Source organism: Dasypus novemcinctus, chromosome 31 (genome assembly GCF_030445035.2).
Source record: "Dasypus novemcinctus isolate mDasNov1 chromosome 31, mDasNov1.1.hap2, whole genome shotgun sequence".
Lineage (NCBI taxonomy): Eukaryota > Metazoa > Chordata > Mammalia > Cingulata > Dasypodidae > Dasypus > Dasypus novemcinctus.
The window spans coordinates 42559362-42702175 of NC_080703.1; the positions used below are offsets into that span (position 1 = coordinate 42559362).

The following is a 142814-nucleotide window of genomic DNA, read 5'->3' on the forward strand; positions in this document are numbered from 1 at the left end:
GCCAACCTCATTTTTTTTCCTCAAAAAGAAAACAGCAGTGTGGTGTGTTTAGTTGGTGAAATCTTTTTTAAACCTTGACTCTTAGAGAACAGAAAAGTTTGGAGATTGTGGGATTTGCTGATAGGGCCTGCTTCTCAAGCCCTGCGTGTGTTGTTGAGGCGTGGCGGCGCCTGCGCAAGGTTCTGCTGCTCCACTGGTCTTCGCTGCTGTTAGGTCTAGGTACCTCAGGATTTTCTCTCGGTTTTCACAACCTGGCAGAGGGCTCTTTGACACCAAGGGATGTGCGTGTGTGCGTGCATACACTGTGTACATGTGTGTGATTTTTCTCCTAGACCTCTGCATGTTGCTGCCCGGAATGGGCTAACGACGGTGGTTCAGGAACTCTTGGGGAAAGGAGCAAGTGTGCTTGCAGTAGATGAAAACGGTAAGTGGTTTTTTTTTCTTGTTCCTCAATCTGTGTCTTAGTAGGTGCCTTTATCTTTGGATGTTCCATAGTTGAAGCAAACTTGCAGGTGTTTTTTGTTGGTCAAAGAGGAGCACTGAGTTTAATATTGAATAGGAGTTCTTGAGTGGCAAAGGAATAGGGGCAAAGAGAAACAGGAAAAGTCTATCTAAAAGATCAGGGGTTCTTAACCTTTTTTGTTCCATGGACCCCATTGCCAGTCAGACCCCTTACTAAGTCCACACTATACTGTGCATTATATCACTTAATAAATACATTACGCCCTCACCAACATGTCCCCACGAGAATAATGTTGAATTTCAATTCAAGCTCACAGATCCCATATTAAGAACCCCTGTAATAGATGAACAGATGAACTTGTCAAATCCAGGATCATCTGGTAAGCCAAAGTTAAGTTAGTGCTCGCTGTGTGCCGTCTTTGGTTCTCTTAGTAGGCGTAGAGCTCATTCTTTCAGCTGTTTGTCCTGGGCCTGCTTAAGTGCCATGTGAAAGCCAAGGCTTCCGCTCCTGCGTGGGGTCGTCTCTTCTTTTGCCTACTCGAGAATATCGCTTCAGGACTTCTTCCATTTTATGTCCTGAAATAATGATTTTTGTTCTCTTTCTAGATTGTTCCCATAGTGTACAAGCATTGTTACTCTCATCTTAAAAAAAAAAAAATTTAATCCCACTTCCTCTGCCAGTTACTGCCATATTTCTCTTCCTTTTTGTAGCAGAAGCACTCAAGAGTTCGCATTCTTTTTTTTTAAGAGAGCATTTACTTTTTTTTTTAACATTCATCCCCCACCCCGACCCGTTGTTGTTTTGTGCTTGCTGTCTGCTCTCTGTGTCCATTCGTCTCCCTTTGTTGTGTCAGCTTGCTGCCGTGTGGGCCAGCTCGCCTCCACCAGGAGCCGGGGAATTGAACCCAGGGCTTCCCACGTGGTAGATGGGAGCCCAGTCGCTCGAGCCACATCCTCTTTTCTCTCATTTTCTCTTTTTTTTTTTTTAGATTTATTTTTTATTTCTCTGCCCCCCCTCCCCCCCCCCCAGTTGTCTGCTCTCTGTGTCCATTCCCTGTGTGTTCTTCTGTGCCTGCTTGTATTCTTGTCAGCGGCATGGGAATCTGTCTCTTTGTTGCGTCATCTTGCTGCGTCAGCTCTCCATGTGTGCGGTGCCACTCCTGGGCAGGCTGCACTTTTTTTACGCTGGGCGGCTCTCCTTACAGGGCGCATTCCTTGTGCATGGGGCTCCCCTACACAGGGGACACCCCTGCATGGCACGGCACTCCTTGCGCACATCAGCACTGTGCATGGGCCAGCTCACCACATGGACCGGGAGGCCCTGGGTACTGAACCCTGGACCTCCCGTGTGGTAGGCGGACGCTCTATCAGTTGAGCCACATCCGCTTCCCTCATTCTCTTTTAAGGCCTTTACTCCCACCGCTCTTCAGAACACTCACAAGATCACCAGTCAGTTCAGTGCTCTCGCTTGGTCTGTCAGCATTTGGCACAACTGATTGTTCCCTTGATATACTTTCAGGATCCCATAGTTTCTTGATTTTCTTCTTACCTTATTAGCTACTCCTAGTCAACAACTTCCGCAGTTTCTCCCTCCTTCCCTAAATTCTTAATAATATTCACAAGCCCTCGGATTCAGTCCTTGGTTCTTTTTGCTTTCCCTCTCTACATTCACCACCTAGGCAAGGTCATCCAGTCTGTTGGTTGTAAATACTACCTAGAATTCCCAAATCTGTATCTCCAGGCCAGACCTCTTACATTCTCCAGACTTAAATAGCCACCTGCCTAATTGCCAGCTCCACACGGATCGCTAGTGAAAGCGCCAGCCTAACACATCCAGACTGAACTCTTGATCTTTTTATTCCCCACAGTTGTCTCCCTCTCCGTTGATGGCAGCTCCCATCCTTGTGTTTGCTCAGGCCCAAACTCTAGAGCCGTCCTTAACGCCTCTCTCGCAGAGTGTACACTCTATCCACCTGTTCTGTCGATTCCCTCTCCAGCGTGTACCCAAAGGCTGACCATCTCTTCTCCTCCGCTGCTGCCACCTGGCTGCACCCTTTAAAACACGTGAGAACACACTACCCCTCTGACCTCCCATGACTCGTAGTCCTTGTGGTGGCCCACGAGGCCCTCCGCGGTGTGTGCCGGCCTCTGGGGCTCGACCCTCATTTCCTGGTCTCCTCCTGTTCTCAGTCCTTTTGGCCGTGCCACCGCCTGTGCTCCAGGGACATGTGCCTGTCGTCTTTGCTCTGGCTGCTCCCTGCCTGGGGCACTCTGCTCCCAAGCCTTCTTTGACCAAGTCCTTTGTCTGCTTCCTCTCTTAGCTCAAGTTTCATATTCTTGATGAAGCATAGCCCGACTACCCTGTTTATACCAGTTTCCTGTGTACCCATACCACCGCATGCTCCGGCCTTGCTAACCTCTTCTACTCTCTCATTTTTCCAGAGTGCATCTTCTGATATATTGTATATAACTTACGTTTTTATTACATCAATTGTGTGTTTCCCTGCTAGAATAAAAGGAGCTCCATGAGGGCAGGGATCTATGTCACTTGCATTCACTGATCTATCCTACATGGGAGCTCAGTGAATATTTGTCTAGTGAGTGTGCTAAGTTCTGACGATGCAAGGATTCTGAGATGAGTGAGGCACAGTCCACTCCTTTGAGTGGAGACGAGTATAAATAGGCAGTTAAACTGCACTTGAAGTAGTTTGACCTGGAATAAACCTAGAACACTGTGAGAGCACATCAGAGGATCCTCAGACCCTGCCTTGCACGAACCTATCAGGGAAGGTATTGCCAAAAAGTGACTTCTAAGCCAAAATCCGAAGAACAAGTAGAGGGTATGGAGGGAGCTTTCTGCACAAAGGGCATTGTACCACCAGTCTTGCCTGGGATTGCAAATGCTGCATTAGTCCAGAATCCCTCGAGTCGAGTAGCAAGGGAGCCATGCAATAACGGGAAGAAAGTCAGTCCAGCAAACTAGAATAGGGACATAACGTAAGAAGTAAGAGAATTAATATTTTTTTAAAAGCAGAAAAAACATTGGGGGTGAAAAGATGTAGACAGTTTCTATGGATCGTACGATGATAGATTGATTTGGACGTGGTGAAAGACTGAGGTGTGGAGAGCCGTGTGGATGGATGAGTCGTTGACTCGATGAGGAATGTAGACGAGCGAGCTGGGGGGCGGAAAAGGTGCAGTGGGGCGTCCAGCTGGCCCCGCGCGCTGGCGAGGGCGGAGCACAGGTGTGGGCCTCGCTGGCCTTTGTGGCCACTGAAACCCACAGAGGCAGAGCCCACCCAGCAGGACAAGTCCAGCCTCATTTAGGTTTAAGGAAATAAACTTTTATTATCAATACTTTACATTTCTGTACGATTTTAAATTAGGAGCCTTAAATGATGATAACCCATGTAAGATATTTGGCCATGTGCGAGACTGCTGTTAGCTATTACTTGCTCATATGCAAGTCTGTGTTGATCAATTTCAAGATTTTATACATTTAAATGATTTAATACTTGTAAGAAATGGAAGAGATGATAAAAATAGACCATAATGAAGGTAATCAGAGACCTGGGTATCTTCTGACATACTTGGTAGTGTGAAACTAGTAGTCCTGGTCCAAAGTTGACAAGTTAAGTTATATACCAATCTCATTTTCGCATTGATTCTAGACTTCAAAATAGTGTGAATTATAAATTACTCCAAGAACAATAGGGGTTTGAAGATTAATTGGTCTCTGTGGTCTTAAGTAGAAAGGTAGGGGCCAGAATATCTTGTGCCTCATATTCACTCTAAGAATGGGGTTAAGTGACATTTCAGTGGGATTGCTGGAGGAGGTGGGACCTGTTGTACTCACACAGGAGTTTACTTCTCTTCCATTTCTCTTTAGCTGACCTCGCCAAGCCCATGCAGAGGAGAGGGGCCTGTGCTTGGGCATGGTCGAACCAGGGCGGTCTTTAGGCACTCTTTCCGCAGCCCTGCTCTCACCTGAGGCATCAGGTCCTGTCTGATGAGTTGCTCCATTGTCTGCAGGTCAGCAGCAGGCACTTCTCGGTCTTCAGAAGAGCCTTTGCATAAGGGCGGGCAGTGAAGCAAGTGGGGTTTAACTGAAAATGTGACTATGCTTCACCCGCTTGGGGCCATCAGCTGTTGTTCTCTTTGATCTTTGACAGAACGGGATATTTATGAAGAGAAAAGAAATTCTTTACTTTTTCAAGGCTAAAGCATGGATGAAAATATATAGGAGAACTGGAAATAAAAAATGCCCAATAAGAAAATGGATACTAAATTGTATAATCACACAGTGGAGTATTACATAACAGTGAAAACAAACAAACTATAGCTTCATGGTTGAATTTCAGACAGAAGACAGATGTAAAAGATGCAGGCTATATGATTCGGTTTATGTTAAATTCAGAAAACATCAAAATTATGGTATTTATGACTACAAGTAGAAAGGAAGGAAAAGCTGTGACTGCGTGTCAGCCGGCGTAGTGGTTACGTTTGTGGAAGAAGAAACGATGGGGGAGGGGACACGGGAGCTTCTGATGCACCGGTGACATTCTCTTTCTTGACTCAGTAGTGGTTACACAAATGTTATTTTGGTAACTGATACAGCTGTTTAGAAAACCAATGTGACTTTTTTTTTTTATAAATACATGCATATATGTTTGTGAGACCTACAACACGAGTAAATGTAACAATAAATAAGTCTAGATAGGCAAAAACAGATGAGGCTTGTAGACGCCAACGTTGTCATTGCTGCTAAACATGTTACTGATTTCATGTGGCTTACAGTGGTCAAGTTCCTTGTACCATAATCAAGCTTGACATCACACAGTGTTCACACCATCTTCTCTCCCACCCCATCCTCAGGACTGGGCTTGTACCAGCTGACATCCCAAATGCTAGAAAGGAATAGTTACAAAGAAAACATTTGTCTTGACTTAGGCGTTTTAAAAGTTCACCTGTGTAGTTATCCGTTTTCCTTCAGTGGCCTTATTTGACTGTGACTCCAAAAGAAGAATTAAAGTGGCAGCGTGTGCCACTCGTGTAACATGTATCTTTTGAGCACCTAATCCAAGCCTCATGCCTGAATCTGCAGACTTGTAGATTTCTCAGCATGTAAGCCTTTGCATAGCTGAATTAACGTAAGTCTCTGTTCACTATTCTGAAGTAAGATTTATCAATCTATGTTTTTTCTTCAGTCTAGTCCAACATCTTCTATGAATTCAGAAAGTGGGAGTGTAGATAAGTTGTGAGATCTTGGGGGAATCCTCTACCCCTGGGCCTCAGTTTCTTTTTCTGTAATCTCAGGAGATTTTATTTTCAAATTTTATCTTTACTTCTAGGATATACCCCTGCTTTGGCCTGTGCTCCCAATAAGGACGTGGCTGATTGCCTGGCTCTCATTTTGGCCACCATGATGCCTGTCTCATCAGGTAGTCCTCTATCATCCCTGACTTTCAATGCCATCAGCCGTTACACCAACACCTCAAAGACGGTCAGCTTTGAAGCCCTGCCCGCCATGAGGCATGAGCCCAGCTCCTACTGCAGTTTCAACCACATCGGCGGGGAGCAGGAGTGCTTGTACACGGACGCGGACGAGCTCAACGACTCCGACTCCGAGACCTACTAAGAGGACGAGAGGAGGCCCCGAGAGGGAGTTCCAACACTAAAGCTTCAAACTGCTTTTTCAGGAAAAGGCACTTTCTTACGTACAAGTTCAACCTAAAAGGAAAGATCATAAAGTGAGTGAATATAAGAGATGCGATGACATTAGGAAGAAGAATTTTAAGGGCAGGTTTTGCAAAAGGAACTTCTAGAATCTTGAAATAGACTTGAGCAGAGCAAAATACTTTGATGTCATATTGCTTTGTGGATGTTTAATTTGGTTTTGCAGTGCCAGGAATAATTTGGGACACTGTGCACCCTAATCTGCTTACACAAGCAACATTTTTAAAAGAAGAGATGAGGACACTAGATTTAAATTTTATCTAATTAAACTACAATTAAATTTAATGGCAATAAATGTTTGGTACAGTAGGCATTATGTGCACAGCAGATTGCCAAAGGACCAAATAACTTAAAAGGTTTTTTAAATAAAATGCTGTTTTGTGGATACTGGAGAAGGTGAAATGAGACATTATCTAAACCAAACTTTAATATTTCTGAAAAATGAAGCTGAGATTTGGTTTTAAATGTTGATTTTTTTAAAGAAAACATCTGAAAGCCTTCCATTACTGTATTAAACCATGAAAGAAAGCAGAAGTATTTTTACATTTTTTTCTTTTACATAAAAGTTTTAAAATTTCAACTTTTATAATACTAGACTTGAAAACCAGCTGCCTGGGTGCGGTGGGGGTGGGACCTTGAGGCAGACACAGGAGGGGGGGGGGGCGAGGCTGCTGCTGCCCGGCTCTGAATGGTTTGGGTATTAAATTGAGCTATTTTTGTTTAAAAATATAAAGAATTTCCTAGAAGAACAAAATTTCATGCAAATCAAAAAGATCCTTTTCACCCTCCTGCAGCGGAAGTGGCCCTGGGGCTGGCGCTCAGCCTCACCTCGCGGGGTGGTGCACCTCGTCAAGTTACTTGTGTGCCTCCACAGGGGGTCAGCGGATTTCTCATTGTTGTTGGTATTCATCTTCGAGTTGTGAAGAAGTGAAAAATCAAAAAGAAAGAAAGATCCCTTGTGATTCCTAAGTCTTAGAAGGCATTTCTGTCTTGGGCAACATTCAAAATACTAAAGCCTTTAGATCCTGTTCAGATTTAAATGTTGTTTGTCACATGCTGCTGTTTGGGAAAAGAAGCAGTTGCCTGCAGAATTGGAAGGCTGCCTTTCAAATAACAAAATAGAGAGAGGAGGCTTACCTTTTGGCTTTGAAATAACAGTTTATATGGTTCTGCTTTTGCTGTAATTGTCACTTTTCTGGTGAAAGTGATATCACACATGTAGGGGCTCTTACAGGTCTGGGTAAAGTTCCATGAATTACAACAAAATTATACCCAATTTCGATTTATCCTTTTTGTATTGTGAAACTGGAAACTTTATGACATTGTAAAATTATCAGCTGGTTTTTCTGAATATAAAGTGTGAAAACACAGAACAGTATTTTGATCTATTTGATAATTTTGTGGGTTTTTTGAAGAATTAATGAGCATGTACATAGAAATAGTGACTGCTTGAATACTGTATCTACTTGCACTCTTTCAGTACATCAAGATTCCTGTATATTTTAGAGTATAATAAAACACAGATGTGAATTGTATTTAATGAATAATGTATTTGTATCTGTGCATATTATCTAAAAACTTAAAGTTTTTAGGGCATTGACTACTAGATTTTAAGCATTTTTCTAAAACATTTACAGAAATTATAAGTATAATCCTCCATCTTTTCTTTATAAAATGAAGAAGTCGTATGAACCCTTCCTAATTATGAGTGGTAGGAAGGTGAATATGCATTTAAAGACAGTGAACTACATTTTCTATTGTACCTTTTGGAAGAAAAAAACAAAAACAAAAAACCTCAAGAGGATTCTAAAAGTATACATACATGTGCTTTCTCTTTCCTTTTAGGAATTCTCTTCTGAATTCCCTGAGGGAATTTTCTAGAATCTCAGAACTGAAAGACACCTGAGGTTCCTGCAGTCTAACCTATTAGCAAATGCGGGCGGCCTTCTGCCAGGGCCGCCTTCCCACCTTGAACCCGTCAGTGCCTACCTCGCCGGGCGGTCGGCTCAGTTGTGAGCAGCTCACCGCTAGGAAGGTCTTTGGGTGAGGCTGAAGCCTCCCTCCCTCCCGGGAACTGCTGGCCTCCAGGAGAACTCGAGAGGGTGGCAGGACGACTCTCGCCCTCTGCCATGTCTTCTCTAGTCCAGGCAGGTTGCCTCATCTGCTGAAGTGATTTCCAGAAGGACTCATTGCACACACTGTTAGATTTACCACATCGACTGCAAGCCAAGGTGTACCTGTCAAGTAGCAAGCTGTTTAACTTATCCTCACGCGTACCAGGACTCAGCCCTGTTATGTAAATGCTGCTATTACTGAAAGCATTTGAGAGGTGGAGCCAGTAGGAAAATTCATTGCTTTGTAATCACAGCCTAGTGGTAGTCTCACCCCCAGCTGATCAGCCGCCTCCTCTGGTCTGCAGCTGGTAAGAGGACATTCCAAAGTACTCTCTCAACCAGTATTTGAGCAGCACGATTATCAGTGAGTGTAGGAGCCCCTGAATGAGGCAGCAGCACAGGAAGCTCCTTATACAGCTACACCTTGTAGGGCCTGCTCTGCAGCCCGCCCTGCCAGTGCTGTTGATCCTCTCACAGTACAGAAGCCTGGTTGCTTTCTCAACCGCTGCATGAAAGGTGACGTCTGAAACCTCTGGTGTGTGAATGATACCAGCTTCTACTTCAGAAACTACTTTGGAGAAAACGTGGGTAAAAACCAGTGACCTCCTTTTAACAAGACGCTCAGCTCAGTCCAGTGCCATTTCTTCAGGAGTCCCAGGAGTCGTTTGGTTCAGGAGATCTCTTAAGTGTAGCCGTAAATTTGGGGTTTAATTTGGCCTATCTTGGATCTTTTAAATGAAATAAAACTTTTAAATGCAATAAATCGTGTCTTCCTTTCTTACATGCAAGCTCCTTTTCACTAATCTTAAAATTAATATTCAATTATGACAGGTTTAGGCATAATTCTAATTTTTAACCCTTCTTAAAGAACTTAGTTACTTTTCAGTAAAGCTGTTTTAGAATTTAAATGAATTTATCTAAAAGGGCTTTTCAAATATTTATTGCTTCTCTGCTGTATACTTGGAGGTAGGTGGGAATGGGCAGACAGTGGGCTTAGAATGTCAGCTAGGAGCTCTGTGGGAAAGGTCTGTATCTGGAAGTAGTGACAGTGTAGTTGAGGTCGGGATGCTAAGGAGGGTCAGAGAAGAACAAGAGCATTTGGAGAGAAGTGGATCAGAACAGGCTGCATGGAAGAGATGGCATTTAGGCTGGACATTGAGGAACAAATACAGTTTGGACGGTAGAGAGGGAACAAATAACTTTCTAGGATAAGAGAACAGAACCAGAAGTTCCTAAAAATGTCCGTGGAGGGGTAGGTTTTGGATGGAGTGGATTATTAGAACTTAGTATTGCCGAGCATAAAAAGCTGAAAACGAGTGAACACAGCTGAGGTGGTTTGAGCGCCTGCTTCCTCTGTACGAGGTTGAGCTCAGTGCCCAGTACCTCCTAAAAAGAAAAAGCCGAGAAAATACATGCAAGAGCCAATTATAAATGTGCACAGAGATTAGGTAACAAAAGTGAGAACAAGTAGATACAGGGGCAGATAAAGAGAACTTCATTGACATTACTCAAAATAGTCCTTATGCAGGTAAGAGTAATAATAGCAGATGCCTACACCACAGTTACCTAGGATACCAGGCAGGGGTTGTAACTGCTTGAAGTCAGTTCTCTGTTAATGCACACACCTGCTCTGAGGTGGCTCCTGTTCATAGCGCCACTTAACAGAGGAGGAAATGGGCATCGCTCTAGAGGGGAAGCAACCTCAGCCCAAGGTCTTGTGACTAACTCTTGAAGCCACATTCAAATCCAGACAGCCATTTCCAGTCATCGCTTTAAATCCTCACCTTTTGGTCCTTGTTGAAATTGGTGATTTGAAGTTGAGACACACACTTGGCTATTAAATTATGTAGGTTACTTTCGGTTTTTATTCTCCTGGGTCACTATTCTTGGAAGAAACTTTTATAAATCTTGACCACAAGAGATGTTTATTGAGCACCCGGTCTGTACCAGGAGCTGTGCTCGGCACTAGCCATCAGCAGAAGAGGCAGTGGCACCATTTATCATCACAGTGGCGCCTGAGAGGGTATCATCTACTTAGGTTTCAGTTACTGTCGCTGCCTTACCCCCTCCCAACCCCAAAAGCTTACAATGATCCCACCCCGTTGCGGATTGGCTGCCCTTGCCCAGGCCGGGTGGCGCTTCAAGCGGGAGCTCCAGGGGGCTGGGCTGCTCACCCGAGCGGGAGTGGTGCTGCCCCGTCTCCTCGTGCTGGGGCCTGGCTGGGGTGCAGGCATTGCCCAGGAGAAGGGCTCGTCGTCCCGAGGCACGAGCAGGCAAGCCTGGCCCTGGGCACGCGTCTGCGGGCACTCCACTGGTCAGACGGCCACATGGCTACACCCAGCCCCCCTGGCATGGAGTCGGTGTGTGCACCAGCCAGCGAGGCTGATTCGGATTCCACTTCCACAGGCCACTCGGCTCTGAACTGAGTGGACCAGTGAGCCCCTGCTTTCCTTGCGCGTGCTCGGTAGTCGCTGCCTTCTGCCTGCTCCTTCCCTCGGGTATCTCTTCTGATGTACACGGTCCACCTGTGAAGCAGTGGGCTGCAAGTAGACATCTCAACTTGGAAAGTTCTCTGCAGCTCACAGCTGATCGGGTATGTGTTGGCTATGCTGTTTTCCAAGTGGGGAGGTGAAGCCTTTTGCTTGCCTCAATCTCCAGAAGAATGTAGCACCAGTCCCTGCTCTTATGCATTGCAGTTATACCATCCCTTCCAAAGCAGAGCCTAATGGAAGGGAGGCTAGGACGCAAAGCTTGATGATCAGGAGCTTGCCAATGACTAGTTTTAAGACAGGGAAAATCTGATGGAAATAGAGCTCTCCACTCGCTCTAGATCAGTTCTCCATCCTGCCCTCTCCAGCACTGGCGAGACGCTCCCTTCTCTGCATTGTTGCTTTTGTGCTCCTCCTCCTCTCCTGGTGGCCGCCTCACGCCTCTTGCCCTCTTACTCTCGCCCCTGATGCCTGTCTATTCCTCCTAATTAGAATTCGAATATATGCCGAAGTAGTATTTCCTTAGTTTGAAAACCCAGCAACTTAAATATTTTTTTTCTTTACAAGAAAAAGTATATTTTCAGCCTTAAGACATTTAGCCATACAGCAAGCATCTCTGAAGGATGTGTTCTGCAGCAGGCACTGTTGTAAACACTGCGTACCCAGAGGTACTCTGCCCTTAGGAAGCTTACATTTTAATGAGGAAAACACATGGAAAATAACAGATCAGGGAGCAGAGGTGGCTCGAGCAATTAGACATCTCCCTCCCAGATCGGAGGTCCCAGTTTTCCTCCTAAAGAATCAGAGAAGACAGACTCAGCAAGTGAGAAGCAACAGGGGGGTGGGGAGTCTTCAAAAAACAACCACCTTGTGACTACTTTGCATAGAAAAAAGATTTGTGAAAGTGAATGGATAACTATTAGAGATTTTGTTACTTGGAAACTGCTGAAGTAACCAACTAAAAAGAGAGATGTTGAGTTCAGGAAAGCAGACGGAGGTTAACCCAGAAGTCATGGGTTAACCCAAGAATCACTTATCATCTGAATAGAAACGGGGTCTTGGTTGGTTGAAAATGAACACTTGAGATGCCCTAAGGCCCACGGCATACAACTTACTTCACCTCCAGATAGAAAATGGAGAAATGGGGACGCTGACTTGGCTGAATGGATAGAGCCTCTGCCTACCACATGGGAGGTCCAGGGTTCAAACCCCGGGCCTCCTGACCTGTGTGGTGAGCTGGCCCATGCGCAGTGCTGATGCGTGCAAGGAGTGCCCTGCCACGCAGGGGTGTCCCTCATGTAGGGGAGCCCCACGTGCAAGGAGTGCACCCCATAAGGCAAGATGCCCGGTGTGAAAGAAAGTCCAGCCTGCTCAGGAGTGGTGCTGCACACACGGAGAGCTAATGCAGCAAGATGACTCAACAAAAACAGACAGATTCCCGGTGCCGCTGACAAGAATCCAAGCAGACACAGAAGAACACACAGCGATTGGACACAAAGAGCAGACAACTGGGAAGGGAGAGAAATTTTTAAAAAGCAATCTATTAAAAAAAAAAAAGGGAAAATACTTGTAGTTGGACAGGGTGGCACTAAGCTGTAAAATTTGGGCTTTCTGCTGATGTAATAGTAGCTGGGGAAAAAAAGTTGACTCATTTCTGGTACCCAGAGTAAAAGGTAAAGTTTTAATAATGCCTCAGAGCTAGAAGAAACAAAATTCCCTTTTTTGTTTGACAGTTAAATCTTTCTCGTGACCACCTGCCTCCTCATTTTTCACATAAAGGCATGTGCAACAAAAAAAAGTACCTGTGTTTCTGATGTCGAAGCCTCAAAACATGATAGAAAGTGCCAAAATGTGAGAATGCAAATGAAAATAATTCAAAGACAAGGGCCTCCTGAGGGGAAGCGTGGTCTCTCCTTGCATCTGGGAAACCAGTGAGGCATCCGGGGCACGGAGAGAAGGCCCTCACCTGCCGCTCACCTGCACCACCATACGTCGTCAGGAAGGTTTTGCTGGGCGACAACAGGCAAAAATGGTCAGAATCAACTTCTGCAGAATCGAGGAAGTTAACCAAAGGCTGGCAGCAGCCTGGGGCACATTTAGTCGAGAAAACGACTCTCAGAACAGTGGGCCTGGTGGCATCTTAGCCTGCACGAGGCCGAGCGCCCCTCCCATGTTGGCAGTAGCCTTGAAAACTAACAGCCCACGCTCCTGGTGCGGCTTTGCAGCCACTAGAGAGAACCAAACAGTTCTTTCAAGGCCCTTTTCCCAAAGAGCTGTCGTTATCTGACTTCTCGAGTGGTTCCCTGAAGGTCCTACTTAAAAGGCTGCTCGTGTATGACCTAACTCAGCCTGTCCAGTGCCTGAAGTGGGGGTGAAGCCAGGCTGATGTGGAAGGCGTGCCCCAGCACACACAGGGGGGCCGGTGGGTGAAGGTGTGCCGAGCACACACAGCCGGGCCCGTTGTTGAAGGCGTGCCGAGCACACACACAGCCCGGCCGGTGGGTGAAGGCGTGCCGAGCACACACACAGCCGGGCCGGGTGTTGAGGTGTGCCCCAGCGCACACACAGCAGGCCGGGAAGATTCCTGGTTCCGGGTGTCCACGGAATTCCTGTCCAGCCGTTCCCTGACCACAGGCTGAGTAGAGACACCCTACAGACTTACCTCAAGACCACTGAGCAACAATCACAAGAATCCCTGAGCAGCAGGGAGGATCTGATCTCCAGAATTCCCACGTCTGTTATTTGAAATGTCTAGTGCTCAACAAAAAAATTGAGAATGTGCAAAGGAAGGAGAAATATGGCCCGTACACAGGAAAGCAGCAGTCATTAGAAACCGCCCCTGAGGAAGCGGAGGCGGACTTGCCAGACAGACTTTAAATCAGCTTCTTAGCAGCTTCAAAGAGCTCAAGGAAAACCATCGAGGAAAGTTGCCAGAGCCTTCGGTGTCTGTGGACCACTGTCAAGCTTGCCAGCGTACACGCAAGGGAAATTCACGAGGAAGCAGAAAAAATGTTTGAAAAAATAATGGCCAAACCTTCCCACGTGGTAAAATAGTCATCTACATATCCAGGAAGCTCAGCAAACTCCAAGCAGGGTAAACTCAGAGGTATTTAACCCACGTGTACTGAAACTGGGAAGACAAAGAATATTGAAATCAGAAAAGCCAGAGAGAAATCATGACATCCGGAAGGCACTGGAGGACACATTTAAAGAATGGAAAGAAAAAAAGCTAACCAAGATTTCAATACCCAGTGCAACCTTCCTTCAAAAATGCAGGAGGAATTAACACATTCTCAGATAATAAGAACAGAGAATTTGTCTGTAGGATATCTGCCCTGGAAGAAGAGTCCTTCAGACTGAAATGAAGTGACATTAGACAGTAACTCAATCCATTTGGAAAAAAAATAATAAAGAGCAATAGTAAAGGTAATGTAATTAGATATGACAGTATAAATGTATTTTTCATTTGTAGCTTTTTGTCTACTCTGACTTAAAAGTCAATGGCATAAAGCTGTAATTAAAATCTGGGTCAGTGAACGCACAATGTATAAAGACATAATTTGTGGCAGTAACAATTTAAAAGATTAGGATGATGGAGGTAGATAGGAGCAAAGTTTTTGGTCACTGCTGAAATTAAATTAGTATTAATCTGAGCTAAATTGTTATCACTAAGATTTTTTTAAAGATTTATTTATTTCCCCCCTTCCCCTCCTGCCCTGCTGTTTTTGCTGTCCGTGTTGTCTTCTCTTCTCATTTTCTCTCCTCTAGGATTCACCAGGATTTGATCCTGGAGACCTCTGATGGGGAGAGAGGCTCCCTGTCAATTGAGCCTCCTTAGTTCCTGGTTTTTGCTGCACGGGGCACTGGCTCACCACGTGGGCACTTGCACAGGCACTCGTGCGGGCACTGGCTCACTGTGCAGGCACTCGCGTGGGCACTGGCTCACTGCACAGGCACGCTTTCTCTTCTTTTTCACCAGGAGGCCCCAGGGATTGAACCCAGGTCCTCCCATATGGTAGGTGGAAGCTCTGTCAGCTGAGCCACATCCACTTCTCATCAGTAAGATGTTAATTGTAATCCTAGGGCAACCACTAAGAAAATAATTTTAAAATATAGAGTAAAAAGAAATGACAGGAAATTAAAATGGGTACAATAGAAAATATCTAACAGAAGAAGAAAAGAACAAAAAAGACATGAATTTTTTTTTTAAAGAAGCAAAATAGATGCAAACAATACCTTGTCTGTAACTGCATTAAATGTAAATGAATGAAACTCTCCGCAGAGGTTAGTAGAATGGATTTTTAAAAAAATATCCATATATATGCTACCTACACAACAGATGCATTTTATTTTTTCATGGTTTCATGTGTTTTTTAAATATATTTTTTAATTATCTTTAAAAGATACATAGATTACATAAAATATTACCTTAAAAATATATAGGGGATTCCCATATATGCCCCACTCCCCACCCACCCCACTGTCCTCCCCAATCAACAACATCCTTCATTAGTGTGGCACATTCATTGCATTTAGTGAACTCATTTGGAGCACGGCCACACAGCGTGGATGATAGTTCACATTGTAGTTTACACTCTCCCACTCCATTCGGTAGTTTTATGGCAGGATATATAATGTCCTGTATCAGTGTTTGCAATATCATTCAGGACAATTTCAAGTCCTGAAAATGCCCCTATATTACACCTCTTTTTCCCTCTCCCTGCCTTCAGCAACTCCTGTGGCCACTGTCTGGAGACAGTGATATATCAGTGATATAATCTTACACGTTAGGGGGGTGGGAGTATATGGGGACCTCATATTTTTTTAATGTAATATTAAAAAAATGAATAAAGACAAAGAAAAAAAGGAAAAAAAATTTACACGTTAGATTCAAAGACACAAACAAGTTGAAAATAAAAAGATGAAAAAGGACATATACCATATTACATACAAACCGTAACCAAAAGTAAGCTGGAGTGGCTGTGCTCCTAAAGAACCAGTGAATCAAAAAGGAAATCATGGCAGCAGATTGGCCCAGTGGTTAGGGCGTCTGCCTACCACATGGGAGGTCCGCGGTTCAAACCCCGGGCCTCCTTGACCCGTGTGGAGCTGGCCCACGCGCAGTGCTGATGCGCGCAAGGAGTGCCGTGCCACGCAGGGGTGTCCCCCGCGTAGGGGAGCCCCACGTACAAGGAGTGTGCCCCATAGGGAGAGCCGCCCAGCGTGAAAGAAAGTGCAGCCTGCCCAGGAATGGCGCTGCACATGCGGAGAGCTGACACAGCAAGATGACGCAACATAAAGAAACATACGTTCCCGTGCTGCTGACAACAGAAGCGGACAAAGAAGAACACGCAGCAGATGGACACAGAGAGCAGACAACCAGGGTGTGGGGAGGGAAAGGGGAGAGAAATAAATAAACCTTAAAAAAAAAAAAAGGAGATCACTAGGGAAATTAGAAAGTACTCTGGAATGAATGAAGACCAAAGCTTCCGGGACGCAGCAAGAGCAGTGCTTAGAGGGCAATTCAAGGTTACGGGCTCCTACATTTTTAAAAGCGTTTGCAAGTCAATAACCAAACTTTTGACCTAAAGAAATTAGAAAAAATAAGAACAAACTAAACCCAAAACACTCAGAAGAGAGGGAATAATAAATATTAGAGCAGAAATCTGTGAAACTGAGAATAGAAAAAGAATAGAGAGAAGAGCAAGACCAAAAGTTGGTTCTTTGGAAAGACCAACAAAATGGACAAAACTTTAACTGCTGTGATGGGGGGGGCAGGGGACGGGGGAGAAGATGCAAATTACTAAGTTCAGGAATAAGAGGGGACATTTCTACCTACTTTATAAAAATGAGAATTAGAATACAATACTATGAACATTAGTATAGCAAGAAATTAGATAACAGGCAAACAAATTCCTTAAAGAAAAGACAAACTATCAAAGCTGTCCCAAGAAGGAATTCCAAGAAATGTTAGCAGACCTATACCATGCAAAGGGATTGAATTAGTAATCAAAAATTCCCACAAAGAAAATCCCAGCACTAGATGGCTTCACAGGTGAATTCCATCACAGATTTAAAGACCACCAAGCCTTCACCAAGGCTTAAAAAACAGGACATTTCCCAACTCACCCTCTGAGGCCAGTATCCCTCTCATACCAAATCCAGCATCGCAAGGAAAAAACACCTGCCGACCAATACCGGCGCGCGCTGCGCCGCAGGAGGCTCCCGTTAGAAAGCGCCCAGAGCCCGACGAAGGGCAGGTGGTGGAAACTGTGTTTCCCCACGACCGCGTCTTGGCCAACAAGGCAGTAGGGTGATTTGCTTGGATGGCAAAACCATCACCCAGGAAAGATCACGGGCTGGAAAGCAGGTGAGAAGAGCCCCGAGTCCTGGGCTCGGTTTGGGAGCTGCAGCTGCGGGGTTCTCTGAGGGGGGCTCTTTGGCTGGCAAGCCCCCTGCCCCCCGGTGCTCCTGGAGAGCGTGAGCAGCTGGCCAGGACGGGCTTCCCGCCGCTTCGGGGAGCCCAGGGGTAGCGCCGCGGCGCTCACGCTCGGCCTCAGAGGCCCTGGAGGCTTGCTAAGGTGGGTGGGGGTCCCACCCTTGGGGGCCTGGTTCAGCGGGGCTGGGGCAGGGCCTGAGCATATGCATTTCTCACAGCTCCCAGGTGGTGCTGGGGGAGCCCTTGGAGAGCCGCTGTCCACACCGAGCCGGGCGGCGGGTGGCCTGCCTGGGGTTCGGGTAAGTCCCGGGGCGAGGCGCTCCTGGCCACTTGAGAGCGCCGCCCCAAGGTCTCGGGGTCCAGGGCTGTGGAGCGGGGCCCCTCTTGTGTTCTCCCCTCCCTGGGGACGTCGCTTCAGAGCCCAAAGAGGGGAGTGTGGGCGAGTTCTGACTCGAACCCAAGACCAATGGCCACTGCCGGTGCTGACCTGGGGAGGGAGAGCCCTGCGGAGAGGGCATCGGGGGCCCGCGCCGGGTGATGCGACCTTGGCGGGGTCCAGCCTGAGGGAATCACCCTGTTGTCCTGCCGTCCCGCCGCATGGCGCCCTGTCCCGTGTTCAGCGTCGTGGGACACGCACTCGCACGGCTTCCGGCGGGGAGGATCGTGGGCGTCCTCGGTGTGTGCTGAGGCTCTCCTGGGCTGCGGTTCATCCGAAGGCGCGACTGGGGCCGGGCAGCCACTTCCAGCCGTCGCTCCTGCCGTCAGCGGGAGCTTCCGTCCCCTGCATGGGGCGTCCCCTCACCTGCCTGGGGACGGCAGGTGGCTTCCCAGGGCAAGTGACAGAAGATGGACGGGAGGCGCGGCCAGGGCGGGAGCCGTGGTGCCTCTGGCCATCTGACCTCAGAAGTGACAGCGCTGCCCTCCCCTGGTCTCCTGGCCTCAGGCCGCCGCGGGACAGCGTGGGGCAGCGTCCAGGTGAGACGCCGCGAGGGGGTCGGCGGGTGCCGCCTTGAGACCGGTGACCTCGGCGCCCCTCCAGGACGCCCGGGCACTCCCGGGGCCTCTGCCTTCACCCAGCCGCGGGCCTGCGCGGGGAGGGGGCCGCCTGGGCGGGGGTCTCCCGCATCCTCCGCCCTCTCCGGCCCCCTCGCCCTCTGGTGTCCTGTTGGGAGGAGGTGGCGCTGCGGGGACTCTGAGCCAGGTCCTGCCCCGGGGCCGGTCACCGCTGTCCGGCCGTGTCCCCACGGGGGCAATGTCCCTTCCTGCTCGGGTCGCCTGGGGGCCTGGCCGGCGCGCACGGCCCTCAGTGCGTTTCCACGGTGGGTGGAGCGCCCAGGCCCTGACCCCACGGCCCGCAGGGTGAAGGGTCCCGGCGGGTGCCGTCCTCCCCTGGGTGACGCGGTCGGCCGTGATCCCACCCATGCGTGTCCTCGTCAGAGGCGCGGACACCCGGGGGAGGAGAAGCAGGAGGCTGGGACTGGGCGGTCAGGGCCAGCGAGCACCAGGCACGGGGAAGGGGACGGCGGGAGGGCCCCTGCCGACGCCCTGATGGCGCGTGGCCCGCGGCCACGAGGGGACTCTGTGGCCCCCGCGCTTGTGGACTGTCCACCGTCAGGCTCTCCTCGTGCCCCGGCTGCAGCCGCTCCTCGCGGCGCCAGGGAGAGGGTCTCCACGGGACACGGGCCCCGCTTGGCCTCTGTGTGACCCTGCCCCGCGCCCGTGCCTGGTAAGGCTGCGCGGCGCCCCCGGGGCCCCTGCCCGCTGGCAGCCACCGGCGCTCGCCCAGCGCTGGCCCGACGACGCGTGGCCTCTGGCCCGTGGCGGGGCAGGAAGAGCCGGGGGTTTGGCTCTTGGACTTCGGGGCTGGGCGCAAGGGGGAGCTTCTCCTCTGGGTTTGCCGACGGCACGTGGGGGGCACCCGGGAAGCGGCGGAGGAGGAGGGCACTGCTGAGGGCAAGGGGGCGAGCCCACAGTGCCCCGGCGCCCGAGCCCCTGGAGCGCGCTGCGCCTGAAGGTGGCACCTCTGCGCTCAGGGACGCGAGTCGGCACCTGCTTGTTTCCCTCTGGCCCCCCACAAAAAAGGCAAAGAAGAGACGTGAGAAAAAGGAAATACGCATGAAGCCCACAGTTCGTAGAAAAATTGTTCATCTCCTTTTAAACTGTTATTTAAATGCTTGTTTTACTTAAGCGCTAGAAAACTGAGCTGGGAAGCCTTCCCGTGGGCAGGGCTGGGTCGTCTGATTCTCTCCGTCCCACTGGGATCTGCGCGGCGCCCTGCTCGGTGGCCTCGTCCCCTCGCTGGCCAGCGGCGAGCACACAGCGTGCACATGGTGAGCACACGGGAGCACGCAGAGAGCACGTGGGGAGCACACGGCGAGCACGTGGAGAGCATGCGGAGAGCACACGAGAGCAAGTGGAGAGCACGCGGGGAGCACACGAGAGCACGCGGGGAGCACACGAGAGCACGCGGAGAGCACGCGGGGAGCACGCGGGGAGCACACGAGAGCACACGGAGAGCACGCGGGGAGCACGCGGAAAGCACACGAGAGCACGCGGGGAGCACACGGCGAGCACGTGGAGAGCATGCGGAGAGCACACGAGAGCAAGTGGAGAGCACGCGGGGAGCACACGAGAGCACGCGGGGAGCACACGAGAGCACGCGGAGAGCACGCGGGGAGCGCGTGGGGAGCACACGAGAGCACACGGAGAGCACGCGGGGAGCACACGGAAAGCACACGAGAGCACGCGGGGAGCACACGAGAGCACGTGGAGAGCACACGAGAGCACACGAGAGCATGCGGTTAGCAAACGAGAGCACGCGGCGAGCACGCGGAGAGCACATGAGAGCACGTGGGGAGCACGCGGGGAGCACACGAGAGCACACGGGGAGCACATGAGAGCACACCGGGAGCACGTGGGGAGCACACGAGAGCACGCGGAGATCACGTGGAGAGCACGCGGGGAGCACACGAGAGCACGTGGGGATCACGCGGGGAGCACACAAGAGCACGTGGAGAGCACACGAGAGCACGCAGGGAGCACACGAGAGCACGTGGAGAGCACACGAGAGCATGCGGGGAGCACGCGGAGAGCACACGAGAGCACGCGGACAGCAAGCGGACAGCACGCGGAGAGCTCGTGGCTCACAAGGCTGCGTGGTGGGCAGTGCGGGTGGGGGCGCGGGTCCCCGGGCCACGCAGGGCCTGGGGTGCTGGGAAGACGCACGTCCCGCAGCAGTGGCTGCAGCCCCAGGCAGGTGCCGTGACAGGCCTCAGCAGCCCCCCGCCTCCTGGCCTGGCGGGACGGAGCCTGGGGTGCAGTGGGGGCAGCCTGCAGGCCCGGGACAGGAGGGCGAGGCAGGGGAGCCCCGAGGGGGTGGGGGGCTGTCGGGGTGCCACGGCCCCCCACCTCCTGGCCTGCATCCGCACCCCACCCCCCAAGCAGTGCTGAGCTGGGCGACCAAGGGGGCTGCAGAAGCATCGGCAGGAGACCCCGAGGCGGGCTGGCGCGGACAGCGTGGCACCCCCGGGCTCTGCCCGCACCCCGTCTGGAGGCCACCAGCTGTCTTGGAAGGGCCCTGTGGCCCCAGGAAGCGCCCACCCCGCGGCCCCCAGGTCCTGAGCCTCTGAGCACACCTGGCCACACGCCAGGTTCCTGGAGAGCAGGGCTTGGACAGCCACGGGCGCCGGAGGCCACCGGGCTTTGGGGTCGTTTCTTCTGTGGGAGTAGACGCCTAAACCCGGGCAAGGCTGGCAGGGACCCGAGCCGGGCGCCGGGCGCCAGGACCTTCCTCTGCGCTGCCAGGCGGTGCAGCTTCAGCAGCTCGGCCAGGGGGCTCAGGCCACGTCAGCCTCTGCCGTAGAGACGTAGAGTCGGGCTTTCAGCACAGCACACGACGTGCTGGAAACTGCAGGGGAGGGGCAGGTGCGGCGCAGGCAGCTGGGCCCCGGCCACCAGATGGGACGTCCAGGTCCGATGCCCAGGGCCTCCTGGCGAAGGTGAACTGGCCCACGCGGAGAGCTGGCCCGAGCAGAGTGCTGCCCCGCACAGGAGTGCCGACCCTCGCGGAGAGCTGGAGCAGCAAGATGGCGCAACAAAGAGACACAGAGGAGAGACAATAAGAGATGCAGCAGACCAGGTAGCTGAGGTGGAGCAAGAGAGTAATCGCCTCTCTCCCACTCTGGAAGGTCCCAGGATCGGTTCCCTGAGCCACCTAATGAGAAGATGACAGACATAGAAGAACACACAGCGAGTGACACAGAGAGCAGACAACAGGGGGAAGGGGGGTGGAGGCGGAGAACGAAAGAAACTTTAAAAAACACTTAAACTTCAGGGGAATAAATAAATATTCATGAATCAGACACACGATGTATATGTATGTCTATATGATAGAAAAACAACTTGAGGGGAGCAGCGGTCGCTCTGTGGTTGACGCCGGCTTCTCATGCACGAGGTCCCGGCTTCCATCCCCAGTACCTACTAAAAAAAAAGAAAAAATTTTTATTTCTCCTTCGCCGTGTGAAAACCCGCCTTCTGCAGAACTCGTGTGCTCATTTAGCGGGTGCCATTCCTGGCGGGCTGGCCTGGGCTCGGGTGCCGACTCCTGCCTGGTGGCGTCTGGCTTGGGGCGGGCCGCCAAGTGCCCACCTGGGGGGCTGTGGGGGGCAATGGGGGGCAGTGAGGAGCACGGCCCGCGTGGGCCTGTGCTGGGCAGGCGGCCTCGGGCTGCGGCTTCCCAGGGCCGGGCAGGCCCCGCTGCCCACCTGTGGCCCCTGGGGACGGCCACGGGCGGGCACCGCCGCTCCAGGGGGGAGCAGCAGCGACTGTCCAGGTGTGACCCGGCCGCGGCCTCCTGCTTCCGGCCTCGCTGAGAGGCTCGAGCTGCCACCGGCCTCCTGCGTTCAGGCTCAGAGCTGGCAGAGAGCGCACAACCACGCGGCGTAGGGGTATTTCTTTTTCCTGAAAATGACTAACTTTTTTTTCCGGTTCTCCACGTTGTCCTGCCATTTGGCAGCTACGTCTTTTTGTTGTAAAAATCGCTTTGTCCTGTCATCATTATTTTTCCTCTCACCTCTCCTTCATGAGCAATTATTTCTAAACCGTCAGTATTGTCCAGGACAGTTCTAGGCTCTGCTCAGGGGGGCAGAAGTGCATTCAGTAGGCGACGACAGGTGCATGCCGGGTGAAGGTGCCCGCCTGGACGTCCCCCGAGTTTCTCAGGCCGACTGGAGTCACCTTGGCACGAGGCGATACACCATCTTTGTCTCACAGGCTAGGGGTGGGAGAGGGGGCGGCCGGGCCCGCGGGCCGCCTGGGCGCCGAGTGTCCTGCTTCTCCCCGGACTTGCGAGGCAGCAGCTGGCGAGCCGCACCAGGCGGCCGCGCTCTCCCCAAACGCGCCTGCCCTGAAGAGCCCGTGAGGCGGCATACACGGAGGGCACGGTGGGTGCCAAGAGGGCACAGGAGGGCACAGGAGCACTGAGAGGGCACAGCGGGCACAGGAGGGCACAGCGGGCACAGGAGGGCACAGCGGGCACCGGGAGGGCACAGCGGGTGCCAGGAGGGCACGGCGGCCGCTGGGAGGGCACGGGAGGGCACAGCAGGCAGTGGGAGGGCACGGCGGGTGCTGGGAGGGCACAGCAGGCGCCAAGAGGGCACAGCGGGCACCGAGAGAGCACAGTGGACGCTGAAAGGGCCGCGCCAGCCCCAGCCTCTGCGCATCCCTCCTGCAAGGTGCAGGATGCAAGGCCACACTGCCGGAGGCGGGAGGGAAAGTCCAGCTTTTCTTTACGCAACGGTGCTTTTTGTCGGCATAAACTGCTTTAAAACAACCAGTTTGAAGTTGGGTCCTGCCCGGACCAGCAGGGCAGAGACACTGGAGGGCTCCGTCCACTGACAGAAGCTGCGAACAACCAGCGAGGAAGGGCAGAAGCCACTTCCGGAAGATTCCAGGAAGCCGGTGCAGGGCCGCAGGGCAGGGGCAGGAGGCCGCGAGCGGAGCTGCCGGCGCCCCTGCAGCTGTGTGGCCAGCCCTGGTTTGGGGGGCATGTGCCTGGCGCTGCGTGGAGGTGCCCGGGGCCAGCCCGGCAGAGCAGCTCAGGGCCTCCTGCAGAACCAGGGGCCGGTCGGCCAGGCCACCTGGGACAGGCTGTGGACTGGGGGACCCGGGCATGAGACCTGGAGCTGCAGGTGCTCAAGGAGCCAAGGGGAGTCAGGAAAACAAGGGATGAAGACGAAAGAGAACCTCACGGGGAAGACAGAAAGTAAGAAAAGGAACCGAAGAGCTGTTGACTGCAGTGATAGAAACTTAAGAGTTCAATAGCAGACTGGAAAAAATAAAAATAAAAAAAATATATTAAAAAAAAACAAAAACAGCAGATTGGAGCTGGTGGAAGGAAGAATCAGCAAACTGGAAGACAAGACGGTTGAAATCGGTCTAAGAGCAGAAAAAGGAGCGAATGAAGAGTGAGCAGCGCCTCATGGTTCACTGGAGGCCACTGAGCACCGGCATTTACAGTGGGAGTCCCAGGAGTTGGGGAGGACAGGGCAGACGATGGCTGGAATCAGCCTGAATTTTAAGAAGAGACGCTCCGGAGAGGATTAGCCCAGATAGGCCCAGACGGCGCCACATTTAAAAACGCCATCAAACGCAAAACGGAAGGGCGACTCTGGCGGCAGAGAGAAGCCACGTGGCCCCGTAAGGCCTCGGGGCCTGTGTCCATCCTTCTCTCCCGTTTCCCAATAAACTCTTTACTGGCTTAAAAAAATAAGATTGCGTGCTGACTTCTCATTGGAAACCACGGGGACAGGAAGGCGGCGGCATGACGCGTTCACGGGGCTGACAGCAGGTCACTGCCAGCCGTGGATTCTGAATCCCACAAAACCGCCCTTCAAAACTGAGGGCAGGGCCTGGGGGCAGCCGGCGGGTTGAGCGCCTGCTTCCCGCGTGCGAGGTCCCGGGGCCAATCCCCAGGACGGCCTTAAAAGAAGAGGGAATCTGAGGGGGTTTGTCACACTACACTGACCCTGCCAGAAACGCTGGATAGTCTCATGTGGGTTGAAAGGAAGGATAACAGACAATAGATTGACGCCGCATGAAAAAATAAGTCTGGTAAAGATAATGAAGTGAGTAAATACAAATAACGGCACTATTGTATTTTTTATTTGTAACTTCATTTTTTTAAAAAATATTTATGTTCCGCCTCCCCCTCCTCCCGCCCTGCTGTTTTTGCTGTCTGTGTTGTCTTCTCACTTTCCCTCCTCGAGGATTCACTGGGACTCGATCCTGGGGACCTCTGATGTGGAGAGAGGCTCCCTGTCAGCTGTGCCACCTCAGTCCCTGGTCTCTGCTGCGCTTCACCTTGACCCTCCCCTTGGGCTCTCTTGCTGCGTCATCATCTTGCTGCCTGACTCACTTGCACGGGCGCTGGCTCACCGCGCGGGCACTCATGCAGTCACTTGGCTCACCACACGGGCACTGGCTCACCGCGTGGGCACCCTTTCTCTCCTTTTTCACCAGGAGGCCCCAGGGATGGAAGCCGGGGCCCCCCATATGGTAGGCAGAAGCTCTATCACTGGAGCCACATCCGCTTCCCTGTGACTCCACTTTTTATTTCCTACAGTATCTAGAAGGTCATTGCCTAAAATGTTATGATGAAGCAGTGGTTTTTCAGTCTGAACACAGACACGTGTTAATTTGCTACAAGAACTAAAGGCGCGGCGACGGCGGGATTGGAAACGTCGTTGGTGCAGGCTCAGAAGTTGGGATCATGGCAGAGGAGACACTTGGGATGGGGAGTGACTTCACCCCGTGGTGCCTGCCAAGGGAAATCTCCGCGAGTGCGCCAGCTGGGAGGGGGCCCGGGCCATGGGGCGGGCTGGGGTGGGTGCTGCGGGAGGTTCCTGAGGAAGAGGGGGTGTGGGCGATGGGGTGCTGGGGTGCCCCGATCCTGTGAGCGGGTGGCCCTGCTGCCTGCCCCCTCCCAGAGGCTGGGGTGGGGGCTGTGCTGCGTGACCAGAGCAAGGGAGGGCCGAGGGCGGCTCCGGCGGGAGGAGGGCTCGGGGGGCTTCTCTGACACAGGCCCCAGCTGGCGTGTGGCCCGAGCGGGCGGCCCGTGAAACGCCGTGGCCTTGGGGAGCTCTTGGGGAGTCTCCTTGTCTCAGGGAAGGGACCTGCAGGTGCACGTTCCAGGAGCCGGGTGGACACGGCCCGCCCAGGTGCGCAGGCCGGCACAGGTAAGTGGGCGAAGCGCCACCCCCGGTGGCTCTGAGCCTCGGGGCGCTGGGTTCTCTGTACGTGCTCGTATCGTCTTTGTAACAGTCCTTTAATTTGAAATTATTTCAAAATAAAAAGATAAAAACAACAACAAAAGAGCTCACACCGACGGGGCGCAGCACGAGAGGCAGATCGGGACGCACAGTGTCCCCGTCCTCCTAAACCAGGACAACAGCCACAGGCCGGCGCCGGCCCCCGGGGCTCTGGGGTGTCGGCATGAGTGACGCCCCCCTCAGCTCCTCCGCCCACGTCACCATGAGGACCGCAGAGGCCCTGCGAGGTGCCCCAAAGCCTGGGGACAGGTGATGGGTCAGGGCGGCAGGGCCTGTCCCCACACCCCGGAGCCCTGCCCAGGCCAGTCACAGGTGGGCCCCGGGGCCAGCCCAGCCGCGCTGCGCGTGTGGGGGGACCTGCTGCTCCCCGGGCTCACCCCCGCTGCTCGCCCCCAGTGCTCACGCCCCACAGCCAGCCCTGTCCTCCTAGGGCACTGCCCTCTCTCCAGTGACCCCCAGACCTGCCCGACAGAAAAGCAGCTGTTAGAAGACGTCCCTCCGCTCTTAAAGGCTGCCGCGAGGTCCCCGCTGGATGGACGGGGAGGACCCGGCGCCCGTCGGCCTCGGCCGCTGCGACTTCCGCTGCGAGGCTCTTACCTTAGTGGAGGTCGAGGCTCCTGAAACACACAACGAGGAAACAAGAAGGAAACAGCACTGTGGAATGCAACGTACAAACTGGCATTTATTTTTGTTTTAACTCTTAAAACGAGTTGTGTACTGAGAGATGCTGGAGGAAGGCGTGGCTTGAGAAAGAAAAACGTGAAATCACAGGATCATATCTGCAGATGCAGAAAAACCGTTTGACAAAACACAGCACCCTTTCTTGATAAAAACACTGCAAAAGATAGGAACAGACGGAAACTTTGTGAACATGATCAAGGGTAGATATGAAACGCCCACAGCAACATCGTTTACAATGGAGAAATCCTAAACTCTTTGCTCTAAGATCAGGAACAAGACAAGGATGCCCACTCTCACCTCTATTTAACAGTCTTAGGAGTACTTGTTCCAGCACTGAGGCAAGAACCAGACATAAAAGGCATCCAAACTGGAAAGGAAGAAGTCACAATTTCACTCTTTGCAGATGACATGATCCTGTACATAGAAAGCCCTGAGAAGTTACCACAAAGCTTCTGGAACTTACAGACAAGTTCAGTGAAGTCGCAGGGTATAAGATCAATGCGCAGAAATCAGTAGCATTTCCGTACTCCAATACTGAACAATCCGAGGAGGAAATCAAGAAAAATTACCATTCACAATAGTAAATAAACCGAATACCTAGAAAAACGTGAGTAGAAAATAGCAGGAGACGCCTACCCTCCGAGAAGGCCTGGGGGTGCCCTCAGTGCCCCGGGGGGCGCGGGCTGGGGTGGGCAGGCTGTCCCCGCTCCCACCCGTCCCGCTCATAGAGCCGCCCGTAGAGCGCGGCCGTCACCAGGCCGGAGGTCAGCCCCGTCCTCCTCAGGACGTAGCTGTCCCCCTCCCAGCCCAGCTGCCCGGGCGGCTGCAGGGCCACCCCCGAGGTCAGCAGCAGTGGGAAGACGTGGGGCCCGCTGAAGTTGCCCCAGAGGTGGACGTCGAACACGGCCGCGGCCTGCGCCACCTCCTGCCCGCAGGTGTCCCAGCCCGGGCCCCCGCACTTGAACAGCGCGCACGCCTGCACGTAGTAGGTGCCGTGCACCGTGTGCAGGCCGTCGAAGGCGCCCAGCGCGTACAGCTCGCCGGTCAGCGCCCGCCGCCGGTGGCGCAGGTGGCAGCAGAGGCTCCCGGCGCACACGCGCACGTGGCCCTCCCGGCCCCACACGGGCACCAGGGTGAAGTTGTCGTGCATCACGCGGGCGTGGAACGTGGGGGGCGCGGCCGCGGCCTGCGTGGCCGCCGCGTCACAGTGGACCTCGCGTGCGTCCTGCTCACAGCGCGGCATGCCTGCCGGCAGCTCCGGGGGCGCCCGGGGGCGGGCAGCGGCGAGGCCCGCGGGGTGGCGGGGCACCCGGGCGGTGAGGAGGCGGCCGTCGGGGCTCTCTGGGTCATGGTACCAGGAGGACTGGCGCGGGCTGTGGATCCCGCTGCCCGTCATGCCCAGGGCCGGCAGGTGCACGTTGGCCGCCAGCACGGTGACACCGAAGGCCACGGCCAGGCCCTGCTGGATCTCGACGGCCGCCAGGAGCGGCAGCTGGTTCATCCAGGCCGTGGGGTACGCCACGTGCTTCGCCCCCGAGTCGCGGAGGAGCCTGACGGTGGGCTCGAAGAACAGGATGTCGAAGCAGGTGAAGACGCCGAACCTGCCGGCGAACGGCGTCTCGAAGGTCACGAGGTCCGGCTCGGCGGGGCTGTCGAAGGCCGCCTCGAAGTAGAGGTTGTGCTTGCGGTAGCGGGCCACCAGGTCACCGCGGGGGCCGAGCACGACGGCCGTGTTGAACTGGAACTGCCCATCGCCGGGGCACCCGGGCTCGCTGCCCAGACACGGCTGCTTGGTGCCGAGATTGGCCACCAGGAACATCTGCCCCTTGATGGCCATGCAGCTGAGGCGCTGGAGGACCTGCACGGGAAGGTTAACCACAGGCTTTAAACCCCTGCCTTATGCTGATGACTGTGCGTGTGAGCCTGTGCACCTGAAATAAGAGCTAGGCCTAGAGCTGCAGAGTGCCTAAGAGTTACCCCTGAGAGCCTCCGTGTTGCTCAAGCCAAACTCAGCATGTAAATGCGTTGCCTTCCCCCCAGCATGGGACATGACTCCTGGGGATGAGCCTCCCTGGCACCAAGGGATTACTACCAAGCACCAGCTGATGATGTAACTAGAAAAAGACCTTGAATAAAAGGGTCAACTCGGACCAGCAGAATATCCCTGTCTACATATAATACCAGGAGTTAAAAATGCTTTTTGACCTAAATCAAGGGGGAAATGGAAAGGACGAATGAGTTTATATGGCTATGAGTCTCCTAAAAGAGCTGGGAGGTTATCAGAGGGGTGGCCCTTATGCACACGTCAGCAGAGTCCCAGAGACAGCTAAAGTAGATACAACCCCAGGTGTTGGTTCTTCTGAGGGCTACAGAGACCCACAGGTTTTAGGGTCATGGCAGATGGAGTTCGGTGCCATGTCAGTTGGCCCTTCCTTGGGGTTTGTGTTTCTGTGTGATGGAGCTGGACTCAGATGTGATCTTTTTTCACAAGCCTTTCCTGTTACTTCACCAGAACTATAGTTGGTGCTAGGGCTTAATATATACCCAGGGGATCTGAATCTCTGGATTGACCATATGATAGCCAGGCCCTGAGCCTCAACTGACTTCAGCTCCTACACTCTGATTTATTGGACTTACCCCACTCAGCTAACATGGAGTTCAAGAAGGTCAACCACCACACCATGGAGCCTAGAGTGCCTACAACTGAAAGCAGGAGGATTGCATCCAGCATCCATGTGGAATCTAAGCCCCCTCTTGACATAGATGTGGAATGGACACAACCAATCCAAGGTCCACAGGATGGAGGAACAGAATATGGATTAGAGTGGACTTACTGATATTCTATTCATGAACTATTGTGATTAGTAATCAAAGAAAATGTGGCATTGGTGTGGAGAAAGTGGCCATGGTGGCTGGTGGGTGTGGGGAATGGGAGGAAGAGATGAGATGTGGAGGTGTTTTCGGGACTTGTCCTGGGTGATGCTGCAGGGACAATTACCGGACATTGTGGGTCCTCCCATGGCCCGCTGGATGGAATGTGGGAGAGTGAGGGCTATGATGTGGACCATTGACCATGAGGTGCAGCGGTGCTCAGAGATGTATTCACCAAATGCAATGTCTCATGATGATGGAGGAGAATGTTGCTATGGGGGTAGTAGTGGGGTGAGGGGGGGGGTGGGGGGTATATGGGGACCTCATATTTTTTTAATGTAATATTTAAAAAATGAATAAAGACAAAAAATAAAACAAAAAAAAAAAAACTCTGCCTTTTGGGAAGCGGCTGGGGCTCACTCAGGTGGGCTCCTGAGTTCACATGGGAGCCCTGGGTTCACGGCCCGGGGCCTCCTTGTGACGGCAGGCTGGCCCACGCCTGCGGAGTGCTGACACAGCAAGGTGACTCAACAAAGGAGACAAGTGAAAACACAGAAGAGTGCACAGCAAATGGGCACAGAGAGCAGACAGCAAGCAAGCTGCAAGGGGGGAGGGGAAATATAATAAGTAAGTACAGACACAGAAGAACATACAGCGAATGGACACAGAGCAGACAGCGAGCCAGCCACAAGGGGGGAGTTAAAAAGCAACTCCTGCCTTCTCCGTATCCTTTTCAATGCAGAAGTACCTGTCCTGCGGCCATGAAACATCAAGATCCGCTCTAAGTGGAGTTAGGAAGAAGGCAGCCCGTCCTGAGAACAGGCAGAGGATGTGAACAGGTGACTGGCAGAATGAATGCAAACGGCCAGCGGACATCTGAAAAGACTACCAATCTCATTAGGACTAGGAAATGCAAACTAGAACAACAAGGGAACACCAGGTTTCACCTCCAGGGCCGGCAGGAAACTCCAGCATCGGAGTCTGTCCTGCAGGGTCACCGTTGGGGTCGGCGGAGCAGTGGCTCTGACAGGCTCGGCTGGCATTCTCCAAAGCAACTTAACATGTGGGTCCCTTCAGCCTAGACATTCCATTTCTAGGGATTTTACCTTACAGAGAAACTTGGACACTTTTACAAAAATAAAGAGAATTTAAAAAAAGAATACTCATAAGACACTGCTAATAATAGTAAGTTTTAAAAGAACAAGCGTGTACTATGCTAAAAAGAAGATGTCAACAGCTACGAAATGCCTGCAGCATGCGGTGGACGCATCACAAAAGGCAGCTTCTCTAGGAAGGCGCGAGGGCGAGTGCGCGGCGTGGGTACAGGGCACTGGGCGCTGGGGACCCTGGCCCCCAGGAGGCCCGTCCCGGTCCTGAGCAGGGTCCTGTGGGTGTCACCCCACCTGTAAAGAGGACCCTGGATGATGTCACTAGTGATGGTGCCTGGACTGAGGGATGGTGGTCCCAACCCAGGACGGCTCAAGGCCTTATAAGCAGAGCGCGGTGGACACTGGAGGAGAAGCCACGGGAGGCAGGAAGCTGGAAGCCACCAGCGCCCAGTGAAGACGCCGCCACGTGCACGGCCACCGACAGCAAGGCCAATGACCCAAGGACCGGGGAGCGGGCTCCCCCATGTCCCAGGAGGCCTCACCCGCGGACGCTCTGATTTTGGACTTCTCCAAGCCTTGAAACCATGAGCCCATGGATTTCCATCGTTTAAACCAAGCCATCGTGTTGTGTGGTAGCTAGGACACTAGACAGCGGGCTTCCACCTTTTGCTTGTGTGTGGTTGGTTTATAAGTAAGTGCTTGTGTGTTTCTCGTATGATCAATAAACAAAAAGGTCCATGTATGAATAAAGGGCTTGTGAAAACACCAGGCGTTCCCAACCGCATGAATGCAGGGCACACGGAGCCGTGAGAATTTGGATTTGAGTTTTGGATGCTATGGTGTCCTCTCAGGGCTGGCCTTAGGTCCCCAGCTTGCATCATCTCCACGTGACCCCTGCCCCCGGGAAGCTGGAATCGTCACACACCTCTGTGTCATTGAAACGATGTGGCTCCAGGCATGGGTTCCACTGCACCAACTCAGGAGATGGCAGGAAGTCCAAAAACGGGTAAATGGATGTTCGTGTAAAGTTGAACCCATGGATGCCATCTTCTGGAAACACTATAATCTGTACACCCTGTAAATCAAAACATCAAAAAACAGCCTGTTACTAGGTGACAGGCACACCGCCTCACTCCTCGGTTCCTTCCTCCCTCGGTTCGCTTGGCAGCCGTCGAGCGGGTCCTCTTGACGGGCCACGGGCGTGGAAGATGGCGGCTGGGCTCTACCCCGATCTCCGCCACTCGGCCTAGTTCTGCCGGAACAGGACCAAGTGCTCCCGTAACACCTGCAAGCTCTGCCTTGGGGCATGTCGGGAGGAGAGGATGCACGAGCTTGGCAGAGCGAGCAGGAGTGTGGGGCTTGGGGTGGTACGAGGGGAGAGGAACGTCGGGCCCATCAACAGATGTGGCGTCTGCTCCAGCGCAGGAGCTCTCAGCGTTCACTGCGACCGGAATCGAATGGGACCTTCTGAGAACACTCACACGGGCCCATCCTAAGAAAGACGACTGAGCTGACCGGGGCTCCCAGCAGCAGTGTGTGCTGAGCGTCCCCCAGGCACACAGCCAAGGCTGGGAGCCACCGGCTGGTGGATGAAGAGGTCCATGGGTTCACTGCAGCTCAGAAACAAGACCCTGCTCTAACCTGCCTTGTCCCACCTGGGATCTGGAGGCTGCCTCAACCCTGCCACCCTCGAGGTCCTCTCCCACAGCCTGCGCTCCTGGCCGGGCGGCCCTCAGCTCTCAGCCCGGCCCTGCCTTCTGTTCGATGACTCGGCTTCAAGGTCAAGTGTGGAGCACATGCCCCACTGTGGAAGGTAAAGAGAAGGCAGGAAATGGTCTAAAACAGCAGGCAGTTTTGTCCTGTCTTTCTGGAATACACTGCCAAAGTTTTATTTATGATTTTGGAAGGGCTATACATCTTCAAAACTTTGAATTATGGAAAATTTTGAAAGCAAACATATAAAGGAGGTAAGAAGTCATGATCCTGTAACACAGATATTTATTAATATTTTGGTTATTTTCATTATTTTCTCTCTCTCTGTATTTGAGATAAATACATGGTTTTGCATATTGGCTTTTCTCACCGCACAGGACATCAAGAACCTTCAAAATCCTCTTTTGTGATGACTGCATTATATTTAAGAAGATGCACCGTACTTTATCCTCCACTGTCAGACACCTGAACTGCTCCCAGTTTCTTGTAATGTAAGAACTCAGTGGTGTTCTGGGAGGGTGGAGGGCTACAGAGGCAGAGGGGTCCCTTCTTTCCCAGGAAGCTGAACTAAGAGTCGAAGATCGGGGGTAGCACACAGCTGCTGAACAGTCAGTCCCCAGGCAAGAGAGAGAAAGTGAACATCGGAGCAAACTTAGCATCAGAATCAGATGCTCAAGATTAGCAGAAAGTTATGAGCCATACAAAGAACAAGGAAATATGACTCAGGAAAGGAACAAATCAGAGCAGACGAGACACTGGACCTGAAATAGGTCATCAGTGAGGTTCATACAAATCTCCTAAATCAAATCATGGAGCTGAAGGCAAAGAAAAAGTAAGACATTAAGAAGACACTGGGTAATAAGAAAAACAAAAACAACAACAAAAGACACTGGGAGAGCACAAAGAAAATAAATCTTGGATAGAAAAATAACAGCTTATAGGAATGAAAGACACGATAAGTAAGATTAAAAATACAATGGAGGCACACAACAGCAGATGTGAAATCATGGAAGAAAGAATCAGTGACATAGAGGAATAACAAACAGAAATTGAAAAGTATAACAGATCGAAAAGAATGGGGAAAAAATGAGCAGGGCTCAGAGTTGACTGATAACACTGTGTGCACCAACATACATGTTATGGGAGTTTCAGAAGGAGACAAGAAGGGAAAAGGGCCAGAGAGAGTATCTGAGGAAATAATGGCTCCCAAATTCCCCAACTCTCATGAAAGACATGCATATATATGTCCAGGAAGCATAGCGTACTCCAATTAGAATAAATCCAAAAAGACCCTACCCCAAGATGCATAATATTCAGAATGCCAAATGCCAATGATAAAGAGAAAAATTCTGAAAGCAGCAAGGGAGAAGGGAAACATCATACACGTGGGACGTCCAATAGGACTTAGTGTGGACTTCTCTTCTGAAACCATAGAGGCAAGAGGGCAGTGGTATGATATAATTAAGGAACTGAAAAACTGCTAGCCAAGAATTTTTTATACTGCAAAACTGTCCTTCAAATACGACAGTGAGTTTAAAATATTCACAGATAAAGAGAAACTAAGAGAGTCCATAAACAAGAATCCAGCTCTGCAGGAAATGCTCAAGGGATTTCTGCAGCCAGAAAAGAAAAGTAAGAGAGGCATGCAGGAGAGTGTAGAAGTTTAGACTATCAGAAAGGGTAACTAAAAGGCAAAAAGACGGACAAAAATAAGACAAGACATATGGAAACCAAAGAACAAAATGTCTGAAGTAATGACTTCGCAGTAATAACAGTGAATGTTAATGAATTAAACTCCCCAATCAAAAGACACAGGCTGACAGACTGGATAAGAAAACATGAGCCATCCATACACTGTCTGCAGGAAACTCACTTTAGACCCAAGGATACAAAGACTGGAAGGGTGGAAAAATATATTTTACATAAATAGTGACCAAAAGAAAATTGGGGGAGCTATACTGGTATCAGACAAAACAGACTTTAAATGCAAAAAAGTGATGAGATGCAGAAGGCCATTATTTATTAGTATAAGGCACAGTCCGCCAGGAAGGAGTAACAGTCATGAATACCTATGCACCTAACCAGGGTGCCCCAAAATCCACGAAGCAAACTCAGGCAAAAATGAAAGGAGAAATAGATGTCTCTACAATCATAATTGGAGATTTCAACATGCCACTCACATCAATAAACAGAACTAGAAAGAAAATCAACAAGGAAACAGAAATGAATGATATGTTAAATGAGCTGGGACAGACAATAACAAAAATCTGCACCCCAAATCAGCAGGTTAAACATTCTTCTCAAAGTGCTCTACGATATTTCTCCAGGATAACACATCTCTCAATAAATTTAAGAAGATTAAAGTTATACAAAGCACCTTCTCTGATCATTATGGAATGAAGCTGAAAATCAACAAAAGGTGGGAAAGGGGGAAATCTGCAAATATATGAAGGCTAAACAACACACTCCCAAACAATGAGTAGGTCAAAGAATAAATTACAAGAGAAATTAATAGATATCTCAAGATGAATGAAAATGAGAACAAAGCTTATCAAAACTTATGGAATACAATGAGGGCAGTGCTAAAAGGGGAATTTATAGTCCTAAATGCCTATATTTAAAACAGAAAAAAGAGCTAAAATAAAATATCAAACTGAACAACTGGAGAAACTAGAAAAAGAACAACAAACCAATCCTAAAGCAAGCAGAAAGAAAGAAATAACAAAAATTAGAGCAGAAATTAATGGAATTGAGAACAACAAAAAAAGAGAGAGAGAATCAACAAAACCAAAAGCTGTTTCCTGAAAAAATAAATAAAATTGAGAAAGCCTTTGCAAGCTAACAAAAAGAGAAAATGGAAATTTTAAAAATTAGGAATGAAAGGGGGCACATTACGACTGACCCACAGAAATAAAAAGTATCTTAGGATGATATTAAGAGAAGCTGTATTCCAACAAATTAGACAACCTAGATGAAATGGACAAATTCCTAGAAATGCACAAATAACCTACACTGATTGACAAGAAATACAGGAACTCAACAAACCAATCACAAACAAAGAGAATGAATCAATCATCAAAAATCTTCCAACAAAGAAAAGTACAGGACCAGGTGGCTTTACAGGTGAATTCTATCAAACAATTCAAGAAGAATTAATACCAATCCTGTTGAAAGTCTTCCTGAAAATTGACAAGGAGGGAAAATTACCCAACACATTTTATGAAGCCAGTATCAGCTTAATACCAAAGTCAGATAAAGATATTACAAGAAAAGAAACTTACAGACCAGTCTCTCCGGTGAACATAGATGGAAAAATTTTCAACAAAATTGCAAAATAAACCCAGCAGCATATAAAGACAATACACCATGATCAAGGGTTTTATTCCTGGTATGCAAGGATGGTTCAACATAAGAAAATCAATAAACATCTCACATTAACAAATCAATGGGAAAAAAACACAGGATCATCTCATATTAATGCCGAAAAAGTGTTTGACAAAATCCAGCTTCTTAAAAAAAAAAAATCACTTCAAAAGATACATACAGAAGGAAAGTTCCTCAACATAATAAAGGGCATATATCAAACTCCCACACATGAAGTGGGGGTGGCTCAAGTGATGGGGCCTCCGCCTACCAAATGGGAGGACCCAGCTTCGATCCCTGGGGCCTCCTGGTGAAAAAGAAAAAGAGCATACCCGTGTGGTGAGCCAAGTGCCCACGCAGTGAGCCAGTGCCCGTGCAAGTGAGTCAGGCAGCAAGATGATGACGCAACAGAAGAGAGACAAAAGGGAGAGTCAAAGTGAAGCGCAGTAGAGACCAGTAACTGAAGTAGTGTAAGCAACAGGGAACCTCTCTCCCCATCAGGGGTCCCCAGGATTGAATCCCAGTGAATCCTAGAGGAGAAAACAAGAGGAGAACTCAAAAAGAGAAATAGGTACAGAAAATCACACAGCAAAAAAAAAAAAAAACAAGAAAAAAAGAAAAAAGCAGAGCGAGGGACAGGGAGGGGGAAAAAAGAAGCTCCCACAGCCAGTGCTGTCCTCAGTGGGGGAGGTTGAAAGCTTTCCCTCTAAGAGCAGGAGAAGACAAGGATGCCCAGGCTCACCACTGTTATTCAACACTGTGCTAGAAGTCCTAGCTAGAGCAGTCAGACAGGAAAAATAAAAGGCATCCAATCTCACTATTCCCAGATGACATGATCCTATGTTTAGAAAATCCCAAAATGTCTACAACAAAGCTATTAGAGCTAATAAATGAGTTCAGCAAAGTGGCAGGATAAAAGATCACTATGCAAAAATCAGTAGCTTTTCTATACATGAGTAATGAGCAAGCTGTGTAGGAAATCAAGAAAAAAAATTCCATTTACTATAGCAACAAAAAGACTCAAATATCCAGGAATTAATTTAACCAAGAATGTAAAGGATCTGCATTTAGAAAACTACAAAGCACTGCTAAAACAAATCCAAGAAGACCTAGACAAACGGAGGACAGTGTGTGTTCATGGATTAGAAGGCTAAACATGGTGAAGACGTCAAGTCTACCCAAACTGCTTTAGAAATTCAATGCAATACTGATCAAAATTCCAACAGCCTACTTTACAGAAATAGAAAAGTCAGTTACCAAATTAATTTGAAAGGGAAGCGGTCCTGAATAGCCAAAAACATCCTAAAAAAGAAGAGCAAAGTCAGAGGACTCAGGCTTCCTGACCTTGAAGTGTAGTATAAGGCTCAGTGGTCAGAACAGGATGGTATTGGCATTAAGACAGACACAATGATCAATGGTATCAAACTGAGAATTCAGAAATAGACTCTCTCCTCTATGGTCAGCTGATTTCTGATAAGCCTACTATATTAGCCAAAGGGGTGCTGATGCGAAGTACCAGGAATCTGTTGGCATTTATAAAAGGTATTTATGTGGGGTAGAAGCTTAGTTACCAGGCCTTAAAGTGTAAGTTACTTCCCTCACCAAAGTCTGTTGCCACGTGTTGGGGCAGGAAGGCTGCCGACGTCTGCGAGGGTTCAGGCTCCCTCTTCCTCCTAAGGCTCGTCTCAGGCTTGTCTCCCTCCCTGGGGCTCGTTTCTTTCCAGGCTTGGCTGCCCTGCTCTCCCAGAAGGTCAGCTGTAGACTCTCAGGCTCTCTCTCTCCCGGGGTCTCTACCGTGTCTAATGGAGCCTTCTCTCTGTTCTCACGTATCTGCTTCTCTGTGTATTTACTTCCTGGGGCTCCAGCATCGAAACTCAGACTCATCCTCTGCCATGCCATTTTCTCTGTGTTTTCTGTGTGAGTCCCTGCCCACCAAGGGGGCGGGAAGTCAACATCCAACTGACGCAGCTGAATCAAAACCCCCACCTTAAGTTAATCAAGTACTGAAACCTCTGAATCTAGTACAATCTAATATGCCTAGAGGAAGAGACCAGTTTACAAACATAATCCAATATGTATTTTTGGAATTCATAAATAGTATCAAACTGCTACACCTACCAAGTCCACTTTTCTGGGACAGAACATTCTCTTCGACGAATGGTCCTGGGAGAAATAGATATCCATAACCAAAAGAATAACAGAAAGGACCCCTATCTCTCTCCCTGTACAAGAATCAACTCAAAATGGATCAAAGACCTAACCACAAAAGCCAGGACCATGAAACTCGTAAAAGAGAGCAAAGGAAATATCTACAAGACTTTGTAGGGAAGCAGACTTGGCCCAGTGGTTAGGGCGTCCGTCTACCACATGGGAGGTCCACGGTTCAAACCCCGGGCCTCCTTGACCCGTGTGGAGCTGGTCCATGCGCAGTGCTGATGCGCGCAAGGAGTGCCCTGCCACGCAGGGGTGTCCCCCGCGTAGGGGAGCCCCACGCGCAAGGAGTGTGCCCCGTAAGGAGAGCCGCCCAGCGCGAAAGAAAGTGCAGCCTCCCCAGGAATGGCGCCGCCCACACTGACGACAACAGAAGCGGACAAAGAAACAAGACACAGCAAATAGACACAGAGAACAGACAACCGGGGGAGGGGGGGAATTAAATAAATAAATAAATCTTAAAAAAAAAAAAAAAGACTTTGTAGGTGAGGGTCTCTTAAGCCTTACACCCAAAATGGGAATAATGGGAAAAAAATAGATCAACAGGCTCTCCTCAAAATTAGACACTTCTGCACCTCAAAGGACTTTGGGAAGAGGGCAAGGAGGCAGGCTACTCAAGGGGAGAAAGTATTTGGAAATCACACATCTGACAAGGGTCTAAAAGCCATGATATATAAAGAGATCCTACAACTCCACAATAAACAGATAAATGACCCAATTTAAAAATGGGCAAAAGATCTGAATAGACATTTTTCTAAAGATACACAAATGGAAAAAAAAAACATGAAAAAAAGGTTCAACATCACTGGCTAATGCAAATCAAAACTACAGTGAGATCATTTCACATCTACGAGAACGGCCGCTATTAACAAAACAAACTCCAGGTGCTGCAGAGGACGTGGAGAGAGGAGCACTTATTCGCCGTTGGTGGAACTGTAGAGTGGCACAGCCACTGTGGAGGGCTGTTTGGCAGTTCCTAAGGAAATTAGATATATAGATCTACCATATGTCCTGGCAATACCACTACTAGGTCTATACCCAGAACTGACAGCAGTGCCACGAACAGACACCTTCATACCAACAGCCATAGTGACATTAGTCACAACTGTCAAAAGATGGAAGCAACCCAGGTGTCCATCAAACGGACGAATAAACAAACTGTGGCCTATGCACACTGTGGCGGTTTGAGATTATTTTATGAATCCCAGAAAGAGAAAGATTACGTCTGTAAACTAATCGATTCCTCCGGGTGTGATACCCTTTGACTGCATTCGTTTCAGCTGAGGTGTCTTTGATTAGATCACCTGTTACGATGAGGACTTCTGATTGGAGGAAGTCAGTGGGCGTGGCTCTGGTGTGCCTCTGCCCCTGTGCTGGGTCTGACGCGACGCTCTCACAGGAGAGCGCCGTCGTTTCTGACCTGCCATGTGACAGAAAGGGGAGGGTCCACCAGCGGAGGCCAGCAGAGGAGCCACTTGCCCGAGAGCTGCAGCTGAGGTTGGGGGGCAAGTGGGCCAGCAAGACGGCCTCCTGTAAGAGGCCTGGAAGAAACAAGGCCTAAGTCAGGAGAGGACTATGGGATCACGTTGCAGGAAGCCTCGAGGCTGGGCCCACGGAGGAGGGGGATGAGGAGGGGGGCGGGGAGGGGGGGCAGGGGGGAGGGCCCGAGGGAAGGAGAGCCCAGGCCGGGGCCGGCCTCCATCTTGCTTCTACACCTGGCAGCCGACTCTGGTGAGAAGGCAACTGTGAGCTGGACTCTTTAAGGTCGTGTAACTGTAAGCTTTTACCCCAAATAATTACCTTTAATAAAAGCCAAGAGAGTTCTGGTACTTTGCATCGGCACCCCTTTGGCTGACCAATACACACAATGGAATATTTTGCAGCAGTAAGAAGAAAGGAAGTCGTGAAGCACATGACAACATGGATGAACCTGGAGGACCTTATGTTGAGTGAAGCAGCCAGACACAGGAGGACAAACACTGTATGACTGCATTACTGTGAACCAAATATAAGGAGCAAACTACTGGAGTTAATAGCTAGAATATAAGTCACGGTTAGAGAATGGGAAGCTGAGGCTTAATCTGTGCAGAATTGGTAAAAAGATGTTCGTAAATGTTTGGAAAGGAATAGAAATGGTGAAAGCGCATCGTGGGATTTGTAAATATTAGTGCTAACATGGGTATGATAGTGGTTTTTTGTTTTCCTCTTTTTTTCCCTTCGGAGTAATGAAAATGCTCTAATATTGAAGTGATTATACCAAATATAACTGCAAACTTTAGATAAACTATATGGTTTATGGACAAAAAATAATAAAGTGGGCTGGAGGAAAAACACACCGGAAGTAAGATACAGGCTATAGTTAGTGGTGGTATTTGGATGATGCACTTCCATAATCTGTCACAAATATTTCACAATACAAGGCATTTGTGGTGGGATGATGTATGGGCATGCTGTATGATTTTATGCATGCTTGTTTTCTAAGTTCACAACTTTTACTACATTCTTATTTTTGTATGTTCATGTATGAATGAATAATATACTTCAATAAATTGTTTTTAAAATGAAAAAAAACAACACTGTGGTGACATTCAGCATTAGGTTGCTCAAAACATTTACTGAGTACTGTACACACATCTTTGATTGAATCTGATTATTTCTTCAGAATAAAGTCTTTTAAGTGGTACTATTGGCCAAAGGGTTTAAAAAAGTTTAGGATCTTAAGCACATTGTCAAATAGCTTTCTAGAAAGGTTATACCAACGCACATTCCCTCCAGCAGGGGATGAGGCTGCATAGCTCATTGTACACAGGGCAATGAGGAAGTAAAGGAAAATTATTGCGGCCTTAGAATAAAACAAGATGGATGTATGCCCTTTCAAAATTACACCGCAGTACTGTTCAACAGCTCGCTCAGGATTATCTAATTATCAGGAGAAATGCACCACTGTTTGACTTTGTTATTTAGTAAAAGATCACCCCAAGGATTACAATTTTATTGCCCCATAGGTCATTAGCCAGTTTTGTAGCTATTAGCAAATTTGTTTCAGCAGTGATTTGACTGACACATTTCTATTCCTCGAATTCTCTTTGAAACAAGCTTATCCTCTTAACTGGCTCCCTCATTAATTACGGTGTTAAATGAAGGTTTTGACACACATTCATCCTATATTTGTATGAGAGTCATGTTTTTGACTTTCTGAAAATTATATTTGGACAAACAGATCCTTTGTCAAAAATAAAATTTTGATAGTTTTTTATGATGAATAACGTTTGAGTTATGTATACATATTAGATTAATTTTGAAATTAATATTCCCCGAGCACACATCAGCCCGGAGTGGCCGGGCAGAATCTGGGTCGGATGCGATCAACAATCCTTTCTAGGAAGTAATGAGCGCGTCTGCTCAGAGGTTTGAGCACACTTCACGGCTCTTACTGAGCTCAAGAATCCTGAAGAGTTAAGGTTACCAACCCAGGTGACAACTCGTTTATCTTTAAGCTGGACTCCCTTTTCCCCAGAAACGCCTCTGCCAAGAGGCAAACACTTCCTCCCTTCCAGCACGTGTAATGTAACACCTTGACACGTGCTAGCCGTGGATTTGCCTTAGAAGTTGCGTGAACACATATAGCCATGCAGGGGCGCTGAGACACTAGTGAGTGCTAGATACGGTCTAGGGGAGCAGAGGCAGCAAGGGTGGTTGAGCACCTGCCTCCCACAGGGAGGTCCTGGGTTCAGTTCCTGGTGCCTCCTGAAAAAACAAACAAGCAAAACAAATGAAAACACCAACGCGGCGGGGTGATGTGGCTCAGGCATTGAGAGCTTCCCACACATGAGGTCACGGGTTCAATCCCCGGCCCCGGTACCTTGAAGAAAACAAAGACCGTGCCTGCTGCTCGCCCCTGCCCTGGACCACAGCCGAGCAGGAGGGGCCGCCGCGGCCTCGTGGGCTCAGCGAGAACGCGTTACAGGCTTCCTTCGGGGCAGGCTGCTACGGCGCTCGGGGCGTCAGCAGGCACCCGCGGGCCATGGAGGAGCCGGGGCGGGCGCTGCCAGCGCTGGGCTCCGGCCAGCCAGCAGCTCGGACGCCTCTGCGCGCCCCCTGGGGGGCCAGGCCCAGCTCGGGGTCCCCCGATGCACCCGGGCTCCCGTTGCTCGCCCACCTGACCCGGGCCTGCCGCTGACACGCTCCTGGTGTCGCGGCCCGAGCCAGGCTCCAGGTGTCCTGGCTGGGCTCTCCCCGCGGGGGGACTGGCCAGGGGTGGGCGGCCTGGCTCAGGGGCGGGCCACGGCGGGGGCTCTTGCCTTGCGCGCTGCCAGCGTCACTTGCTGCTCGTAGACGTCCAGGTTCTGGCTCATCAGCGCCAAGGCCTGCTCGCGCGTGGTCGGGGCCCGGGGGTCCACGCTCAGGACGGGCCGGTGCTCGTACACGGCGGCCACGAAGTACTCGGCCACGGCCGGCTCCCCGCCATGGACTCCCAGGACGGCCGCGCAGCAGCCCCAGAGCAGCAGGGCCAGCTCCCCGGGGGGCCGCGGCATCATGCAGGGCAGCACCTGCAGGGAGCGGGGAGGGGGCAGCGGTAAGGCAGGAGCTCAACGTCCGCCCACCCCAGCACCCACCCACCGCGGCCAGGCTGCAGCTCCAAGAGCGCGTCCACAGGCGTCACAAAAGGGTGCGTGTTTCTAGCAAACACGTAGCAAGCCATGTTTAAAACGGCGCCCTGTTAATGATCTTTCTAGAACATTTCCGAAACAGACCCCAGGTTGGCCATGATCAGCAGGAATGCAGGGTGCCACCTCTGCTTTTCTAGCAGTGCATTTACGTTTTTTCCTTTTTTTTCCCGATCATTTATGCACTTAAGTTTTAGGCAATAATTTCCCAGTTATTTTAGGTAATTCTGTGACGTATTCCACACTCTGTCCCCTCTATCTGTACCAACATGTATACCCGCTGTGCTCGGAGTTTTGTGATCTCAATAATACAGCATGGCTTTCCTAGCCTTGGAAACCTGCTGGGAACACTCTCCCTGCATTTCTGTAGTAAGTGATGGGAATAAAAGCCAAGTCTCCTTTTTAGTCAGCACAACATTCTTTATTTGGTGCAGAGAAGCCGCTGACTTCTCCTTAAATGCTACTCTCAACTCTCTGTTGTGGACAGAGGAAGAGAAGCCGGCCAGTCAAAGCAGGACTTTGGTTTTGCCATTTTGCATCATCACTTTCTCGACCTTTGTGTCGCTCCAAAACTCTAGCTTAAAAACTTTTTATCAGAAGCGGATTTGGCTCAGCTGCTAGAGCATCCGTCTACCACATGGGAGGTCCAGGGTTCAAACCCTGGGTCTCCTTGACCTGAGTGGAGCTGGCCCATGCACAGTGCTGATGTGTGCAAGGAGTGCCCTGCCACGCAGGGGTGTCCCTGCATAGGGGAGCCCCATGCGCAAGAAGTGCACCCCGTAAGGACAAAAAAGTGCAGCCTGCCCAGGAATGGTGCTGCACACACGGAGAGCTAATGCAGCAAGATGAGGCAACAAAAAGAAACACAGATTCCCAGTGCCACTGACAAGAATGCAAGTGGACACAGAAGAACACACAGTGAATGGACAGAGAGCAGACATCAGGAGGGGTGGGAAGAAGAGAGAAATAAAAAATCTAAAAAAAAAACCATTATTGTTGGGAAATAATATCCTTTCACAATGATAAAATGCAATTTTCTAGAAATGATAAAATGCAATTTTCTAGAAAGTCAGCTCAGCTTTGTAGCTCCGACCACAAGAGATTAGTAAATTATAATGTCACTACAAGGACACTTCCAGGTGTCATTTTTTTCCTTTTCAAGAATAGGAATTTTTATTTCCCATAGATGTGTGTTACATAAAATCAGCCTGGCCTTCCCACCGATACTCCCTCTCCCAGCAGTGCTTTACCAGGTCGAGAGCAGCAAAGCCTGGTGGGCCAGGGCTGAACAACTGACCGCCAGCTGCTCAGGGTCTAGATTAAACCTCAGGAAAACAGACACCTATGACAACTGCTCAGGGTCTAGATTAAACCTCAGCATAACACGGACAGATGCCAGCTGCTCAGGATCTAGATTAAACCTCAGGATAACAGACAAATTGATGAATTGGATGGCTGTCCTTTATGAAGAAAATCATACACTGTCCATGTCTCAATTTATCACTCCTGAGTGTTTTCATTTCAGTACCAAGCTCCTCAGAAAACAAATTCCCTTTTATTTTTCTGCGAATAGTTTCAGAAACAAAAGTAACCATAATTATTTTTAACAATAGAATAAAGATGAGAGATGCTCATTCAGAATCCTTGCGAAATTAAATGCTTCTGGGAGGGAGGAGCCTCCTCTCAGCCCAGCCCTGCCCCATCTCACACTGTCACTTCTCTCCCCAGGGAATAAACGTTCCACCCAAATCCCAGCCCAGGACGTGCTGCCCTTCCCGGGGACACTGGCCACAGTGTTTTAGGACGTGAACAGCAGGCCTCTGAGGGGGCAGTCACGAGTTCAACAGCAGCAATAGAAGTACAATTGATAAGCTCGCCTTTCTGAATTTTGCCTCTGAGGTTTAAAAACCTCAGAAAATTTACTTTCCAACCTCCAGTTTCATAATGATACAGTGAAGAGTGGCTTTAGGGAGAACGTTCACCTCTCAAGCCATTCTCACGGTATTTCTCAAGCAGAGAGCAACGGCTCCACTGACATGCGGGGAAACTGAGGCTGGGGCCTGGGAACAAGCCCCCGAGGGAGGCTGGGAGGAGGTCCTGAGGCGGGGGTGACGCCACCCCCTTTCTCTATGAAGGGCTGCACCCCACAGGTTTGGGGGCACTGCGCGTGGGTCAGCTGCACACGGGTCAAGGAGGCCCGGGGTTTGAACCGCCGACCTCCCATGTGGTAGGCGGACGCCCTAACCACTGGGCCAAGTCCGCTTCCCCACATTTATTTCCATCCTGGGAAAATAAAACATATTATTTCAAAAGGAGGCTGGCTGGAGCCGTAGGCTGCAGGCACCTGGGCACACAAAGGTGGGCAAGCAGATCCCGCCGGGCACCGCGCAGGAAGGCGGGCGAGCTGAGCAGGGGAGGCCGCGGCGGTGACAGTGGGAGCAGGGACGACGCTGGCCGCCCCACACGGGGATGCCGGAGATTTACCCAAACCGGCGCCCCTGGGTCTCTCTGGCACCACAGCCGTCTGGGGAAAGCCTGCAGGGCCTGAGAGGGGCTCCGAGGGGGGTGCGGGGGGCGCCGGGGACGGGGGCTCTGCAGCCCTGGGGTTCCCCAAGACTCAGGGCTGAAGGGAAGGGCAAGGGCCGGCCCGCCCCGAGGCCCAGAGACACCTGGGGGGGTCCCCGGGAAGGGACGGGGGCTGGGGGCTGCGGCTGCGGGCATGCGGCGCCAGGGCTGGTCCCCTGCAGGTGGCTGCCCCAACCCGGAAGGCTGCAGCCCCCCTCCTCCTAAAGGCTGCCTCCCCTCCCCCTCCCCCTGAGGCTGCCCCCCTCCCCCTCAAGGCTGTCTCCCCCAAGGTTCCCCCTCCCCCCCCCCCCTCCGGAAGGCTGTGCTGAGGACCCTGCTGGCTGCGTCCTGCCCCCCGAGCAGTTTATCCTCTGGAGCCCAGGGGTGGGCCCCCGGTGGAGCACGGGGGCTTCCTGGAGACGGGGGGCTTCCGGCAGGCGCTCAGCTCTCAGGTCGCTGCTTTGCCCTGGGGCTGCCTGCCCCTTCCCTGGGATGTCTGCGGCCCTCTGCCCTTGTCTCCTGGCGCCCCCGCCCGCTGCCCCCCACCTGGTCCCCTCGCCCCACTCCCCCCCACCTTCCACCTGGGCCTTGGGAGCGCACTGAGGTCAGCCCCCTGGCCTGCAGCTCTGCACCCCCACAAGGGCAGCGCTCCCGTCCCACCGGCCAGAGCGCCAGGGGCCAGGCCCCCGCAGGGAGGCCACTGCCCGGGTCAACCTTTAAAGTCCTCTCCTGAAGCCGCATGTTGAAAATACCAGCAAAACACCTCCAGCAAGGGACTAGTATCTAGAATGTTCTACCGCTGTGTCCCAAAGCACACAGTAAAACAAACAACTCAGCGCAAAAATGGGCAAAGGGCAGACTTTTCGGCAAGGAGGACGGGGATGGTGGTAAAATAAATAAAACGGAGTTTCTAGGCTGGCGGTGGCTCCCGGGCAGGCTCAGCAGGTGTCGCCCACGCCCCGTGTGCAGAGCCCGGCAGCCAAGCTCACCTGGACCAGATGGCCACAGGCAGCTGACGGCCCAGCCTGCTGGAACCTTCTTTACCTTTAAAAGCCCTTGCCTGGAAATGCCAGGGGGCACGATTTGGGCTGCTACCAGAACCTTGCTCTCTGAATTGCAGGTCTAAAACCCAAGGGAATGCCTTTATTTCCCTGCAGCTTAGTTTGCTATTTCTAGGTTGACAATGGCAAATAAACCCCTAAGATGACATTCAACGTTCAACGTCTACAGTCATCAGAAAAATGCAAACTAAACCCCAATGGCATTTCACTATACACCTATCAAAATATCCAAAGTTAAAAAAAAAAAAATCTGGTGGTTCTTGTCAATGTATTTAAATGTCACAGAATTATAAACTTAAAAAGATTTAAATGATTTTGTTGGCCATTGTCTCCACATCAATGATACAATTTCTTCCATTGTTATAGTCCCAATAAGTCTATCGTAGAATACTAGTAAGTCCACTCTAGTACATATTTTATCCTAGCAATCAAAGAAATTGTATCATTGATGTGGAGACAGTGGCCACGGGAGCTGCTGAGGGCAGGGAGAGGGAAGAGGTGTGATGTGGGGGCATTTTCAGGACTTGGAGTTGTCCTGGGTGGTACTGCAGGGACAGATGCAGGACATTATATACCCTGCCATAACCCATTGGATGGACTGGGGGAGAGTGTAAACTACAATGTAAACTATAATCCATGTGGTGCAGCAGTGCTCCAAAATGTACTCACCAAATGCAACGAATGGGCCACGATGATGGAAGAGGCTGTTGATGTGGGAGGAGTGGGGGGTGGGGAGTGGGGTCAATGGGAACCTCTTTTATTTTTTAATGTAACATTTTGTGTGATCCATGTATCTTTAATAAAAAAGGTAAAAAAGATAAAAAACAAAAATTTAAAAAATACATTAATCTGAATAAAAGATAATCTTTAAAATAAATAAAACGATGTTGTTGAACAGTGGTTGTTTGGCATGTACAAGGCTCCAGGAGCCATTCCCGGTACCTCCTGGAAAAGGGGGACAAAAGCTTTTGTTACATATTTTACCACAATTTTTAAAAAGGCAGGGAGAAAACCACAACAGTGCCAACACCAAATGCTGATGAGGATGCAGGGAAACTAGACCACGTGTCCACTGCTGGTGGAACTGGGAAAGGTGACAGCCACTCTGGAGAAGAGCTGGGCAGTTTTTAGTTATCACAAGGCCCAGCAATTGCATTCTTGGGCGTTTATCCCAGAGAAATGAAAATTGCTGTGCACACAAATACCTGCACACAGATATCCACAGCTGCCTTCCCCAGAGCCCCGGCTGGACACACGCAGACGCCCGGCAGTGGTGGACACTGCAGACCCGCTTCCTCCACATGCGAGGGTCCCGGCACTAAAGGGCTGGACCCCGAGCCCCCAGCGTGGACGAGCCTAGGGAGTTACGCTCAGGAAGGACAAGGAAAAGCCAACCCAAAGGCCCTGCAGGCCTCCACGTCACCTTCCCTGGTGACAGCTCAGCAGCCTGGGGCCGGCTCGGGGCTTGCAGGGGCTGGGGTGGCTACAGAAGCACCTTGTGCTCAGCACCCGGTGACACCCGCACGGCCTCCAGAAGCCTGGGCGCAGGAACAGGGCAGTGGGCTGCGTGGCCCCCGCTGGGGTCCCTCGTCCCCGGGGGCGGCCCGTTTGCGGTGGGGCCCTGAGCAGGCACGACAGTGCGCGTGGGGGCTCAGTCGGGAGCGGGCGCCCCCAGCCCAACCCAGGTGTGGCCCGACCGCATCGGGGGCCTTGGAGAGCCCCAGCGGGGGGCGAGGACAGCCACGGGGCCAGGGGCCCCCAGCGGGCTGCGGCCCAAGGCATGGCCATGGTCTCCCGTGGGGGGCCCCCCGGGCCGGGCATGGGCAGCGCAGCCGGGGGCGCTGGGGCAGGGCGGGGGCCCTCGGCACCGCACCTTAAGCCCCCGATCGCCTCCAAACACGCACTCAGCTCCTACAAGGTGCCCCCCTGCCCCTCCAGTGCCCGTGGGGGAGCCGCCGCGCCCGCTGCCCCTGCTGGGCCCGGCCCCGGCCTCCACCCCAAAGCTGCCCCTGCTGGGCCCGGCCCCGGCCTCCACCCCAAAGCTGCCCCGTGTGGGCCTCGGGGGGCAGCCCAGACCCAGCACGCCGGCCGTCCCCCGCTTCCAGGCCCGCTGGCCCTGCTGGCCCCCGCTGGCCCCGCTGGCCCCCGCCCCCAGCAGCCTCCGCCGGCCCTCCTGGGGGTTCACCTTTCTCTGGTTTAAATCCGACCCTCCCTGCCCCTAAGCGCAACCTCTGCTGCTGGGTCAGCTGACCCGTCTCGGGTGTCCGGTCCTCACTCAGCAGGTCCACTCGGGTGTCAACGCCACGGCCACAGCCGGCTCCCGCGGGGCCTGGCAGCTCAGAAGACCAGGCCTCCACCCTGCGGCCAGGCTGCTCGGGCCATCGGGCTCCCCCCGCACCCGCGGGCGCTCGGACATGGGGCGCCACCTGCAGGTCACGCCCGGGCGCCAGTCCAGGGGCTGCATGCTCCCCTGCCTTCCTGCCGCCCCGCACGGCTCCCCGCGTCCGCCCCTCCTCGCCCAGCCTACCTCTTCAGAGCAGCGGGGGAGCCCCAGCGGCGCAGGGTCAGCTCAGGGCACCCCCCCGCTCAAAAGCTGCAGTGACGCCCCTTTCCAAGCAGAGCAAAGGCCAAGGTCCTTGCACCAGGCCGGCAGCGCGGGCGGTGGACAGGAGGCGACCGACGGGGCGGGGAGAGGAGCTGGGGCGACCTTTGGAGCAGCACCTGGGTCCTCGATCTGCCCCCCAGAGGGCCCCCAGAAGCCCCCCAGAGGCCCCCTGAAGAGGCCCCTACAGAAGTCCCCCAGAGGCCCCCCAGGAGCCCCCAGCAGCCCCTGCCTCTCGGCCGCCGGCACGAATGCTGCGCAGACCTGCGTCCTGGCCACCAGCTCCTTTTGCTCCAAGGGGAGAAGCAGCCACGGTCTACACTGGGTGGAAATCTGCCCACGGCACGGTGGGGACAAGGCCACCCCCGGGCGTGGCCACAGGGTGTTCTCTACTCTGCCAAACGGTTCTTCTTGGTAACTAGCTGCATTTCCTCCCTCGCCACGCTATGAGGTTTTTTGCAATAAAAGCAGGGTTGATTACGGAGGTGTTCCAGTAAGACCCTCGCAGAGATGGACATCCATTTCACTCGAGGGGCGCGGCTGCGGCGCCGTGGCTGAGCGCCTGCCTCCCACAGGTGGGGTCCGGTCCCACCCCGGCGCCTCCGACCACACTTCCAGGTGGGGGGAAGGCCAGGCCAGCGGGGCAGGGGCTCCCGGGCACCAAGGGTGCTCCCCCACCCTGCCCTGGAGGGCCCGGGCGCCCTCTTCCCACCCGGCCCCGCCCCAGGACAGGCCCCCCGCGCCCTCCAGCACAGGCCCCAGAGGCCCCAGGGCTGCGCCTCCCCTATCCGCAGGCCCCTGCGGCCCCCTCCAGCACCCGCGAGCCCCTTCCCCAGCGCTGGCCCCGCTGGCTGTCCCCGGCCCAGGGCAGACGACCGAGGACAGGCGGCCCCACCAGCTCGGCCTGCTGTGCCCTCCCCTGCCCGGGCCTCCTCGAAGAGGCGGGGGCCTGCGGGTGGCCGCGGCCCTCACGGCCGCTGAGCCCCCAGAATGGGCCTGGGCTGGGGGAGCATGGGGAAGGGGGTGGCCTCTGCCCCAGGCCTGGCCTCCCCACCGCCGGGAGCTCGGGGGCAGGGCACTGATTTCACTCCGCTGGGGGGTCCCCGCCACCCACACTCAGCAATGGGGGGTCCCGGCCTCTCTGCATTCAGCTGGGGGTCCCCGCCGCCCCACACTCAGGGCTGGAGGGTCCCCACAGCCCCACACTCAGCACTGGGGGTCCCCACCGCCCCACACTCAGCTGGAGAGTCCCCGCCGCCCCACACTCAGCTGGAGGGTCCCCGCCGCCCCGCACTCAGCATTGGGGGGTCCCCGTCACCCCGCACTGAGCTGGGGGGTCCTGGCCTCTCTGCACTCAGCTGGGGGTCCCGGCCGCCCCACACTCAGCACTGGGGGTCCCCAACACCCTGCACTCAGCACTGGGGGGTCCCTGTCACCCCACACTCAGTATTGGGGGGGTCCCCGTCACCCCTCACTCAGCTGGGGGGTCCTGGCCTCTCTGCACTCAGCTGGGGGTCCCGGCCGCCCCACACTCAGCACTGGGGGGTCCCCATTGCCCCGCACTCAGCACTGGGGATCCCCGCCGCCCCACACTCAGCACTGGGGGTCCCGGCCGCCCCACACTCAGCACTGGGGGCTCAGGGCGGGGGGCGGCCGGGGGTCTTGGGCAGCCAAGCAGGCCCTCTGTGATACCTTTCGCAGGGCTCTTTGCTGCCTACTCATCATTGTGGGGGTCTCTAGAGCAAATCTATTTTTTTCAAACATGAAAAAAGCTGCCTTTTTTGAAAAGCACCAGAGCCAGAGCGCACCGAGTCCTAAACCATTCAACAGCCTTCCGTAAGGAAAAGGAGTGGGCCTGCGCTCTCCTGCAATGCTCCTGCCGCTTTCTACTTGTCAGGGAGGGGGACAGGCCACGGCTGGGCAGAGGTGGCGAGACCCAGGCCCCTGGGACCCCAGTGGCCAAGCATCGGCGCGGCGTGTTCTCCCTATGACTGACAGAGCGCCAAGAGAAACAGCACCCCCAAGAGCTTAAACCCAGCCCCTGAATTCTGAATTCCCCGTCCAAGTTCTTCTACATTGGGAGGAGAAAAATTGCCCAGCTCCACCTAAATCACATAATCTGAATTTAAAGAAATCCCAAAAGGGACGTTTTATCCCCCCACAAGTCTTCCAATTGCCTGCTGTCCGGTTCTCCTGCTTACGTTGGTCACGCGCTCTGGCTCGACTGGCCCTGGTACCAAGGGCTCCACGGAGGTTCCAGCTTGGACAGCTGCTTTCACACCATTCACCAGTATTTTTACACCTTTTTATTTTTGAAAATTTTCAAACTTAGAGGACATTTGCAAAACACACAAACCCCGTACAGAATTCCAACATGCGCCCCCCCAAGATACACAGACCCACGCTCTCAACACCGCAGCCCTGGCCGCACCACTACTTTCCTCCCTGCCTTCCTCTTTCTTTTCTCTTTCTTTCTTTCATTCTTCCCATCCGCCCATTTCCTGGACACTGGAGAGCAAGCTGCACACACAGTACTCCCTGGACACATGATATTTTCCCTCCAAGTAAGGAGATTCACTTACCAGGCACTGGAGGGCAGTAATCAAGTCCCACGGAATTTAACATCGATATGAAGCTTACAGTCCGTAGTTCAGTTTTTTTCTTACATCCAAATAATGTCCTTTTGAGTCTTTTCTTTTCCAGTCTTAGATCCTATCCAGGATCATCTAATTCTCATTATTTCTTTAGTTTATCATCCTTTTTTAACTTACAAAACATATATACTGCGTAAGTCTCCCATCCCAGCCCCTCCCAAGCACACCATTCAGTGGGGCTAATCACATTCGCATTAGTCGGTGGGGTTACTCACCCTCACCCACTACTAGAACTTTCTCTTCACTCCAAGTAAACCTGCCATTTGCATTAATTCCCCATTGCCTCTTCCACTACCCCTGGTAATCTGTACTCTGCTTTCTGTCTCGATGAGTTTAAATATTCTCTGATGTTTTCTCTATGGGCACCATGGGGCTTAAATCTCCTGTATCTATTTCATTTGTTTAGATGCCACCTTAACTCCACAGCATATAAAAACTACGGTCCTATACCCTTCTCTCCCCCCACCTTTAGGTAGCTTTTGCCACAAATCACATATTTATCTGTTATGAATCCAAAACCATTGATTTGTCATTACATTTTATACATGTCCCTTTTAGATCCTATATGAAGCAAAAAGCGGACTTACAAATAAAAAATACAAGAGTACTGGTATTTTTATTTACCCATATTGTTATCCTCAATGGAGATCTTAATTCTTCATGTGGCTACAATCTGTTGTCTACTGTCCTTTCCTTTATTATTATTTTTTAAAGATTTATTTGTTTATTTATTTATTATCTACCCCCCCCTCCTGGTTGTTTGTTCTCTGTGTCTATTTGCTGCATCTTCTTTGTCTGCTTCTGTTGTTGTCAGCGGCACGGGAATCTGTGTTTCTTTTTGCTGCGTCATCTTGGTGTGTCAGCTCTCCGTGTGTGTGGTGCCATTCCTGGGCAGGCTGCACTTTCTTTTGCACTGGGTGGCTCTCCTTACGGGGCGCACTCCTTGCACGTGGGGCTCCCCTACGTGGGGACACCCCTGTGTGGCAGGGCGCTCCTTGTGCGCATCAGCACTGCACATGGGCCAGCTCCACACGGGTCAAGCAGGCCCGGGGTTTGAACCGCGGACCTCCCATGTGGTAGACGGACGCCCTGACCACTGGGCCAAGTCCGCTTCCCTGTCCTTTCCTCTAAACCTGCAGAACTCTCTTCGGCATTTCTTGTAGAGCTGGTATAGTGGTGATGAGCTCCCTCAGCTTCTGTTTATCTAGAAATGTCTTAATGCCCCCTCATTTCTGAAAGACAGTTTTGCTGCATGCAGAATTCTTGATTGTCAAGTTTTTCCTTTCAACACTTTAAACATGTCTTCCTGCTGCCTTCTTGCCTCCATGGTTTCCAGTGAGAAATCAGCACTGAATCTTGGGGCCTATAGGGTTTATCCTGTTTGGGATTTACTGAGCATCTTGGATGTGTACATTCATGTCTCTTTTTAACTTTGGGAAATTTTCAGCCATTATTTCTCTGGAGGTTCCCTCTGCCCCTTTCTTTTTTCTGCTTCTGGGACTTTCACAATAGATATTACTATATTGGTATACTTGACGGTTCCCACAGGTTCCTGCAGCTCTATCCACTTTTTTATATTTTTCTCTTCAGCCTGGATGATTTCAATAGTCGTATCTTCAAGTTCTCTGATTCTTTCTTCTACTAGCTGCAATCTACTGTTGACCCCTCTAGGGAATTTTTAATTTCTGACACTGGGGACTTCAGTTCTGTTTGGTTCCTTTTCATAATTTCCATCTCTCTATTGATATGTTTGTTTTTGTTTTTTTTTTTTGCTTATATTTTTTCTTTCTTTTAAATGTTACATTAAAAAAATATGAGGTCCCTATATATCCCCCACCCCACCCACGCCACCCCTCCCACATCAACAACCTCTTCCATCATTGTGGCACATCCACTCTACACCGGCAAATACACCTGGTGAATACATTCTGGAGTACCACTGCAGCACATGGACAGTGGTCCACACTGTAGTCCACACTCTCCCCCAGTCTACCCAGTGGGCCACGACAGGACACACAATGTCCAGCATCCATTCCTGCAGCCCACCTGGGACAACTCTAAATCCTGAAAATGCCCCCACACCATATCTCTTCTTCCCTCTCCCAACCACCAGCAGCCACCATTGCCACCCTCTCCACATCACTGCTACAGTTTCTTCCCTTACTAATCACAACAGTTCCCCAGCAGAACACCAGTAAGTCCACTCTAATCCACACTCTATTCCTCCATCCTGTGGGCCTGGGGTGGCTATGTCCAGTCCCCCTCTACATCAAGAGGCGGTTTAGTATTGATATGTTCTTTGTGTTCATCTATTGTTGTCCTGTTTTCCTTTAGTTCTTTGAGTGTATTTTTAGGGCCGTTTTTTAAGTCTTTGTCTGGAATGTCCCAGGTTCAATCCTTCTCAAATATGGGTTCTAGTGCCTTAATCTTCTCTTTGCCTGCGCCACTGCTTCCTGTTTCTTTGCATGTATTGTAATCTTTTGTTGAAACCTAGACATTTTTATATATTTTAATGCACTATCACTGGAATTCACACTGTGAGGCACCTGTTCTTTAAGCTTGTATCCAGCTAGTGTCATGAATGCCAGGAACTAACAAGTTTTTAAAAAAAAGGAAGAAGGAAAGAAAGGAAACACCTTTCTCAGCCTGCCTACACGGGTATGAGCGCCCCTTCTCCAGGACCGCCGTCTCGGGCACTGCGCCGTGTGCTCACGGTCAGCGGTCCTCTGCGACTGCTCTCCACAGCTTCTGGAGGAGGCTCCCCGAACTGCTCTCCACGTGCAGGACGAGTTCCGGGACGGCGAGTCCCCCAGGCTACCACCCCCAGACTGGGCCAAGCAGACACGCTCCCAGCGTGCACAGGGTCACTCTGCTCCCTCGAGAGCCAGGACCAGGGCTCCTCCCCGGAACGTGGGCAGCTCCGCAGAGCCAGTCGGGCTGAGGAGGGGCCAGCCAGGGTGCCATGGGGCCCAAACACCTTTGTTCAGGGCGTACCAGGGATTGAACCCAGGACCTGCACATGTGAAGCAGGCGCTCAACCACTGACCTACATCCGCTCTCCAGTGTGAGCTGGTTTGTTCGTTGATTTGTTTTCAGGAGGTACCAGGGATTGAACCCGGGACCTCATACATGGGAAGCAGGCGCTCAACCACTTGAGCTACATCTGCTCCTCATCCTACCACTTCTGAGCAGTCTTTTCTTGATTTGGTGCTTATTCTCTTACTATAGTCCTTTAACTGTTTCCTGGAACTTTGAGAAAGATGCTTCTGCTACTTCCTGTTGGTTGCTCGAAGCTTCTGTGGGGGGACAGAGCTTTGAAGCTTCTCACCCTCCCATCCTGATCTTCACCAATAATACTTTTCAATGTCTCAGCTGAAAATGTCAAGTGCAAGCACTTCCAAGTGGCAACTGATGACGACATCAAAATTCAAGGCTGAACTCACAAGGAAGAAGGAATAAATCATCTTAGTTGAACTGGTAAGCTGTAAAATCAGTTCCTAATAGTTCAACTATTGTCTTTAAAAAAAGAGAGAACGCCTTGGATCAGGGTCAATTTCTGCTCTGTTGACTAGGATAATTTATTTTAGGAAACTAAATGAGCAGGGATCTTGGCACTTCACTCTAAATATAAGTCACCTTTCTTTTCCTCAAATGGGAAAGCATCTTCATAATTTAAGTCCAATAAAACTTCCGGATGTTTCATGTACTAAGGCTTTTTTGAACATGGTATTTAGACAGCGCCAGCCAAGGTGGATGCCACAGGCTTCCTACTGCCCCCGTGTGGACACGCTGAGGATCACGAGCCCGAAAGGGCGTCTGTATGAGGCAGCGAGATTCAAGGGCAGCAGGAAGGCAAGGCCAGCTTCTTTCCTGCTCCTTTCCACCTCTAACACCTCATCTGTCTCCTTTACAGGGGAAGCATCAGAAAAACTGGATCTAAGGGTTTCATGAGACCCGTTTATCTGCCATGCTCCCGTGCCCTGCTGCACCTTCCTACTCATGAGTTCTCAACTTGTTGCAGCTTCTTACCTTACAGTCCTGAATGCTGTACAATCTGACTCGATGCATAAAGTGCCACGGGGCATCCGTACTGTGACGCACAGCGCTGTACTGGGGAAAGCTGGCTGAGCACTGGACTCCAGGGACAAAACTTCCAACAAAGACACACTGCGCTTCGCATGTAACACGCTAACATTTTCAAACCTTTCTGACTTCCGTGATTCATTTGACCTTCCTGCCCCATAAAGCAGATGTAAAACTCAATTTTCCTGATGGGGGGAGACTCCGAGACCAGTGAGTCGTGAAAATGAGACTGGAAACCAGCCCTCTCGGCTCCCGGCGCGGCCCTCCTAGCACGTGTTGATGAACTGGGTCAGTCCTTCCAAGACCACCCCAGAATCTTCAAAGCAGCTGCAGGAGAAATCAATGGAAATCAAAGCTCGCACTCCAGGGGAGATTCTAAGTGTTCGGACCAGCGCAGGGATTCTCAGACCTGCCCGGGCCAGCGGTCAGCCGACGGACGGCTTCTCAACACACAGGTCACCGAGTCCCACGCCGAGGTTTTGATTTAGAGGGTCTGCGATGGGCCCGAGGATTTGCATCTCACCAGCTCCCAGCTGCTGGTCTAGGAACTAACCAGACCCTGGTCTAGGGTCCCACTCAGACAAGAAGATAAAGTCATCCCTATCCCACTTTCTGCTCCCGTCTTTCCTCATTTCCCAGCACGATACGAGTGAGAAACAGCACCTGTTTCCCGGGTCCTCTCCAACAGCACTGATGTTACGGGGCCGACTGCAACACACTCCCACCACATGTAGTGAAAATGACCAGAAAAAAAAGTATTTAAACACTCAAACTACAGGGGAGAGAACCCTCCACTAACAATTTGATACAGGTCAGTGGAAGGACTCAGTGCTTTTCTTAACCATAAAAGGAACACCAATGTAGAATCGATCACATTGTTAGTGGTTTTCATTTGTTTAAACAAAGGTCCTGATTTTAAAACAATATAGCAGGGACAACATGACAGACTGGAACATCTGAAAAATCTTCTAATGATATTCTGCAAAACTAACAGATGTCTTCTCGAAAGCATATCTGATCAGGACTGGGGAATGAACTATGGACTACTCTACTATAGACTTACTGTGATTCTAGCAATGGATTGTATCATTGATGTGGAGGCAGTGGCCACGGGAGGAGCTGAAGGCAGGGAGAGGGAAGAAGAGGTGTGATGTGGGGGCATTTTCAGGACTTGGAGCTGTCCTTTATGACACTGCAAAGACAGATACAGGACGTTATACATCCTGCCATAATCTACAGAATGGAGTGGGAGAGAGTATGAACTACAATGTAAACTATAATCCACGCTGTGTGGCAGTGCTCCAAATGTGTTCATCAATTGCAATGAGTGTACCACTCTAATGAAAGTTGTTAACATGGGAAAAGTGGGAGGCGTGGGGAGTGCGGCATGTGGGAATCCCACAAAATTTTTAATGTAAAATTTATGTAATCTAAGTCACTTTTAAAAATAAATAAAAAATATAGTAAAAAATTAAAAAAGCATGTCTGATTTTGCAGGAAAGTTAAAAGAAAACCTTGATGGTCAAAAATCAATTGCTGAGCACTGAGTATACATTTTGGATAGAATGTACAAGGCAGGGGAACCATGTGGTGGAAGACAGACTCTGGTCAACGGTACACACAGGAGAGTGCTCTCTCATGAACCACAACAAACGGACAATACCAATACATGGTGTTAACAGCTGGGGTATGTATTAGTCAGCCAAAGGGGTGCTGATGCAAGGTATCAGAACTCTGTTGACTTTATAAAGGGTGTTTATTTAGGTTAGAAGCTTACAGTCACCAGGCCCTAAAGAGTCCAACACAAGGTACCGTAAGAGGAACTTCCTCACCCAAAGTCAGTTGCCATATTTTGAAGCAAAAAGGCTGCCGGTCTCCACAGGGGTTCAGCCTTCCTCGTCCTCTTAAGGCTCTTTGGCCCAGCTTCTTCTGTTCCCAGCTCTAGGGTGCAGGGCTTGTTTCTTTCCGTGCCTTCTCAGCTGCTCAGGGCTCTGCTCTCTTCAGCTGCAAACTGCCAGGTGAATGGCTCAGCTCTCCCCAAGGCTTAGCTGTTTGAGCCTTCTCCCTTCTGTCACGTGGCAGGACTGAAACGACCACGTTCTCTCCTCTACTGTGTCTGTGGAGCTCCCTTTCTTCCTGTGCCTTCTTCTGTGTGTCTTCTTCTGTGAGTGTCCATTTATGCAGCCCTCCGAGGGGGTGGGGACTTAAACTGAGTTTCACCCTACTGATGTGGTCGAATCAAAGCCCAAATCGTAACATAATTTAATCAGACATCTCAACTGAATCTAATACAGCCAAAGGGGATCACACCAGGAGGAACAGACCAGTTTACAAACATAATCTGTGTCTCTTTCTGGAATTCATAAATAATATCAAACAGCCACAGGGTGTATGGGAAAACATACCAAATGTAAGCCATGGACCACAATCAGTGATAATAGTCTGATGATGTTCTTTCGTAATCTGTAACAAATGTTCATAACAATGCAAGGTGCTGATGGAGGGGTGATGTACGGAAATCCTGCACGTTATGCATGCTTGTTTTCTAAGCTCACAACTTACCTAATAAAATTTTTGTCAAAGATTAAAAACATGAATTGCCTAGGAAGGAAGTTTTAAACTAGTGCCCAGAGACCTCGACGAGACAGCAAGGAAGGGCAGAGAGAGGCGGCTTCTTCCACTGTGGTGCAGTCCCAGGAGAGACGTGGAGGCTCTCCAGCGGCTCTGCCCTTGGTGAAGACTTGGGCTCCAGCTGGGCTTTACTTCTTGATTCTCTTGATTCATCAGATTCTCTGAAACGAAGCTCAACGCACCAGCTAAGAACTGTTGTTCTCCTTCATTTGCTCTTCGGATCCACTCAAATTAGAGTCACTAGAACAACCAGCTTACAGGAAACGAGAACCTGAAGGCTGGAAACCCGATATACATCAAGACATGGGAGATGCGATGCTGTAACTACGCGTCAAACATTTCCAGAAAGATACTCAGAACTGTGGGCAGCGTAAAGGATTCTGCAATGATTAAGTGTCTCATGGACACCAAGTGGTGGCTGCAACATCACCGAGTGCTTGGAGACCCAATACTGAATGTTAGGAAAACTATCATAAACTACAGCTGGGCATCAGATGTTTGATGAAATACCTTTCTAAAATTTAAAGCAGTTGCAATAATAGGAAAAACAGATTGACAAAATTTACATGTGAAATATAAATATCAAGACATTTGTAAACAGTTAATGAACAAGAACAGATTTAAACAGGAAGAAAACAAATATTTTGAAAGGCTCTGAATTACAAGTAATACACAAAATAAAAATTGAAACTAGTACCATTCAAAAATATTAAATTTGAAAAAACATAAACAAACCTAAGATATTGGCAAACTAGTAAAGCAGGAATGAAAAGTAATGTCTTACTGGTAAAAACAAGTTTGAAAATTCATATTATGAGTTACAAAATAGTCTACTTCTGGGACTTTATCTTAAGAAGTCATTCAAAAGAAGAGAAAAGTTATTTGCTGAAATGATAGCATACCACAGAGACAAAGACAATGACCTTTCAAGTTAGGCATATTTGAGTCGAAATTCTGGCTCTGACACTTACTAGTTATATAACCCTAAGTAAGTTATTCAACGTACCCAAGTTTCAATTTTGTCCTCTAAATACTGTAAATAAAAATATCTGATATAAAGTGCTTAGTGTTCAATAAGTGGAAACCAGTTAGTTAAAACTGAAGAATGAGTCCCAATAGATGAAAGCTAGAACAAGCAATATCTAATAGGAAGACAGACAATTATTAAAATTAATATATATTGCCAGGTGGAATATTAGACAAAAATCTAAAAAATTATGAAGATTCTAATAAGTGAATGTTTAGAAAGTGCCAGGCAAACATATAATGAAAATTCTCTATATTTACTATGATTATGGCTAAGTAAAATATGTATGCAAGTGACCAAATACTGGAAAAGAACATGGATGAGTGAAAATGGGAAAGGCCATTTTATGGGGATTTAAAATGTTTTCCTAAATGTTAAAGTTTTTCTAATAAATGAAAAACATAAGGAAAAATAATTAAATAGCTGAAAACAAGAATGATAAGGTTGGTACTGGGGCATTTCCTAGTCTTGATACCCAAGGGGTTTACATTTCTTAAAAATAAAACTGTATTGAAGTATATCATTTATACATGAACTAAAAACTAAGTGTGCAGTAAAAGTTGTTAACTTACAAAACAAACATACATATCAGTATAAACACCTTGCATTGTTGTGAAACTTTTGTGACAAACTGTGAGAGTGCATCTTCAAAATATGACTACTAAGTATATTTCGTATTTTACATTTGGTGCATTTTTCCCCCAACCCACCCAATTATTAACACCCTGTATTAATGTTACACATTTGTCACAGTTCACGAGAGAATGTTCTCATGTTTGTTGTGTTTAGCGCAGTCCGTCTTCCACCACTGGATTCCCTGTGCTGCACAGCATCATGTGTTGTACAAGCCATTCAAAGTGCATACACTCTTACTCAGTCGCTCTCAGTTTCATCACAGAGTTGTGCTGTCATCACCTCAGTCAACTTTAGAACGTTCTCATTACTTCAAAAGGAAAACTCCCATACCCCCATACCTCTCTATACTTGTCTCTTAGAATCGATCTAGTATCTTCTTTGTCATTGCTGCAAAAATATTACTTTGCTACCGTTAACTATCGTCCGTAAGTTACATTAGTTGTAATTTTCCTATATATCAGCATACTCTTAACACTTAGTGAAAGCACATTCTTGTATTTATACTATTAACCACACTCTTCATCCATCACCTAAATCCTTATGTTATACATACCCTAGATCATTCTCTCGTTTCCTTTCAGGTGACATTTATGTCCCCAGACAACCCCGAGGGCTGACATCTCAGTGGCCATCAGGGTGGAAGAAGACAGCATCTGGGGCTCACACAAGGCAGACCTGGAGTGAGGCCTGCACACAGAGCTAGGATTCTCAGAGGGCTGCACCATCTCGCAAAGGCAGGGCGGCAAAAACCAACAACAAACACCTCCCTGCCAGAGAGAGTAACTGACCAAGAAGCTCTTATGCCTGGCCTTGGGCACTGACTGGGAAAAAAAAAAGAAGTATCCCCCAGGAAGTCATAACCAAGGGTGCTTCCTTATGCAGGTTCAGATTCGAATTCACGTAACACACAAGGCCCAGGAAACCCCCAGCCAAGAAATTAACACCAAGTGGTCCTGCATGTTTCATAGTCCTGAGATGCCTGAAAAAGCCAATCCACATCCTTTCCGTAGGAACTGATTCACCTACAACCCAGGCCGCTCAGGAGCCCCGCACTTAGGGCCCCAGTGAACCTGAGCACAGTTCAGAATTACAAAGCACACACGAACACAAGCTATCGTGGAAGAGAGCCAAGAGAATACAGGAAATTCAGAGCCACATGACCAAATACGTACGGTTCAGATAGTTAGGAAAGCACGCAGTGGAATCTAACACTGGATGAAGGAACAAGACGCGTGCAGGCCCTGCAGCTATCGTGGGTTTGGTTCCCGACTACCTCAATGAAGCAAGTTACGTGAGTTTTTTGGCTTCTCAGTGCATATAAGAGTTATGTTTATGCTATATTATAGTCTATTAGGTGTGCAACAGCATTGTCTAAAAAAATACAATGTACGTATCTCAATTTAAAAATGCTTTATTGCTGAAAAATGCTAAGCCTCCCCTGAGCCTCCAGCGAGCCCACCGTTTCGCTGGTGGTCTCCCCTGGTGGTGATGGCTGCTGGCTGATCATGCAAGTGGCTGCTGAAGGTTGGGGTGTCTGTGGCAATTTCTTGAAATAGGCAGTGGAGCTTCCTGCATTGATTGACTCTTTTTTTCACAAAAGATTTCTCTGTAGCATGTGATGTTGTCCGATGGCATTTTACCCACGATAGAACTTCTTTCAAATGGAAGAACCCTGCCACTGCTCTAACCAAGTTAACATAATATTCTAAATATTTTGTTGTCTTTTAACAATGATCACAACATTTTCACTAGGAGTAGATTCTATTTGAAGAAACCACTTTCTTTGCTCATCCAGAAGAAGAAACTCCCCGTCCGTTCCAAGTTTATCACGAGATTGTGACATTCAGGTACATATTTAGGCCCCACTTCTAATTCTAGTTCTCCTGCTATTTCCACCACATCTTCCTCCACCGAAATCTTGAACCCCTCAAAATCATTCATGAGTGCTGGAATCAACTTCTTCCAAATTGCTGTGAATGTTGATATTTTGACCTCCTCTCATGAATCATGAATGTTCTTAATGGCATCTAGAATGATGAATCCAGCACAGGAATCTCTATCTACGGCAGCTGTAACCTATGGAATATATTTCTTAAATAGCAGGATTTGAAAGTCTAGAGTAACTCCTTTATCGATGGGCTATGGAATGGATGTTGTGTTAGCAGGCACGTAAACAACATTAATCCCATTACACATCTCCACCAGAGCTCTTGGATAACCAGGTGAGCTGTCACTAAGCAGTCACATTTTGAAGGGAATCTTTCTTCCTGAGCAGCAGGTCTCAACAGTAGGCTTAAACATATTCAGTAAACCATGTCATAAACAGAGGTGCTGTCACCCAGGTTTTGTTTCTCCATTGAGAGCAGAGGCAGAGTAGATTTAGCACCATCTTCAGGGTCGCAGGGTTTTCAGAATGGTAAATGAACACTGGCTTCAACCTCAAGTCACCAGCTACGTGCCCCTAACAGACGAGTCAGCCTGTCCTCTGAAGCTCTGAAGCCAGGCGCTGACTTCTCCTCTCCAGCTATCAAAGTCCTAGGAGGCATCTTCTTCCAAAAGAAGGCTGTTTCATCTACATCAAAAATCCGTTGACCAACCAGCAACATGGCAGTGGAGTAAGGAGCTCCTAGAGTCAGCTCCTGCTGCAGGGCAGTTAGTAAACACCCAGAGCTCTCTGGAGCTGGCTGAAGCACCTGTTTGGGGCTCCAGGAGACCAAAAGAGCATCCTTCAGCATCCTTAAAGTAATGAAAGGAGGAGACTGCCCATCTGCAGAGAAACTTTTTAAGTAGAGCGCTCCATGCCCCGGAGGCCGGTGCCCATCCTCCACTGGAAGCACAAGCTGTCTCGGGAGCTGTTCTGTGGCTGGAATTGAAAGCTCCACTTCCCAAAAACAGAGACAGTCAGGTACCAACTTCAGCTATTGATGAGTAAATTCAGTGGGCTAAAGTATAATCCTGAGAACAGCTAAAGTTTGAGCCTGTCCAAGTAAAAAGAGGCCAGTAGCCACCATCTTAACTCTGCGCCTGGCTCGGGGGACAGCGAGGCAGACTGAAAATCACAGTGCTGGTGGGAACTGGGTTCTTTCCATCCAGATCAGACTGCAGCTCTAGCATATGCCGCAGCCCCACCTCTGGGAGGGAGGAAGCTGGGGGACCTGCGCGAGCCTCTCTGGGAAATTACCACCAAGCAGCGGAGGCCGGTGATTGCACTACTTCGGCAGTGCGAGCTGCCCCAGGAGCTATTCTGTGGCTGGAATTGGACACTGCCTTTCCCAAAAACAGGAGGAGAGGACGGTTGGCCACTGATTTTGGCTACAGTTTAGTAGACTCTGCTGGCTAAGGTATAACCCTAGGAACAGCTAGGGTGTGAATCTGTCCAAGTTGGAAAGAGGCTGGTGGCCACCATTTAGACTCCACCCCCAGTCTGAGGGGAAGCCAGGACCAAAAATCACAGAGACGGTAGGAACCAGTATCGCAGATCGGCCTGCAGCCCTAGCCTAGGCTTCAGCCCCGCCTCTGGCAGGGAGGAGGCTGGCAGGCCCTGCACCAGCCCATCCAGGTAACGGCAGGTATCTTTGGCTGGCACAGACTGAAAATCGGAAGTCAACCGGGGCAACTGCAGTCATCTTGGACCTGCACTGCATAGACTACTGCCCACACCTGCAGCTCCATCCCCACGCCAGGCAGGGGAGAAAGGGGTGTGAAGCTTCGTCAGTCTCTCTGGGCGACTACAGTCTAGGACGGCATGACTTGGATTATTCCACAGAGCCATGACTCAGTCCTACCCTTGGCAAAGGAGAAAGTTGGGAGAAGCTTCATCAGTCCCTGGGGCAATGAGGGCAGCTTGAGCCTCCACAGCTTACAGCACCAACTACATCCTTAGCTCCTACTGCACAACCAGCAAGGCAGAAAGGGCAGGAAGCCCTAAACTAAAAAGAAAAACTGCATCCACAATAAATACTCTAGTAAGCCAGATGCCAAGACACCAACAAAAAATTACAATCCACACCAAGAAACAGGAAGCTATGGCCCAGTTAAAGGAACAAGATAACCCTCCAGATGACATGAAGGAGTTGAGACAACCAATCACAGATGTTCAAACAAATCTCCTTAATAAATTCAATGAGATGGCTAAAGAGATTAAGGATATTAAGACACTGGACGAAAAAAAATAAGCAAAAACAAAAAACAAAAATTAAAAAAAAGACACTGGATGAACAGAAAGAAGAATTTGAAAGCATACACAGAAAAACGGTGGATCTTATGGGAATAAAAGTCTCAATAAATGAAGTTTAAAAAATGACAATTATTATAACTATATAATTATATAACTATTATTATAATAATTTTAAAAAAGCTATATAAATCATATAATAGTAGATTTGAGGAGGCAGAAGAAAGGATTGGTGAACTTGAAGAAATGACCTCTGAAAGTGAACATACAAAAGAACAGATGAAGAAAAGAATGGAAAAAATTTAACAAGGTCTCAGGGAACTTAAAGACAGCAAACATACATGTCATGGGTGTCCCAGAAGGAGAAAAGAAGGGAAAAGGGGCAGAAGGAATACTTGATGAAATATTGGTTGAAAATTTCCCAACCCTATTAAAGAACATAGATATCGATGTCCAAGAAGCAAAATATACCCCCCTCAGAAAAAATCTGAATAGACCAGCACCAAGACATATACTAATCAGAGTGTCAAATGCCAACGACAAAGAGAGAATTCTGAGAACAGCAAGAGAAAAGCAATACATAACATCTAAAGGATACTCAATAAAATTAAGTGCTGATTTCTCACCAGAAACCATAGAGGCAAGAAGATATATTTAAGACACTACAAGAGAAAAATTTCCAGCCAAGAATCTTACATCTGGCAAGATTATCTTTCAAAAATGAGGATGAGATTAGAATATTCACAGATAAACAGAAATTGAGAGAATGTCTAACCAAGAGATGAGACTTTCAGGAAATGCTAAAGGGTGTGCTAGAGCCTGAAAAGCAAAGACAGGAAAGAAAGGCCTGGAAAAGAGTCTAGAAATGAAGACTATAGCAATAAAAGTAACTAAAAGTGTCAAAAGAATGGGGAAAATAAAATATGACAGATAAAACTAAAATAGGAATAAATTTAACCAATGATGTAAAGCACTTGTATTCAGAAAACTGCAACTCAATGTTAAAGGAAATCAAAAAAGGCCTAAATAACTGGAAGAACATTCCATGCTCATGGATTGGAAAACTAAATATAAAGATGTCAATTCTACTCAAATTGATGTACAGATTCAATGCAATCCTGATAAAAATTCCACCAGCATTTTCTTAAAAAATTGAAAACACGATTATCAAATTTGTTTGAAAGGGTAAGGGGTCCCGAACAGCCAGAAATGTCTTAAAAAGGAAAAGCAAACTCTCATCTCCAGACTTTAAATTTTATTATCTATCTAGAGTGGTAAAAACAGCACGGTACAGGCATAAAGAGAGACACACAGACCAATGGAACCAAACTGATGGTTCAGAAACAGACTTTCACAGGTACGGTCAAGTGATTTTTGACTAGCCTGTCAAACCCACACAGCGGGAGCAGAACAGTCCATTCAACAAGTGGGCCAAAAGAACTGGATATCCATAGCCAGAAGAAGCAAGGAGGACTCCTATCTCACACCTTATCCAAAAATTAACTCAAAATGGACCAAAAACCTAAATATAAAAGAACTATAAAGCTTCTAGAAGAAATTGTAGGAAAATATCTTCAAGTCCTAGTGGTAGGTGGTGGATTCTTAAAGGAGATAAGAGAAGGACTGAGATGGACTACTGACACTTAATGTATGTAGAAGTTTTAATTAGCTTTAGTGTAAACTGTGGAAATGTATAGACTGGATGGTAACAAATAGTAACAGCTAGTTTACAAATGGGGATGTGGCTGAAAATGGTAGTTAGGGATGTAAATGCCAATTGACAGAATACTAGAGAATAATCTAGGAACTGAATAGCACAGTAAACCAAGAGGTGGATGAGAATTGTGGTTGATGGGACAGATGCAAGAGTGTCCTATGTGAACTAGGGCAAATGTACATCACTACTGCAGGGTGGTGGGAATGTGGAGAAGCATGGGAAAAATACAGCTGGAGTGACCTATGGAATGTGGTTAGCAGTAATAATGCAATATGCTTGCATCTATGCCAAAGAGGTAATGTGTTGATAATATGAATATGGAGAATGTGAGCCAAATGTACACTATGGACGTGGTAACAATCAGATGATATTATTTTAACTGTAACAAATGTTCCACCACAATGTGACGTGTTGATAGATGGATATTGTTTGGAAATTCTACCATGTACATGATTATTTTATAAGTTTATACCTTCCGTCATTAAAAAAAATATTTAAAAAATAATAATAGGATGGGGGAAAAATACACCAAATATAAGATAAGGACTATAATTAGTAGTAAGATTTTGACAAGATTCTTTCATAATCTGTAACAAATGTCTCATGACAATGCACGGTGTTGGTGGAGGGTTGATGGATGGGACCCCTGTATAAGGTTAGGCATGTTTGCTTTTACGTTCACAACTTCTACTATACACTTATTTTCATCGATAAATGATATAAAAGCAGTGCTCCAAAATGTACTCACCAGGTGCAGTGAATGTGCCACAAGGATGGGAGAGGTGGTTGATATGGGCGGAGTGGGGTGGAGGGGTGGGGATATATGCGGACCTCATATTTTTTGAATGTAACATTTAAAAGAAAATAAAGAAGAAAAAAAAACACTCTAAACTATGGACTTTACTTTAAAAAAAAACAAAAATAACACAGTGGGTGGGGGAAACACTTTGGTTAGGAGTAATATTGTGACAAAGCTCTTTAATCATTAGGTTAAAACACTTAACAACGATGCAAGGTATTGGTGTGGGGTGAGGTATGAGAGTCCCGTATGATGCTATGTAGGTTTGTTTTGTTAAGTTCACAACTATTGCTATACACTTCTTGTTTATGTATGTTTACGCCTGAGTGATATACTTCAATAAATTTTTTAAAAAGGCAGAAAGTACCATAATAAATCCTGCTCTTGAAAAAAAAATTTTGTTGAGGTAGGGCGTAGCTCGGTGTTTGAGCACCTGATTAGAAAGTATGAAACCCCAGGTTCAATCCCTGGCACCTCAAAAAAAAAAAATCTATTGTCTAGCCTACACGTTCAGCGTAACCACCTTCATCAATGATCTTAAACAAGATCTTCTGCATAACCTGCTGCATCTTCTCCATCAGCACTTGCTGTGTTATCTTGTACCTTTCAGTTAGACAGACAGCGTCTTTCCTTACACATGGACCAACCCCCGCGAGCTTCAGACTTTTCTTTGCAGCTTCATCACCTCTTCGGCCTTCACAGAATTGAAGAGAGGGCTTTACTCCAGATTGCGCTTGGGCGTAAGGGAAGGCTGTGGCTGGTTTCATCTGTTCAGACCACTAAAACCCCCACTTCCGCAGCAAGGCCGTTTTGCTTTCTTACTATTCGTGTGTCCACTGGAGGAGCACTTTAAATTTCCTTCAAGAACTTTTTCCTTTGCATTCACAACTTGGCCAGCTGGTGCAAGAGGCCTGGCTTTCGGCCTGTCTTGTCTTTCAACCAGCATCCCTCACTAAACCCAATGTTTTATCTCTACCTTTTGATTTGAAGCGAGAGATGCACAACTCTTTCTTTTACTTGAACACTTAGAGGGGTTATTAACTGGCTTAATTTCAATATTGTTGTGTGTCAAGGAATAGGAAGGCCCAAGGGGAAGGAGAGAAACCAGGGCACAGCTGGTCACTGGAGCAGTCAGAACACACATTCACTGAGCAAGTTCAAGCACTTACACGGGCATGGAGCCCCAAAACAGTTACCATAGCAACACCAAAGCTCGCTGATCACAGGTCACCGTAACAGATATAATAATAGTGAGAAATGTTGAACTATTGAGAGAATTGCCAAAATGTGGCACAGAGACACGACGTGAACACGTTGTTGGCCAAATGGTGCCATACACTTGCTGGACACAGGGCTGTGCTTATAAAAAGCACAGTATCTGCGAAGCACAATAAAGTGAAGTGCAATCAAATGAGATATGCTTGCACTGTTAAATAAAACCAGATGGATTTGAAAAAGTACCCCGAAGAACTTCCGTAAGTGAAGATGACAGTCAGTGAAATTAAAACCTCAATGAGTAAATTTTAAAAAGCAGGTTTGCGGGAAGCAGCTGTGGCTCAAGCAGTTCAGCTCCCATTTACCACATGGAGGACTGGGGTTCGATCCCTGGGACGTCCCAGATCCGTGTGGAGCGGTCTGCAGCGCAGCCAGCTGACACACCAAAAAGACGATGGTACAACCAGGTAGGAAAAAAAAGCAGATGTGAGGTGGCAAAAGCAATTTTATGGCATGAACGTGAAAGCTGAAAAAAAATTTGCTTAGAATTTAACATAGAGATGAAAAGATGAAACAAGGGGATAAGAGGCCTGGTGGAAAAACAAGGTCTATTGTATTTCTAGTTGGAATTTCAGAAGGAAGAAATAGAGAAATGACACACATATGATATAAAGGAATACTGGCAAAGACTTTCCCTTATCAGTGAAATACAGAAACCCATACATTAGGATATACAGAAAGAAACTTATACCTGGACGTATCTTTCTTTTTTTTTGAGGTCCTGGAGCCAGGGGCTAAACCCGGGACCACGTATGTGGGAAGCCGGTGCTCAACCACCGAGCCGCATCGGCTCCGAGCTGGTTTTTTGTTTGTTTGCTTGTTTGTTGAGCAGGAACCCAGACCTCCCGGGGAAGCAGGGGCTCAGTCGCTTGAGCCATATCCGCTCCCTAGACACATCTTGGAGAAACTTCAGAAAACAAAATACGATAGTCTTTTGGGAAAGAAATTAGGAGGCAAGGGTTTTATGCTAAGCCAAACTACGGTAGATTACACAAATCAGAGATAATTTTGAAAGTACAGGACACAGGGAGTGGTATTCTCACTAGACCTTTTTAAAAACACAGAGGATGAACTTCTGCCAACTAAGTCAAAGGAAGGACTACTGCAAAAGCACCGGCAGTGAGCCTTAAATATAAAATAAATATGAGGGTTGTGTTTCTAGAACATAGTGCAAAAGTTAAAAACTTTGATAACAGAAATTATAATATGAACAAAAGGTAGGTGGGGTGAGGGAAACAGTGTAATGCATAGGAAAACAAGGGAGGAAATAACAAAAAAGAAGTGGAAATTCAAGAATTGAAAAAAAAAAAGAAAAATTACAGAATTAATAAATAAACCCAAGAGGTTATTCTTTAAAAAGCACCAATAATATAGATAAACCTTCAGCTAACCTAATTGAGAAAAGAGACAAAATATACAAAATCAGCATACTAAGGAAAAAGTATCTACAAATACAGAAGAAATTAAAAGAATAATGAACAAGCTCATTCAATTCTATACTGATAAATCCAAAAGTGAGGATAAAATGGTTAATTTCCTAGGAAAATGGATTTTACCAAAATTTACTTAAGGTGAAAGAAAACATTGAAAAAAGCCAACAATCGTAAAGAAGTAAAGTTAACAATTGGGTAAACCCCTCATTCTCCATTCTCAAATCATGAGGCCCAGTTTCTAAAGGACTTCTGTCTAGTTACAAAGGAGCAGGTAATCCCAATGCTACTTAAAGTGTTCGAGGGCATAGTAAAAGAAGTTGATTTTGCAGTGAAAACAAAATTCTGATGATACAGAAAAAAGGTAGACACTGCATGAGGTCTAGGACCCAGGATCCTTGTCCTTGTGCCTTACTGTCCTAAGCGTGTAGCTTCCATTCTGAGGGTCACCTCGTGGTGGCAAGGTGCCTACTGAGGCTCCTGTGCCCATACTGCATGGGAGAGTAAAGGAGCACCTGCCAGAGGCGGCTTTCCCCACAGCCCTGCCTGCTGGCTTCCATTTAAACGGCTTTGGCTGGCATGAGGATCCCAGCTACAGTGAAGACTTGGAAATGAAAACTGCAGTACCATCTTGAATAAAACCAGGATTTTGCCAGATAAAATATATAGCCATAGGCAGATATAGACATAGATGATATATATGTAGATGTACAGGTATGTAGATACATAAATATACAGATGTAGACAGAAATAGATAATACAGAGATACACACACCACACATGCAGAAACTCTCACATGTGTACAAGGAAGCATGCAAGAAGATTTAGAGCACAGTTTACAATACTGGAAAGTTAAAAATGACCTAAATATCCATCACCTGAAGAATGGATGATACAGGAATTATAAATACCAAATTCAGGATAGTGCTTATTTTTGTGGGACAGGGAAGGGTATATATGGGAGAAAGATGCACGGGGGTTTCACTGTATTTTCAATACTGTATTTCTTAAGATAGGGGCTGGGTATGTGGGTGTGCACTAATCACTATTCCTGTTCATGTGCCTGGAAAATTCCATAAAGGTTTACTGTATAAAAACACATGAATGTAACAACAAAGCATAGCTAACTTCCAAAGTGGCACTCGAAGGCACTGATGCAGAAAGGAGCTTAAGGGTGTTAAGTTCTCATCACCAAGACGTCAGGTGCTTTCCACTGCTTTTGCTTCAAGCCCATCTCTGAGCCGTGGTACTTTTTAGTCCGTACGTTTATTGAGAAGCAAATAAAGTCAGTTTTGTTTTATTCCTAGAACCATTTTATTAGATTCTTTCATTGCCAGCTCTGTTATGCCCATATATATATATTTTTTTACAGCACATTCCCTGCTAAACAGTTTTCAATATTGTTGATGCTTTTTTTTAGGTATTCATTTTCAGTTCCCTCTTCTTTTATTTCAGCCTCTGAATTCTATAATGTATCACGAGTGCCCATAATTCACTTCTTCATTTGATAACTAAACATTTCAAATTTTGATATATAAGTTTGTGAGGGTATTTATCAGAGGTTCAGCTTTAAAATAATCACAAGGCTTCTCAGTGCCCTTGTTATTTGCTGAAATCAAAAGGTAGTATCACAATTTCTGCATCTATGGCGTTATTCCCGATAAAGTTGTTTTGTCTTACAGATGATATTTTCTCTATGCACTATTTTCTATTCTGTAACTCTTATTAAATTAGTTGCCGGGATAGTCTTCTCACCCAGGTGGAAGACAGCCCATGAAATAACCCTTTCTAATAATCTTAAATCTAGAACTCACAAATAGAATAATGGGTATGCAGACTGACTCTGCTTTGGAAAGCATGTTATCAACACTTTAGTCTTTTCTTTTAAAAAATCAGATTTGTTCCTCCTTTGACCTCCCATAAAAACTATGTATAAATAAATAAATAGCTATGCCTACTGCCAATGAGTAAAGTGCTTAATGCTTAGAGTCTGCACCAAGGGCCTTGGATGACTTAGGAGAGAATTCTCAGGATCCCGTGATTATAATTTGATTGAAAAGGACCTGTTCTCTGCCCCTCTAACCTGGGGGATGACGACTCACAGCTTATCTGCCCAATCATTAGGCCCAAAAGACCTTTGGGATGGTACACCCTGAACTGGAGTAAAGGTGAAAGCAAGTTTAAACAAGCTGACTTAGCTCTTTGTGTAAACTGCCAGAATCCAGACAGACAGGAATTTATTTCCATGCAAAACCACTTAATCTGAACTCAGGGTATTTAACTCAATTCCAAGGTCAGCTTTCAGTGCCCTTTATACTGACTGATTCTGTCAGTGATTCCAGTGATACCAGAGTGAACTGATTACCTGTATAGATTCTTGCTGCAAATGTCTGCACAATCTTGAACCACTAAATTCAACTGTACATTTAACAATGAATTCATACCTTCACCATGAGTGCAAAGCTAGTGGTTCTCAACTTGGGCTGCAAATCAAAATCACCTGTACTTAAAAAAAAAAAAAAAGTACAGGTGCCTAACATCTAAGATGCTGACCAAGAAGATCTGGGTTCAGAGTAGTCCTGGGAAGAGAGCTCTGAAATGGGTGTTCCAAACGATCCTGCCTTGCCTATTGTAACACGGTTTCCCTTTTACAGTTTGCTTGTTTTTTAGCAGGCAAATAGAACCTTTGGTGGGGTTTAGAGAAGACAAGTGTGTGACAATAGACAGGACAGTGTGATTGGGGATCAAAAGAACTGAGTTGAAGTCCTAGTTGTGCTGCTTACCAACTGTATAACCTTTGGTAATTTTAATAACCTCTCTGTAACAGTTTGTCTTCTGTGAAATAAATAACAACAACAAAAAAAACATCTAGGGTAGGGCCCTAGCAATTGTAGTTTTTAAAAACTTTCCAAGAAATTCTAATGCAGTGGGCTAGAGGCTGTCTCAAAGTTGTAAACAATGATACATGATGGCGGTGGTGAGGTTTCTCCAACAGGGAGGACTATTTAAAGCCACACGAAGAACGCCTGGCACCATTCTGGGATGTCAGTTTTACTTGACAGGTAAGTAGTTCAAAACGCATTTTTATTTTGGATGGTGGTTACAACTGTCAAAATTCATCTGACTCTTAAGACCCGCATTTTATGGTACGTTCATTACGTCTCAATAAACATGTCATTTTTATCTTAAAATAGGGATACATCCTGGAGTAGAATGTAAAATTCATTTTTTTTAAAGTGAATCCTGAAATTTCAGAGATACCTCCTTGTTGGACAGGCTGCCTTTGGCTGCACCTCCAGACCCAGGGAGGCAGCCATCCTCTCTCCCACGCTGGGGGTGGGGGCTGAAAGGCGAGCGGGACCATTTGGAAGGACCCGGGGCTCTAGTTTGAAAACGCCTCGTGTTTAAAATCCTTCCACCGCCAGTGCTTCTCATTCATGTCACTGCCCTTGCCAGCTTCCCTCTCTGCTTATACATATTCCAAAGCCTCAAAAAAAAAAAAAAAAAAATTAAGTTCCACTCATTAGGACTGGGGATTTTATCTTTATTGTTGCTGAGCAGCAATAAACAACTCTTGAGGCAGCAGCCCGGGGAACCACATTTTACAAGAATCTTTTTCATCCAAAAAAATATTTTAAGAAGTTTTTTTAAAACCGGGCGTAGGCACTGGGTGTAGAGGTAGAGGCTGAATCTAAGAACGGTGAAACCCACGTCTCCTGACTTCAGAGAGGCGAGGATGGAGAGTAATACGGGTTGGCAGCACGGCTTAGAGAAAACCGCGTTCAAAACTGTTAACGGGCTCAGGAACTTCCCCCTCCCCGGTGGGCTGCGGGCTGAACAGTGGAGAGCCAGCAGCTCTGCGGTCCGACGGGGGACCTCCGGGCTGGAGGCGGCTCGCAGGGAGGTGGGGAAGGGAGCATCCGCCGGCAGATTTAGGGGTCACGAAACCGCAAGGAGAGGACGGCGGCCGGGGACGCGGGCGGCCGGCGTCTAACTCGACGCCCGCCCTTCCTATTTTTCGGGGGGCGCTGGCACAGCGGTTTTCCAGGACCACGGTCGGCACAAGGTCGCCTACGTCCAGGCACCAACGTCGGCCGAGAGCACACGAGGCGCCTGCCGAGGCAGCGCTAAGGCGACGCGCAGCTGTTTGTCCCCGTGAGTCGTTTCGGCTGCACGGTGAGCTGCGACCACGTGTCGCCACAGCGTCGCTGACCTACAGGCGACCTTTAACCTCGCCGGAAGCCCGCGCGGCCGCCGACCCCGGCAGCCTCTGCGCACCCGCCCGCGCCGCCGCCCTCCGCCCCGCGTAGCTCCCCTCGCCCGTGGGGGCCCGAGCAGCCTCGAGGTGGTGGGCCGGCAGGCGCGAGGCCTCAGAGGCTCGGCTTACCTGAGCGGCCCGGGCGCAGCCTCCGCTAGTCCCGCCCCCCGAGGACGCGCTGACTCGCGAGTGGCGGAGGCGGGAGAGGGCAGGGTCCTGATTGGAGGAGCCTGTGCTGACGCCCTCGCCGGTCGCGTAGCACCGCCTCCTGAGGTCGCGCTTGACCAGCGAGAGGCGGAGGCGGGGGCGGGGCCGGAGACTAGGGCTGGATCTTGATTGGAGGAGCCTGTGCGGATGTCCTCGCCTGTGGTGTAGCCCCGCCTTCTGAGGGCGTGCTGATCCGCAAGGGGCGGAGGCGAGGGCAGGGTCCTGATTGGAGGAGCCTGTGCTGACGTCCTCGCCGGCCGTGTAGCCCCGCCTCCGCCCCGCCAGGTAAAGGGGTTGGCGCCCTCCTCCGTCAGAAGGGCGTGCGGCCATTGGTGCGGTGGTGTGCGGGGCTCATTTGCCGCGGCGTCGCGTGGCTACCGGCTGCTGGAGCGCCCTGGTCGTCTGGCGGGGATGTGGGAGGCCGACTCCGCACAGCGCCGCGACGGCGCCGAGAGGAAAGTGTCTGGCGCTCAGGTCGTGGCCGAGGCGCTGAAGGCGCAGGTGCGGTGGCCGCTGGGAGGCGCCTACGGAGGCCGACGGGGGCCGGGCGGTTGCCCTGGAGACGCGTGCGGGGGGCGGCGGGCGCTCACCTCCCTGCTCTCTGGGCCCAGGATGTGCAGTACGTGTTCGGCGTCGTGGGCATCCCGGTGATCGAAATCGCTGTCGCCGCCCAGAGCCTGGGCCTCACGTACCTCGGGATGCGGAACGAGCAGGCGGTGAGTCCGGGTGCGACGGGCGGGTTGCCGGACGGCGGGTCCTCCCTGCACGGCCCCCGACGGCGGGTCCCCCCTGACGACCTGGGCACGGCCCCGACGGGGGTCCCCCCTGCACGGCCCCAGGCGGCGGGTCCCCGCGGGGAGGCTCGGCCCAGACCCCGGCCTGGGCGCAGCTTCCAGCCATGGCAGCCCCGCGAGGCGGGGACCTCTGTCCATCCCAGCTGACACGGGTTGCGGAGCTAGCCCGAGGGGACACCCGGGGCCGGCGGCGCCAGCACCGGACTCACCGCGGCCAGACCATTTCCCAGCCGCTGCGCGGAGCTGGGCGCTGCAGAGTCCCTGGAGTCAGCAGAGAAAGGGCGGTTTCTCAGGCCGCCTGCGTGCCTTTACTGCTGGTTTCTGTGTCTGTGGCTGTGCAGTGTTTCCTGAGCGCTGGCCTCCCAGCTGGTGTGAGCTCCGCGCCCCGGCTGGTGCCTGCAGGGAGCACATTAGCAGGCCTGCTGAGGTGAAGGATGCCCCAGACGCTGACAAAGCCAGGGCAAGTGCTCTTTCGACCACATCCTACTGTCACGTTTCGCAGAGGTTTGTTGGGAAGCTTGGAGAAGGAAGATCGGACCTTCTGTCAACCTTGCTCTCAGCAGCAATAGCTTCAAAGATCCAGAATCCACTGCTGCCAGTCACATCCTGCCAGTCCATCTAAGCCCAACTATTTTCCTTTCCCCTCCTGTTGTCTGCTCTCATTCAGCTCTTGCTGCCTCTTGCCCAGACAACTGTCCTGAGCTCCTGACACGTGCCTTTCCTCTGCCAACAGATGGGAGCGCCTGGAGAGCAGCAATTGTGGTTAATTTGTTACTACATCCCCACAGTGCCTGGCTTAGTTGGTTCTTGCATTATGTAGATGCTTAATAAATTTTTTATTAATTGACTGTTATTCCTTATCTACAAGGTGAGATAATTGTATTTTTTTACGTTAAAATTAACAGGTCTTCAGTTTGTTCTGCTTCTAACTTTTACTATTATTAAGTGGAACAGTGGTCTCTTTTTTCATCTGTATGAGACTATGGAGCTGTTGATCTATTAATAGGGCCTGTTTTTCTAAAGATTGGATGTCTGCCACTGATTTCTCTTAGAATCGTTTTAAATAATCTATTAGTAAAGAAGGTAGAAAACCAATGCTGTATGCTCACACTGGAAGAAGCAAGAAAAGAAAAGAACCCCCAAAACGAAAGGAGTGAAACAATGTAAGAGCAGAGATTAATGAATAGAAACAAATGAACAATAGAGAAAAGTCAACAGTGCCAAAATTTGGTTCTTTAAAAACATTAATAAATTTGATAAGCACCTAACCAGACTGATGAAGAAGAAGAAAACACCTATCACTAATATTGGGGAAAAAAAGGAACCTTCCTACTGATCCTGTAGATATTTAAAAAATTGTAAGAGGATATCATGAACAATAGAGATAAAATGGAAAACTTCCTTTAAAAAACAAAAACCTGGATTAGGTACCTAGTTATGAGTGGAATATTTCTTGCTAAAATGGAAAGAGTTCTAATTCCTCCTTTACCATTAAGTTCTGATGTCTCACTCAGTAAGTTATATGTATCGCAAGGGCCTTACTAAGTCTCAGTGTTCTTTCTTTGTAGGCTTGTTATGCCGCCTCCGCAGTTGGATATCTGACAGGCAGGTAACCAAAAATCTATTTGGTTTCAATTACTTTGATACTTTTTGGGTAAATTATTATCTCTCAGTGAAAGGATTAGTTGATTTAAAGAGTTTGTAGGTAATGATATATATTTTCAATAAACTATTTTTAAAGAAGTTTTAGATTACAGAAAAATTACATAGAAATTATGAGGGATTCCCATGTACCCCCTCCCTCTCCCTCATCATCTCCTTTTTTTTTTTTAATGTAGCAGTACAATTTATTATGGTATATCTGTAAAATCTCGTTTAAAAAATGCGCAGTTAAAAAAATGACTCATGGTAAGGACAATGATAATGTAAAAATAGCATCATCATTATGACATTTATCAGTACTTCACACATCCAACAAATACTGAAGAAGGCACTTACTATTGTTTTAACTTCTTTAAAGCCAAAAACTTAAGCACAAATCAGAATTAAGAAAAACTTCAGAATGTTCACATTTGCATGCATTTTTGGCTGAAGTTTCAAAGATTCTGCTCTTAACAAAATGACAACTTTGAATCAAAATGAGTATTAAAAACCTTTAAGCCTTGTGACAAACTTACTCTACAGAATCAAGGAAAACAGAGTGAATAGTAACAGCAGTATATTTCTAGGAGAGAAAGCAATCACTTTATCATAAATCAAAAATCAATGAATCAACATTTTAATAACTGATCAAGTTTATTTTCTATTCAAGAATTTGCTTTCAACTTGCGTCTTTTAAATGCATCCCTGTATTTGGATTAAATTTATACATCAAAAACATGCTCAGTATTCCAATCTTAAGTATGAACCATAACTTATCAAAGCATAGTCCAAATACTATGCAAATAATGCTACCATTTAGATTTATATGCTTCATCTGAAACTTATAGGAGTTTTACCTTGTTTCTCCAGAATAAATGTCCCTGAGTCTAAAACTTTAAATGATAATCAAAGAAGACAGGAAATGGTATTAATAAAGAAAAATAAAGAATTTAGAGCACTCTGAGGGTCAGGGTAAAAGGATGATAATGCCAGGAATAAAGTTTTTCTGGGTGGAAGGCATTGCCATTTTGCAGGGTGACTCCTTGGTGATCAGATAGTGAAATAGCGGTGAGGTGTGCCTCTAGGATCTCATAACTACCCCAGCTTATGAAAATGCTCAGCTCAAACGGGTGAATGCTGGGGCTCATTCGCTTATTCAGAATTGCTAATGTATACTCACGTTACCTAACAATCATCCCTCTCATCGTTAAAAATTAATCAAGACATGCCCAATTTAGGAAACTTAGAAAATGCAGAAAACTAAAATCATTCATGACTGCTGAGCTGTTAATATTTTGTTGTGTTTTCTTTGTCTTTTGTTTTCTACATACACGTGTAATTTTTAAGCAGATTTGGATTCACACTATAATTTGTATCAAAAATTTTTTCATTTGTTAGCTTTAATAAAAAATGTTTTCTTTTCCAAAATGAAATTAGTAATTACTAAAATATATAAACTAATAAAATCCCAAAGTCTGTTTGGACCTACTCAAAAAGATTAGTCCTTCTCTGATAGGAACCTTCTAGATTTGTTCCTGAGGAAAAATAGGTCATGCAAATAACAATATCTTCACCATTTTCTGTCACTTCATTTACATATATGCAATAATCTCATCTTTTCATTTAGCTTGGAAAACCTTTACAAAGCGGTCATTGGTACCTCCATCTGCAAAATGACTAAAATAATGACTCGGGGGTGGTAAAAAATGTATACTTTTAAAAATCTTTGTTATACCAATGACCTTTAGAACTGCGCTGTCATGTTGTAGCTATTACATTCACATTTAAATCCCCTCAAGTAGAATTTAAACCGTAATCGGTTCGTTTCACCAGCCACATTTCAAGTGCTCGGTAGCCGTGTGTGGCTGCTGTCGGTCGGTGCAGGTGAGAACGTTGTCATCACTTGCAGAAATCTCTGTTGGACAGCGCTCTTCTAGAAGTTTAATTTACTTGATGATGGAGTTACGTTAAAGGCTGACTTTAACAGAGCTTAAGGAATTACTTTATACATGTCAGAGGGCAAACTAAATTATATGGAGATAGCTTCTTGTTGAGCACTTCAGCCTTAGTGTACCTGGGGCAGAAGGTGACGAGGTTGGTGAAAATGAAACACAGTGCGAAGGTGGTAGGTCCTTAGTTATTGCAGGAAGACTGATAGTTTTTCTGTTTTTTTTTTTTTTTAATTAAAAAATCCAATAAATTGTTTTACTACTTGCGTGTTTATTTAAACACTGAAATGATGACTCAGTTGTTGCTCCTTTTAATGAATTCTGCTTTGCTTCTAGGCCGGGAGTGTGCCTTGTGGTCTCTGGTCCAGGCCTCCTCCACGCCTTGGGTGGTATGGCAAATGCAAACATGAACTGCTGGTAAGCAAAGTATTACTGCAGACACTTTTCTTAAAGTGTCACTGTGTGATTTCCCTGGGTGCCAGAAGCACTGGGTGGGCATACTTGGAATCAAGTGCTCAAGTGAATGGCTTAGTAAAAATATCAAATTAAAGGGAGTATTAGGAAGAAAATAAAAAGCCCCAGTGATTCCTTTACCTAGAGGCAAATACTGTTAACGTTTTGGAGTAGCCTTATTTTTTCTTTTAAGATTTATTTATTTTTTATTTATTTCTCTCCCCTTCCTCCCACCCCCCGTTGTCTGCTCTCTGTGTCCATTTGCTGTATGTTCTTCTGTGTCTGCTTCTATTCTGGGTCTCTTTTTTGTTACATCATCTTGCTACGTCAGTTCTCTGTGTGTGCTGCGCCACACCTGGGCAGGCTGCGCTTTTTTCGCACAGGGTGGCTCTCCTTGAGGGGCACACTCCTTGTGCGTGGGGCTCCCCTACACGGGGGACCCCCCTGCCTGGCACGGCACTCCTTGCACACATAAGCACTGCACGTGGGCCAGCTCCACACGGGTCAAGGAGGCCCTGGGTTTGAACCCTGGACCTCCCATGTGGTAGGTGGACACTCTCACTTGAGCCACATCCACTCCCCTGGAGTATGTTTCTGCACACACATATATATATATATATTTTAGATGTGTGTGTGAATGTGTGTATAGTTCTGTTTAAGTGAAGAACTCTGTTTTAAGCATCCCAGCTCAGTGCGTAGAATGTATGTAATCTTAACCTTCTCTCGCGTGGTTAACACAATGGAATCTTGAGTTTGCTTTATGAGCTGCTTAGTACTTATTTTCTGACCTGACCTTTAACCTCCTCTCTGGGACTTTAAGAGGTTGAAGAGGGTTATATTCTAATCAAGTCATAAAAGATTTAATCTTTTCAGCGGTGTCTTAGTTTGCCAAAGGGCTGCCAATGCAAAGACCCAGAAATGGGTGACTTTCTATAATAGGCAGTTTGTTAGGGGTGAAAGAGTACAGTTCCAGGGCCGTCAAATGTCCAGATCCAGGCATGGGCAGAGATCCTTCCTCCCCAGAGTCAGCTCCTGGTGGTTCCAGGGTCCTGCCCCGTGGCAAAGGCGGCCCCTGGCCTCTGCGGAGGTCCCTGCCGTCCCCCCCAGAACCTGCCATTTCCCCGCTCGGCAGCGGGCAGCCAGGCGCGGGGCTTTTCTCTTACCGGGCCTCCCTCTGCGTCTTGGCTGCTCCGCGCTCTTCTCCGGCGGCACGCGCCTCAGCCCCTCACCTTGAGCTCCGCCACGGCCCACGTCTTGTGGCCTTGGAGCTTGAGCATTGGCTGCTAGCAATCCTCGAGCCCTCTGCCACATTGCAGGGTCAGGAACGGCAGCCTGCTCCTCTCGGATGCTCCCCCTCTCTGTTTCCATCCCCGTTTATATCAGATCCAGCAAGAGGCAGACACCCAAGCCGACTCATGCCTCCCTCCTGGAGTCCAATCAAAGGCCTAAATCAATCTTATCAAGTAATCTAATCAAAGACCCCTTAACCAATTTAATGCAAGGGGTCCCACATGCACAGGAATGGGTTCCTTTAAGAACTTGGTCTTTTTCTGGGATTCACAAAATTCAAACTGGCACGGTAGGAAAGGCTTTGTCTTCTCTCTCTCTCTTTTTTTTTTTAAAGATTTATTTATTTATTTAATTCCCCCCCTCCCCTGGTTGTCTGTTCTTGGTGTCTATTCGCTGCGTCTTGTTTCTTTGTCCGCTTCTGTTGTCGTCAGCGGCACGGGAAGTGTGGGCGGCGCCATTCCTGGGCAGGCTGCTCTTTCTTTTTGCGCTGGGCAGCTTTCCTCACGGGCGCACTCCTTGCGCGTGGGGCTCCCCCACGCGGGGGGACACCCCTGCGTGGCAGGGCACTCCTTGCGCGCATCAGCGCTGCGCATGGCCAGCTCCACACGGGTCAAGGAGGCCCGGGGTTTGAACCGTGGACCTCCCATATGGTAGACGGACGCCCTAACCACTGGGCCAAAGTCCGTTTCCCTGTCTTCTCTCGATATGGGTTTCTTACCTCTTTCTTCTTTCCTTCCTGCTTTAGTTACCTAGGCTGCTCCAGGTGAAAACCATGGAATGGGTCGGCTTCAATAGTGGGATTCATTAGCTTTCCTCTCTGAGGCCAGGAAAACCTCCAGATGAAGGCATCACCAGCACACAGCTCTCTCCTCGAGACTGGCTGCAGACGGCCCTCAGCCCCTCTGCCATTGAAGGCCATGGCCCCCGTCCTGGCCTCTTCCTTCTCCTCTGGGTTCCACTGCAGCATCTTGCTTCCCGTACCCCACCCCCATTCGTTCTGTTTGTGAAAGACTCAGTAGTAGGTTTAAGGCCCGCCCTGAATGAGGTGGCCACACCTTAGTTGAAGTAGTTTCATTAACAGGCCCAACTCACCATGGGTCCACACCCACAGGAATGGGTTAGATTTAAAAACATGTTTCTCTGGGGTACTAGCTTCTACCCACCACACTCCACTCTCTGGACCCCAGGAAGACACGTTCTTTTTATGTGCAAACTACATTCATTCCACCAAAAAGCCTTCAGTTGTTTCAGTAACAATAAGCATGCAGCCTTGTTGTGTTTTTTTTTTTTTTTTAGGATTTAAAAAAAAATTTCTCTCCCCTTCCCCGCCGCCCCCAGTTGTCTGCTCTCTGTGTCCATTCGCTGTGTGTTCTTCTGTGACCGCTTCTATCCTTATCAGCGGCACTAGGAATCTGTGTCTCTTTTTGTTGCATAATCTTGCTGTGTCAGCTCTCCGTGTGTGCGGCACCATTCCTGGGCAGGCTGCACTTTCTTTCACGCTGGGCGGTTCTCCTTACGAGTGCACTCCTTGCACGTGGGGCTCCCCTACACGGGGACACCCCTGTGTGGCACGGCACTCCTTGCGCGCATCAGCACTGCGCATGGGCCAGCTGCACACGTCAAGGAGGCCCAGGGTTTGAACCGTGGACCTCCCATGTGGTAGGCGGATGCTCTATCCATTGGGCCAATTCCGCTTCTCTAGTTTTATTTTTTATGTTTAGGCATTTGACCCATTTGAGTTAATTTTTGTGTATGTGTGTGGTAGGGGGTCCACTTTTATTTCTTTTGCAAGTGAATATGCAGTTTTTCCAATTTAATCTGTGTTTCTTAAAGGGAAATTTAATTTTCTACTCAAAAATGAATATTTCAGGCCCTTGATTGTGATTGGTGGTTCCTCTGAAAGAAGTCAAGAAACAATGGGAGCATTCCAGGAGTTTCCTCAGGTACCCAAATCTTAAGATTTTTACTATAGAGTTTGGTACCGTAGCTCCACACAATTAGGAGTTATGGAAAAGAAATTTAAAACTCCTGTTCATAAAACAAAAATTAATTAAAATAGAAGTATGCAAGGTAGTTTAAGATAATTTTCCTGAACTAAACCACAGCTTCAGAATGGATGTTGAGAAAGAGTTTAGGCCCTGGTTAGTACCCATCTCCCAAGAAATAGCTCTTTTTGACAAGCTTTTAAACTCTGAAAATAAACTCTTCTAAGGGTTAAGAAATCCGTGAATACAAATGATTTGGACTATTGTCTCCAGACTTTAGGGAAGTAAAAAGTTGAGAGAAAAAATCCTACAGAAATTAAATGCCAATAGACCCAGGAGAAGTTCAATTTTATTTTAGAAGACTGATGGAAAGTATTTCAAGATTAAAAGAAACTTGTAAGAATTGGTCAACAAAATGCTACAATTTTAAGAATAGTTTAGAAAACAAATAAGGGAGAGTGAATGAATGACACTTAAGGTATAAATATATTTGAACATTTACAGCACAAATTTAAGGGCTGACTTAAAAAACATTAAACACTATTCATTGGTAAATCAGGAATTGTTGTAATAACTTCAATCCATAACATTTTATATGTGATTAACTAACATAAAGTACTGGAATCTAGCATAGGTTAATGCAAAAATTTAAATTTATACTCACAGAAGGGAATTAAAGTTTTTCATAGTTAATGGTAGAAAATAATAACAGTTATTTAAAAGATGCTGATATATTTGAAAAATAAGTAGGTAAGTCAAATTATTTTAAGGAGCATTTAAGATGACTACAAAAACCTTATAGAAGAAAAAAGAAAGCAGAGAATAAGGCCCACTATGAATATTTTTCCAGAAAAAGAAAATAATAAAAGTTTAATAGATTATATAAAAGACTTAAGAGAAAGATCACTGAATTGATATGAAATGCAGGTATCTGCTTCTTATAGAAATACTTAAAAGTAAAAGGCGTGAACACGAGCAGATTGAGAACTGGGCTGTAATCTGAGCTCTGTCATTCCTGCAGGGCTAAGCTACCATCTGTCCATAGAGTTCATACCAGAAAGTATCAAAACAGTCACTATGTAGTGCTTAAAGGTAGACTAGGTGCAAATTTAATATTGCTGAATTTACATGTTCCAAACAGCATAGCAACAAATATATAAAAGGAAAACTGGTGGAAATTTAAGGATATGTTATTACTGTAACAAGGAACTTTAACATTCTATTCTATGCCAAGTAGACAATAGGCTATGATAAAAAAGCTTTGCATGTATACATGTTTATTCATCAGGGTTCTCCATTAAAACAGGACCAATAATTTAGAGGGATTTCTTTTAAGAAATCGACTCTCATTTGAAGGGACTGGCAAGTCCAAATTCTGTAGGGCAGGCCAGTAGGCTAGAAATGACGGTAGAGGTGATAGTGAAGTCTCAAGTCCAAATTCTTTATGGGAGGCTGATAGGCTGGAGATTCCTGTAAGAGGCAATGCTGAAGTCTTAAGTCAGAAATTCTTCTGACTCTGTTCTGCCTTTTAATTACACCAACTGAGTGGATGAGTTGCACCCACATTGCTGAGGGTAATCCCCTTTACTTAAAGTGAGCTGATTGTAAATAGATGCTAATCTCACTTGGAAAATACCTGGAGCAGTATTTGACAAAACTGGACGCTATGGTCTAGCCAAGTTGATGTGTAAAAGTAACCATTACAATATGATACACACAAACACAATATTAAACTTTAAAATGGAAAATATAAAGTAAAATTTACAGCCATGCAACGTATGAAGGTAGTAGAATAAGTAATACATTTTGTTACCCCTAGTATAAACAAATAATTTGTAAAAATGATGCTGTTGAACAGGTATAGCTCAGTGGTTTGAGCACCTGCTTCCCATGTCCAAGGTCCCAAGTTCGATCCCCAGTACCTCCTATTTAAAAAAAAAAAATGGTGTGGGTAGATCAGAGATACCCTCATAAATGCAAAAGGCACCTGTTGGCTGGTCATTGACATGAGATTTTTTCATATTTCTAAAATCTGTCATGTTGTCAGAATCAAAGTGCATTAGCAATTGGGAGTAATTAACAGATGAAGTTACTATTTTAAAGAACAAAGAAGGGTTGGAACATAATTTCTTTCCCTTTTGACTCAGAGCTAAACCTGATTCAATTTTTAGAAAAATTGAAGGTAAGTTCTTTTGCTCATGTAATGGTTTTACTTTCCTAAACTGGGACAGGTGTTGAGAGGGTGAACTGATGATTATCACTGTGTAAAGAAAGATAACAGACCTGGTAAAATTGAAAGCAGTCAGTCAGTAAATATTGACTGTGATTATGGCTGCACTTACAGAAATAAACAAGATAGATCCTTTTTTTACAGTCCAGAAGGGAAAACAGGTATTGAAGCTGTGCAGTCAGCTGAAATATAGATGGACTGTCTTGAAAAATTTCATCACAGACATTTTGCAGCTACCTAATCCTGGTGAGCCCACCGGGGGACCGCACCACCTATATTCAGGCAAACTGGTAGTAACTGCTGATGACATCTGGGGACCTAAATCATCTCTTACAGTGTATGTCGGGGGCTCTGGGGTTTCACCAGGTTTTTGAGCAGACACTAAACCTCTTTTCATTTTTCTAATAAAAGTAATTTATATTCATGATTTTTTAAAAATCCAAAGATACAGAGGGTATGCAGTTAAAAATAAATGTCTTTGACACTTTTCCCATTTTCTCCTGTGCTAAACAGTTTCAGTGTCTGATGTAGCTTTTCAAAAGTGGTTTTATACAAACAAAATCCGATTTATATTCTATCAGTGTCTGAGAGAGGTGTGTTAATGAAGTCTTTATTATTGAAAAAATCCGATTTCTGATTTGAGTAGGTGGCGCCTCCTTTAGAGGAGGAGATGGGCTCACAGCTCGGACGGCGCCGCGTCTCTTCTCACTGAATGAGATGCGTTTCTCTGTCCTGCCTCTGGACCTTCCACCTTCTTTCAGTGGCTCCCAGTGTCCCCCTGTGAGAATGTGCCCTCGTTGGTTGGCCGTCTCCTCTTGAGGGGCTTGTGTTAATTATTTTACACTGAGGACCGTGCTTCGTGAACACCCGAGTTTGTCGTTTTGTGCGTTAGCGTGAGGGTAGCTCCTGGCTGTGGAATGGCTGCATCAAGGGTGTGCTTGCCTTATTTTTCTTAGTATTATCCCTGCCCCCCTCTGTGGCTTTTTGCATGCTGTCTGCTCTCTGTGTCCATTCGCTGTGCCTTCTTCTATGTCTGTATTTATTTTTATTTATTTCCCCTCCCCCCTTGCGGCTTGCTTGCTGTGTGTTCTCTGTGTCTGTTTGCTGCACACTCTTCTCCATTTTGCTTGTCTCCCTTTTTGTTGCGTCATCTTGCTGCATCGGCTCTCCGCAGCGCCGGGGCCGGCAGCTCTCCATAGCGTGCAGGCGAGCCCGCCTTCACAAGGAGGCCCCAGGACATGAACCCAGGGCCTCCCATATGGTAGGCGGGAACCCAGCGGAGTGAGCCACAGCTGCTTCCCATGCTTTCATTAATTTTTAATAGATATTGCCAGCCTCCCTCCCATTTACACTCTCAGCAGCTGCTTTTTGGTGTCTGTTCTGTATTCTGGTGGACTCTGGGCATTATCAGACTTTTTCATGCTTGCCTATTTGAGAAATGAAAATGGTGTCTTGATTTGCTTACTGAATTACACTGAAGCAGAAATTTGTGCTTTGAATAGACTGGGTTTTTTTCCTTTTTTTTAGGTACTGGGGCCAGGGATTGAACCCCAGATCTTGTCTGTGGGAAGTTGGTGCTCAGCCCCTGAGCCGTCTGCTCCCCTGGGTTGGTTTTAGCATTTGTTTGCTTGTTGTTTGTTTTTCTGAGGCACTGGGGAACGAATCTGGGACCTCTCATGTGGGAAACAGGTGCTCAACTGCTTGAGCCACATCCACTCCCTGAGTAGGCTTTTAAGAAACATCCAAGTAATGCATTTTACCATCTTTCCTTTGAAAAATAATAAAAAGTAATGACTTAATATTTTGTCTTCTTTAGAAGAGTAGTAGATTGTGTGCTGAATTTTAAGTGATTTTCTTTTTGCATGTAGGTGGAAGCTTGTAGATTATATAGCAAGTTCTCTGCTCGGCCAAGCAGCATAGAAGCTATTCCTTCTATTATTGAAAAGGTACAGTTTTAATTATAGCTTTCTCAGTTAACTGGGTTTTCTCGGATGTTGATATGTGCTATTTTTATTCTCAGTAGATTGATTAGGAATAAGGAATATATCCAGGCAGTTAAAGATGACATTTGAAAATAGGTATTCACATTTTGATGATCCCTGCTATTTATTTAGTTATAGAAACAGAGGTAAAATAAATTCTTTCTGAAAAAAATTTCTGTGTTTTAATTTTAATTGTTTAAAATTATGCAAAAATAAAGAGAAAAGTTTAGGAAACCCAGTGTACCCTTGCTCTTATGCTAAAGGTTATTTTTGAAAATTGTGACTACTGCATGTAAGGGCATCTCTTTAGTTGATTAAACAGCATATTATAAATTAATTTTAGTTAGCCAGTTTTCACATGTGAAATTACATTTTAAGCTGTTTGAAAAACGTCAGTTATAGAAACCACTTGACGTTCACTACAGCTTCACAGTTTCTGGAAACTGCCCAATCGCTGGGATTAGGAAGAGAGTGAAGACTTTACAGCATGAAGACTTGGTGGGCAGAGCCAAGTGGATCGTTTCAAAGATTAAAGTGTAACAGAACATGCATTTTAAAGCCCTGAATTAGTATTTTTTTTCTTATCTCTTCTCCTTTTAATAAAAATATCTTTAAAAATATATGGAATCATTGGAAGACATTTCAATTCTAATTAAAATATTTTTTACTCTAATCATGGATGTTCTAAAAAATTAAAGCAGTGTTCATTTCTCAGCTTTATATTAATTTCAAGAGAAGTAGGATAAAGATTGAGATTTTAAAAATCTGTTCTTTTATTTGTGATAAACTTAGGCAGTGAGAAGCAGTATTTATGGTCGTCCAGGTGCTTGCTATGTTGACATACCTGCAGATTTTGTGAACCTCGAGGTGAAGGCGACTTCTGTAAAGTGAGTAATAGTTACACTGGGGCACTTAAGTATGTTCTTGTGATGCTTACTTTTTAAAAAGATTTTACGCAGCAGTTTAAAAGTTAACCGTCGCTTATCATAACTTTGAATGTTTTAGTAATTAAATTGAGTCCTAGCCAAAGGACTTCATTCTCTTAATTAAAAGGGTATTATTTAATAAGTATTCTGAAATTTGATTCCTACACCAAGTACTTGGAGTTTCCCGAATTTCGTATTTGAAATGATTCCTCTGGGAACCACGTCCCTTCACTAGTTTGGCTGTCGAGCGGATGAGGGGTGTGGTGTTAAACTCCGCGTAGCAGGTGCTAGTCTGTCTGATTTTAAAACGTCCGGCATAGACGTTGCTGTCGTCGGCCACGATGCTGAGGGAGCAGGAAGGCTGAGAAGCGTGTTCTCACCGCTCCCGGGGTCGTCCGGGGTAAGGGCGGCATCCCGGCTCCCAGGGCCACTGTGGCCGAGGCCCACAGCCCGCGGTGCTGGAGGCGGCTGTCGTCAGGCCGCGGTTCCCTGGAGGCCGAGGAACCCTGCGTCCCTTGGCTTGGGCATAGCAGTCTCTGCCTGTTGTGTGTCCATCTCTGCGTCTCCCTGCTGTGTCCTGATGGCATCTGCCTAGAACCACATCGTTCATCCTGGACTGGGAAGCACCCTGAGCCAGTCTGCCCTCATCCTAACCGATATCCTTAAAGGTCTATTTACAGATAAGTCCAGAAAGGAGAACTCAGAAGGGAAAAAGGGGTCCTGAGCGCCAAGCTAGTCTAAACCCCGAAGGACACACCCCACTGGGGTTGAAGGCGTGGCGTCGTCAGCGGCTCTGTCCTCGGGGCCAGCCACAGCAGCCCCGACCCCGGCCAGCACCGGGGGTGGCCTCACGCTCCAGACACGAGCTGTGGCCACGGCTTCCCCTCGCAAGAGGGTGGCAGCCCAGCCTCGCCACCTCTGGGGCGGGGCCAAACCCTCCTGGGACACTGGGGAGGGGGCGACCCCTGGACGCTGCCGTGGGCCCTTCCTCGTGACCAGGAGGCTGCAGTCAGGTCCTCTGCACCCACCTTCCTCCCTCGGAGTGATCTTTTTTTTTTAGATTTATTTATCCCCAGCCCCCCTCATGGTTTGCGCTCGCTGTCTGCCCTGTGTCCATTCCCTGTGTGCTCTCCGTGTCTGCTCTTCTCCCTGGGAGGCACTGGGACCCGAACCCGGGACCTCCCGTGGGGGAGAGAGGCACTCACTCACTTGCGCCACCTCACTCCCTGGCTGGTTGTGTCTCATTGTCACTCCCCCTTGTGTGTCTTTGTTGCATCCTCTTGCTGTGCCAGCTCGCTGTCTTCCTCATCTTCTGCGGGAGGCACTGGGAACCAAACCCAGGACTTAGCATGTGGTAGGCAGGAGCTCAGTCACTTGAGCCACATCGTCTTCCTGGAGTTATCTTTTGCCCATCTCTCCATTCTGTCATTTCATCCCATCTCTGTCCCTTTTGGTCCAGGCTGGCAGTGTTTTTGCTGATAGAAAATTCTCAACAACTTTGTCAGTCTTGGTGCAATCCCCAGGACTCCAAGCCACCAGACACGAGGGTCTTCACAGATGCTGCCTGGGCAGACGTGCCTGTGTTGCTGCTCCGCTGAGACAGATGGGCGGGTCCCGAGTCTTGAGCCTGACCTTGGGCAAACAGTCCTCTCACCGCACCCTCGGCCCGATTCCAGGGCAGGCTCCCCGGCGGGCTGAGAATTCTCCAAACCGTCAAGTGCTGGCTCCTTTCTGCTTAACAGTTCACTCCTTGATTTACCTCTTCCCCTCTTTCCTTTTTTACTATAAGCAGCAAGGAAAAACCAGGCTGCACCCCCCACACTTTGTAAATATCCTCAGCTAAATATCCAAGGCATCACTTACCGCTTCTGCCTTCCCTCCGTATCAGAACACAAATTTGCCGCGTTCTCTCGCTGTTCCATAACAAGGATCCCTTTTCTTCCAGTTTCCAATAACACATTTATCATTTCCTTCTAATGCCTCATAGCAAACGTATTTAACATCCGTGTTTCTACCAATAGTATAGTGCCTTCAGCGCAACCCAGGGTGTTCCTATCAAGCACCTCAAAATTCTCCAGCCTCTCCCCATTACCTCCTACCACAGCCACTTCCACAGTGTTTGGTGTTTATTGTCGCAGCCCTCAGCTTCCAGATACCACATACTTCTTGCTCACCAGCACTGCTGTAGCCAAGTACCACAAACCAGCTGGCTTAAAACAAAAATTTATTATCTTATGGTTCTGGGAAGCCTGAAATTCAGGTGTTGGCTGGGCCCTGCTTCCTCTTCAAGGGGAGACTCCATTCCAGGCCTCTCCCCTGGCGTCTGGTGGTGGCTGGCAAGTGCGGCCCACCCGACCAGCCGGGCCCCGCCGTGACCCACAGCACCCCTTTAGAAGGAGGTTGGCAGGCGCAGGCCGAGGTTAGCGCTGCAGCACGTCTTCAGGGGGCTGTTTCGGTTCCTGGCAGAGGGTGCTCGGTTAGGGCCTCACCCTGGCACCGCCTAGTGCTCTCCTGGGTTGTCGACCGCTGGTTCTTCAGTGACCGCGGGGGCTGTGGGCCTCGCTTACGCAGCGTTCCAAGGAGTGATTTCTCCCTGAGAAAGCCAGACGGAAAGGGCGTCTCTTGCGAATACTACCTGAATAGGACGATCAGAATCATTGCTAAGGAGAGAGGGGGCAAGCCCTTAGTGTTTTTGTCTTGAGTAGCTTAACTCTGGAAGCCTTCTTGAAAAATTTTGTAAAGGTTGAATGTCCTTGTATTGTCCTATATGTCCAAACTTTGTACAGTATGATTTTTTATTACTTAGGATTTGATATCCAGAAACTGTACGAATAGTACTGCTTTTTCTAATGTGTATTGTGCTACTAAAATACTGATTTGCCCGGTGAGTGGAAATCCAGTGAGGTGGTTAAAAGCGTGGAGTTTGGAGACAGAATGAATGACCTGATTCAATCCAGTCTTCGCCACATGCCAAGAGGGGGACTTGGACAAGTAATTTTCTGAGCCTTTTTCCCTTCCCATGATGAAATGGAGATAAGGGTAATACCTAACCTCATTGTTTTGAAAATTAAATGAGAATAAATGGCACATAGTCAGTATTAAATGCTAGCTATTATTAGAGTTCAGTGTGGTTTCTAATTATTATTTTAATTAATACTACTAATATTTCTACACTACAAAATCAGTAACCCAGATTTCATGTCAGTGAATTACCTGTTTGACTATTAAATGATCTTAGGGAATGACTTAATTTAGTATGATAAGGAGATAAAGGAGAGCATCCTTATCTTTTGAAGCTACATGGAGAAGTTTTTAGGGAACAAGTGCCTTGATGCCTGCAATTTACTTTAAAATAGTCCAGGAAAAGAGAAATAACAAAAAAGAATGAAAAAAAAAAATAGTCCAGGAAAAAGGCATATATAGATATATATGTACATGTGCTTCTGTGTATGCGGAACAAATAGGGTAAAATGACATTAGGTGATGGCTATGTAGGATAACTTTTTTCTACCTTCTTATGTATTTGAAATTTTTCATAATAAAAATTTAAAAGATGGCATCTTTAAAATAACAGAGCTTTTTATTCCCAGGTACACAGAGTGCTGCCTGCCACCTCCTGTTTGCATGGCAGAAACCTCTGCTGTGCACAGGGCAGCGTCTGTTATTCGGAATGCCAAGCAGCCCCTGCTTATCATCGGAAAAGGTAGCGTTGAATGGAACTTCAGAGCTGGGTAGACTGTAGAGAGAAGCAGGTTTTGTTTACACACTGTCTTTATTACTTACTAACAGCTTCTTTGATGCTTGGAAGTGGAAGAATTCTCTTCATCCATTTAGCATTATGTATTAGTTTTGAAATCATAGAATTCTCAAATTCCCAGAGATTTCTAATCCCTTTTAAGAGAAAATCACTTAGTTGCTTTTCTTCGGTCTTATGAATTAAATGTGTTTTGCTGTTATAAATATTATAAATTCTCGTTTTAAATATTTTGGAAATTCCATAAATTAGAAAGAAGCAATCCTTTTATCCAAGACAACCATTTTTTAAATTTAGCACATTTTCTAGTCCTTTTTGCATATATATTTTCCATAATTGTGACCATACTATAAACAATTTTATAATCTACCTTTACTCTTTAACATTATGACAATATTTTTTCATGGTCTTAAATTTTTTTCCTAAATATAACTTTTTTTTCTTCCCTTGTTTGCACTTGCTGTGTCTTCTCGTCTTCCTTATTTTTCTAGGAGGCACTGGGAAGTGAACCCAGGACCTCCAGTGTGGAAGGGAGGCTCCTAATCACTTGAGCCACTCTGTTCCCTGCCTTGTTGTGTCTCTCATTATGTCTTTCTTTTTGTGCCTCTTGTTGCATTAGCTTGCCACGCCTGCCTATCACACCAGCTCACTGTCTTGTTCGTCCTCGTTAGGAGGCTCTGGGAACTTCTGCTCCCTGCTTTGTTGTGTCTCTCATTATGTTTTTTCTTTTTGTGTCTCTTATTGCTTCAGCTTGCTACTCCTGCCTGTTGCACGAGCTCACTGTCTTCTTTAGGAGGCACTGGGAACTGAACCAGGGACCTCCTGTGTGGTAGGCTGGAGCCCAGCCACTTGATGCCACATCACCTGCCATAAATGTAACGATACCCATTCATGTATGTACTGTAACTTGCTTTACTGACAGATATTTAGAATAACTGTGATAAACATCTTTCTGCTTAAAGTTTTTCATGTTTAGGATTTAAGATATAGTCCCAGAAAAAGGTATGAATATTTTTAAGACTTTTGGAACATATTGTCAAATTGCTTTCTCCCAAACTCTACCAACAATTTTAATCCTGTCAGTAATTTATTGTAGCACTACTATGTGTTTCTATAACTAAAGCTGCTGTGAATTAGCTGTAATTTAAACTACTATCTATTCCTAGTAGTTACCGTGCTAATCAATTATCAGCTACTTAGAAACTAACTACATGGAAATTAAAAACAGTTTTAATGAATATAGTGGACAATAGAAAAATATTGAGGTCGGAACTGAGTTGAACGCAGCTATAAGTTGTATTAGATTTGTGATTTGGCAAATAACTCCTTTAGTCTCAATTACCTCATGTGTAAAATAGGTTAATCATTTCAACAGAATTGTTATAATTAAATAATATGTAGAAAACACTCAGTACATACTAGTTTTCATTCTTCCTTTAACAAACGTTTGATGAATGCTTATGATAAACCAGGGATTGTAGAAAACATTCACAAGGGATACAAAAAGTCACAGTCCCTACCCGTGAGGAAGACAGACCTGGTAGCAGGTGTTTACGATACACTCGTAAGGGATGTATACAGAGAGGGTAAGGCAGAGTCACAAGGAAAGCAGAAGCAGCAACAGTGTGTTGTGGGAAAACCTTCCAGAAGAGGTGATTCTGCTGCTGCACCTTGGAAGAGTGGACAGTAGTTCACCAAGTAGATTAAGAGAACAAGGGCAGTTTGGGAAGAGGGCACAAAGCACCGAGGCAAGAAGGAGAATACAGGAAAACTTTGGGGATGAAAAAAATGAACTATTTTTTATCATGCGTGTATGAGAAAGGATTCCAAAGTGGTTTTGAAGGGGAGGAGCATTATTTTATTGAATATGTAAATACACTCTACTCTTTACTGGGATTGAGTGGTGAATTATACATCCAGGTGTGGAGTAATCTTCTTCTAGCCCTGAAAAAGAAGGTAGAGTTCAATAGCTAAGAAGAAATAATATCGACCTGCTACAAACAGAATCCTCCCTTGTACTTAACCAGTGAGCTGTGCTCCCTTTCGTAAGGGCACAGCTGTTGCTACTCCACGGACACAGTTGTGAAGACTGGCTAGGTGTGTCCCGCTAGAAGCACGGACTCAGCGCTGTGGAGAGAGCTGAAGAGCTTCAGAACCGCCGTGCCCTGTGCCGGCACGTGCGCGCCTGGACTAGCCGACTGTGGAGTCTGGGTTTGCTGGTAGTGTAAGGAGGGGGAGCCGCCTCCTGGCCTGGAAACGCCCTTCCCTGCCCACCTGGTACCAGGAAGGACAGTGCGTTCAGGGAGTCGTAAGCAGTAGTTCCGCAGGACGCTAGTGCAGAAGGGTACGTGAGAGTAGCAAGAGATGCAAGAGCCAACTTGTGCTGTGGGGGGAAGTAAGAACCACTGCTTTTTAAAGCCTTTTTAAACATCGTCACAGTTGGTTTTGGGCTCAAGCCCTGCATGAGGAATACTTACGAAGCACTGAGGCCCTTTCCCGTGACTCCTTCGAGGGTCTCCGCCGCCGCGTCGCCCAGCCTGTCTGCTCTTGCAGGTGCCGCCTACGCCCGCGCGGAGGAGAGCATCCGGAGGCTGGTGGAGCAGTGCCGGCTCCCGTTCCTGCCCACGCCCATGGGAAAGGGCCTTGTCCCCGACGGCCACCCGCTCTGCGTGGGCGCAGCCAGGTCCAGGTGCGTGGCCTCCGGCTTCAGGCGCAGCGGCCTGGCACGCTTCAGGCCGGCTCTCGTTCCCCATGGCCTGCACGCATCTAGGGAGGAGTTCTCAAAGAATCACGGGAAAAAGGCACGAGACAGAGGGAAGTGGACTTGTTTCTTCTTTAGACTTCTTAGCATTTTAAAGATGTTCCACTCCCCTCTGGCCGTCATGGTTTCAGGAGAGAAATCTGTAGCCTTTCAAATCCTCGTTCCCTGTACAGACCGGGTCGTTTTTCTCCAGCTGCTTTCAAGACTTTCCTTTATCTTTGTGTTTTCAGAAGTTTGGTTATGGTGTTTCTCAGCACCCTTTGGAGTTTATCCTGTTAAGATTCTCTAATCATCTTGACTCTGTAAATTTATGTCTTTAAAAATTGAGAAAATGTTGGTCATTATTTCTTAAAATGTTTTTGGTTTTTATTCTTTTCTACGCAATCTCATTCTCCTCTCATCCTGGAACTCCAGTGACACAAATACTAGACCTTCTGATATTGTCCCGTAGGTCCCTGAGGAGCTCTTCATTTTCCTTCCATCCTTGTGTCTCTTTTGTAGGTTCTCTTTCTCTAGGAGAGCTTCTGTCTTCACCGTCAAGAGTCTTCTTCACCTTGTGGGACACAGTTAAAAGAGCTGCTTTGAAGTCTATGTTTACTAATTCCAACAACAGGGTCACCTTGGGGTTGGCATCTATGATTATCTTTTTTTTTGAGAATTGGATCTATTTTTCCTTGTTCTCTGTGTGTTAAGCGCCTTCGAGTTGTGTCCTGGATATTTTCCGTATTTTGTGGGTGGTCCTGGTACGTTCCAGTCCTCTGGGGAGCGTTGGTTTGGTTTGTCGGTTCAGCAGGCGGTCAGCGCGCTGGGCTTGGAGTGCACGTTCTGTCCTACGTACCGGGAGGTGTTTGCAAGACCAGGCCGTGCTCAGAGCCTCGGGCCTCCTGCACCCCCAGCTCGGGGAAGCTCCAGGCTTGCACTCGCTCACACCTGGAATTCAGGGTCCTCTCCTTTCCTCCTCCACCTGCCCCCAGCAGCCTGTCACCCTGGTCCTTTGGCCAGGTGGTGGGGTTGACTTTGGAGTTCAGTGCCCCCTGCCTCCACCTGCAGCTCCGCACAACCAGGGCTGCCCTCGGGGCACAGCACAGCAGGACCGAAAGGTGAAAACACCAGCGGTGCCTGCACTCTGCAGACCAGCCCCCGCCCCAACGGCGTCTCTTCCCTGGAACCTCCGCTGCTCGGCAGGTGCCACCGGGCAGTACTCCAGCTTGGGCTGCCCTTAGGGCCAGTCTGAGAGAGAAACAGAGGGAAAGAGGAAACAATTCTGAGCCCCAGACTCTTCAGATAGCAGGGACCCTCCTTCCCGGGGCTTCTCTTCAGTCCCTGCCCCCTACTTTCCACGGCGAGGGCTGCCCTCCCTTCGGACCAGGAGGGAGATGGGGAAGGCAGCCCTGCTAGGCCACGCCGGCCAGTGCCCAGTCTCCTCAGTCTGCCTGGCACTGGTCATTTCAGAAATTTCCCGTTTTGTTCAGAGTCCCTGGTGGCGACCAGTGGAGAACGATGCTGACATGGGCTTACTTCAGCTGGGCTGGCACTAGAAGCCTCCTCTTTTTAGACTTTTAAGATGCACTTTGACAGACTACATTTTCCTTTCAGTTCCTTGTTATTTCTTAATCATGAAATATTTTAAACATACAGAAGAGAGAATGATTTAATGAATATTCATGTAGCCACCACTCAGTTTTATCAAATAGTAACATTATGTCATATTCGCTTTCGTATTTTGTTTTTTGTTTGTTTTTTTGTTTAGAAACAAGAAATTACAGATTCCCTTGGGGCCCTGAGTTTGTTTCTTGGTCTCTTGCCCCCCCTCTCCGCAGAGCGACCGTCATGCATTTGGTGCTTTCATATTCTCCTGTAGCACTAAGACTACCTTTGAGGGCTTTTAAAACCTAACATTTGCTGGGTGGTTTTAGCTATTGTTCATTTAATGCCATCTTAGTAGATTTTGTGTTTACTTTTTATTCCATACTACTATACTATTTACAGTAACCAAATTAAATCCTACACTATCAATTAAGATTTTTTCGGTACTATAACCTGGGTTGAGTTGAAGTTTATCTGCATTCCAGCTGAATATTAAGAAGATATTTTTAATATCATTGATAGTATTTTTAAAATGCAAGGCACTGTAAATAATTATCAGCAGTTAAAGGTTTTTAGTGTCAATGTTTATATGTAAACCTGTCCTGCCAATTGCAGGTTTGATCTCTTTGTTAAATTGGTCCCACAGGACCCATACAGTATGTGAGAATGCTTTTTCGCATGTATACTTATAATAACTGCATTTCTGTGAAAATTAGCCTACATTTATGAAGAAGACAAAAACAATAAAAATAGATCCAATTTAGCAAAAGATAGGAAAAAAGGGAAATAGCCAAGAAGCAGAAATATGAGAAGTAACAAAGCCAAACCACAGTAATTGTGACGACCAGCTCTCCTGATAGAGGCCGAGACGTTCAGATGATGTTAGTAACGGTGACTGTGTGCTGTACAGGAGCCTCCTCTGAGATAAAACGACCGGGCGAATGTGTGGGGTGGGACGTACGTAAGACAGAAAGAACGCAAGATAACGTGGATTCCAAGATGAAATCATGGAAGAGACAAGGAGTTATTTTATCTTGAGAAAAGACAAAATCCGTAATTAATATCTAATATAGGATTAAAATATAGAAAATAAGACTATTAGAAATCTACTTGGTGTAATATTTCTGGAAAGCAATGAATTGCTGGCCTTAAAAATACCTGCTCCAGGAATTAATGTGAAGTGAGAATTAAGATTCAAGCATAAAAATGTATAACCCAGTACTGTTAATAACATAGAAAATATCAAGCAATAGGGAAAAAGTTTAAATAAACTATGGTATACATGTTAAACATAATATGTAGGCTTAAAAAATTATATCTAAGAAGAATTTAATTACAAAGGAAAACAGCGATTATAAGAAAAGTAAATGTGACAGTATTACAGTATATGAACTCAGCCATGTAAAAATACACCTGTGTAGAAAAAAAAGACTAGATAAAAATGTGCCAAGATTTTATAATAGTTTATAAGGGGATAGTATTATTGGGTGATTTGATTTTTTTCTTTATACTTTTTCTGTTTTTTTTTTTTTCCAGATTATATACAGCAGTCTTACATTATTTTATTCTACTGATAAAATAATAAACGAATGAGAGAGTGTTGGTAAAGTTTTATGGCAATATCTACTTATTTCATCTTTTAGATTATTTACATAAAATTTTTTCATAAATCATACTTAAAAATTAGCTTAGAAACTTTAGTTTGAAAGATGGAATTTGCCCTAGAAGTATGATGTAAGCTCCAAATTGGTTACTTAGACTTTCCTAAAACTTTAGAAATTAATTTTAGAATTATTAAATAAGAAATATAGTTTTTGTGTTATATTGGCTCTTTTTTTTTTTTTAACAGGGCTTTGCAGTTAGCTGATGTAATTGTGTTATTTGGTGCCAGATTAAATTGGATTTTGCATTTTGGACTGCCGCCAAGATACCAGCCAGATGTGAAGTTTATCCAGGTATTCAGAGGAGAAAGTTAAATCAGAGCTATCTGCAGTTCACCACTCTTCTTCTCAGTCCTTACCAACTCTTCTTTCTTCTAGGCTTTTGTAAAGAACTTTCTCTTTTCTAACAAGTAGAATTTTATAAATTGTCTAACTTCATTACAGGTACCAATGTAAGGTGTCTTTTCAAGGCTTTGAAACATAGTGGGCCAGTGTACTTCTAACCAGAAAATCTTCAAAATCAAGTTTTAAATAGTTTGAAAATAAGCGTAATTTACCTCTTTTTCCATAGTTCAAGTCTATTTAAGGAGGTTTAAGTAGGATGGTAGATTAGAATGAAACTTTCAGCATTGCTAGGGATTGGATTGTTCTTTTAGATGCCTTTCACCCTTTGCTTGGAAATCTCTAAACTGTCCTCATTTATCTGTGTCCTTAAACAGAGTGTCGGGAACACACTGTGACCTCCCTTGGTGACTCTCGTATTGTTATGATCTCTTTATGAGCCGCCTTCCTTCTGATGTGGCAGGCCCTGTCTGCCTGGTGGCCTGCAGCCTGTTGGCCTCCACTGATGGGCCCCATCCCGTTTTACAATCACTGTCTTCTCCCTTTCTCCTTTTTAGGGAATCAACTCCTAATAGTCCCTTTTCCACTTGGGACCAATACCCGGAAGATGCTGCCACTCGTTAATTACAGGATAAAGTGTTTTTAGCTATCCTTCGGCGTGGGTAAATCCTTGCTCATTGCAGGAGCTATTTTCACTTGTCCATGGCCATCCAGAAAAAGGCCTTCTGAGTAACGGGGTAGTGTGGTCCCTGGAGCAGCACCCCCTGGGAACCTGTGCGAGATGCAGGCTCCCAGGCCCTACTCCAGACCTACTGAATCGGGAGATCTGCAGGTAGACTCCTGAAATCTGTCTCAACTGTGTTCAAGTGTGAGAACCCCTCGTCTGCACGGGAATTCCCGGTTACTCACGTGATTCCAGCTGTGATTGATGAGGGCACGGTGGCATGATGCCAGCATTCCCCGGGGGCGTTTCCAGGAGGAGAGAAGAGGCTGGGGTCTTCTGTGTGCGTCACGTCCTCCTAGTTCTGTGGGTGTTCACTTAATTAAGGGTCTCCTTCAGGACCCAGCGTTCTTCACCATAAGTTGTATGTACACCATTGCTCTTTCTAGCCTCGATTGACTTTTTCAAGAGTTTAAGAGTAAACATGGCTTGTTCTTCAGCCTGGTCTCTTTTTTTAGGTTGATATTTGTGCAGAAGAATTGGGGAATAATGTAAAGCCTGCTGTGACTTTGCTAGGAGACATAAATGCTGTCACTAAACAGGTAAAAACTTCTACCTGGGTTTTAGTTTAGGTGGGTTGGTCTTTAGGGAACAGTTCTTGAAAACATTTTACTCTTAATTTTCTTGGTGACAGGTCTATTACTATCTATTCTAAACAAAATTTATGATGGGAAAGCAATTCTTAAATATAACTTTGGAAGTCAGTGAATCTCTTTGTGTATAAATCATTTTTATATGAGTAATTTAAGTAGTTCTGGAAGGCAGAGCAATGATTTACTAAATAAGGTCCAGCTACCCAAAAAATTATAGTAAAGCTTCCAAAGAAACAGAGTGTAGCGCTCAGAAATGGCTTAGGCACTGGAAAATCTAACTTAGCATTCCTTCAGGCCATAAAGAGCTTTGTACTCTTCAAATTCTAATTAATGACTTATCTAGATTCTGCTTATTTATATATAAATTATACATGTAACTTTGACAGGAGATAAATTATAGTTACTTTTATCACTTGATTTTGGATGAATCAAATTGGTATCATGATTACACAATAGTAGAATATAATCCCAAATCACTTATTAACACACTCTTGGTGCCTATAACTGCAAACAGGAGAATCGCATCCATCATCCAGGTGGGCTCTAAGCCCCCTCTCAATATAACGTGAAGTGGACATCACCATCCCAGGGTCCACAGGCTGGAGGAATAGAGGATGGACTAGAGTGGACTTACTGATATTCTACTATGCAACTATTGCTATTAGTGATGGAAGAAATTGTAGCATTGATGTGGAGAAAGTGGCCACCGTACCTGCTGAGGGCAGGGAGAGGCAAGAAGAGAGATGATATGGGGGCATTTTCAGGACTTGTAGTTGCCCTAAATGATATTGCAGGGACAGATGCTGGACATTAGCGGTGTTAGTCTCTTTCAGAGGAGATTTTTTATGGTTAATATGATTGGCTTATTTTCAAAAAGGAAAGAAAAAGTTTGTGTTGTTTTTTAGCTTCTGGAAGAATTTGATGAAACACCATGGCAATACCCTCCAGAAAGCAAGTGGTGGAAAACTCTGAGGGAGAAAATGAAGAGCAATGAAGCTTTATCCAAGGTAATTCAGGATCCATTGAAGCTTAGGAGAGCTTTGTTAGTTCTTTCGTAACAAGACATGCATATTTCTAAAAAGATCACTACACCTTGCACAAATCACACAATAAAAACCACAGGGCTTACAAAAGAAAAGAGGCTACGGGCATTAAGAACTGTGTGACATAAAAGTAATCTGGAAACCTGATAAAAACGGTCACAGAGTTTTACACATCTTTAAATGGTTAAGAAATATATAAATAGAGCAGTGAACACGGTGCTTTACCTTGAAAGAGACCTGAAGTGTGTTTGTGGAAGTGGACGTTGAGTTGCAGCTTGTACGTTTTGTGAAATGTTGGGAGGAGGGGTGACTGAAATTGGACAGAAAGCCTAGACACCAGAGGTGAGCGGGGTGGCTCGTCCTCAGGCCAACGTGGCACCAGCGACTCAGACACAGTCCTGGGTGCGGTTTCCTCTCTTGAGGGTGTAGGTCCTGGGAGGCATGCGTCTGTTAACAGGAGCCTGTCTCATCAAGACTGAAAGCTTGATCCGACGTGTGGTCGTTGTCTTCAGTTAATTTCTGTGTCACTACTGGACATTCTCGTCTACACTGTGGCTTCACCTGATAGCTGAAGGGGCTTTGGAAAGCTGTAACAATGTTTGAAGCCACCAGCCATCCACCACTGACACTGAAAAGAGCGCCTGTGTAGGATTTGGCATTTTCTGTTTATCTTTGTGTGTAGGTGGTGCTTTCTCTTTGATTACAAGAAAGCTTTTCCCTTAGTTTTATTTTATTTTTAAAATTTTCTGGTGGTTTTTATGTGTTTTGGTTCAGCTGGGTGCAGTTTTCTGCATTCACCTGGTGAAAGAATCATGCATAAGCAAATATGAAATCTGAGTTATGCTCGTGTTGCTCCCTAATTTAGTAATATCAAGTGTGTGGAAGCAAATTCGCATTTTCAAAACAAGCATTGTAGCAGAACTGTTGGATTGCCACAGTGCTGACTTAATTGGAATTTAATCGGTGACAGTTTCTCTTATCAGGAGCCATCTCCATTCCATTTCCTGAATCATGTCGTTTTAACCCCGTCTTCCCCAGGAGTGGTCCTAGTGTAAGGGGGAAGGGACTTGCACCCCCTCTGCTCCCCTTAGCCCTGGTGGCCCCCCCCGGCCCTGTGGGCATACCACTTGTTGGCTGCTGTTTCCCCCACTGCGGCATCCCCTGCACCAGTGGGTGAGGCCTGCTCTAGCCTCCAGTGTCGGGGGGGAGGAACCAAAATTTCAGATGTTTTTTAAAAGCCTGGTATCATTTTTTTAAAAGATTTTTTTTTTATTTCTCTCCCCCTTCCCCCCATTGTCTGCTCTCTGTGACCATCTGCTGTATGTTCTTCTGCGTCCACTTGCATTATCCGGCGGAACTGGGAAACGGCACCTCTTTTTTGTTAGTCATCTTGCTGTGTCAGTTCTCCATGTGTGCGGCACCACTCCTGGGCGGGCTGTGCTTTTTTCGCACGGGATGGCTCTCCTTGAGGGGCGCACTCCTTGCGCATGGGACACCCCTGCGTGGCACGGCACTCCTTGTGCGCATCAGCACTGCATGTGGGCCAGCTGCACACGGGTCAGGAGGCCCTGGGGTTTGAACCCTGGACCCTCCATATGGTAGACGGACGCTCTGTCAATTGAGCCACGTCCGCTTCCCCTGGTATCATTTCTATTTAGCTTTTAGAACAATTTGATGAAACCCTATTGAAATATCCTTCAGGGAGTAAGTGGTTAAAAACACTGAGGGGAAAAATGAGATAAGGCTTAGTGTCATATTTCAAAAGAAAACATGTTAGAATAAAAACATCACTTTCTCTAAGGCAGCGTTTTCCTAAGTTCTAAAGCGTCAGTAAACAAGATTGCGTTGTGTTCAGCCCAGGGCGGCCCAGCTGTCTTTACTCCAGGACTTTTCCAAGACTTCTCAGCTGCTGAGTGCGGTGGGCCTCCAGGAGGGGCACTCCGTCACTTCTTGGTTGCTTCCCAGACGGACACTGGGGCCCCCGTTTTTCTGAGCACGTTCCCCGGGACTGTTGGCAGGTCCTTCCCCAAGCAGCTGTTGGACACCCACCTGGCCGCCTTGAGCTCAGGTGTCGCCGGATGGTTTCCCAGATGCGTAGCGTGTTGGCGTTGTTTATGGCCATTGTATCTCAATCTGATTTGATTGTACTCCCTATGTTCTTTTAGGAATTAGCTTCCCAAAAATCCCTGCCTATGAATTATTACACGGTGTTCCACCATGTGCAAGAGCAGCTACCCAGAGACTGTTTCGTGGTAAGCGAAGGCGCAAATACCATGGACATTGGACGCACCGTGCTTCAGAACCACCTTCCTCGCCGCAGGCAAGGCTTCCGCAAAGGAACGTACATAGTTCTCTTCTGTAATTACGTTGTGTTAAATTTAAAACTCCAAAAATGCAGATTAACAAAACATTTGGAAATGACGTCTGTCTCACGCACAGGGCCTATTTGGTAAACCCGTTTAGGTGAGGTTTACGCGTCTCACGCTCGGTGGCTCCCGCGGCCCTTGCCGTAACTTGTACGCCCAGCGGTCTCAGGATGTGTTTATCCTCTTCCAAGCCTCAGGGACGACTCTTCCCTCTCGTTCTGCTTGCCCTGGACAAATTAGTTCCTCATATTCTAAGAATTTTGTGTTGAAGGCAGAGAATGGTTTTGGTGGTTTTGGGTTTTTTTAGAATGCTCGTATGGTTCTGTTTTCCTGCGAGGGAGGGAATGTGACCGGGGAGGTGTGTGCTGACACCGCCCTCGGTGACGGTCACGCACCCTGGAGACTCATTTCAGCCTTGGCCCCCAGGCTGGATGCCGGCACCTTTGGAACGATGGGCGTCGGTTTGGGCTTTGCCATCGCCGCGGCTCTAGTGGCTAAAGACCGAAGCCCTGGGCAGCGGGTGGTCTGCGTGGAAGGAGACAGCGCCTTCGGCTTCTCTGGCATGGAGGTGGAGACCATGTGCAGGTAACCAGCATCTCGGCTCGGAGCGTGTTCATTCTCCAAAAGAGGGAAAATTAGCATAAAACCCATTCTCCTGACAAACACAGAGTCAGGTGCTCACCTTGTACCCGTCCCTGCCGTGTCCTGAGCTCACCTGAGCAGCTCCGGGTCTCCCTCCATGGCCTCCTCACTGCCGTGTCCTGAGCTCACCTGAGCAGCCCCGGGTCTCCCTCCACAACCTCCTCGGTGCCGTGTCCTGAGCTCGCCTGAGCAGCCCCGGGTCTCCCTCCACGACCTCCTCAGTGCCGTGTCCTGAGCTCACCTGAGCAGCCCCGGGTCTCCCTCCACGGCCTCCTTGGTGCCGTGTCCTGAGCTCACCTGAGCAGCCTGGGTCTCCCTCCGCGGGCTCCTCACAGAGGCTGCGAAGCTTCTGCGACGTGGGGGCGAGTTCTGGTCAGGGAGCCTATGGAGCTCGATGATGGAGAGCGTGGATGCTGGGGTCCCCCACAGCAGTGTCCGTGGGGAAGCCACGTGACCAAGCCTCCAGATGGGACCGAGCGTCCTGCCTACCTCGGGATGTGGTGGGAAGCAAGGGCGGTGGCCCGGTCTGGCCACGGTGCGAGCTGCTGCGGTGGCTTGTGGGGGCTCGTGGGGCAGCGCGGCTGTGCCCTGCAGGAGGAGCCGGGGCTTCCCCGCTGTGCCTAGCTGAGGCCACGCCGTGCTCCGCCGCACCAGGGCTCCCGTCAGGCCTTGTGGCTGGCATTCGCATCTCAGCTTCAGGACATCAAACGGGCAAGTCCGCGGAGGGGCGTGCCTGCCGGAAGGTCTGCAGTGACAGAAGGTGGACTTGCTGACCAGAAGGAGGAGTGACGGGGACGTGAGCCTCCGCGAGAATCAGGATTTCTTTCTAGCACCGAGAGCTGTTAGCACAGTACTGTTATTTAAAAGTAGGAAGTTTAGTTTAGTTTTTGCCATCTGACCTCAGGAGTTATGTCTGTGCAAAACAGAACATCCCCTTTTTTTTTGGCCAATCATTAATCGGGTTTAATTAGCCTCTTTTCATCTTTACCATGCTGTTTAGCATGTTGTTGAGTGTTAGACCGTGTCATGTTTCTGATTATCGGCGTGATCTCAGTGCAGAGGATGTGCTAGTCTGAGCTGGTTGTCTGTGAGGAGCTCGGTACCTAGAAAGATGCTCGCCAGACAGCGCTCCTCGGTGGGAGCTAAGGAGGGAGGGTAGACACTTGTCAGAACCTGCGGCCGCCGAGCTCCAGGGAAGCCCGAGGCCACAGCTGCCATGGCAGAACCAGACTAGACCTCAAGCCTGCCAGCGTGCCGCAGCTTTCCACCACACATGGTGCCTCTGTTAACGATCTGGTAGTCCTTGTTAGGATAATAATGCCTAATTTTTACCCTGACTCTAATATTAACAGAAAACATGTAGAAAGCTGTATCCACTTTTAAGTTAAAATTTCAGTTCAAAGAAAATAAATTGTTTCGGAATTAACTATTTCCTTTGTACTTTGCTCTCAATTTTAGGTATAACTTGCCAATCATAATCTTGGTGGTGAATAATAATGGAATTTACCAAGGTTTTGATACAGATGCTTGGAAGGAAATGTTAAAATTTAGAGATGCAACTGCAGTGTGAGTACCCTAGAACAGTGTATATGCACTTTCTCTCACCTATTTTATTCACTCTTTTGTAAAAAGTCTGCTGTCCTGGAGCGTGCTTGCGCGGGGAATTGCTCGGCTCGCCCAGCGCCCCTCGAGGCCAGGCAGGGCCGGAGCCTGTGCGTGGCTCCTCTAGGCCAAGGCCCGAGGCTGGGCCTGTGACGACCTGGGAAGCACGGGAGCCTCACGCGAGCCTTGTGTACGAGAGGCTTATCACAGGATCCCTGCTGCGCCGTGTGCGGAGACAGGTGCTTACACGTGGTCTATGCTCCTGACGGCTCCCTCCCATTTGTCACTGAGCTAAAGCCTGACCATCTGATGGCAGAGTCACCCTAAGACACACTGAGAACGATGTGACTCGAGGGTCAGCCAGGGGTAGGGTGGGGTGCAGGTGTGTTTATGCCTCCCCGGCATGATTTGTTGTTTTGTTGCTGTTTGTTGCTTTGCAGCACCATTCCTTTTTCCTCTTCTTTTGGATTCCCAAGAGTTGAAAGTGTAGCTTGTGCAGTCCAGTACAGTAGCCAGGAGCTGTGTGGCTTTTCGGTTTAACGGGCCCCATTTCAAGTGTTTAGGAGCAGTGGGCGGCTGGCGGCTACCACATGGGGTTACGCAGATATCAGTATCGCCATGCCACCGAAACGTTCTACTGGACAGTGCTGAATAGACAATAAAAATTTAAACTTAGCGTACTGGCCTCGCAGGTTAAATGTTGGAGAGAAAAGGATGCCTCAGTACAGCCTAAGCTTTTTCACAGATTATTTTAGAGAATAACCTTTTTTCCAGACCTTATGGTTAAAGTCCATTCACCTGCGAGCTTCTCTTTTAGGGCGCCTCCAATGTGTCTCCTGCCAAACTCCCACTACGAGCAGGTCATGACTGCGTTTGGCGGCAAAGGGTATTTTGTACAAACACCGGAAGAACTCCAGGAATCCCTGAGGCAATGCCTGGCAGACACGACTAAGCCCTCCCTTATCAACGTCATGATCGAGCCGCAGGCCACAAGGAAGGCCCAGGTGAGTGCAGCTGCGGGCAGGAAGCTGGAAACGCTGGCCCGGAAACGTCCACAGGAGTGCCCTCGGTGCCGTGGCGTTCCTTCCAGACCGCTCCTGCCTGCGGCACATCCGTTTGTTTGCGAAATTAATATTTACCGAGACGCTCGTTAGGTGCTGAGACAAAGGAATCCCGTTTATCCAGGGGGGCTTCTTAGACAAAGCGATGCTTAAGCTGAGGTCTGAAGGGCGAGTGTGGGTTAACGTACAAAGAAGAGAGGAAAGAGGAGTGCAAGGACCCTCTGGCAGGAAGGAGCTTGGCAGGTTTGAGAAACGGAGGGAAGGTCAGGGTGGCTGCAGTCAGGTTGCGGGGCGGTGGGGACGAGGCAGTGCTACGGCGGTTTTGGCAGTGACGTCTGAAATTAGCCCATTAGCCTCCAGAGCCCGACTAAGAGCTGGGTCCGCCCGTCGAGCCAGTGCCAGGTGTGTTGGCATGAGCCCCATGCCGAGGAGGCTGCTGTTGCCATGCTGAATATTGTTTTCTGGTCCTGCTCCCTGTCCCATCTAAAATACCTGCCTGCCTTGCTCGCACCTTGCGTATTGTTTTCAGAGCTGTGTATGTACATAAGACATTGTTTTCAGAGCCGTATAGACATGTGTAAGTTCTGTGTGGGTTCTTTTCTTTAGGAGGTACCAGGGATTGAACCCAGGACCTCATGTGTGGGAAACAGGCGCTCAAGCACTGAGCCACATCGGCTCCCCGCTGAGAGTTGGTTTTTGTTGTTTTCAGGAGGTGTACGGGGGATCAGACCTGGGACCTTGTACGTGGGAAGCAGGTGCTCAACCACTGAGCTCCCTCTCTTGTTTTTTTTTTAAGAGATTGTTTTTCTTTTTATTTATTTCTCTCTGTGTGTTCTTCTGTGTCTGCTTGCACCCTCGGTGGCACTGGGAAACCGCATCTCTTTTTTGTTGCATCATCTTGCTGTGTCAGCTCTCGGTGTGTGCGGCACCACTCCTGGGCAGGCTGCGCTTTTCTTTTCTTTTCCATGCAGGGCAGCTCTCCTTTCGGGGTGCACTCCTTGCGCGTGGGGCTCCCCCACCTGGGGGACACCCCTGCGTGGCACGGCACTCCTTGCGTGCATCAGCACTGCGCGTGGGCCAGTTCCACATGGGTCAGGAGGCCCGGGGTTTGAACCCTGGACCCTCCGTATGGTAGGTGGACTCTCCACCAGTTAAGCCACGTCTGCTTCCTCTGTTGGTTCTTTATACATGGATCAGCTGTGTGATTTTTCTTTTTTGAACAAGGCACAGGACAAATGGGCAGATGGACAAATGGATAATGAGTGAAATGTAAATGAACTAACGTAGAAACTGTTATCTGGATGAAATTCTACCGAAATTTCATAAAAGTCCCATTAAAACAGCTGTCAAAGTCTCTGGCATTTACCACATTGCAGAAGCGAGAGACAGCGGCAGCAGCGTGCTGGCGAGGGCGCGGCGTGCTGGTGAGGGCGTGGGCGCAGGAGCCCGGCCGCGGGGCGGGCGCGGGGCGGCGGGCGGGGCTGCGCGGCGCTTCCTGCGGAGCTTTCGGGCCAGCAGTTCCCAGAGCCCGCCCTGTGCCTCCCCGGCTCCCTGGTGCCTTTATATTCAGCTCTGTTTCTTGAATCAACTTCTGCTAGCCAGACACCCACAGGTTTTAAAACTGGATATTTACCTTTCCGGTGCCAGGAATGCTCTGCAATGCAGGAAACGCTCAAACAGAAACAAACCTTCTTGAGACCCGTCTTAGTCGCAGAAAAGCCCCAGTGAATTGTATGGTCCCTGTGGCGAGGGCGCCTCCGGAACAATCTGCTTCTAACGCTCTGCTCTCCAAGTCCCCTAGGGGTTTTGTTTGGGTATTGCTGGAGAAATAGACATTTTTCACTCTTTTAAAACCCCATGAGGATCATCCTTTATTTCTTGCATTTGTCACTTCTCGTGATCCTCATTCCGTTAGAATTCCACACAGGGTAGTTTCCCAGCTGCTGACTCTGCAGTGACTGTCCACACCTCAAGCACTGACTCACAGTGCAGGCTGCCTCCTGCCGCAGGCGGGGAGTACCAGTGCCCGCAGTGCCCACGCCAGGCCGCGGGCGCAGGCGGCGTGAGTGCCGGCACGGCTCTCCCCCGGGAGGTGGCGGAGGGGCCGGGCACGGCTCTCCCCCGGGAGGTGGCGGAGGGGCCGGGCACGGCTCTTCCCGGGAGGTGGCGGAGGGGCCGGGCACGGCTCTTCCCAGGAGGTGGCGGAGGGGCCGGGCACGGAGGTGGCAGAGGGGCCGGGCACGGCTCTTCCCGGGAGGTGGCGGAGGGGCCAGGCACGGAGGTGGCATTAGTACCGGGCACGGCTCTCCCCCTGGGAGATGGTAGAGGGGCCGGGCATGGAGGTGGTGGAGGGGCCGGGCTCAGCTCTTCCCGGGAGGTGGCGGAGGGGCCGGGCGCGGCTCTTCCCGGAGGTGGTGGAGGGGCCAGGCACGGAGGTGGCGGAGGGGCCGGGCACGGCTCTCCCCCTGGGAGATGGTGGAGGGGCCGGGCATGGAGGTGGTGGAGGGGCCGGGCACGGCTCTTCCCGGGAGGTGGCATTAGTACCGGGCACGGCTCTCCCCTGGGAGGTGGCAGAGGGGCCGGGCACGGCTCTTCCCGGGAGGTGGCGGAGGGGCCGGGCACGGAGGTGGCAAAGGGGCCGGGCACGGCTCTCCCCCAGGAGGTGGTGGAGGGTCTGGGCACAGAGGAGGCGGAGGGGCCGGGCACGGAGGTGGCATTAGTACCGGGCACGGCTCTCCCCCGGGAGGTGGCGGAGGGGCCGGGCACGGAGGTGGCGGAGGGACCGGGCACGGCTCTTTGGCCCAGTGGCCTCAGTCTGAGTGCTGGGTGCTCCCCGGCCCCCTCCGCTGCTCTGTTCCTCCATTGCTTCCTGTCTGCTGGACTCCAGCTTTCTGGATCCTGATCAGTATTAGTGCGGGACGGGGGCCAGTCCAGGAAGTCACGTCTGCTCTGTGGTGGGACGTTTTGGGTGATTTGGTGGGACAGGGCAGCACAGCCCATGAATGGATTCTTAGCTCCTAATGACCTAAAGACAAACCTCATATATGCACCCCGAAATTTCCCATTTTATCCACCCATCGCGGGGCTACAATGGAGCTTTTAGATTGTAGAGCAGAAACACAGTAGGGATATAGTTCGAGTTACTGATTTCTCTTGACTGAATGCTTGTTGGCTTTTTTCCCCCTAGGATTTTCACTGGCTGACTAGCTCTAAAATGTAAGTAAAGACACCATTGCGTGGTTTTGAGGAGTTTTTTTTCCCTGCAAGATGGAATTTTATTTTTTCATACAAATTAGTATCCTGTTATAATTGTGCAAAGAAAAAGAAAAGACATTTCTACAATGACATTTTATAAGGAATTGACTTCGAGTAAAAAAATTACCAGTATTCTACAAGATCTTTAATTTGTGTGTAATTTGGATTAGCAACCTTAGTTTTTGTGTACTTTATAAAACCACTTTGAGAACCAACGGCGTTAACAGCCTTAATGTATAAAGAATGCTTACAACTAAAATACATTAATGCACCAATAGACAAGTGGGCAGAGGACACGAAACTATAACGCACATAAAAATACGAGTTGTTTCTAAGTTTGAGTAAACATGAGTACGTGAGGTTTTAAGGTCTGTGGTGGTTTGGAGCTGCGTGCCCCATGAACGCGTGCTCTCGACGGGCATCCCTTCCGGGAGCGTGCGCCCATCTCAAGAAGGACCTTCCGCTGAGGCCCCAGGCAGGGCGGCTCTTCATCCTGCTCCCTTATAAGCCGAATACAATCCAGACAGACAGACGGACAGTCCCGGGCAGCAGGAAGCCGGAGCTCAGCAGAACGCAGGAGAGCAAGGAGGGCCCGCGGAGGCCGCCGCTGGCACCCCCGAGGTGCAGCCCAGCACCCCACACGCCCCTGCCAGCCCGAGCGCCCGACTCAGGAAGAGGGCGTCTCCCCGACAGCGCCCGTGTGGCCGTGTCCTGGCCTCAACGCAAGCGTCTCTTCCCACCATGGAAACCAACCCCTGCAGGGTGCTTACTCGAGCAGCCCAGGAAGTTAAAGCAAGGGTTACCATGGCTTATATTAGGGTGCACTCTTTATGTATGTATTAGTCAGCCAAAGGGGTGCTGGTACAAAATACCAGAAACTGGTTGGTTTTTATAAAGGGTGTTTATTTGGGGTAGGAGCTCACAGATACCAGGCCATAAAGCATAAGTTACTTCCCTCACCAAAGTCTATTTCCACGTGTTGGCGCAAGATGGCTGCCGACGTCTGCTAGGGCTCAGGCTTCCTGGGTTCCTGCGTTCCTGGGGCTTGCTCTTCTCTGGGTTCAAGGTTCCTTCCCTCCTGGGGCTGCTTCTCTTTCCTCTGTGTGCTGACTTCCTGGGGCTCCAGCTTCAGTCTTCAGCATCGCACTCTAAAATGAAAACGCCAACGTTGAAAGCCCTCAGCTCTGTGCTTCGCCACGCCTTTTATCCCTGAGTCCCCAACCCTGGGTGGGTGGGGGCGCAACGCCCTAATCAGAACTCAGCTGTGCCCAGGTACAGAGCAGCTGACAAGCACACTCCAATATTTCCTTTTGGAGTTCATCAACTATATCAAACTGCTGCAATGTAGTAGAGTTCTGTGGAGCTGTTTTCTTTTTCTTTTTTTTCCTGGTAACATATATACACCCCAAAATTTCCCATTTTATCCCCTTCATCTGTACCGTTCCCTGGAGTCAGCTACACTCACGATGTGCCCCATCACCACCATCTATTACCACACTTTGACCTCGCCCCAAACAGGAACTCCTTACCAATGACGCCCCAACTCCTCTTCCTTCCCCCACCTTGCCCTGGTCCCCTGTGTTCTGAATTCTGCATTTCTGTTATGAATATCAAAGAGCTTTGTGAATGATCCGCACAGGTGAGGGTGAGGGGAAAGGAGGACACCGCATGGCTGGGGGACGTGGACATTGTCACAGCACTTGTTTAGTGTAATTCTAGCAGGGCTCATATTTGGAATTTTTAAAATGTTCATGCTCCACAACTTTTTCCCTATGCTCTCTACCCTATTTAGAGAAAGTATCCTAAAGAAATAATAAAATGCTTGGTCAGATATTCATGTATAGGCCATTTGACGTGGCCTTGTTTAGGGACAGCCCCAGTATTTGATAATAGGACACTGGCTACAGAAATATGGTCTGTCAACATTATAAAATAAAAATTGTGTTGAAGGATATTTATTAATGTGGGAGAAATAATCACAATGTAATAGTACCTGAAAAAAGCAAGCTGCAAAATGGAGTGGGCCCAAGCAGGCAGTGCACACATGGTCTTGCACAGATACCTAAACACAGAGACTGACACAGAATAAACTGAAATTTTAATACAACTGTGTCTTGGTGAAGGGATTATAGGTCATTTTTATTTTCCTCTTTATTTTTTTCCTCCATTTACAAATTTTTAAAAATTAAGTATGGTACAGCTGCTTTGGAAAACAGTTTGATGGTTCTTCAAAAGGTTAAAGGAGTTACTATTTGACACAAAAATTCCACTCCTAAGAGCACACCCAGGAAACATGGAAACATATGTCCACACAAAAACCTAGCAAAGTAAGCCAGACACATCTCATTAATATGAACTAAATACAAGTAATAAACACATGGAATTAAAACCTAAAGAATTGGTTTTAAGGAGATAGAAGGGTTAAGAACTATGGGTGTTTAATGTATGTAAAAGTTTTAATTTACTTGACCGTAAAAGTATGGAGATGGATAGAGTTGATAGTAGCACATTATAGCGAGTAGCAACTGGTTTATAAATGGGATTGTGGCTGAAACAGGCAGCCTGGGGAAGCAAATGTCAATAGCAAGAAAGCTAAAGAATAGTCTAGGGACTGACTAACACAGTGAACCCAGAGGCTGTTAAGGGTACAAATGCAAGAGAGTCCTTCTGTGAGCTAGAGCAGATGTACATCTCTGTTGAAGGGTGATGGGAATATGGAGAAACATGGAAAACTACAATTGGTGAGACCTATAGACGGTGGTTAACAGCAACACTATAATATTCTTGCACCTATGCCAAGTGGACTGTGTTGATAATGGAGGTGTATGGAAAAAGTGTGCCCAATGTACGCTATGGACCATGATTGGTGGTAACAGTCTGATGATGATATCTCATAATCTGTAACAAATGTTCCACCAGGGTGTGGGGTTGTATGGGAAATCTACACATCTGTATGATTGTTTTGCAAGTTCACAATATCTGTAACAAAAATATATTTTTAAAAAGTGTGGGTTGGGGGGAAAATACACCAAGTGTAAGATAAGGACTATGGTTGGTAGTAATATTTTGATGATGCTCTTGCATAGTTTGTAATGTTTCACACCAACGCAAAGAGTTGGTGAGGGGTGATCTATGAGACCCCTGTGTGGTGTTATGTATGTTTATTTTGTAAGTTCACAATCTTTACATTTATTGTTTATGTGTGTTCATGTATGAATGATATACTTCAATAAAAATAAAAATAAACCCTATACTCAAATATTTATACCATTTTTCATAATAGCCAAAAAGTCACACCATCTCACATGTCCATCACCTGGTGAATGGATGTGGTATGGCATCGTGTATTCATACAATGGGATATTATTTGGCAGTAAAAAGGAATCAAGGATACAGGCTACAACGTGGACAGACCTTGGAAACATTATGCTCCGTTGAAAGAAACCAGTCACAGAAGGCCTTCTGTTGAATGATTCTGTTTGTCGATCTACAATAGGCAAATCTGCGAAGATACAAAGTAGACGAGTGGTTGCTGGAGCCGGGGGAGGGCTGAATGGGGTGATGAAAACGCTCTAGTTTCGTTGGTGATGGTGGTTACACGACTCTGAACAAACTTAAAGTCAAATAGGTACTATATGGAATATGAATTATACTTGAAAGCTGCTAAAGTACATTTATAAACATACATGTACGTATACACCCATAATATAGGATGGGTTTTTTAAATGCAAGTAGGATCATACTATACTATTTTTGTAAATGTAATTTTAATCATCAGAAATAGGCACTAGTTTAAAAGAACATTAGGAAAGGTAAAGTGTCGCTCATTTCTGGGGTCACCTTCACCACCTGCAGTATTATGTGAATTGGAAGGTGGGACTGCATACCCAGCGTCAGCTTGTTGGCACTGTGCACAGGTTTGTCTACCTAGGCTGGTTTGGGGCGTAAATGTCCATGGATGAAGTGGTAGACTCCAACTCTGAAGTGTGAACCCAGGATATTCTGGCAAGTAGCTGTGGTCTTACACCTGGAGGCGCTGGGAAGCGGGCCTGGTGGTCAGGTATTCTTCCTTACCTTGAGACTGGGCTCAGGTGCATGGAGAGCTCCAAAAGGTGCGTTCAGACCGGGATAACTGGTGTACCGCACCAGCGTCAAATGCAACGGCAGATTTTGCTGGAGGGCTTGACGAGTAATTGTGAATTGATTTATACACATCTGTTTCTAACTACTAGGTAGAAGCTGGGGGAAATGTCCCTTTCCTAACCCTGTTACCTCAAGAGGGAAAGAATGTTGGCTGGCAGTGGGCTGTCCAGCAGAGGTCAGTCTACTCATAAAGACCAGTGTCGCCCAGTAACACTTTAGACAGTCAATTGACACTTTATTTTATAAAAATTATCTTGGAATTAGTTTCCTTTTAGGAACTTTTCTTTAGACGGGTAGGATGTTTAATAAACCCCTCAAATTAATCTACTGCTCAATAGTCAAATTTACCGTGATACTTCTTTTTACTAGAAAAGTAGGTTTATAGAAAAATCATGCATAAAATCCAAAGTTCTCATTTTCTGCCCTATTAACACCTTCCATTAGTGTGGTATATTTGGTACAATTTATAAAAACATTTTAATGGTTGTATTATTAACTATAGTCCATCATTTACAATAGGGTCCACTGTGTTGTACAGTTCTATGGTTTAAAAAAAAAAAAGTCAACGTATTCTAGTAACATAAATACAACCTAAAATTTCCCCTTTCAGCCAGATTCACGTATGTAATTCAGTGCTATTTAATGCTCATGTTTGTGCTGCCATCACTTACCCATTACCAAAACTTTATGATTAACCCAAATAGAAATTCAGTACAACTTAAGCATTAATTTACAACTCCACCCCACCCAGGCCCTTGGTAGTCTGTATTCTAATTTCTGACCATGATTTTGCTTATTCTAATTATTTCGTAACAGTGAGATCATACAATATTTGTCCTTTTGTGTCTGATTATTTCACTCTGTTCATCCTTGTCGCATGTATCAGAACTTAATTATATGTATATACCACATTTTATTTATCCATTCCTCCATTGATGGATACTTGAGTTACTTCCATCTTTTGGTAAATGTGAATAATGCCACTGAGAACATTGGTGTGCAAATAATTGTTCGAGTACCTGCTTTCAATTCTTTTGGGTATATACCTAGAAGTGGGATTGCCATATCATATGGTCATTCTTAACTTTTTGAGGAAATGCCAAACTGTCTTCCACAGTGGCTACAACATCATGTTACATTCCCACCAACAATGAATGAGTGTTCCTTTTTCTCCACGTCCTCTCCAACACTTGTAGTTTATTTTTAATAGCCATTCCAGTGGGTGTGAAATGGTATCTCATTGTGGTTTTGATTTGCATTTCTCTGATGGTTGATGAAGTTGAGCCTCTTTTCATGTGCATTTGACCATTTTTTAAATCTTATTTGGAAAAAAAAAAACTATTGAGTAAGTGGGTTATTTAGCTTTTTACTGTTGTGTTGTAGAATTTCTTTATATATCCTGGATATTACCCTTTTCAGATACATGATTTCCAAATATTTTCTCACATTGGGTAGGTTCTTTGTACTTTCATGATAAATTCCTTTGATGTACAAAAGTTTTTAATTTTGATGAGGTCCCATATACATATTTTTTCATTTGTCACTGGTTCTTTGGATATAAGTTTGAGAAACCGTTGCCTAACACAGGTCCTGAAGATACTTCCCTACATGTTCTTCTAGGACTTTTATAGTTCTGGCTCTTTTATTTAAGTCTTTGAGCCGTTTTGTGTTGATTTTTGTATACGGTGTGAGGTAGGGGTCCACCTTCATTCTTTTGTACATGGACTTTCTGTTTTCTCTGCACCATTTGTTTAAGAGACTATTCTTTCCCCATTGAGTGGACTTGACACCCTTGTCAAAAATCATTTGATGAGGGAAGTGGATGTGACTCAAGCATTTGAGCTCCTGGCCACCATGTGGGAGATCCCGGGTTCAGTTCCCGGTGCCTCCTAGAGAAGGTGAGCAAGACAGCTGGCTGATGTGACACACAGGTGTGGAGAGCTGGCACAACAAGGTGAGGCAATGGAGACACAGAGGAAAGACAATGAGAAACAGGACAAAACGAGGAGCTTCGGTAGCTCAGGTGATTGAGCGCCTCTCTCCCACGTGGGAGGTCCTGGGTTCAGTTCCTGGTGCCTCCTAAAGAGAAGATGAGCAGACACAGAGAACACACAGTGAGCACAAACAATGAGGTGTGGGGGGGATAAATAAATAAATCTTAAAAAATAAAGACAATTGAGATTTCTGGGAAGATGGCAGACTAGAAAGACACAGAACTCTCTCCCAGAAAAATAGCTAAGGGGAGAGGCAGAAACAGCCCGGAAAAAACATCTCCCAGGGTTTAGGACACCAGGGGAAGGTTGGACACCACCCAGAAGAGAGAGGGACAAACGAGAAGAAGCCCAGTGGCAAAACTGAATAAAAAGCTGCAGCTGCAACTGCCGGCAGCCTGCTCCGCCCTGTAGACACTTTTGAATGCTCAGAGCTTGGAGCTGGCAGCTACAAAGGGGGCCCCAGGATCCCCCTCCCCAGGAAAGAGGAGAGGGAGGGACAGCCTAAGGCTGACTCCGCTTTTGGCCCACACGTTTGGTCTGCTTGTCCCACGGCCCTTCCAAGCTGGGGGCTGTCCCGTTGTCAGCCCGGGGAGCTGGGGGGGGGGGCTACAGAGAGCAGCCCTCTCAGTCTCCCTCTGCTGACCAGGACTGGCAGTCGAGGGCACAGAGGAGAGAGAAATTATTTCCTACCCCACGAAAGGGAGGGGGCTGCCATCAAAGGTTGGAGAACTGCCTCTGAGGAAGTTTGACTTAAAAGACTCTTAGCTTCCTGGCCGGATCCTTTATGACACCGATCCAGTCCATACTGCAGCAAACACACTCCCAACAAGGCTTTGAACCGCGCGGGCTGCCAAAGAGCACCATCTGCTGGTAGACAAAGGAAGAGCACGTTAGGAAATTAAAAAGTAAATAAGGCTTTTTCTGGCCTTTACAGCCATCCTCCCCAAGGCCCTAGCAAGTGGGCTGCAACCCAGTACTGAGCCCAGGGCACAGATTTGAGCAACGAACAGGGACGATCCTAAAGACCTAGAATAGACTGAGCCAAGAATCAAAGAATAGCAGTAACAGCCTCTTGCCACTAAATCCCTATGAAAGAGAGAGAAATTGAGCACCTGCATAAACTCACCGTCCTAATCAGATGCCTAGACATCAGCGAAAAATTTCAAGCCATACTAAGAAAATGGAGGAAATGCCCCAAGAAAAGGAATATCTGAAAGCCCCAGAAGAAACACAGGATTTGAGACAACTAATAAATGAGATGCACACAAATTTCCAAAATCAAATTAATGAATTGAAAGACAATATGGTCAAAGAGATGAAGGACATCAAGAAGACATTGAGGGAAATGGATGTGGCTCAGGCAAATGGGCTCCCATCTACCATGTAGGAGGTCCAGGGTTTGATGCCCAGGGCCTCCTGGTGAAGGCAAGCTGGCCCATGTGGCTAGCTGGCCCACGCAGAGTGCTGCCCCGTGCAGGAGTGCTGGCCCACACAAAAAGCTGACACAGCAAGAGGACCCAACAAAAAGAGACACAGAGGAGAGACAATAAGAGACGCAGCAGACCAGGGAGCTGAGGTAGTGCAAGAGAAGGATCGCCTCTCTCCCACTCTGGAAGGTCCCAGGATCGGTTCCCAGAGCCACCTAATGAGAATACAAGCAGACACAGAAGAACATACAGTGAATGGGCACAGAGAGCAGACGAGGGAGGGGGGAGAAATAAATAAATATAAATAAATCTTAAAAAAAAAAAAAGACAATGAGTGAGCGGAAAGAATTTGAAAACCTGAATAGAAGAGTTACAGCTCATGGGAATGAAAGACATGATAGGTGAGATTAAAAAAAAAAAATAGAGGAAGCAGGTGTAGCTCAGTGGTTGAGCGCCTGCTTCCCATGTACAAGGTCCCAGATGCAATCCCCAGTATCTCCTTAAAGGTAAAAATTACAGCAGACTCAGAATGATACAAGAAAGAAAAAGTGATACAGAGAACAGAACAGCTGAAAGAGAAAAGAACAGAGAGAAAAAAGAATGGAAAAAATCGAGCAGGGACTCAGGGAGTTGAATGACTACATGAAATGCAACAACACACGTGTCATGGGAGTTCCAGAAGGAGAAGAGAAGGGAAAAGGGGCAGAAAGTATTTGAAGAAATAATAGCTGACAACTTCCCAACTCTCATGAAAGAACTTGCATGTTCAAGAAGCGTAGTGTACACCAATCAGAATAAATGTAAACGGACCTACTCCAAAACACTTACTACTCCAAATGTCAAATGTCAAAGATAAAGAGAAAATTCTCAGAGCAGCAAGGGAGACGCAAACCATCACATGCAAGGGACGCCCAGTAAGACTTAGTGCGGACGTCTCCTCAGAAACCATGGAGGTGAGAAGACAGTGATATGATATGATTAGGATACTGAAAGGGGAAAACTGCCAGCCAACAATCCTTTATCCAGCAAAACTGTCCTTCAGATATGAAGGTGAGTTTAAAATATTCACAAACAAACAGAAACTAAGAGAGCTTGTAAATAAGAATCCATCTTTGCAGGAAATACTAAAGGAAGTCTTACAGCCTGAGAGAAAAAGGAGTGAGGAGTGAGGCTTGGAAGAGAGTAGAGAAAAAAGAATAGCAGGGGAGCAGAGGTGGCTCCCTTGTCCCACATGGGAGGTCCCAGGTTCGGTTCCCAGTGCCTTCTAAAAAAGAAGTCAAGCACACAATCAACAGATACAAGAGCAGACAGTGAGTAAACAATGACGATGGGAGAAAGAAAGAAATAAAATCTTAAAAAAAAATAGAATACCAGAAATGGGGAGCAGATGTAGTTCAAGTAGCTGAGCACCTGCTTCCCATGTACGAAGTCCTAGGTTCAATCCCCAGTACCTCCTTAAAAAAAAAAAAAGAATAGCAGAAAAGGATAACCAAAAGAGTAAAATGACAGAGGAAAATAAGATATACATATGAAATCAAAGAATAAAATGATGGAAGTAAATAATGCATTTACAGTAATATCATTGAATGTGAATGGGTTAAACTACTCAATCAAAGATATACGCCAACAGAATGGATCAAAAAAAACGATCTATCCATATGTGCTTACAAGAGACTCACCTTAGACCCAAGGATACAAACTGGCTGAAAGTAAAAGGTTGGAAAAAGATACTCCACACAAACAGTAGCCAAAAAAAGCAGGGGTAGCTATACTAACATCAGGCAAAACAGACTTTAAATGTAAAAAAAGTTATAAGAGGTATAGAAGACCATTAAATATTACTAAAAGGGACAACTCACCAGGAAGAAATAACAGCCATAAATATCTATGCACCTAACCAGGCAAAACTGAAGGGAGAAATAGATATCTCTACAATAATACTTGGAGATTTCAACACACCACTCACATCATTAGATAGAACAACTAGACAGAAGATCAACAAGGAAATGAAGAACTTGAACAATATGATAAACGATCTAGACCTAACAGACATATACAGAAACTTATACCCAAACTCATCAGGTTAGACATTCCTCTCAAGTGCTCATGGATCTTTCTCCAGGAGAGACCACATGTTAGGTCACAAGACAAGGCTCAATAGATATGAAAAGACTGAAATTATGCAACGCGCCTTCTCAGATCATAATGGAATGAAACTGGAAATCAATAATAGATGAGAAAGAGGTAAAAGTGCAACTGTTTGGAGGCTGAACAGCACAGTCCTAAATAATCAGTGGGTCAAAGAAGAAATTGTAAGTGAAATTAGTAAGTATATTGAGACAAATGAAAATGAGAACACAGTTTATCAAAACTTACGGGATACAGTGAAGGTGGTGGTGAGAGGAAAATTTATAGCCCGAAACACCTACATTAAAAACTTTAATTGAAGAAAGAGAAAAAAAGAAGAGCTGGGAAGCAGATGTGGCTCAACTGATAGAGCATCTGCCTACCATTTGGGAGGTCCAGGGTTCAAACCCAGGCCTCCTGACCCAAGTGGTGAGCTGGCCCATATGCAGCGCTGCTGTGAGCAAGGAGTGCCATGCCATGCAGGGGTGCCCCTGTGTAAGGTAGCCCCATGCACCCGGAGTATGCCCCTCAAGGAGATCTGCCCTGCATGAAAAAAACACAGCCTGCCCAGGAGTGGCGCCGCACACCTGGAGAGCTGGCACTGCAAGATGATGCAACAAAAAAGAGGCACAGTTTCCCAGTGCCACCTGATAATACAAGTGGACACAGAAGAACACACAGCAAGTGGACACAGAGAGCAGACAATGGGGGGAGGAGGGAGGGGAGAGAAAGAAATAATTTTTTTAAAAAAGAGCTAAAATCAAAGATCTAACTGAACAACTGGATAAACTCGAAAAAGAACAGCAAACCATTCCCAAAGCAAGCAGAAGAAAGAAATAAAGATTACAGCAGAAATAAATGAAATAGAGGGAAAAAAAATAGAGAAAATCAACAAAACCAAAAGCTGATTCATTGAGAAGATCAATAAAAATTGACAAACTCTTTGCTAACCTAACAAAAAAAAAAAAAAAGAGAGAGAGAGAAGATGAAAATAAAATGAGAAATGAAAGGGGGGAAGTTACAACTGACCTCACAGAAATAAAAAGGGTCATAAGAGGACATGATGAGAAACTGTATGCCAACAACTAGACGACCTAGATGAAATTTAGGACAAATTCCTAGAAATGCACAAACAACCTACACTGACACGACAGGAAATACAAGAACTTAACAAACCAATCACATTTAAAGAGACCGAATCACTTATCAAAAATCTCCAGCAGAGCAGATGTGGCTCAAGCAGTTGAGCACCTGCTCCCCACATGGGAGGTCCCAGGTTTGGGTCCGGTGCCTCCTGAAAACACAACAAAAAAACAACAAGCAAACAAATGAAAAAACCAACCCAGGGGAGCCGATGTGGCTCAGTGGTTGAGCACTGGCTTCCCACATACGCGGTCCCAGTTTGAATCATCTCCCCAGTACCTCAAAAAAAAATCTCCCAACAAAGAAAAGTCCAGGACCAGATGGCTTCACAGGTGAATTCTACCAAGCATTTCAAGAAGATTTGAGAATTAACACCAATCCTGTTTAAACTTTTCCAAAAAACTGAAGAGGAGGGAATATTACCCAACACATTTTATAAAGCCAACACCACACTTATACCAAAGCCAGATAAAGACACTACGAGAAAAGGAAATTACAGACCAATTTCTCTAATGAACATAGATGCAAAAATTTTCAACAAAATACTTGCAAATCGAATCCAATAGCATATCAAAAGACTTATACATCACAACCAAGTGGGATTTATTGCTGTTAGGTAGGGTGATTCAACATAAGAAAATCAATTAATGTAATACATCACATTAACAAATTGGAGGGGAAAACCACATGATCATCTCAAGCAATGCAGAAATATTTGACAAAATCTAGTATCCTTTCTTGATAAAAACACTTTGAAAGATAGAAATAGAAGGAAAATCCCTCAATATGATAAAAGGCATATATGTAAAACCCACAACCAACATCGTACTAAATGGTGAAAGACTGAACACTTTCCCTCTAAGATCAGGAGCAAGACAAGGATGCCCATTGTCACCGTAACTATTCAACATTATACTAGAAGTTCTAGCTAGAGCAGTTAGACAAAAAAACAAAAGGGCACCCAAATAGGCAAAGAGGAAGCAAAGTTCTCACTAGTTGTGGATGACATGATCCTATAGAAAATTCTGAAATGTCTATGACAAATCTACTTGAACTAATAAATGAATTCAGCAAAGTGGCTGTATACAAGATCAACATGCAAAAGTCAGCAAGGTTTCTGTACGCTAGTATTTAACAATCTGAGAAAGAAATCAGGGGGGAATTTCCATTTATAATAGCAACAAAAAGACTCAAACACCTAGGAATCAATTTAACCAAAGAGGACCTATAATGTAGAAAACTACGAAACAATGCTGGAAGAGATCAATGAAGACCAAATGAATGGAAAGACATTCCGTGTTCATGGACTGGAAGACTAAATGTTGTGAAGAAGTCAATCCTGCCCAAACTGATGTATACATTCAATGCAATACCAATCAAAATACCAACAGCCTACTCTACAGAAATAGAAAAGGCAATTGCCAAATTAATTTGGAAGGGAAAGTGCACCCAAATAGCCCAAAGCATTCTAAAAAAGAGCAACATGGGAGGAATTTCCCTGCCTGACTTTGAAACTCATTACAAAGCTACAGTGTTCGAAATAGCACGGTATTGGCATAAAAATAGACACATCGATCAGTGGAATAGAGTTGATTGCATGAACCCTCACTCTATGGTCAACTTGTTTTTGATAGACTTACCAAGTCCATGTTAACAGGACAAAACACTCTTTTCAACAAATGGTGCTGGGAGAACTGGATATCTATAACCAAAGATTGTAAGAGAACCCCTCTCTCACTCCCTATACAAGAATCAACTCAAAATGGATCAAAGACCTAAATATAAAAGCTAGGACCACAAAACTACTAGAAGAAAATGTAGGAAAACATCTTCCAGACCTTGTAGTAGGTGGTGGTTTCTTGGACCTTACCCCCAAAGCATGTACAACAAAAGAAAAAAAAATAGATAAATGGGATCTCCTCAAAATTAAACACTTTTGCACCTCACAGGATTTTGTCAAAAGGGTGAAAAGGCAGCCAATTCAATGGGAGAAAATACTTGGAACTCACATGTCTGATTAGGGTTTAATATCCATGATATATAAAGAGATGCTACAACTCAACAACAACAAAAAAAGACAAATGACCCAATTAAAAAATGGGCAAAAGACTTGAATAGACATTTGTCCAAAGAAGAAATACAAAAGGAAAAAAAACACATGAAAAAATATTCCACTTCACTAGCGATTAAGGAAATGCAAATCAAAACGGCAATGAGATATCATTTCCCACCTATTAGAACGTCCACTATTAAAAAGACAAAGAACTACAGGTGTTGGAGAGGCTGTGGAGAGATAGGAACACTTCTTCACTGTTGTTGGGAATGTAGAATGGTGCAGCCACTGTGGAGGACTGTGTGGCAGCTCCTAAGGAAGTTGAATATAGACTTGCCACGTGACCCTGCAATACCACTCCTGGCTATACACCCAGAAGAACTGAGAGCGGTGACACAAACAGTCGCATGCCCATGTTCATAATGGCATTATTCACAATTGCCAAAAGTTGGAAACAACCCAGGTGTCCCATCAACCAATGAATGAATCAACAAACTGTGGTCTGTTCACACAATGCATCATTATGCATCTGTAGGAAAAAATGAAGTCATAAAGCACACGGATGAACCTGGAGGACATGATGTTGAGTGAAGCAGCCAGACACAGGAGGACAAACACTGTATGACTGTGTTACTATGAACTAAATATATTGTGTAAATTCATGGAGTTAACTTGAATATGGGTCACCAGAAAATAGAATGAGGCTAGAAAATGGAAGGCTGAAGGTTAACTTGTGCAGAATTGGTTAAAAAAGATGTGTATTAATATTTGGAAATGAATAAAAGCCTAATATAATGTCTGTAACTAGCAGTACTATTATGTGGGTGTGAAAGGGGTTTAAAGGGGAAGTCTAAGGTCGTGTATATTACTAAAAGGAAAGCTGAAAAATGTAGCATGGGACTGTATAGCATAGTAAAACCGCATGTGTAATGCGAAAATGGGTAAAATTGCATATATAAGACTGTTTTTCTTTGAAACTGGATAAATGTATGTTAATACAAGATGTTAATATCAGACAGAAAAACACATTATGCTAAGTGAAAGAAACCAGACACAAAGTACTACATATTGCTTGATTCCATTTATATAAAATGTAAGTATAAATCAATTTATAAAGATGAAATTAGATTGGTGGTTATGTAGGCTGGGGAAGGACTGCTAAGGCATGTGGAGATTTTCTCTTTGGAGTAATGAAATTGTTCTAAAATATTTTCTGGTGATGAATGCACAGCATGTGATTATACTAAAAGCCACTGATTACATACTTTGGATAGATTATATGGTATGTGAAATTAGCTCAGTAAAACTCCTTAAAAATAAATAAATGTGCAAAAATGGTCAGAAAAAGCAGCTACATATAGCAGGAGAAACAGATTGCAAGGTGAAGAATTTTCTTGTTTATTTATCTGTTTTCTGTTTATTATTATTGAAAAAGTGAAAGTGTTATAATGCTTGAAGTGATGAATGCACAACTATGTGATTATACCAAATACCTTTGATTGTACACTTTGGAAGAATTGTATGCTTTATTCATATAAATCAATACAATTGATTTGTGGGAAACAAACCCAACTATATATTTAAATAGAAGCGTTTAATTTTTTAAAAAATCAGTTGGCCATAAATATGAGGGTGGATTTAAGATTGGAAGTGTGACCCCTCCAGCTCCGTGCTCTCTCAAGATGGCTTTGGCAATTTGGGGGCTCGTTAGCCTTCCAAATAAATTTGATGATTTGCTTTTCCATTTCTTCAAAGAAGACTTGAAATTTTTATTAGGAGTGCATTGAATATGGTAATAGCTTTGGGCTGAGCTGACATCTTAACAATATTTAGTCTTTCAATCCACGAACACGGATTTATTCAGGTCTTCTTTGATTTCTTTTAGCAATGTCTTCTAGTTTTCTGTGTACAAGTCGTTTACATCCTTAAATTTATTCCTAAATATTTTATTCTTTTAGTTGCTATTGTAAATGAAATTTCTTCTTAATTTCCTCTTCAAACTGCTCAAATCAGTAGAAACTGCTGATTTTTGCGCCTTGATCTTATATCCTTCCACTATGCTGATTTTGTTTGTTCCAGTAGCTTTCTTGTGGAGTTTTCAGGATTTTCCATAAGAGGATCATGTGATATGTAAATAAGGGAAGTGTTACTTCTTCCTTTCTGATTTGGGTGCCTTTTATTTCTTTCTCTTGCCTAATTGCTCTAGCTGGACCTTGCAGTACAATATTGATGTGGTGACAGTGGCCTCCTTGTCTTGTTCCTGATCTTAGAGGGAAAGCTTTCAGTCTTTCACCATTGAGTATGATGTTAGCGGTTGGTTTTCATATATGCCCTTTATCATGTTCTTATCCTAATTTTCTAAGTGTTTTTATCCAGACGGGGTGGTAGATTTTGCCAAATACCTTTTCAGCATCATTTGAGATGATCATGTGCCTTTTCCCTGGGCTCTGGTACTGTGGTTTATGACATTTGTTGATTTCCTTATGGTGAACCATCTTTGCATTCTTGTGACAAATCCCACTTGATCATGGTGTATCATTCTTTTGATGTGCTGTTGGATTCAGTTTGCCTAATCTTGCTGTGGATTTTTTCATCCGTATTCCTAAGGGATATTAGTCGTTACTTTTCTTCTGGTATCTTTATCTGGCTTTGGTATAAGGATGATGTTGGCCTCACAGAACAAGTTAGGGAGTGTTCCCACCTCTTCAATATTTTAGAAGACTTTGGGCACGGTAGGTGTTAGTTCTTGAAATGTTTGATAAAATTCACCTGAATATTCTTGTCCTGGGCTTTTCTTAGTTGGGAGGTTTTTGATTACTGATTTAATCTCTTTGCTAGTTACTGATTTGTTGAGATCTTCTATTTCTTCTTGTGTCAGTGTCCATCTCATCTAAGCTAGTCCACAGTTTCCTCTTACAGTCCTTTTCATTTCTGTGGGTTCAGTAGTAATATCCCCCCTTTCAATTTTTATTTTAGTTATCATGTCCTCTTTCCCCTGTAATGGTTAGACTATTGTGTCAACTCAGCCAGGTAATTGTGCCCAGTCGTTTGGCCAAGCAAGCGCTGGGCTAACTGTAATACAAGGGCATTTATGGACTTCAGTCACCATTGACTTTCCTGCAGTGGTAAATCACAGATAGCTGGTTATAATTACATCAATCAGGGAGATTGCCATCAGCAGTGAGTGACGCCTAACCCAGTCAGGTGAATGCCTTAAAAAGGGAAGTGATTCCAGCATTGGGAGAATTTCCCAGCTCATCTTTGGACAGCCAGCATCTCCCAGAACTGACAAGAACCTTCCCTGGCTCTCCTTGCAGCTCCTGGTTGCACCTGCCTGTGGAACCTGGACTTGTGCATCTCCACGGCTGCGTGAGATGCTTATAGAATCACCTGCTATAGACAGGTATCTCTTGTTGATTCTGTTTCCCTAGAGAACCCTGACTCATACAACACCCTCTTTATTTTTTCAGTCTAGCTAAAAGTTTGCGGATTTTATCGATCTTTCAAAAAGCCACCTTTGGTTTTGTTGACCGTCTCTCTATTTTTATTTTCTAATTCATTGATCTCTGCTCTTATCTGCTATTTCTGTCCTGCCCCTGAGTAAAACGTGGCCCCAGGAGCGTCCGGTTCTTCCTTGCCTGCCTGTGTCCACGCCGCGAGTCCAGTGGAGGAGGCAAACGTGGTGGGACTTAGCCCGCTCTGGCTGCACCTGCAGCCCCCAGGACAGCTCCTGGCGAGGGTCGGCGCGCGGCGACCTCCCTTCCTGCCCTTTCTCCCCGTGGGTGTTGGGGCCCCCAGAGGGCAGGGGCATGGCGTTAGCCCAGGATTCTGCCAAGCAGATGCTGAGAGGAGAGGAAACCTGCAAGGATTTCATTAAAGGAAATGCCTTTGGGACAGAAACCAGTGAGGGAGCCAGCAGACCGCAACGCTCCCAGGACAGGAAGCGCCAAGGCACTTGGGCAGAAGGCCCCTCGTCCACCAAGCAGCCTGCGTGGCCGGGCATGGGGTCCCCCAGAGCTGCCCGTGTTCCCAGGGCAGGCCCGGCCCTGGAGAGGAGCAGCCCCGGGACGGCCGCGCCGACGCGGGCGAAGCCTCCCCAGCGCAGCAGTGGGACACCTCCCGGGCTGCAGGACCTCTCAGGGCTGCCCCGGGCGGGCGCTCCTGGGGGACGCTCAGCAACCACCTTCAGACTGTCACAGCTGAAAAGCAGGGAGGTGCTCACCGATCCAGCTGCGGCCTGTTTCTCAGCTTTGGGTCTGGCCCTGTCCCTCCTGGACGAGCAGATGGCGTTATCGGAAAAAGCCCTCGAGTCGGAGAGCCTGAGTTTCCATCCTGCCTGTGCTTTGGTGGCAAGCACGACATCTCCAAACCTGTCTCCTCGTCCCTATCGTGCCTGACTCCCAGAGCTGTCCCGAGCAGGTGCTGTTTGTGGCACAAAGCCTTGCACAGAACAGGCCCTCGAAAGCCCTTAGCTTCTCTCCTCCACTCTCTCTTGGCACCTCTGGCCCCCACGTCTCTTGGGTTTTCTCACCATGGAACCTTCTAGTAGGAGAGATCTCTAATGCCCATGGCCGCTGTGCTCCTTTGGCAGCCCCTGCTGCCGCTGGGGAAGCAGCCGAGCCTGGCGTTTGCTTCGGCCGCCTTCCTCCCACACCTGGCCCCGCGCTGGGCTGTCGGTGGAAACTCAGAAAACGCACATTCATTTGGGCCAAACTCAATTGGCCGGCCAGCAGCTGGGAAGTCATGTGCTGCTTTCCCAAACCAAACAAATTATTTTTAGATTATGCGCTGTTTGGAATTATCCCCACCACAGCTCCCTCCATTAGGACACATCAGAAGCCAATTAACGGAGATTCAGCCGGGCTGGGCCGCGGCGCTCTCCTCTGCGGAGGAGCTTTTGACATAGACCAGCGGTGCTCGCCCCCGTGGCAGGATGAAATCGCCTGGGGAGCTCTAAAGCTAATTCCCAGGCCACGCCCCGGGCCAGCTACATCAGGATCTTGGGGATGAGGTTCAGCTTGCAGTATTTTTAAAGCTCCCCCAGTGTGCCAGTGTGCACCCCAGTTTGCGATCCATCTTCTAACTCCAGGGACACTGACCCTGTAGACGGAGCAGTCTACATCTAATGTGATTTATTAAAATGGAAATGTAAGGGGAGAGTAGAGTGGCTGTGGCTCAAGCAGTTGAACTCCCACTTTCCACAGAGGAGGTCCCCGGTTTGGTCCCCAGTGCCCCCTAAAAATCAAAAAAACAAGCCATAGTCAAACAAACCAAAAAACCAACTCAGGGGAGCTGATGTGGCTCAGTGGTTTTGCGCCGGCTTCTCACATACAAGGCCCCAGGGTCAATCCCCTCCCTGGTACCAAAAAAAAAAAAAAAGGAACTTCTTACCTTCCTGCATCTGTGATCATCCCTTGTTTTCACTTAGATGCCTTTGTGGCCAGGTGTAGAGGTCACCAGACCAGTTAACCTCATTCCTCCCTAATGGAATTAGCTCAGCTCCTGGGCTGCATGTCCACGTAGAAAACTCAGTGTTGTCAATTCAACCTGACTAAGTCACTGCAGGCTTAAAATAAAAAGCTCTCATGATTACTGAATACTTAGGTAAAGTTTATTATTTGTAATTTATCTATCTTAAGTGTACACCTTGGGAAATGGACTTGGCCCAGTGGTTAGGGCGTCCGTCTACCACATGGGAGGTCAAGGGTTCAAACCCCAGGCCTCCTTGACCCGTGTGGAGCTGGCCCATGCCCAGTGCTGATGTGTGCAAGGAGTGTCCTGCTATGCAGGGGTGTCCCCCGCGTAGGGGAGCCCCATGCGCAAGGAGTGCACCCCGTAAGGAGAGCCGCCCAGCGCGAAAGAAAGTGCAGCCTGCCCAGGAATGGCGCCGCCCACACTTCCCGTGCCGCTGACAACAACAGAAGCGGACAAAGAAACAAGACGCAGCAAATAGACACAGAGAACAGACAGCCGGGGGAGGGGGGGAAATAAATAAATCTTAAAAAAAAAAAAAGTGTACACCTTGATGAATTTTTATTGTTTTTTTTAAGATTTATTTTTATTTATTTCTCTCCCCTTCCCTCCCCACTCCCCATTATCTGCTCTCTTTGTCCATTTGCTGTGTGTTCTTCTGTGTCCACTTGTGTTCTTGTCAGCAGCACGGGGATCTGTGTCTCTTTCTGTTGTGTCATCTTGCTGCGTCAGCTCTCTTTGTGTGTGGCGCCACTCCTGGGCAGGCTGCACTTTTTTCGTGTGGGGCGACTCTCCTTGGGGGCCGCACTCCTTGCATGTGGGGCTCCCCTATGCGGGGGACACCCCTGTGTGGCACGGCACTCCTTGCACACATCAGCACTGCACGTCAGGAGGCCCTGGGTTTGAACCCTGGACCTCCTATGAGGTAGGCAGATGCTCTATCAGTTGAGCCGCATCCGCTTCCCAAATTTTTATTCTATATGCATCCATGTAATTACCACTGAGATCAAGATATACAACATTTCCAGCAGTCCAGCCCTCTCCTCTATTTCAGATGAAAAGACACCCCAGGGAAGAAGAAAATAGAAAGGAGAGAGGGAGAGGGCCCTAAATTAGACTAAGAAATCACGTAAAAGAGGCTAAGTGTTGACCTCTGCTGATAAAAGTCAGAGGAACAGTTGCCTCTGTAGTTGGGGGTAATGTCACTTCACCCTGAGATTCCTTGGTGACCTCGATTCAGTAAAGTGATTTTTCAATTTGAAAGCCAACGGACAGGCAAAACCACTTCATCTGCTGTTTCAGTTTGCCAAAGGACTGCCAATGGCTGGCTTTTATAGAGGGGATTTATCTGGGGTAGAAGCTTATAGTTCCAAGGCCTTGGAAAGCCCACTCCGAGGCACCGTGAGAGGTGCTTTCTCACCAAGGTCAGCTGCTGTGGATCCCGTTGTCTGGGCGTGTGGCAAAGCCGGACGCTGCCAGGGTCTGCCAAGGCGCCGCCTGCCCTGCGCTCACCCTCTCTTGAAGCAACCAGGGCACAGCTATGAGCATCCAGGCTCAGGGCTCGTGTCCTTCCCCGGCTCCTCTATCAGTGTCGCTGCTCTGCTTGCTTCCCGAGTTCAGCTGTGAGCTCTCAGGCATGTAGCAGGGCTCGTCTCCTCTTGAGATTTTGGTTATCCTTCATTTGTTCTAGTTGTCTTAAATCCCTTGTCTTGTCAGAATTTGGGGTTTGCTTCTTTGGCTGGGGCTTCCCTTCCTATTTCTCAGGGTGACTTGTAATTTTTGGCTGGTGTCTAGGCATCTGATTATGTGGGCAAATCGACACGGAGGTCGATTTCTCTCTCCCACCTAGTGGTTTGGTTTCATGGCCCTTCTTTGATTTTTGGTTCACCTTATTCTAAGTCTTTAAAATTGCCCAGCTTAAGTTATCAAAATAAACCCCTTTACCCCTGGGTCTGAGACAAGAGACTCCAAGAGGCAATTTTCTCCTTGCAGTTCCCTGGCCGGCCAGCAGGTGGCACTCATTGGTGACACTTACCACTGCGGTGTCTCTTTCGACCTGGACTTGCTCGTGACTGCTCTGGGCTGAGCTGAGATTCAAAGCGGGCTCTGCTGACCAAATTCACTGAAGAGGGGCTGCTCTCCACCCTCGAGAGCAGTTCTCCAGGGAGGAAGACCTCTGTTCCCCTCTCAGCGGGCTGCAGTGAGCCCGGGTTTCCCCAGGCTGTTTGCCTTGAGGGGGGATGGGTGCTGTTCCCGGCTGTGCGGGCTGGTACCTCTCAGCTGTCGTTTCGGCTTCTCCGTCTCTCTGTCTCTCTGTCCCTCGCCCTCCTGGGGATGCGCAGCTCTCTCCTACTCTGCAGACCCCAAAGCAGCTCCCTCCGACAGCGTGGCACCCTTTCTCCATTGTTCTTGTGAGAGAATTGAACCCTGCTTACCTACTCTGATGTCTTCTTCCCAGAAGTCCGAGGAAACAGGCTAAGTTCAATTAAGTGACTTTTCCAAGGTACACGTCATGTGATTTTTTTGGAAGGGAGCAAGTTTAAAAGGTAAAATCTTTGACAGAATAAATGGGCCCATGATTTTTTAAATCGGAACTTTCGGATTTTTCCATTTTGATTGTCCTGCAAAATATTGGACTTAAAATTTATGTGACATTAGTGGTGAAGTATAAGCCACAGAAGTGAAAAGCAGTGAAGAAGGAGATCTTAAGTTTCTCTTCAATTTGATGTATGTTGAGTCCCTGCTGTGTGCCATAAACTGTGCTAGTTCTACGTGTGCGGAGATGGGAGCCTCTGGATTGCTCATCTGAGAAAAGAAGCGAGGCACAGTTGCTGCCCTGGCCAGCTAATGCAGCCACCAGACAAACCTCTGGCTAAGGTGTGATTAAAAAGAAGAAGAAGAAGATGCGCGGGAGATGGTGTTTCTCAAGTTGCAGCAGTGTGAGATGGGCTGCTCCAGGGACAGACGAGCAATGGCCACCTATGGGATAGATCTAGCTCCCAAACAATAATGAAACATGGCACTGCGCCTGAATGGGTGCCTCTGAATGTTTCTCAAGTTCACGCTAACACGGAACTCAACAGAAGAGGAGATAGCTTTAGAGAGACCTGTCTTTGTTTGCCAGGGCTGCTATAACAAAATACTACAAACTGGTGGGCTTAAACAGTAGGAATTTGCATTCATTTTACTTAAAGAAGCCAGACTCCATTTTACACAAAAATAGACCACCAGCTGACTGGAAAGAGAGATTACGGTAAAACAAAAACAACAATGCTGTGTGTTAGTGTAGTTTTTTTCTTTTTCTGTGAATATGTTTGTAATTGTACATTAGGACGAACAGGTTAAAGCTACTTGAATATAGACCACTTGGCTTTCTCTGAGAGCATGATTCAACTTGGGTAAGTAGGATTGAAAAAAGAAAAACAAATTGGGTATTTATGGAGCTGACTATGAATATAAATGGAAATGCTTTCAGCACAGGTTCTTTCCAGGAATTGCCCAGACTGACTGACTTAGGGCAGGAATAAAAATGGAAATTTACTTTAGAAGTTCATTTGCACGCCAGATGCTACCATTTATCAGTTGCCTTGAGTTTGAGAAGTTCCTAATTCAAGAACTGTTCAGTCTTAAAACCAGGACTGAAGATGATAAGAAGGAAATTTAAAGGAAATTTAAGAAATAGAAGAAAATCAAATTAAAAAGTAAAGTTGAGATATGTTTTTAAACCGGCCTTAATTAAAAATGTCATTGAAATTTGCAGCAAAAAAGAAAAAAGCAAAAAATGTTATTGAATTTGCAAACCATGAGGTCTCTTCCAGTTGGCCTCTATTCTGAGAATTTGTGCACAATAATGTAAAATACTACTGTAAAACAAAATCTAGAAGTAGGATAATACATGCTTTTAGGGTGGGTGCAGTGTTTAAAGGGGGGAAGGAACACAGAAGACAAGAGGCCAGAAGACAGAGCCACAAAATAGAATTTTCCAGGGAAGTTGCATGCTTGTTCAAATTCCCATGTTGAAAACAGTCACTGGGTAGGGGGGTCCCGACACCCCGTCACCTCAAGGATACTCGTTTCGCTGGCTGTGTCCTTGGCCCAGGAGTTCTCAAAGTGTGGTTCATCACATCCAGCCGCAGCACCTGGGCACATAAGGCATGCCCCACCCCAAGACTTGCTGCGTGAGAAACTGTGGGTGGACCCCACAATTTGCGTTTTAACAAGCCTCCTGGGGGGTGGACTGCACCCCGGAGTCTGACCCCTTAACCCACAGGTTCATGACCTTACGGAGGAAAGCGTGACCTCGTTTTCTCCAGTGCAGGGGTTCACTGGATGTTTGGCCTCGTGTCCTCGGCCAGGGACATCAGGCTAGGGCAGCAGGTGTTGGTTGGTTTGGGGCCACAGGGGCACACACATGGGAGGAAAGAGTCCTGGACCCAAGAGGAGACCAGCCTGTGTGCTCCCTGCAGATTCAGTCTGGAGGGCCCGCAGAGAGGTCCCTTTCCTTAAGGAACCAAAGAGCCTTTGGAGAAGGACGTCGCCCTAGAGAGAGAGAGAAGGTTGATATGCACGAGCTTGACGCAAGAGTGTGGTGGTTTTACAATCCACATACTCTTTGACATTCCTCCCTTCAAGAGGTGGAGCTTAGTTCTCTCCACCTGGATTGTGGCCTGGACTTAGTGACTTGGTTCTGGTGACAGGGTGTCGCTTCTGGGGCCGTCAAAGGCATGCGCCTGCCTCGTGTTCTCTCTCTTGGGCCACTTGTTCTGGGGAAGCCCACCTGACCTGCCATGAAGACACTGAGGGGTCCTGGGGGGTCCACATGGGGAGGCCCTGCAGACCACTCCAGAGATGGGGCCTCCGGCCTGGCTCAGAGGCGTCTCTCCTTTAGATGGGGGGTGCTGTCCCACCCCCGTACTCCTGCCATCGCCCCAAAGCATTAGAGATCTCGGAAGAGAAGGCTCTTAAATACAGTTGGTCTTCATCATTTGTGGGTGCTGTATTTACAACTCATTATTTGGGAGTTCTGTCCTTGGATTTTGGCCTCCTCACTACAATTTATTTTTAACCCCCGAACTGATCCTTACAGAGTTTTCATGGTCATTTGTGGACATGTGTAAAGTGGTGAAAATTCGAGTCACCGTATGTATGTGTTCCCTGCTGAGCTCACATATAGTAAACAAGGGTCCTTTTGGCAGTGGATTTAGAGACACACTTTTTGCATTTCTGGGCTTGTTGGCGATTTTATGACCACAGCGGCCTCAAGCGTAGTGCTGAAGTGCTGTCCAGTGTTCCTAAGCACGAGAAGGCGGTGACGTAAGCAGAGAAAATACCTGTGTTAGGTGAGCTTCGTTCAGGCATGAGGTATCGTGCTGCTGGCCACGAGTCCAATGTAGATGAACTGTCCTAGTCAGCCAAAGGCGTGCTGAGGCGAAAGACCAGAAACTTGTTGGTTTTTATAAAGGGTATTTATTTGGGGTAGGAGCTTACAGTTACCAGGCCATGAAGCATAAGTTGCTTCCTTCACCAAAGTCTATTTCACGTGTTGGAGCAAGAGGGCTGCTGACGTCTGTGAGGGTTCAGGCTTCCTGGGTTCTTCTGGGCTCAGCTCCTGTTTCCTCCACAAGCTCAGCTGTAGACTATGAGGCTCTCTAGGCTTTGCCTCTCTCCACAAGCTCAGCTGGAGACTATCAGGTGAGCGGCTCTGTCTCTCTCCCCAGGCTCCAACTTAAGACTTCAGCTTCAAACTCCAACATCAGAAAACCCCCAACTCTCCCCTCTGCCATGCCTTTTATCAATGCCCTAATCATAACTCAATCATGCCCAGGTACAATCAGATTACAAACATAATCCAATATTTCTTATTGGAATTCATCAATAGTATCAAACTGCTACATGAACTAACTATCTATATTGAATAAGGTGTCTTCAAAACAAAAGGCACATAAACCAAGGTCATGCATTGATCAGTTAATGAACAAGTTGCAACCAGAGGCTGGCGGGAACCGACACCTGGGCTTCCCCTAGGAGCAGCTGTTCCGTACTCACTAACGCAGTGTCCGCGACACCTTTACAGAATGTAACTGCTGTGGATAACAAGATTCGATTGCACCCACCATCACTGGACTCTGTTGGGTGGACTGATTTTCTCTTCTTCAATCTGACAGAAGGAGCAGCAGAGGGACAGCTCTATATAGCTGCTGGCACAGGGCACCGAAAATGCCCTTAGTGCCGGAAGAGCCACGATGGTGGCCTGCGGTGGCCAGGAGCTTCACGCCTCAGCCGTGGATCTCCTGAGCCAGCGGAGAGGGACTTGGAGAGCTGTAGGAAGAAGAATTTCACTTGTTCTGTTGTAGATGTTGCCTGATTGTGGATGTTGCAGTTGTTCCCTGTTATTGTAATGATGTTGCAGTTCTGATAGCAAATAGCTGCTCGGTAGTTTCCAATAAATACGAGGTGGAAACTAGGGTCGAGGCTCTCAGTTCCAGAAGCTGGGAGTCCTCAGGTCCATCTCTATCTCCTCTCTTGTGTGTCTCTCTCTGTCCTTTTTCTGCAGAGCTCTGCATTGCCTTCCCTTCGAGCAAACCTATCGTGAGCGGATCTCAGCAAGGGGCACCCAACGTGGCACCCAAAGGGAGGAAGGCTCGCAGCAGAGAGTGACCACTATCGCCAAGGCAGAGGCCGCCCTGCGCAAACGCACGGGTGGTACCTCAGTTTCCACCTGGGTCACACGTGAGCAGGCTTCTACGGAGGGCTTTGTCAGAAGGTTTGGGATCATCTATGGGAGAATTAGGAGGAACAGAAGGTTTTATTCAAAAGAGGAAACTCCGTCAGGTGAGTGCTTCGGACCTGTGTGGCAAGATGTGAGTCGTTACGTTGTGGAGTCCTGAGGGGCAGAAGCTACACACTTTACCAAGCGCTGCTTCCTGCTTTCCTGAAAGGGCTGGCGCCTTAGAGGAGGGGCGCCACCTCCTTGCCCAGGGATCCTGGCTTCTCCTGTCCGCTCTCTCCTTCCTACGCTTTGTTTTTCATCTTTTTCTGTTTTTTCTTTTCGCCTTCCTAGGCTTGAGAGAGCCCAGTCACAGCTTCAGTCCCATCCAGTTCCCGACGCTCCCCGACTCGGGCTTCCCCTCCACCCCCGGACCCGCAGCGGGCATGGGCAGCGGGAGCGGGCGGCCGGGCTCGACTCGCTCTGTGTCACCCCGGCCCCCTCCAGGGACCTGCCCGTGCCGGGGCAGGAGATGCCGATGTCGCCTGCGCGATCACTGCCTGACGGCGTCGCGGGCTGCGTGGCTGATCCTAAATGCTGGCTTCTCCTCTCGCAGGAGGGCTCTCGGCTTCTTGGGAAGCCTCTCCCTGCTGGAGATGGCCCTGGCTTCACCTCCAGCGGCCGCTGGTGCGCCCGCTCGGGCAGGTGCATGCCGTGGGCTCGCCGGAGCACCCCTTTCCGTGGGGCGAGGGTTTGGGCTGGGCTCCTTCCGTGGCGTCCCCCCGGCTCCTGGGGAGGCTCCCGAGGCGGGCTCTGCCCTCCACGGCCCTCTCCTCCCTTCGCGCTCCCAGGTGGCTCCGGCCAGCCCACGCCGTCAGTGATTCGGGTGTGCGAACCGGTGCCAGGCCTGGCCGCCCCCGGGGAACGGCCACCTCCCCCAGGGTCCTCAGAAGCCCCTTCCTCGGCACGAGGCAACAGCCCTGCCCCTCAGTAGAAGGGCTGCCCCCCTGGCTCGGGCCCTGTCAGTGAGCTGGCTCCGTCCGGGCAGGCCCTCGGGCTCCCTCAGGACCAGTACACGACGGCCTTGATGCTTCCCAGGCGCCAGGATGAAGAGTGGAGCCGGGCGGGCAGCGCTCTGCAGCGAGGAGGGACACAGCAGCGGCCGGTCAAGGGCTCCCGTCTCCAGCCGGGGGCCTCCCTGCCAACGGCTTCTGTCCAGGGAGTGGGCGTAGCAGGGTGCCGGGGCGACTCGTCCTCCTGTCTCTGAGTTTTGCTGAGCCCCAAAGTCGAGGTCAAGGTACATTGGGAGAAGGAGATGTGGCTCAACTGACAGAGCGTCCGCCTGCCACGTGGGAGGTCCAGGGTTCAAGCCCCACAGGGTCCTGACCCGTGTGAAGCTGGTCCATGTGCAGTGCTGATGTGCGCAAGGAGTGCCCTGCCACGCAGGGGTGTCCCCCGCGTAGGGGAGCCCCACGCGCAAGGAGTGCACCCCATAAGGAGAGCCACCCAGCGCGAAAGAAAGTGCAGCCTGCCCAGGAGTGGTGCCACACACATGGAGAACTGACACAAGATGACACAACAAAAAGAAACACAGGTTCCCGTGCCGCTGACAAGAATACAAGTGGACACAGAAGAACACACAGTGAATGGACACAGAGCAGACAACTGCGGGCAGCGGGGTGGGGCAGGAGAAAGAAAGAAATAAAAAATAAATCTTAAAAAAAAAAGGTGCATGGAGCACCCGTCCCCAAGGAGAGGAGCCCTGTCCTTGTGTTGGATCCAGGTAGCCTGGCTTGATGCTGTCCTCTCTCTGCCACAGCCCTGTCCCCCACCGTCATCCGGAAAGCGTCCTGAGGGTCTGGCCCACATGTGCTTTCCTTCTCCTGGGCTGGGGCGGGGCTAAGAGGAGCCACCAGCACGTCCCACCGCCCCGGGGCCAACAGCACGCTGCGGCCTCGAGGCCCCAGCTCTCCACCTGTAAGGGAGCCCTCCATCAGGTGAGCCTGCGATCCTGAGCACCTGGGCGCCAGGTGCCTTCCACGTGGTAACTCCTTTAATCCCCAGGAAACCCAAGAGCTCCAGCGTGCAAACGGAGAGAGAGCTCAGACCGGCCAAGAACTTGCCCTTGACCACAAGGGGAATTGGTGGAGGCAGGACTCGAATCCAGGTCCTCCCGGCCCCGGAGCCCGCGCTCGTTCAGCCACGGGCGAAACTGATCACACCGGACTCACGCGCTCGCCAGGCGCGGGACACCCGCAGGCGCGGCGCGGCTCCTGCGCAAGAGGCAGGTCTGCTCTGAGACTTTGCAAAGGGAAACATTGGAGGTGGAATTACTTCGAAGGTTCTAGAAATATTGCAGAGCAGTTAATCAGGAGACAGAGGATCCTGGCTCCTGGCCGAAGACCTGCGTGTGGTTTCTTTTTTTCCCTCTTTTTTTTAAGTGTTACATTAAAAATATATATAAGAGGTCCCCACACAGCCCCCACCCCCACTCCTCCCACATCAACACCCTCTTTCATCATCGTGGCACATTCGTTGCATTTGGTGAATACATCTTGGAGCACTGCTGCACCACATGGATAATAGTTTACATTGTAGTTGACACTCTCCCCCAGTCCATTCAGTGGGTGATGGCAGGGTATATAGTGTCCAGCATCTGTCCCTGCAATATCATTCAGGACAACCCCAAGTCCTGAAAATGCCCCACATTACACCTCTTCTTCCCTCTCCCTGCCCTCAGCAGCCGCCGTGGCCCCTTTCTCCACATCAATGCTACAGTTTCTTCCATTACTAGTCACAATAGTTTCATAGCAGAGTATCAGTAAGTCCACTCCAGTCCATGCTGTTCCTCCAGCCTGAGGACCCTGGGGTATTGCTGGGCACGGGCCGTGACGAAGGCTTCCCCTGGCCACCAGCTGGGGCCCCCTCGTGCTCTTACCCACACCTGCACCCTGAGCCGCAGACCCCTCCCCCGAGAGCTCCTGGGTTGGGAGCTTGGAGCCCCCCTCCTCCCCGGCCCAGGCTTTTCCACTCCCAGCCCTCCTCTTCCTCCCAGCCCAGAGCCCCCGTGGCCTGAGATGACCGCTCAGCGGACCCTCACCTGGCAGCCCATTGCCCGGACGACACCAGAACGGGGGTGGGGGGCGCTGGGTCTTGAGGCTCGCCTCCTGCCTACACCTTCGCAGCAGCTGCTCGGGGCTGGCTTTACTTTTCTTTGGGCTTGTTGTCCGCGCTCAGCTTAGCTCGCTCTCAGCTCTGCTCTTGGCATCTCTTGCGTTTACCGTGCAAATCGAGCCCTTAATTCATTCGACACTACCTGAATCCCGCCATTGTCAGAACTGGTAGTTGGGGGAATAAACAGATGAGCCGATCCTGTGCCTTGGGCTCGAGGAATCGACAGGGACGGAATGACGAGGAATAAAGGACGGTCCGACAAGGGCGAAAGCTCCCACGGTGTCGACACTGACGTTGAACGCAGCCATTTCTTCGCATACCTAGACACGTGCACATTCGTGTTTCTGAAGTTTAGGTCTCCTCTCGGTCTCTCCCGTCAGGGGCTTTAGACAAGTGGCCCCAATCTCTACCCTTGAAGGGGAGATGGCCCTCCGTCCCCACACGTCCTTCCTCGGCCACCCCTTCCCGAGCCACGCTGACCAGCCGGACTGGTGGAAGCAGGGCAGCCCCTGGGCGGCACGTTACCCTCCTTTAGCTGTGCCCTGGTCGGGGGCTCCCAGGGCAGGCTCGTCCCACTCGGCCTTGCCACGTCCCTCTCCTGTACCTGGAGGAAGGCAGGTGGAGCGGAGGAGTTGCCGGGCATCTCAGGAACCCCCTGTGGCCTCCAGGCTCCACCTGCACCCCCCACTTGGCTCTTCCAGAAGCTCTCCGGAAGGTTCCACGATGAACAGAGTGCCCTCTGCCCCCCTCCTCGGCTGCCGAGGCTTGCGCGGAGCCCCCCAAGGCGGTGACGCCCCGAGGTCTGAACCTCCCTGTTCGGTCAGCCTCAACGTCTGCGGCTAACACTTCCTAGGCCCCCACAAGGGGTGACCGTCCCCACTGAGCTCGAGACAAGCTCAGTGCCTCGTTCCCCCGCCAGCGGCTGGCGGAGCCAGGCTTCCGGCCAGGCTGCCCGATGGAACCACGGTGCCACCAAGGCCGAGCACGGACGCTGCAGGACGCCCCGGGAGCTTCCCGGGGGAACACACCCCTCCTGGCAAAGTCTCCTGGAAGAGGAGGCACGGATGGGCAGGGCTGGGAGGATCTGGAGGTGAAGGGGTGAGGGGTAGGCTTTCCGGTGGAGGAAAGCACGGGGATTTCGGGCCAGGCTGCCCGGCCAAGGACACGCCAGGCCAACTGTCCCTGCTGGCGATGCGCCGCGAGCAGGAGCCGACGGCCCCGAGAACGCAGGAAACGTGTCCCCACCTCTGCCTCCAGACACGACCCTCTGGGCTCCCGCCGCCGGAGCCTGCCGGCCGTCGACCATCGGAGCTTAGCTCTGTCCCCTGAGGAACCCCGTCTGGAGCCCCCCTCCCCGGCCTCTCTGTCGGCCACATTTGTCCCCCATCTGTGTCCTGCAATGAGGTGTGTCGCCTGTTGGAGGAAAGGATGACGCTCACTGGGACACGGGGACCGATATGACTGTCGACAGAGGAAGAGTTTATTGAGCTTCTCTCCCCACGGAGGGGGTCTGGAGAGAGACTTCAGCCTGGAAGGGCGGGCTTGACTTTATACAGAACTTTCCTAGGCGGGGAATGGTAGTTGGTGGGAGGGGTTGAGGGTCCCAGTGAGGTGCAGGGGCCAATGGGAGTCCCTAGAGGTGGAACTTTCCCTGACAGTGAGTAGGAGATAGTGGGTTAGGGAGTGATGGTTCTTGGAATGCTGCAGGAGCAGAGGTTTCTCTGATCTGTAGGGATTTTATCTCCCTCTGATATGCAGGTAGGGAAGGTTTCCATTTCCCTTTACTCTGTCTCTGTGTGGTTTCTTTGTTTAACCTTTGGGGAAGCTTTGTGCCCTTGGACACGTAGGCTTATGGGGGTGGGGTTAGCCTTTCCCCAGTGCGCATCAGGGGACACTGAGGCACAGCTTGTTAGTTACTGCAAACCTCCAACCTCGCCACGTGCCCCGTGCTCCCCTCTGCCGCGCTGACCTGGCCCTGGGGCGTGGGGGTCAAGAGCCGGGCTTGGGGTGTGTGGACAGCTTCTCCTGGGGCCCGGCGGCTTGGCTGAGCTGCCTCCAGCCCCCTCAGCTTCTTCACCCGTGCCAAGGGGACAGTCGCGCCCGCCTCACCGAGCCGTCAGGAGGGTGGGAGCCAAGGACGTGAGCCACCCTGGGTGCAGCGTGGGTGTTTCGTGGGGTCAGTGTTTTCCAGCCCTGAGGTCGCAATTGTCTAGGCCGCTTCCGTGAACCCCTCAGGAGCTCCAGTCAAAACTCGCCCCTCGCCTTCCCGGCCCCACATTCGAGCCCGACGGCGAGGCCTCCTCGGGAGCCGCTCGACCCTGCGCCACGGCTCAGGCCGCTCGAAGTCTCCCCAGGAACTTCGGGGGTTCCAGGCTGTGGCGCCTGGAGATGGTTTATGGATTCTGAAAAGAGCCAGGGGTTGTTTGTCAACGGGCCAGCTCCTCTGGGCGGGATGCGTTGGATTCAGCTGAGATGTCTGTAAGTTACGTTACGGTTACGGCCTTGAATTGGCAGTGGAGTGTGACAGCCCCTGCCCCCTTTGTGAGCACAGAGGGACAGAACGCAGAAGCAGATTCACAGGGAAACACACGGAGGAGGAGAGACGGCTCCACAGACACGGCAGGGGCACTGGGAGAAAGACAGCCTGAGAGCCCGCAGCTGACCTTGTAGAGAGAGCAGGGCAGCTGAGCCCAGGGAGAGACGAGCCCCGGGGAGAGACGAGCCGTGTGCCCGCCTAGACCGGGGACCGAGGAAGCTGGGGCCACCGAGCTGCAGGGGGAAGAGGAAGGCTGGACCCTCGCGGACGTGCCTGCCATCTGTGTCAACACAGGGCAACAGACGTTGGTGAGGCAGTAACCTGGAGATGGACGCTTTAGGGCCTTGTCGCTGTAAACTTTATCCTAAATAAACACCCTTCATGAAAGCCGAGGGGCTCTGGTACTTTGCCTCACGCTGAGATTTCCTCTCGGTGCCTGCAGGTGGCAGGGGCAGCCGGCCCCAGCCCTGGCCGCCTCCTCTGTGGCCGAGCGCCCCGGCTGCGTGCGATGGGCCCGCCCTGGCGCTCGCTCCCCAGGCATTTGGGCCGTCCAGGTGTTGGCGGTTTGAATCCAGCCACGGTGAACCATCGCCTGCAGGTGCAGGTGTGCCGTACGCCCCACGGGCGGGTGCCTGGGAGGGGCCCTGCTGACCGCTGGGCGCTGGCCTTATTAGATAAGAACCCGCCCCCGGCCCAGAGAGGCTGTGCCGCTCTGCATCCTGCCGGTGCTCAGGGCCTGAGGATTCTCCTGACGTTCCAGAAACGCCCGAACCAGGCCTTTCTCACCAGCGGCAGGGCTGATGGGCGCAGGGCCGAGCGCTGGGCTGGCGGGAGGGCGGCCCTCCCCTGGGGGCCCACTGGCCGGCGAGGCCACGGCCAGCATCCCCATCACGGGCTGCCGAGGCCGGACCCTGGGTCCCCCCACCCCGCTCCTGCTAAGGGGCGCAGAGCCCCCGCGGGCGGCCTGCCCACCCACCCCGGCCCAGGCTTCTGCCTCGCGCCGGCCTCAGCACGGCCCCTGCCCATGCCCCGAACCCCGCAGGCGTCAGATCACCTTCTCCCCCGCCGCTTCCTCGCCGTCTCCCCCAAACCCGGGGCTTACGACAAGGGTCTGCCCTGGTCCCCTTGGGTCGGGAATTCAGAGGCGGCGGGGGGACCCCAAGGCTGCAGGGGGAGGCCGGCCGCCCGGGTGGAGCCTGGCCCGGGGCCTGCTGAAGCTGCCCCCCTGTCGGGGAGCTCCACGCCGCCTCCAGCGCAGCAACTCGGGGGTAGCCGGGCTCCTCACGTCCAGCTCAGAGCTCCCAAAGGGGGGAGGGAGGAGAGAGAGCAGGGGAGGGGAAGGGGGGAGGGGTGGGGGGAGGGCGGGGGGAGAGGGCAGGGGGAGGGGAGAGGAGGGGAAAGGGATGGGGAGAGGAAAGGAGGAGGGGAGAGGGCGGGGGAGGGGGAGAGGACAGGGGCAGGGGAGAGGGAAGGAGGGGAGAGGGTGGGGAGGGGGAGGGGAGAGGGCAGGGGGAGGAGAAGGGTAGAGGGGAAGGAGGAGAGGGAAGGGGGAGAGGGAAGGGGGAGAGGGAAGGGGGAGGGGAGAGGGAAGGGGGAGGAGAGGGGGAGAGGAAGGGAAGGGAGAGGGCAGGGGGAAGGGAGAGGACAGGAGGGGAAGGGGAGAGGGTAGGGGAGAGGAAAGGAGGGGAAAGGGGCAGGGGGGAGGAGCGGAAAGGAGGAGAGGGAAGGGGGAAGAGGAGAGGGTGGAGGAGGGGAGGGGAGAGGGCAGGGGGTGGGGAGGGGGAGGGGAGGGGAGGGGAGAGGAAGGGAGGGGAAAGGGGCAGGGGGGAGGAGCGGGAAGGAGGAGAGGGAAGGGGGAAGAGGAGAGGGTGGAGGAGGGGAGGGGAGAGGGCAGGGGGTGGGGAGGGGAGAGGGGAGGGAAGGGGGAGAGGAGAGATCTAGGTGGACACTGCTGGTCCCTTCTGCGCAGCACACCTTCCGCTCTTGCCCACGGTCATGGAGCCACAAAGGGCGGCCAGGGTCAGGCCAGGCGGCCCGGAAGCCGTGGATTCACAGAGCAGTTGGGTCCACAGCGCAGCGAGACGCATGCCCCGCCCCTGCTGTCAACACTCGGCACTAGTGTGGTGCCTGTGTTATTTATTTGTGCAGTGTCTTATTTTTTTCTATCCCTCCATTATACTCCACTCCATTTCATTTTAATAAATTCTGAAGTACATTTGGAAAAAAAAAATGCACTATGAACGCTAGCCCACAGTCTACGTGACGGTGTGCTTTTTCCAGTATACTACCCCGTTATTAAGACCTCGCATTCGTGCAGCACATTTACTGTGATTCATGAGAGAATGTTTTTATAATTGTAATATTAACTCTGAGCCCATTGTTTTCACCAGGGTTCGTATGTTGTATAGCCTGATGTCTTATGTTTTTATTTTTATTCTAGTAACATATATATGATCTAAAATTCCCTCTTTTAACCACATTCACATATATAATTCAGTGCTGCCAATTACACTCACAGTGTTGTGCTGCCAATTACACTCACAGTGTTGTGCCACCATCACCATCAGCCATTGCCAAAATTTTACCATAAACTCAAATAAAAATTTTACACAAATTAAGCATTAACGCCACATTCCCTACCACCGATCCAGCCCCTGGTAACCTATATTCTAGATTCTAACTATGAATTTGCTTCTTCCAATTATTTCGTATCATTGCGATCATACAATATTTGTCCTTTTGTGTCTGGCTTATTTCACTCAATGTCTTAAAGGTCCGTTCATGCTGTCACTTGCATCAGAACTTCGTTCCTTATTGCTGCTAAATAATAGTCTGTCATATGCACATAACACATTGGGTTTATCTGTTCATCGGTTGATGAACAATTGCCTGCTTCCACCTTTTAGTAATTGTGAATAATGCTGCTGTGAACATCAGTGTGCAAATGTCTGTACGAGTCCCTGCTTTCAGGTCTTCTGGGCATATGCCTAATAGTGGAATTGCTGGTCATAGAGTAGTTCTATATTTAGCTCTCTAAGGAACTGCCAGACTGTCTTCCACAGCAGCTGCTCCAGTTTGGTTCCCACCAGCAATGAATGTGTGTGCCTCTTTCTCCACATCTTCTCCCACACTTGTAGCCTTCTGGGTTTTTGTTAATAGTAGCCATCCTAGTGGCTGTGAAATTATATCTCTTCATGGTTTTGATTTGCATTTCCCTTATAATACAAAGCCCACAAGATTTGTGGATTCATAGTAAGAGATGGACATCAAGGTTTTGGTCTGAGCACCTGGAGGATGTGGTTTTGATGTTGAGCATCTTTTACCCATTTGTATATCCTCTTTGGAGAAATGTCTATTTTGTAAATGGGTTTTTTTTTTTAGATTTATTTTTATTTATTTTTCTCCCCTTCCTCCCCACCCCCTAGTTGTCTGCTCTCTGCATCCACTTGCTGTGTGTTCTTCTGTGACTGCTTCTATCCTTATCAGCGGCACCAGGAATCTGTGTTTCTTTTTGTTGTGTCATCTTGCTGTGTCAGCTCTCTGTGTGTGCAGAGCCATTCTTGGGCAGGCTGCACTTTCTTTCATGCTGGGGGGCTCTCCTTCCAGGGCGCACTCCTTGCACATGGGGCTCCCCTACATGGGGGACACCCCAGCGTGGCAGGGCACTCCTTGCGTGCATCAGCACTGCACATGGGCCAGCTCCACACGGGTCAAGGGGGCCCGGGATTTGAACCGTGGACCTCCCATGTGGTAGGCGGACGCCCTAACCACTGGGCCATGTCCGCTTGCCTGTTTGTCTTTTTACTGTTACATTGTCTGATATTAGTATAGCCAATACCCAGCTCTCTTTCGGTTACTATTTACGCCGAATATCTTTTTCCATCCTTTCATTTTCAATCTATTTGTGTCTTTGGGTCTAAAGTGAATCTCTTTAAACAACATAGATTTGGATTGTGATTTTTTAAAGAAATCCATTCTTCTGATCTGTGTCTTTAATATTCAGTGTTATTACTGTAGAGGCAATACTTACTTCAGCCATTTTAGCCTTTGGTTTTTATGTCATATCTTTAAAAAAATTGTTCTTTTCCTTTATGGCAACC

General features: G+C 48.3%; 3 protein-coding genes across 27 annotated transcripts in view; 2 read left to right on the forward strand and 1 right to left on the reverse strand.

The window, feature by feature from the left end:
- Positions 1-9075, forward strand: part of ANKRD28 (ankyrin repeat domain 28) — a 195818-nt gene extending 186743 nt beyond the window's left edge. For 14 of the 16 annotated variants that reach the window (XM_058290650.2, XM_058290653.2, XM_071212885.1 and 11 more), the window contains 2 exons: positions 333-424; positions 5814-7733. In XM_058290650.2, the coding sequence (XP_058146633.1) occupies positions 333-424; positions 5814-6100 (379 nt within the window). In that variant the 3' untranslated portion in view covers positions 6101-7733. Of the gene's footprint in view, positions 1-332; positions 425-5813; positions 7734-8043 lie in introns of those variants that run through there. The other 2 variants (XR_011647843.1, XR_011647844.1) reach the window with 1 other exon arrangement.
- Positions 9076-26231: 17156 nt separating this feature from the next.
- BTD (biotinidase) lies at positions 26232-73631 on the reverse strand. Of its 10 annotated transcripts, none has more exons than XM_058290666.2 (5): positions 48336-48601; positions 46478-46753; positions 41817-42065; positions 31154-31303; positions 26232-28106 (listed from the first exon to the last, which is right to left on the reverse strand). In XM_058290666.2, the coding sequence occupies exons 3-5, from the start codon at positions 42051-42053 to the stop codon at positions 26910-26912; spliced, it is 1584 nt and encodes a 527-aa protein (XP_058146649.1). In that variant the 5' UTR covers positions 42054-42065; positions 46478-46753; positions 48336-48601; the 3' UTR covers positions 26232-26909. The 10 variants fall into 10 exon arrangements, with proteins under 10 accessions (XP_058146649.1, XP_058146648.1, XP_058146644.1 ...); XM_058290665.2 differs by lacking the exon at positions 48336-48601 and adding an exon at positions 48060-48303; XM_058290661.2 differs by lacking the exon at positions 48336-48601 and adding an exon at positions 47994-48302.
- HACL1 (2-hydroxyacyl-CoA lyase 1) lies at positions 73563-111190 on the forward strand. The gene is made up of 17 exons (XM_004483651.4): positions 73563-73802; positions 73913-74017; positions 75664-75704; positions 78022-78102; positions 81299-81371; positions 85512-85589; positions 86418-86512; positions 90142-90254; positions 92859-92994; positions 96503-96608; positions 97836-97919; positions 98876-98977; positions 101179-101333; positions 101806-101964; positions 103480-103587; positions 104441-104627; positions 107872-111190. Exons 1-17 carry the CDS (start codon positions 73713-73715, stop codon positions 107902-107904), a joined length of 1746 nt encoding a protein of 581 aa, XP_004483708.2. The 5' UTR covers positions 73563-73712; the 3' UTR covers positions 107905-111190.
- Positions 111191-142814: the final 31624 nt, after the last annotated feature.

Excerpts from the sequence above, each read along its gene's own strand:
- BTD (XM_058290657.2), bottom strand. The coding sequence starts at position 73,631 with ATGGCCGCACGCCCTTCTGACGGAGGAGGGCGCCAACCCCTTTACCTG. Across the intron at positions 31,304-41,816 it reads TGACGCTGGCAGCGCGCAAG|GGTGTACAGATTATAGTGTT; the intron begins GCAAGAGCCCCC and ends TTTGATTTACAG. Across the intron at positions 28,107-31,153 it reads ATCGTTTCAATGACACAGAG|GTCCTCCAGCGCCTCAGCTG; the intron begins GTGTGTGACGAT and ends CTTCCCGTGCAG.
- HACL1 (XM_004483651.4), top strand. The coding sequence starts at position 73,713 with ATGTGGGAGGCCGACTCCGCACAGCGCCGCGACGGCGCCGAGAGGAAA. Across the intron at positions 103,588-104,440 it reads TTTAGAGATGCAACTGCAGT|GGCGCCTCCAATGTGTCTCC; the intron begins GTGAGTACCCTA and ends CTTCTCTTTTAG. Across the intron at positions 104,628-107,871 it reads AGGCCACAAGGAAGGCCCAG|GATTTTCACTGGCTGACTAG; the intron begins GTGAGTGCAGCT and ends TTTTCCCCCTAG.